The 134,989-nt window shown below is 34.3% G+C and overlaps 9 protein-coding genes across 12 annotated transcripts; 1 reads left to right on the top strand and 8 right to left on the bottom strand.

The window, feature by feature from the left end:
- Positions 1 to 3,382: 3,382 nt before the first annotated feature.
- Positions 3,383 to 6,303, bottom strand: Tsp68C (Tetraspanin 68C). Its single transcript, XM_077437414.1, has 5 exons — positions 5,734 to 6,303; positions 4,708 to 4,926; positions 4,453 to 4,635; positions 4,174 to 4,380; positions 3,383 to 4,096 (listed from the first exon to the last, which is right to left on the bottom strand). The coding sequence occupies exons 1-5, from the start codon at positions 5,794 to 5,796 to the stop codon at positions 3,776 to 3,778; spliced, it is 993 nt and encodes a 330-aa protein (XP_077293540.1). The 5' UTR covers positions 5,797 to 6,303; the 3' UTR covers positions 3,383 to 3,775.
- A 455-nt stretch (positions 6,304 to 6,758) lies between these two features.
- Positions 6,759 to 8,904, bottom strand: Elp4 (Elongator complex protein 4). The gene is made up of 7 exons (XM_077437962.1): positions 8,518 to 8,904; positions 8,205 to 8,240; positions 8,013 to 8,128; positions 7,702 to 7,939; positions 7,345 to 7,622; positions 7,037 to 7,271; positions 6,759 to 6,937 (listed from the first exon to the last, which is right to left on the bottom strand). Exons 1-7 carry the CDS (start codon positions 8,624 to 8,626, stop codon positions 6,852 to 6,854), a joined length of 1,098 nt encoding a protein of 365 aa, XP_077294088.1. The 5' UTR covers positions 8,627 to 8,904; the 3' UTR covers positions 6,759 to 6,851.
- Positions 8,905 to 13,405: 4,501 nt separating this feature from the next.
- On the bottom strand, positions 13,406 to 26,688 carry Isha (Insulator su(Hw) mRNA adaptor). Of its 2 annotated transcripts, XM_077437412.1 has the most exons (20): positions 26,448 to 26,688; positions 25,993 to 26,283; positions 21,484 to 21,622; positions 21,326 to 21,411; positions 20,961 to 21,244; positions 20,803 to 20,881; positions 20,664 to 20,735; positions 20,467 to 20,591; positions 20,123 to 20,388; positions 19,833 to 20,041; positions 19,563 to 19,760; positions 19,370 to 19,485; positions 19,176 to 19,285; positions 18,971 to 19,101; positions 18,501 to 18,895; positions 18,225 to 18,419; positions 17,962 to 18,146; positions 17,327 to 17,641; positions 16,814 to 16,861; positions 13,406 to 16,583 (listed from the first exon to the last, which is right to left on the bottom strand). In XM_077437412.1, the coding sequence occupies exons 1-20, from the start codon at positions 26,481 to 26,483 to the stop codon at positions 15,763 to 15,765; spliced, it is 4,101 nt and encodes a 1,366-aa protein (XP_077293538.1). In that variant the 5' UTR covers positions 26,484 to 26,688; the 3' UTR covers positions 13,406 to 15,762. The 2 variants fall into 2 exon arrangements, with proteins under 2 accessions (XP_077293538.1, XP_077293539.1); XM_077437413.1 differs by lacking the exon at positions 21,326 to 21,411 and having other exon boundaries at positions 26,448 to 26,672.
- A 5,974-nt stretch (positions 26,689 to 32,662) lies between these two features.
- Positions 32,663 to 35,280, bottom strand: Nup107 (nuclear pore complex protein Nup107). Its single transcript, XM_077438196.1, has one exon. It carries the CDS (start codon positions 35,209 to 35,211, stop codon positions 32,713 to 32,715), a length of 2,499 nt encoding a protein of 832 aa, XP_077294322.1. The 5' UTR covers positions 35,212 to 35,280; the 3' UTR covers positions 32,663 to 32,712.
- An 847-nt stretch (positions 35,281 to 36,127) lies between these two features.
- Positions 36,128 to 40,336, bottom strand: Mocs1 (Molybdenum cofactor synthesis 1). 2 transcript variants are annotated; one of them, XM_077437385.1, is made up of 11 exons: positions 40,112 to 40,336; positions 39,946 to 40,039; positions 39,169 to 39,336; positions 38,899 to 39,062; positions 38,737 to 38,821; positions 38,451 to 38,514; positions 38,242 to 38,380; positions 38,058 to 38,168; positions 37,856 to 37,976; positions 37,564 to 37,635; positions 36,128 to 37,246 (listed from the first exon to the last, which is right to left on the bottom strand). In XM_077437385.1, exons 1-10 carry the CDS (start codon positions 40,238 to 40,240, stop codon positions 37,580 to 37,582), a joined length of 1,131 nt encoding a protein of 376 aa, XP_077293511.1. In that variant the 5' UTR covers positions 40,241 to 40,336; the 3' UTR covers positions 36,128 to 37,246; positions 37,564 to 37,579. The 2 variants fall into 2 exon arrangements, with proteins under 2 accessions (XP_077293511.1, XP_077293510.1); XM_077437384.1 differs by lacking the exon at positions 37,564 to 37,635 and having other exon boundaries at positions 40,112 to 40,285.
- A 1,430-nt stretch (positions 40,337 to 41,766) lies between these two features.
- LOC143916604 (nuclear exosome regulator NRDE2) lies at positions 41,767 to 52,771 on the top strand. The gene is made up of 15 exons (XM_077437784.1): positions 41,767 to 41,880; positions 42,110 to 42,458; positions 42,535 to 42,847; positions 42,932 to 43,148; positions 43,217 to 43,378; positions 43,472 to 43,650; positions 43,721 to 43,914; positions 45,802 to 46,025; positions 46,104 to 46,224; positions 46,296 to 46,517; positions 48,441 to 48,585; positions 50,406 to 50,629; positions 50,703 to 50,992; positions 51,070 to 51,275; positions 51,356 to 52,771. Exons 1-15 carry the CDS (start codon positions 41,847 to 41,849, stop codon positions 51,470 to 51,472), a joined length of 2,997 nt encoding a protein of 998 aa, XP_077293910.1. The 5' UTR covers positions 41,767 to 41,846; the 3' UTR covers positions 51,473 to 52,771.
- Positions 52,772 to 53,534: 763 nt separating this feature from the next.
- On the bottom strand, positions 53,535 to 54,924 carry LOC143917004 (uncharacterized). The gene is made up of 4 exons (XM_077438363.1): positions 54,744 to 54,924; positions 54,160 to 54,380; positions 53,964 to 54,089; positions 53,535 to 53,891 (listed from the first exon to the last, which is right to left on the bottom strand). The coding sequence occupies exons 1-4, from the start codon at positions 54,784 to 54,786 to the stop codon at positions 53,781 to 53,783; spliced, it is 501 nt and encodes a 166-aa protein (XP_077294489.1). The 5' UTR covers positions 54,787 to 54,924; the 3' UTR covers positions 53,535 to 53,780.
- A 6,196-nt stretch (positions 54,925 to 61,120) lies between these two features.
- LOC143916990 (galactoside 2-alpha-L-fucosyltransferase SEC1-like) lies at positions 61,121 to 62,533 on the bottom strand. The gene has a single exon (XM_077438344.1). It carries the CDS (start codon positions 62,320 to 62,322, stop codon positions 61,321 to 61,323), a length of 1,002 nt encoding a protein of 333 aa, XP_077294470.1. The 5' UTR covers positions 62,323 to 62,533; the 3' UTR covers positions 61,121 to 61,320.
- A 27,503-nt stretch (positions 62,534 to 90,036) lies between these two features.
- LOC143917003 (spondin-2-like) lies at positions 90,037 to 97,800 on the bottom strand. 2 transcript variants are annotated; one of them, XM_077438362.1, is made up of 7 exons: positions 97,222 to 97,800; positions 92,068 to 92,276; positions 91,475 to 91,579; positions 91,213 to 91,392; positions 91,012 to 91,136; positions 90,532 to 90,659; positions 90,037 to 90,423 (listed from the first exon to the last, which is right to left on the bottom strand). In XM_077438362.1, the coding sequence occupies exons 1-7, from the start codon at positions 97,439 to 97,441 to the stop codon at positions 90,326 to 90,328; spliced, it is 1,065 nt and encodes a 354-aa protein (XP_077294488.1). In that variant the 5' UTR covers positions 97,442 to 97,800; the 3' UTR covers positions 90,037 to 90,325. The 2 variants fall into 2 exon arrangements, with proteins under 2 accessions (XP_077294488.1, XP_077294487.1); XM_077438361.1 differs by having other exon boundaries at positions 90,201 to 90,423; positions 91,957 to 92,276; positions 97,222 to 97,549.
- Positions 97,801 to 134,989: the final 37,189 nt, after the last annotated feature.

Genomic DNA, 134,989 nt, shown 5'->3' with positions numbered 1-134,989 from the left:
AATGAAAAACCGACTGCGAATTCTAGGAGGTACAATTTTTAAAAGCTTTTATTTAGATTTTTACAAGCTTTCATTTGAATCTATCAATGAAATGCAATATGTATATGAACGTGTGTCACCCATATGTTTATTTCTATCATTACTAGTTTCAACTCCATTGGAAATTTCCATCAACGTGTCGAGAATGCTGCTTCAACGTGAATCGGACTTTACATTTCTAACTTATCCTTTTATCTTTCCACTTATAAAAATCACAACTACATGTGTATTTCTTCTTGAAAAGAGAACGTCTTGAGAAGTTGTCGAATTACTAGATTTCTTCTATTTTTCAATGACAGTTTGATTCTGTCCTTTCACCGGATTTCTTTCGCCTCTATTGCATTCTTTTGCCAAGCGCCACCTTTCGCACGAGATTCGTCTCAAGTTTTCGATTAAGACGACATCGTACTCTTATCGCTAATGAATTTGTTACAGTAATAATAATTTACACGAGCGCACAAAATGTATTATAAGTTCATTATCGTTAAAAATACCAGTATTTATAATACACTCGGTCGCCGAATTAAATCAAACGTTGATGAATTGAACTGTAATTTTACACAATAATAAAAACTGTCGTATTTATTTCGTAATTACGACGCTCATAATCGAAGTGTGTAGAGTGACATTTGAAGTACACATGTTACAGATACACAATTTCATTTTTTTTTTTGTCAGACACGTGCATATGTATGTGGCATTCTTGTCGTCGAGTGAGCGAAGCATTTGTACAATATGACTTTTATAATGTACATGAATACTCATTCGAAGTATGTAGTACTGAGTATACGTTCTAATAGCTTATAATATTTGAAGATTCCTTATACTGTGTTCAAATCATTAAGGAATTGATAGCGTATAGGAGAATTATGTAGATATATAAAACACATTTCATATACATAAAGCTAAATGTATGTAGATTTTTGCACAAATATAAAAGGTAACATATGTATGTAATTTAGAATGTTGAAGTTTCTATTATGTATGCAAAATTAACTTAATTTTGAAAACTTTTTCAATTTGTGTAATTCTTTTATATTGGCTTGAAAGTTGCTTGTTGGTTTTTTTTTTTTTGGAGTATACAATTTAGGAAGACGTACAAGAAAGTACTGTGACGCAATCGTTTGAATCTTATATAAAAAAAAAAACGTCAAACTTGCTGGCGATGACACCACAAGCATGTTCTTTTGGAATAATGTTATTATTACATAAAATATATAATTTTGTCGACAATTAAATTCCTCGATGTTACATTTATATTATTTGATGATGTTGTGCGTGTTTATAGACTAGTTAGATGGACTATAAATTTTGCTTCTACTTTTATGAAATTTTTATCTGAAATGAGAAAAGGTCTCTACGACTAAAATATATATATATTTTATATATTGAAATAGAATCTTTATATTATAAATTAGTCAAAAATAGTATTAACATAATGAATATTTATTTGAAATTGTAAGTTTGTCGTATCACAGTCGAACCGACTATACGAAAAAGAAAAAGAAAAATGAGCCGCCTACTGGCCGTTACTTTTGTTATTGTTTTGATTTAAATGACAATAATTGTCAGTTGTTTTGGTTTGAAATTCGTGAATTACCTGAGTCTGTCGACGACGGCCTGCCTCTTGGGGGTGACCAGTTCGTGCTGAGGGCCCGCCAAGGGGGCGACGACGGCCGTGGGGGGCGCAGAGGGCGCGGGGGGCGCCACGGGGGGCGGCGGCGCGGGCGCCCGCAGCAGCCCGGCCGCCTCCAAGCCCGCCAGCTCCACCGCGCCTCCCTAACGGTGACGGCACGAGCTCGAGTCGGAGACGCGGCCCGAATTACACATTACTGATCCTGATACTGATACTGATACTGATACTGAACTGCTGCGAAACGACGCGCGCCAAAATTCGAACGGTCGAGCTGTCAGAGCGATTTGATTCGCTCTTTCCGATCGATCGTCGGGACGAGGATGGTCGGGCCGGGCCGGCTTGCCGCAACAGTGTGACAGGAGACGAGCGACAGGCGACGGGCGAAAGGACTCTGCGTTTCGAGTGACGAGTGACGAGCAAACGTCAAATGGCCAACAACAACAAGATAAGGAGAAGCGCACGCGACGAGGCACGCAACCGACCGACGCGAAGGCCGCACGCGACTGACGCGCCGGCCGAGGGGGCCATCTTATTCTTACCACTGGCAGCACTGTCTAACGTACGTCGGACGTCAATGAAAATTCTACCTTGTATGGCCACACTGAGAATAATCAATTACATGAAAAATACGGGTCTACCTCACGGGACCGAAAGTGAAAAGCCCGAAAAGGTAAATATCGGAAGGCAAAGATCGAAAATCGAAAGATCAAAAAAAAAGGTTACATAGTAAACAGCACTATGTATATACATATAATATATATGAGTGGCATGCGGTGAAATTATCTCTCTTTTTGTCACACAGCCTTGTTTAATGTGCGCGCGCAGGATACGGGAGGAAAAGCCTATTCCTCTTGTTCCTGTTGTATCCTGCTCGCGCAAATTAAGTGAGGATGTACGACGGGGGGAGAGAGACTTTTACCGCACGCCACTGATATATATACTAACCGTTTTTCATATGTATGCATGGTAAACGAACATTTTCGACTTTTTAACATTCGGTACGGTGACGGCCACTCGAAAAATACCTACTCTTATGTCAACTTATCCATTTAATCAATATTTATACGCTACATTATTTCTGTGTAAGAATTAAAGTCAGATAATCGAAATTGGCTGTTTTATTATTTTTTTACAATGCATTATTAAAAATTAAAATAAAATTGAAGGAATCAATTACAAAATGAACATTTCATATCCATTCGACTGCCGTATAAATAAATTGGCTTCTCATTTCTTCGCCGTTATAACAAAAAAATATGAATTGGTTGTTATTCATTGCGTTATTGCCGTTTTAACTGTCAAAAGACTTCGTTTATGTTTTTGTAGTTGCACAATCGATTGAAGATTGAAAGAACTAAATTCTGACGCTCATACCGACACATTATATTTTGATTATTTACCTTTAATAAATTTGAATAAATGTAAAATATACACGACACATTTGAATAACGTTCCTTTTAAATAATCACCAATAATGAGCAATTGAATTAGTGGCACGTTTTCTTTTTAGTAAAACTACGAATAAAATGCTCTTATTTTGGAAATATCTTTCGTATAATTTTTTATACACTTTTATACCTTCTTTACCGTGTAATATGTATGGAGGTTTTTGCCTATTATTTATTGTTAAAATTTTCTAGATATGGTATTTGCCTAACGACATCTTTCGATAATAAAAACAAACTAAAAAAATAAAATTATTTACATCGATTTTAAAATATGTTTATTCATGAAAATATTAACACATTTTTTAACAAAATTATAAAAATATGACTAAACACACAAATGCACACGTTATAGCCTAACCTATTCTAATCTTATACTAAGTCAACAAAATGGCAAATAAGACGATGTCTTATTCGTATGTAATTAAAATGAAGTGCTATGTGCACGCTAAAAATTGAATTTCATGTACCTCAAATCAACTTGTCAATTTATTCAAAAATATTTTTTTGATTGTGAAAGTCGTGCAATGATGCAATCACTCGATTGTTATTTGGCGTAAAATCACCACATAATCGAATCTGCTTGTAATTTTAAAATATAATCTGAAAATGATTGAATTCTATTTGTAAGTGAAATTGCATCATTAGCCAACTTTCATGCAAAATCATCGTGTTTTGTCGTATAGCTTTGAGGATTCTTAGAACGTGGACTGTAAAAACTGTCCGGATAAATGTATGAATCTGCGGGATTTCTCTCGGATATACCCAATTTGTTGTGATAGTGGTTTTCGTTAATTTTGTTATTGATCGGTTTGATCACAAATGATCCTGATTCGTTTCTTTGTTTTTTCAACCTCATACAGGAATATATTACACTGAAAAGTACTCCGAATTCGATCAAAGCCAAAATGAGTATTATGGCTAAAAATCCTATATATTGTTGTTGATACCATATTTCAACCTTCGTCAGACAACCCTGAAAATAAAATTTAATATTGTAGTAAATTTATTATAAACAACTGTGTTGATTCGATTTTGATTCAACGAAACTACCTGACGGTGTCTGAAAGAGGTGAAATGTTCAGGAAGTAACTCTTGGCAAATCGTCTCATTGATCGGCTTTGGGTCTAAATATGAAACGTTATCAATATTCTGTACACAGCATGTGAGTGGCACGATTAAATCACGTGGACCTAAACGTCTCAATTGCCATAAGGACATATCGTAATTCCTTCCATCAGTCATCCCACAACATTCAAACTATAATTTACAAAAATAATTAGAAAAACTCTTATTTTAGAAATTGTTTACATATGTATATGAAACGTTTACCGTAGTTTGTGCTAAATCCATAGCAGCTGTAAATTGTTCTTGTCCTGGTACTCCATAAGCTGCTTGCAATACACCTACAGCTCCACCTCTGGCTCCCTGAAGACCGATACATCCTGGCCAAGCGACTACGACCACACACGCTGCGCCTTGACTAACCATAGCTATCAAAACCATCAGAAAATACTGAAAATAAATAAAACATCGATTGTATTATAGCACATTTAAGTACAATAAACAATACAATATGAACCTTACAAATGTGAGGACACAATAGCCCCGGGAATATGTTGCCCAACAACCGATAGCTCCACTGGCAGCCATGAATATTCCAGCACCAACAATGGCGAGAGCAGCATAGTAAAACGGAGGCTGTGGTGATTCACTCGTCGACGATGTCAATAGTCGAGATAAAAGTATTCGAGGAGAGTCGCATAATATGAAGAATCCTAGTATAAGTAAAACCAATCCACATACCTAAAAGAACGAATCATATTAATTATTTATAAAATCTTATATATACCTTGTAAAAGTATTAAACACCAAAATAAATATAATATAACTTTACAAACAAAAGGTCGTTTCTTTTTTGTATAAACAAATAAAAAAAATTACTATATTTAATGATATTACAGACTTAATAACACAATAAAATATAATAAGCAATATTTTAACTAGTACTTACATCTTCTTAATATATAATTTCGAAAGAGACTTTGTATGTTTGTTCGGTTCGTAAAATCCGTGACGTCACCGGACAAATGAATATTCAAATAAATTTAAATAAAATAAAACTATTCAAATAAATTTAATAAAATGTTTACTATTAGATTAGCCATGTTTAAGCGGTTCATATTACAAAAGCCGAGCGAAGCCGGGTAAAACCACTAGTACTACATAAATTGATAGCGATTTGGATCTTAAAATTTAAGTTTTCAATTAATAAGTTGTAAATCAATTAGTATTTTATCATTATTGTGGACATATGAGGTTCCAATTATCGTTATTTGTAAATCCAAATACTCTATTACTTTAAACTGACTCAAAAACTGGTTTCTTCCGTTTCACAAAAGTAAATATGATAAACATGTTTGATTTGGTAATCATTTTTTGTTACAACCAGGTGATTTAAAAAAACGTAAAGGAGTTTTGTAAAAATCCAAACTCAAGTGTTACATTGTAAAAGATAAGCAATTTATGTTTGTTTTTAGCACGTATATGTATGTACATATGTACATAGTTATTAATACATTAATAAAATCAATACAATAGAATAATACTCACTAGGAATACAACATTGAAGAATCCTAACAAAACTTTGGAACTAAAAATGCTTTTGCAACTCATTTTAATAGCAAATAAATAATAATCTAATGGATATTTTAGTATTATTTAAACACAATGAAAATATTAGATTGCACGTAATATATGATGATTAATATATCGTGTAATATGGTACCATTCACTTCCTTACAAGATGCAATTGAGTTAAAATTATCGAAATTTTTACATTACATTTATGTGATGCGTTTCCGTAGACGCACAAAACACTGTTTTACAGATCGGAATACACAACAGTATAATTTGAAATCATAATAGGAAGGAAGTGTGCCGGCGTAAATAGAAACATCGCGGTACAATGAGCACTATGTAGATGCGGTCACTCTGCGCACACAATAGATGATGCTGAATCAGTTGCCGGTGATCAACTACCAGTTAACATTAGAAGAAAAATAACGTTCGACTATGAATCGTTAATTTAAACGATCGATTTCAGCGTGGGTATGTTCAGACAGGTAGACGAGTAGACTGTGGAACGCGAGCAGGTGTAGTGATGTTTTGGTCAGTCGGACCAAATGGTCAGGGGAGACACGCTCCGGCGAACATGAAGGGTGACTAATTATATAGGAGCTGTTGAATATATTACACACATCAGAGTGCACAAATTCCACATCGAGATGAACATTTCGTTATACAGTTATAACGTAATTTACTTACGATTGATATCACAGTTATCCGAAGAAAAAGAATCGCCGACAGCACTATAATTATAAATTGAAGGCCTACATTTAATTCGTAGTTGTGGATACGTAATCAAAAATTTCAGACAAATTGTATTGTGATTGATGATTACTTTGGACGACTTTTCAATTGATTTTATTGTTTTTCAGAATGCAAAAATGAAGATAGGAAGTAAATCTAAAAATAAATGAACGATGAATAAATACGGGTTTGAAGGTTAATTTTGGACTTTTAGTATCAAATATGTAAAAAATAATTTCCTATATATTAATAATTAACAATTTTATAGGGAAATTAATACTCCGAGAATTTTTTTTTATTTTTTATTATAAATATACATGTGTATGTAGATATGATTTTAAAATGCATCATATATTGAATCAAAATTCCAAGTTTCGCCGTTTCGAACTGCCACAGCTTAGAAGTGAACCATCGTCTTGTTCCCTTTCACTTGACTCTTGCAGTTCTAAATCGGAATGACAAAAAAAGTTTATTATATTAATAAAACTATGAAAATTTGAGACAATTATTTTTCTAAATCATAAATTAACGATAAAAACTTTACCGGGTGGAAGATGAAGTTTTTCTATTAAGAATTTCCTTCGTCTGAGTTTGAATGCCAGGTCCAATGTTGGAGGTATGTACGGGGCTAAGGTATTCATCGATAGTAGTTTCGGCATATAAAAAAGGCCATGATAGTCCCGAAGTACCGCATTTGATTCGCGATCTGTTCCAGCAAATGCGTCTAATCTCACCGATCCATCAACCAGGTGACGTATGCGGGCCATAACATCAGAATTCTAAAATACGCCAAAAAATTATAAGAATAAAAAATTCGTTTTATATTTACACTTTGATACATTGCAGTCAAACCTGAAATATAAGTGTTGGTATGGTTAAAAATACGACACAATATGTGGATCTAAGAAGCGATCTAAGACAATATAAGAATTGGATCAAATGTTTTCCTTCATCTTCTTTATTATCATTGAAATTGTGGTTTTCGTGACTTTGCCATGCGGGAGATCCCAACGATTGTATACCAATCCTTAATATGTTTTTATTTTCACCTTTATCCGTTTTCTTGAAACCATCTTCAATTTGATTTTTAATATAATTTATAAGATTCTTATATGCGGAATTTCCTGGACCTATAAAATAGATTCTTAGTAATTTCTTAAAGAGTGTACATTTGATTGGCTTGATAGAGTTCAAAAAAGTACAACTTACAATTCGAATCAAGGGACTTGTATTTCCAAAGACTTTTATCAATAGATTTTAATACATCTTTATCGAGAGGTTTGCTAATATCAAAGTAATGGCCAAACTGTAATCCGGAACTTAAAGTTGATTGAACTGGAGTTAGATCATTATAACGCCACGCTATTTTCATGTCATGTTCCATTTCATTGTCTGGTTTAGAGGTAGTTTCTGTTTCCATATTTGTGGGGGATGGCAATTCACAGAGCTATATAATAAATACAATGTTAATTACACAAAATAATCGTTTAATATATTTAATTTCAGTCATTTATACACACTAGTTTTTCTGGATCATTGTCCAAAGTTGCTAGTAATAATTTATGATTACAAACGATTCCTTCGGATAAATAATATTTGAACATAACATTAGAATATTTTGCAAAGTCATCTTCCTCTGAAAACATAAAAAAAAATATGTTTTGACAAGAGCTTTATATAAAAATAATAATAAACGTCTAAGACACGCTTACCAATTAGAAAAACACTTCCAACAGAAATGCCGCCACCTAAAATTATAAGATTGTTATTGTAGGTAGAATAATATGATGACAATGAGGTAACTAATAGAATTGAATAAGCCGATAGGCTACTTTTTTTCTAGAGTAGGCTCACGGAAATCTGAACTTTGTGTATTGAACAATAATTATTATTATTGTATGAAACTTTGAAAAGTTAAAAATAATCAAAAAGCAATAATTTACTTTGGTTGTCAACATGTGTATACAACATATAATAATGATGATCAAAATACAACATATAATACCCCTAGTTTAATTTACAAACCAATAACATGATCAAGCGATGGAATTCCAGATGATACTAGTAATTGAGAATTTTGAAGAGATGTTTTAGTTCCAGGTATTTTGGGGTTAGATTTCCTTGGCACGTTCATGCTGACACCTGACAGCTACAAGCAAAACACGTCTGACGACCGAAAGCATAAATTAAGTGGCCATGTCAGTTATAAAACTTGTAAACATAATTATAAGAAAAATATGATTAACTCGGAGGAAACACTGCTGTAGTTCAGAGCATCACAAAGTGAGTGCCCGGCCCTTTTTGTACCGTGGGCCCCACTTTGATCTTACGCGTGCGAGCGAGATCGCGTGTGAGGGAGAAAACCGATGTTAGTTAGCGTTTTGCCACCTATATATGGACTAGCTAGCGACTGCCGATGAAGTACATATGTATGTTACGTGGTTCTGCTGTAGTATCCAGCTGTGGTGGCTATATGAGTTGGATACGGGAAATATTGTAAGTAATGTTTACTGTGTCTAAGGCCCCATTGGCTAATTGGTAGTTTATTGTTTTAGCGTACTTTAAGATTTGACCGATTTAAGTTGGCGTCACTGCATATCTGTATTACTCACGCACACATACTCATTCATAGTTTCACGTACCATATCCATTAAAGGTTTGTTCATACCTAGTCAGCACGTACCGACTTCAGCAGGTATCCGGCCGTACGAAAAGTATTCTTTGGTACATTTTGTATGGGTATATTCATACCAACTGTCACGTTTACGCCACTGCAGGCTTACAGCAGTACCCGACATTTCCTGTTCATACCTTACAGCAACATCCGTCAACGTATCGTATCCGTTTTTTTGTCCATCGTGGAAATATACACGCGAATTACGTGCCATGAGTCTGCCGCTTTGCTGTTTTGGACCAATTATCGATAGTGACAGTTGACAGCTGTTCAATCTTTCGACATGGTTTTGGCGCAAATATTTAAAAAAAATTTAAATTTTTACGGAAATATTTAAAAAAAATTTGTCCATCAGCCACAAGCTCCTTATACAGTGTCCAAAACTCTCTTTCGGTTTTTCTATTTTTTAACATGGGATGCACATCAAAACGCCTCCGTGCTTTTTTATTGCCTTCTTGAGCTTCTTCTTCCAACAAAAACGCGATTATACATAATTTTTCGTTCGATAAACGCCGAAACATTTTTGCTGACTTGTATTCTGACGCGTAGCTACGAATGCACGTGTATGTATTCATATTGTAAGTACTCGACAATATGACGTAAGTGTACAGACTCCAGGGATGTTCAAATCGAGAGCACCCCCGAAGTCGATTTGTGAGATAGCTCGTGGTAAGCTTGGGCGGGGCTGGTTTCCTCAAGGTGCCTTCCTTCGTCGTCGGTGGTCTGGTCTCTGCTGATGTCGGCTGCTCTGCTCTGTCCCTTTCTCCTTCGTAGTGTGCGTGGGATGCGTGATGTGGAAAAAAGGAGGGAAATTGTAAACCAATGAAAACAGGGCGTAAATCTGATCACAATGATTATATTTCCACGTTGAATGTACATAGAGCAAACAGGGGAAAGAGGGGGGGGGGAGTCAACAAAGAAACCACGCGTGCTTTTTGTGGTTAGCCACGCGTAGCTGAGTTGTCTGCCTTCTGGACGAATACAGACCAGTCTTCCTGTGGCACACACCGGACGGATACTGGAGCTGGTCTCCAAGTATCGTCACAACCCTCACCAGCCTCTAGCTGGTGATTTCGGTGGCGAGGTGGGCCCCGTAAACACCGGAGTGTTTACGCGCCAAACCGTAATCAAGAACTGTCAGTTTGTGGGCCAATCACTGTCTCAGGGTGGCCAGCACAAAAAATATATCGGCCGAATCGTGGGTCGTAAGGCCACGAAAGCCGATCATCAGACATAGTCTGAACATACTCCTCCCGTTGGAATCCAGAGGATCGGATTCCAAAACAAATGAATTAATAGTGCAAAAGAGACTAATGAGCTACACAATAAACAAACAAATTATAAATTCACAATACAAAGCAGTAGAAACGACCAGTCATCAAACGAGTAAAATTAGTCCACCTTTCTTTTTGTTCAATATGTGTGAAATTCGAGTTTTTTTTTCAAAATAATATTTTTCAAACCCTATTATCAGAGATTAAAATATTAAAGTGCGCAATCCCGTCTTCATACTATAGAAATGAAACGCGCACATATGCACGCCCCGGCGCCTGGACAAAAATACAAAACGCGCACATATGCGCGCCCCGTGCTCCACGTGTTAAGACTAAAAAAGGCATATTGCCTGAACCTTTTGTAAAATTTAAAAAATTCGAATTAAATAAAAATAAATTATTATTATATGTATATTTATGAATTATTAAAAATTATAGGGATTGCACTAAGGCGACGGTTCGGTTATTATTCCACACAAAGCGATCTCGCACCCGAAAACTCCATCCATATTGATTAAAAATTTGGAATCAGTATACAATGGCATCTCAATTTTCACTATTAATTAAATTTTTTCGCCTTTGGTGAACAAAATAGTGTAACGTAGGAACACTTTTGGAGAATGCCGGACCTGTTCGAAAACACAGCTACCCACCTTTAAAATTAGTGGACTGACGCTTAAGCAAGTGGCGGTTTCATGTGAACCTCCCGAGGTGTAGAATAAATGCTGTGAAGCGAATTTGGCTCCTTAGCCTACTCTTACACAATAGTTTAAATTTTCTGGGATTGTACACATGTTTACGTTGGCCGATTCATCATACATACAAAACTTATCTTTTTGGACACCAGCCATCGGCAATGTAACTGTGAAATATTTTTGGCAAATCAATCATTTAGCGCACTCAATAAAACTTAAATTGGTGGGTACTTTACATATTATGTAAATGTTATTCTTGCAGTACTTTTATGACAATTAAAGTAATAATAAATTCGGTCTAAGTATTTAGCCCTCTTAACCCAGGAATTTTTTATGTAAATAAAATTTATTTAAGAATACTTGAGAAAGGCGGCATAGCTGATGAACCCAAAATTGATTCATAGATAATTTTATAATTCCATAGACTAACAATTGACCCGAAAATAAGTACTGGGAATATCAAATGAGTAGCTGCACTAATAAATCAAATTCATTACATCAACCTTAGTAGCAATCCATTTCAGAACATGTATATACAGTAAGCAACTGAAATAAAACAAACTTGACTACCATCAGGCCCCGATCCAGCTTTTTCGTCGCTCTTTATATATTACTTTAAAACATGATTCTTTGTAGGTAATTTAAAAAGCAAAGCCTTATTAGAAGGATAAAGATAGCAGAAAAAATATACTAACTCACCCCAATTTTGGAACAACGGGTTTACAATTTATATACATATATATAAATATATATATATATGTATTTCGATAGTCTTTTCTCTTTACCTGCTATGAAATCGACTGTAACCTTTTCAAAGTTGTAACTGTCGAATTTTTGTCAAAAATTATATGAATTTTAGATTTCTAACGGGTTTCCGTAAACCAATAGGATGACACCACTACTTATTACCCTTAGACAATTTCTAAAAAATAAAATTTGCGCCGCTGTGAAATTTTTTTTCGAAAGTCCAAATATGTATATCCATGGACATTTGAGATATGTCAAAAAAAGCTCTTTAAAACAATACAACTAAAATTCCCTTCCCTTCATTATGCAGACTAAGTTTATAAAAAACATAATTTTTTGATAAATAACAATTACTGTAATTACTCTACCTAGTTTATTTGTCTGCAAAATTCTCAACATATTTTTGGCAATTTGACATCCTTTGAAGATGTATTGTTTATTAATTTCATTATTTATGATTGCCTTAGTCGAATTATGTCACCGAAGGGTTGCCCAACTTCCTAATTACCTGTGGTGTGTTGAAGATGTACAACGCATTCATGTCTTATTTATATTTATTTACAACAATTTTGCCACCCCCACCCCCCAAAACTGCCGTTCTGGACAAATGCCCGGCTTGCCTCCCCTCTCTGGATCCAGGCCTGACTTCCGTTGAAGGTATTCAAGCCACTGGTTGCCATTGGGAATGGTAGACATGTGTAAATCCTAGGTTACGAACCGGTGGCCGTCACTGCATCGAAAGTCGAAATATCGAAATTTTGTGTGTGAACTAGTCCGTTTACCATGCAAACATATCAAGAGCGGGTAGTATATATGTATATAGTACCGTTTGCAATGTATACATTCTTTTCGATCTTTCGACTTTCGTTCAAGTCACTTTTGATGCAGTGACCCAGACCCGTTACGAATATATTTATAAGGAAAGGTCTATTGTAGTCACATTTTCATAAGAGTTATTCCCATTGGCTGTTTAGTGTCGATCCTAAGTACATATGTGTGTTCATAATAGAAGTAAGCTGTAATACAGAAATATTCAGTACATTAATTCAAATTCAGTACTAAAACAGTTGATATCTTGTAGATGTGGTTTTCTTGAACATATTTCGCCCGAATTAATTATATTAGAATTTATTAGTATAAAAAATCACTGAAAGAAAATTTATGAGCATTATCGCACTTACGCTCAAGTAAAAAATAGATTTTATTACTTAAAAAAATTCGAAAGGAAAATTAAATTTGAGAAATAAAGATTTTAAAGCCAAATTTTAAAGTGAAATTTAAATTATACTATTGTGAGAAACGTGCTATGAATCGGAATTTCATTGTTTCTATTAGAATTCGTTCTAAAAAGTTACATAAATTTAATCTATGCTTTATAAAATCATTTTCATTTGAAAACGGGATAAAATATGAAGTTGGAGTGTGACCACGTCATACCTGCAAGAATCTGAAAAAAATAATAATGTTTCAAAATAAAAAGAACGCCTGTTAACTATTCGAAAAATTAAAATTCATAATAAGGTATTCAAAAATAATTTAATTTAATAAGTATAATTTCATTTGAGAACATGAAGTATAGGCAATACAATTCATAAAACTTAATCCTTCTAATGAATCGGCTATGTCAATAAAAAATCATCGTTTGACTATTCATATATGTATAATTTTATGACCGATTCTGTATAATTTTATTCCGATTTAAGATATTATGAAATTTAATCTAACTTTAATTTAGAATAATCTGGTGAAAAATTATATACGAACATTATATAAGCAATGCAATTATCGATATTCTAAAAAAAAAAAAAAAGTACCGGTGGAACTCTCCATCTTGATTCAATATGTTTCAAGCTAAAAGAAGGAAAAGAAACACCAACAAACGAAATTATAGTTAGTTATCATGTGCAAACTCCAACATTACCACTAAATGTGATTGCATTTGCACGATTAAATGTTAAAACAATATCTTATCGTTATTATGTGTGCATATTAGATTTGACTATTGAGCTTTTATCATAATTATGAATATGTACATACACTAATATATGTTTGCTGTTATGCACGACAAAAACATTAAGAGTTTTTTACATACCACCTTTACGTTTCACTTGGCTTTCGTGTCAGTGGTCATTTTTATTACAATTCTTAAATTTATTTATTTATATTACATATGAAATCACAAAAAAGGTATTAGTTAATCCTAGAAAAATGACAGACGTGATGCTTCATATGCACGCCTGGCATTATATGCAAATTCTTTTAGTTAAAAATGAAGTTATACACAAACAAGATAAAAATATAAAATTAGAAAAATATTAAAAAAGAAAATACCCCCAAAAAAAATAATACATGTGATTAGTTCACACAATGAGACAATTGAAAAGTTATTATGCAATAATTTTCACAATGAAAAAAATTAAAAATGATTAAATATCTTAATTCACTTGGATTTAAAAAAGGAATTAATAACTTGGATTTAAAAAAGATAACTATGTAGATTTAATAATATGATTTATATATTGCGTCTAAAATCGTCTAAAATCGATCCACCGTTTCTCTTATTGCCATTTTATAAATCATACATTGAATGTGGCATTCGAACATTGCACATTTTACAACACCACGAAGATTTAGTTGAATCTTCAAAAAAAAATAAAAATAAAACAATAGCATAAAGCCACTTCCATTTCAAGTTTTAACAACCATTTTTTCAAAATAAAACTGAAAAGTGAGATTTTTTGGGTCCAGACAGAGGAAAAACACAATGATATTACCGCAAGAATTAAAAATCAATCTTCCGGTTAAGTACAAAATAAAAAGATTGGACTTAATTAATATTTTAACATTTCAGTTGTATTGAAAATAAAAATCATAAAAAAAACCAAAATGGCGAAGTGTGCATGTGGTTCACGATATCCACACGACACTATAGCAAGTCCAACAATTAGATTGGCCATATTGAAGTTTGCACACATCCGAGTAAAACAGAATGAATAAGAGTGTATGTATGCAAAAAATAAACAGTACCTTGCACGAGTCACTCAACTTGAGCGCTCGGGCGTGTATCCTCATGAAGTTTGCGGAGACAAACTGGGCGGTGATGGCTGAACACAGGAAACTATAGCACCTACCTTTTGAATCCAAATACCTTTCATTTACTATTATTTTTTAACTATTAATATTAAGTGCTGATTCATTTATTATATTTAAAAAAAAATCTTTACACGAAAATATACGCTTATTATAGTTATTGCTTATTATTGATTTTCGTCCATTGATATCAAATTAGTTTTTAAAATAATAAAAGATGAAAATTCAAGTCATGGTATATTATAAAATAAATAACAAGGCACTGATATAATAATAATAAATGTAAAAAATTTAACAAATATCTTTGGTATGTAAAGTAGGTACGCTCGTGAATTGACTAATATAATTCTCTTACTCACAAAAGTGGCGCTAAAATGACCGCATTTGTAAAGTTTATGTACAATATAAAATTAGCAATATTAACAAAGAAGTCCTGTGTTCAACATAATCACAGCCATGTCTCACCGCTTCAGTTCCATCTGGATTGTATGTGGAGTACCGAATTGGATCGTATATCACAATTTGTTCACTTGATAGTGCAAAAACTACCATTTTTATTATTTATTTTAAATGTACTAAGATGCTGTTTACTTTTAAACAGTGATTGTTTTATAGTTGCGACCTTGTGCACAATAAAACAAATAATAGTTTTCTTTTTCAGCTCTTGGAAAAAGAACAATATTACATGTATATGTGCACAAAAATATCTCAATTATTCATTCGTTTTTCTCATCATGTGCTAAAAAAGATATGCAGGGATTGAAGAAAGTGGAGGTAGAGTCACACTATGTCAGGGATTTGTTAAGTCTGGGGACGTAGTCGACGTGTTTGCTGGTTCGTCTCTACATGGGGTTCCTCTACCTTCTTCTACATTATCATTGTCTACATTATTTTCTTCGGGTTCTATGTGTGTTTCAGGTTGTTCGTTTACTTTATCTTCGAAGATCTCTGGTGCTGGGGTATCGTTGACATCATTTTCACAATCACTTTTGGTTTCAGGGACTATTTCAATGTTTTTAACAAATGAATCTTCAACTTCATCTGGGTGAAATTGAGTTGGCTCTTTGTCTTCCTCAGAATTTTTATTAGTATTATCTGGTGACTGATCATTTGTGTTTCCTGAATCGTCTTGACTAACCTTATCTTCTGGAGATTTTTGTGAATTCGCAGTATTATCAGATTCAATGGGGTCTTTAATTTCAGTGATGCTTTCTGATTTACTAGTAGATTTCTCCGGACTTTCGCTTTCAGTCCACCGCGAACTGCGATTAGGCCGTTCTCTACCTTCATTTTCACGTTCCCGTGGTCTCCTTCCTTCCGAGCCTCTCATACCCCTAGGAGCACGTGGCCCATTTCTTTCGTAATAACCATCTGGTGGACCATCATACATAGCACCACCTTCAAAACGAGGACTGTCAAATGGAGGTCTGCCAGGACCATCGAAAGACGGTCTGCCAGGACCGTCAAACTGAGGTCTGTCAAATGGTGGACGATCAAAAGGAGGTCCATCAAATGATCTATCGAATGGTGGCCCATCGAAAGGCGGTCTATTAAATGGAGGGCCACCATTAAACCGAGGACCAAATTGTCCAGGTCCATCCAGCCACATACCTGAAATGTATGGTTTAATAAACGTTATGTTTTTGATGAAATAGAAAGTAAATATAAAAAAAAATGTCTTATTAAGTAGAATTGAACATATGTAACATAGTACATATATATATATTTTAAAATTTAAATCAATAAACGCCATAAGCACTATTACTATAAAACTTCTCAAATAGCAACGAAGATACACATATTATAATAAAAATACATAAATATGGGAAAGCGTCACTCACCGGGTCGTAAAAGTGGTCCTCTTGGTCCCATAGATCTGATTCTCATATCTGAAAAGGTTACGATTGACTTTTGTAAAATAAAGATAATGTTTTAAGAAAATCTCGAAATGGGGTAATAAGACAAAAATTTTCAATGACAAAATGCTGGAACTGTTTGAGATTAATAGTCTCGGGACTTTGTATCGATAGCATTACTTGCAAATGGTAATATGTAATTTGAAGAGTTATTGAAGCTGTTGTAGACCGATTATGCGAATATATATTGTAAAATCATTGAAATACACAATGGGAAATATAAATTAAATTTTTGATTTGATATTTTTTTAACGAAATGATGATTATAAAAAGCTCACAAATAAGAATTTTTTGAAAGTATAATAATTTATATTATTGAAATAAAACATAAATTGTATAAATAGCGATAATCATTAGGAAAATTTGGTATTTTCAAAAAATCAGTACAATTGTAATTAAAAAAAAAAAAGAAATAAAGCCAATGGAACATTTATTTACCTTCTCTGCCGATTCTGAACGGTGTCATTGGTGGTAAAGATCTTCCCATTAATGATATATTTGGACCCATCATCCCCATTCCACCTATCGGTCCAATAGGACCACTTGGACCCATTGGTCCTATAGGACCGTTAGGGCCAATTGGTCCAACGGGGCCCATTGGTCCATTCGGACCTATTGAAGAATTAAGTCGTAGAGGTCCATTGGGGCCCATAATATCACTGGGCGACAAAGATCTATTGCCGGAGCTGTGAGGACCTTTTCTTCTATCTATTTCGGAAGGTCCATCACCTAACAAACTATCAGCAGTGTGAGCTAATTAGGGACGAAAGAACAATTAATTCCAAACATACACAACTTTAGCTATTTTACAATAAAATATATATACATTTTATTCCTATGAAAAATCTTGCATAAAAAATTCTAATAAAAGAAGTATAAATTTGATGTCATTTAAAATTTAGTTAGTATGTCATATATTTAATTAGTATGTCATATAAACTAATCAGGAAAATACAAAAAAATATGTAATGGACTTAAAATATGTAATGGTAAATATCAGAATATTAATTCATTTTGAATATGCGTAAAAATAATAAATGTAATTTAATAGATATAATCAGAAAATCACTTACAATCTTTTGAAGGTCTATCACTGTTCCGAGATGATCGGGAAGGGCTGTCTCCTCGTTGGGGCCGGAGACCAGGACCATTCGCCATCTCCCACAAACGATCTTGTAAACTTCTTTCATTAGCAACGTTATTTGCAGATCCTCCATGTCTACCCAAACCACTGGGTGATCGTTCACGACTTGCACCTCTGAACAAGGAAGAAATGTTAAAAGTATGTACTTATGCATATTTTTTTTAGAGTAGTAACAAATTATATTTGATATACCTGTGATCTCTGCCTCCCCAACGATTATTTCTATCACGTCCTCTATCTCGATCACGTTCCCTATCTTTGTCATTTCGATCGCGTTCTTTTTCAACCCCTCTCTCCCTGTCATTTCTTTCTCTTTCACCCCTATCACGATCTCGTTCTCTATCTCTTTCACCGCGATCCCGGTCTCTTTCCCTATCTCTCTCATGTCTAAAAAATAAAATAAAAAATCATCAGACTATGTTCTAAGCGTGCAATACATATAAATAAGTTAAACAATATTAGATTTACCTATCTCTAGGCCGATCCCTATCTCCCCTCTCCCTGTCCTTTCTTTCCTTCCGGCTTCCATCTCGATCACGTTTAATGTCTTTATCTTTTTCGTTATTTTGTAACGATTGCTCTGACATGGATGCATCAAGCAAAGGAGGAGGCTGTGAAGTCATTGAAAAATTTTGGCCAGGAAGTAGAGGTGGCTTACCAAGTAAACTAGGTACAGGTATTAGGGGTGGTGGTATGTTGAATGAGGGAGGCGGATTTGATACTAAAGCTTTAAGTTTAGCAGACATATGAGGATCATCTTCCATTGACATTTTCTTTGCCTCTGCAATGGACGGCATTGGTTCATTGTGTTCATCGCCAGTATCTAATTCCATTGCATCATCTTGTCTCGAATCCAAGAGAGACTAAAATAACGAAAAATAATTTATTTTAGGATAAATAAATAAATTGCAGAAGTTTAATCAAAAACTTGTAATTACCTGAAGTGGTGTTCCAATAGCAGAAAGCGGATGGGGAGGCAAACGAGAATTACCCAACAATAGTTGAGTAGCCAGCTGCTGTTGTTGTTGATGGGCAAGTACAGCTTGAAGATGCAACGCTTGTTGAAGACCTAAAACAAGTGTAATTGAATAACTATTCTAATAATAAACTGATTAATTTAGTTAGCAATAGTTAGTTAATTACCTGGTGGAGGAGAAGATTTAAATCCAAGCAAAGGCAGAGATAAAGCTGGATGAGGAGAAAATCCTAATGGTGCAAGTGGCGGAGGTAAACAGCTTGTATCCACGCCCAGTCTAAATTGTTGAACATAAATATATATATATATGAAATGGATATATTTTTTTGTTTACATTTCACATAGTTAAAAAAAATCTTACCCTTGAGGGGGAGGTAATGGTGACATAACCATCATTCCTGGATTGGAAGACAATACTCCAGCTGAGACAACTGACATGTCAGTCAGTGGTTTGGGTTTTATGTCACCCGTCAGTGACTAAACAAAAACAAAGTTAGTGAATATATTGAATATTTGACATTTTTGTAATAAAGTTGAAACTGACAAAATTGTACCTTTTGTTGTGAAGAAGTTGGCATTGTTTCTTCGTCCATTACACCGCCTTCTTCGAGTCCTTCTAATATAGACACACCCTCAGGATCGTCTAGTCGAGGAGGCAATCGAGACCAAGGTATATAGCAAGCACCTGCTTCAGCTTCCCAAAAGTCTTTCCACTCACGACCCTTAACTCCTTTTCCAGGAGCCCACGCCACCTATAAAATAAAATTCACATTGAAAATACATATACATATGCATGTGACCGCAACTTTAAAATGACTGTTTACCGTAATTGCTTTGCCATGCATTTTGTGCTTATTGAGTTTGTTAATGGCACGTGCAGCATCTCTCCTTCTATTCATAACTATAAATGCACAACCTCTTGGAGGAACTAGGTCTATACTAATTACATCTCCAATGCCTCCAAAAGCATCGGACAGATCTTCAGCTTGTACTAATTTCGATAAATGTCCAACCCAGAGAGTTGTGCTGCATACTGAAAGTATCATTTTTAAAAAACCATTAAGATCCATTTATAAAACAGCCTTATGCTAGACACAACAATAATAAAATTTACCGCTTAAAGTTTCTTTCTTGATTGGTGGTAGGCCTTTTTTGCGCCTTTCTCGTTCCTTTTCTCTCTCGCGCTCTTTTTCCTTTTCACGTTCCTTGTCCTTTTCTCGATCACGAGGTTTATCGCGGACACGGTCTCGAGAGCGTTCCCTGGAACGTCTACGCCTTTCACGCGATCGTGATCTCGATCTTCGTGATCGAGATCTAGATCGTCTAGATCTATCGCGAGATCTGCTACGACGGCGTTTAGAATTTTTAGGCGAAGGACTCCTACAAAATAATCGAAATAATTATCTAATGTTCCGGCTTAAATACATTTTTTAGCATCAAGACAGTAGTTGTACATACCGTGAATCATTACCATCGATTTCTATTACTTGTGGACCAGCATCATCAACAAATTCTATATCCGATTCATTGTTCACTTCATCCAACAATGGGCTAGTGCTTTTAGCATTATTCATATCATCAGACTGCAAACAGAATTAATTTATGAATTTTATACAAAGAAAGTCTTTGTATGTTTAGCATATAACAAAACTAACCTTATGAATCATTGGTGGAGGTTGAGATGTATCAACATAATTCATATCTTGAGACATATTAACACTGTTTGCCTGCAAAAAAAAACTTAATTAGTATCGAGAAATGATGTCATTCTTAAAATCCAATATAAAAACTAACCTGCAATGGAAAATTAGCCATCATCATTTGAGTTTGAAGACTATGTAATTGCCGTAATATTTCCGGATTCGTCAAAATACTACAAAAATAATAGAAAAATGTATAAAAGTGGTGTACTTAGTAAAAATAAAACAATAATTAGACAGAGTATTACAAACCTGCCCAAAGTATCTTGCGGATGAATCGATTGCAAATTACTTAATGGGTTCATCATAAAATTATTCATTTGTGGATTTTGAACAGGGGCTGGTGGTTGACACTGAGTTGGCGCAGGGATAGGACCCCGAGACGATGGAGGACTCATGTCAGCCGCCGCACCTTCATCTTCACTTTCATATTCGAAATCTACATTCAACAATCGTCGATTAAAATTAATTTGTGCTGATTGAGAGGGAGTATTTGGAGCAGGCGCCGAATCATGTCCTCTTAGTATCTGGTGCATCTGCAAAAGCAAGTTCGATTAAAAATAATAATAAAAAAAAAGATGTACAATAGAATATTACAGACGAAATGGACTACATACTTGATCTTGATTTGGAGTAATAGTAGGTGTATGTTGTGATGTCATTGGTGAATTTTTTGATTCGGCATTCGCCGACGCCATAGAACCTTAAAATCACACATCGTTTTAACGAATGTATTGCAAGAATTAGTTAATAGAATTTTAATTGAATGTAGTACCATTTGTGTTCGGCTGTTGCGCTAAAAGTTCCTGGTGAATCGGATGGTTGGGGTCGGCCATATCAAATAATGGCTGTATTACGTCAGGACCGAACACATTGTTTTTTTGCCATAGATTCAATACTCGAATAATATTTCTCTTAAAATACAAATAGGAAATATTATTTAAATGACATTGAGAATCAAACCAATTAATGATTAATTACACTGTTCGGTAAATGACGATTTTTTTTTGGTTCAGAGATGAAATTTGGTTCAGATCACAACACAAAACCGTGCTCCACTAGTACGAGTTTTAAGCTCGCAATTTTACCGATTTAAAATTCAGCATACTTCCAATTAACCCCTTTAAACGAAACAAAAAATAGTGTGGCCAGAACACTATCCCAATAAACATGTTTAAATAGAAAATACTCAATATAAACAGTGGGAAAAAATCTCAAGTGAAAATACGTACTTTTAACTTTTGATTTGAATTGGACGACTACTTAGAGAGATTTGAAAGCTGAAAAGTACTACAAATGAAAGATAAAATACCCGACTATAGATTCCAATATTCATTTTAAACAGAAAATTGACAGATTTTGAGACATCGACCGAACAACACCAAGATATAGAAAAATCACGCGATTTAAAAAACACATATCGCCGAATCTCGAGCCAATCAACATTTTTTATTACCAGATTCGTGTTTACTGGACATAGATCTATAAGAAAATTCATATCTCGTCTCTGAACCATTTTGAACCGTGTCGAACAGTGTTATTAAGAGGGCTGGTCCCCAACGCTCTGTCCATACAAACGTATTAGACTTCTCCCTTCCTCAATTATGGCACTAGAGAAAGTATTTTTTAATATGCTATGGATTGATTTTTTGATCAATCCATAGCATATTTAACGTTTAAAAATGGTTTTACAAGTTCTATTTATGGACGAACTTTGTAACAAAAATAAATAAAATCAACGTTTTGAGTTTGTTGGAACAAAAATTCAACAGATGGCATTAGGGTTGCCACTAAATCAATTACACCGAGAAATCTGAAACGTCCATAAACTCTCCTGCGTCATGACACATAACACGCATGTGTATGCAAGGCCACACCAAACCTCCGAGAATTTCTAATGATGTGAGTCAAATAATATTTTTTCATGTTCAACTAATTTAAAAATCGCTAGTGTACAGATAAACATCAAAGGTACTTATTGGTTAAACAGGTGCAGCCTAGCATCAAATATACACCCATATACAAATACACGGCAGTTAAATGAACGGTCTCTAGGTGTTATAAACAGTTTTAGTAAAAAGTTTTTTTAACCAGTGATTGACATTACATCAAATTGAATTCGGAAGAAACGTTCCCATCGAAAAAAAATTTCCATTAAATTACTTAGGAAAATCTGTTGGTTTTTACAGTCGTTGAAATTTTTAGCATTCATTGCAGTGAAAAATACAAAAGCTATAGGTTTGTATTTTTCAAGGATTTTAATTCGTTTATGGTGGGAATTTAAATTACATTGGTAAGAATTTACATATATAACATTGGTCAGAATTCATATTAAACCGTCAGAATATAAATATTAGATGGTCAGAATTTATACTGATTGGTCTTAATTTAAATCAAACAGTAAGAATTATTCTGAAACATTTATTACTTTTATTCTGACCATATGCTATTTTTTTATTCTAACCACTAATTCTAGTTTTTATACTGATTCTGGCCAAAAGTTGATTTAAATTCAGATCATTTATTTCCTTGCAGTGGTTGGTGACCTTTTTGATGAATAGACAAATTTTGACTAAATATGTTTTAATTATTTAAAATGTGGAACTGTTGGACATAAAATAAAACAATTTCACAAATTACAGAAAATTATTTACTCCGATTCTTGGTGAGCCCAACGAATAAATGTAACTGCTGTGTATTTGTTTGTGAAAGTGTACATACTCAATGCTCAGTTGCACCCATATAACGAATAAGTATCAGATTAAATATTTCGCGAGTGGCAGTTAACTGGTTAAAGTCGTTTTAAAGGTCAATGAAGTCAACCTATAAAACCCTCCAAATGAGGCCACCCCAATGAATTTATTTATTTATTTTAATATACAAGTATACCACAGTGTCTTTACAGGTCACCCCAATATGACACTGTGGTCAGATAATTCAATTCTGAAACCCTTACGTCGAAGAACAAGATGGTTGTCCACCTACGTATATTGCACCAGATCAACCACACGTCACAAAAAGACTCCCGAAACAGAAGCATCCAGCCCCTCTTTGAAGTTTTTCTTGGGCCGCCCTCATTTGCACATTTAAGTTAAGTGGTTAAGTTCCTGCAAGAAGTCGGTGGACGCTATTCAATTGGCCTGGATATCGAGTGTCCGGTGGACTGTATTCAATATGACAAGATGATCTCAAATGCTCGATGCATATATCAGAGCCCACAAACATGGCAGTGTACGCTGAGAGCCTTTCAAGGAATGCCACACCCCAAGAACGACACGGCACTTAATTAAATTAATAGTAGTAAACAATGACATACTGTTGCAGCTATTGTCTATTATAAAATTTTATATACTGGCTATTATACTGTACTAGTGGTTTTACCTGGCTTCGCTCGGTATTTGTAACATGAACAGCTTAAACATGGCTTATCTAATAGTAAACAGTCATTTCTTTTTTTATTAAATTTATTTGAATCGATAAAAAATAATATTCAATGATATCGTCGTCATAGAAACTTATGTTAAACATAGATTTGTTTTTGATGCTCCCAACCAAATCTTACAAAGTCTCTTTCGAAATTATATACATAAGTATGTAGATTCACAAAAAAACTACTCACGAAAGATTTATTTAGGAAGAATTGACCGAAACGGAGAGAAAATTTCACTATCACATACTAATAAAACGGTGATCGGATCATTCAAGGGTACCCAACCTTTTTGATGTTACTTATTTTTTAGTACATGGAAGTTATAAATATTTATTTCAAAAGGCAAAATATTGTTGTAGCAAAATAACTGCAGAAACAACATAATTTTAATTTGTTCGCATTTTTTTTAATGTCATAAACTTCCTTTAAATATCAGTATTTTTCTATACATTCTACACATATATATCAGATTTCAATTGTGTTAACTAAACGTCATTTTGCAATTCAATCAACTGTAATTCTAATTTTCCCACATCCATCGGAAAAATTATTGCGATGTTTTTTGCTAGACTTTGCACAAATTTTCATTTATATTGTAACGTGGGAACACGGGAGAGAGTATCCGCTGTCTAAGTGCATTTGGGGGTGAACAATAGAGACCCCCGGATTAAGCCAACGGGACTCAGTAAGTGCCCACAAGAATTCTCAAGCTGTGATGGGCTACTTGTTCTTTATAAAGAGGTACACACGGTAGAGCAGATTATTCTGGAGTGAGCGCTGGATCCGTGTGGACCTTCTGAATCGATAAATAAATTATATGAAGCGATTTTGGCCTTTCATTTGGATTCTGAGCACACCCCTACGCAACAATATTGTAACGTGGGAACATTATGGGGATTAGCCGCCGCCTAAAGTGCATTCTGGGGCTAAAAATGGAGATCCCGAATTGGCCTAGCGGGACTCTAGGTGGTCAGTAGAATTCCTAGAACCCTGAGATTCACTTAAAGTTGTAAGTGCTTAGACAATGGAAAAACAAACGCATTGGGGAAGCTATAGTAAGCAACCTTCCCTTTTTAAGGCGGTACTTGGGCCAATTCAATTCATTCTGGAACGAGCAGTGGCTGCGCGTGGACCTCTGAATCGTTAAATAAATGCTATGAAGCGACTTTGGCCTTTAATTTGGATCCTGAACCCACTCCACGCAACAATATTTAAAGGTTTTCATATTATCCTTTCTCTTAATTAAAAATGTTCATATTTTAAGAGAATAGGACATCAAAACCTAATAAAAACATATCCTTCGCTCAATCACTTTACTACACTGTGAATCAGCAAATCATTGAGACGTGTCTCAACTTCTTCCGAAAGAATTTTAAATTTTCTTTTCCGAAACGTTATACATATAATAGAATCAATTAATTTTAAAATGAGGAAAATTCACAATCGTAATTGAAATCGACCAAATGTTACATGGGATAAATGCACCCAAGAGACACCCAAACTTTCTTTCAAAGGTGCTCGAGAAGAACTAACGCAATAAAATTCCACAACAAAAGCATCAAGTGGTATTTGTATGTTATCTGAGGGTGCTAAGCTTTTTTCGTGGAATTCTATTGCGTGAATTACTCTAGAAAGCATTTAGCATTTCTCGAGACTGCACCACTGTTCAAGGCATTCTTCCGGGAACCTAATAAAACAACTGTTGTGAAATAAATAGGGGCTTATCTGCACCCGGTTATACGTGTAGTATAGAACTTGGCCCATATACATACGTATGCAGTAATTTAATTTGCACCCACTTAAAGAATAATCGAAACAATCGTTTCGACCAGAATAGATAATAGGGGATTTTACCTTGTCTTCGGGCGGACACCGGAGCAGGTTGGCGAAGGTGTTCTGCATGTTCTTGGCGAACCTGGGCGCGAAGACATCCTTGTCGGAACCGAACTGATGCCTGGACTGGCGCACGATGGAGTCGATGACGTAGAGGCCGGGGACCTTGTACTCGGCCTTGCACTTGAGGATGAACTTCTCGACGCTGTGCACCACGTGCTTGTAGAACTTGATGGCCTTGATGGCGCCTCTCGTGATGGCCCCCATCTTGGCTTTGGAGATGGGCGGTCGGTTCTCGTACAACGCCGAGAGCTGCGAATAAACACACATCGCGCGATCAGCAAACAAACGATCGCACGTCATAAAAGCGGGTAGTATATGACAAGTGGGCGGGGGGGGGGGGGGGGTTGCGTTTGTATTTGAATGGCGAGCAATGAATGTAGAATGTTGAATGGGGGAGAGGAGAGGACACTCACCTCGGCGTTGAACGCCTTCACCTCTGACATCTCCATGGGTGCGGCGCGGGGGGCTGCCGGGGGAGGGGGAGGGGGAGCGGGCGCTCGAAGGCGAAGGCGGAGGCGCGCCAACCGCGACCTCCCGAACGCTCGACACAAGCGGGGAAGGGGCCGGGGGGGAGGTAATGGCGGCACCGGCGGCCACCGCCGCCCACCAGAGACTACTAGCGCAGGCCCACCAACCCTACTATTTCCACTTTCACCAACCGCATTTCACTGCATTGTGATGCAATTTTCTCTCTCAAATCGTCACTTTTTGTGTTTTATTTATTACAATGTTGGGGGCCGCTTTAGATTCACCCGGCACCAGAGAAATGTTATATTAATAGAAGTGGCTTTAGGCGTCGTATTGTTGTCAAGTGACGATTGTCCACAGACAATCCTAAATAATTTTAGCATCAGTTGTATTTGATGCTTGGTGGCCGACTTATGTCCAATAAAAACTTCTCCGTTTATTTATATTACTCGCAAGATGGGCAAGCATCGGTAAAAATTACAGAATGCATTCAAAAACACACAATAAATAACATGGGATACATTTTTATAAGTAAATTGAACCGATTGAATTCCGTGCGTTGTAGTGTATTTATAAAGACGTACCGCGTAATATTGACAACAATTATTTATTCGTAAGGGCCCTTCTATTATTATTATATTTCTCTGCCCGACACCGCTTTAGATACTGACAAAAAATGCGTGTTTACATAAAAAAAACCGCTATTTTTTTTCGCAAGCACCTCACGTTCATAACTTTAATATATATATATATATATATATATATATATATATATATATATATATATATATATATATATATATATATATATATATATATATATATATATACGTGGCTCGGTCGTTAAGCTTCTGCTTAACACTGAGAGGCGCTGAGTTCGATCCCTTGAGCTGACCTCGATTGAAAAGAATTTTTCTGAGTATATCTGTAATGCTGCTGGTCAGACCAGGATTTGTGACTCCTGGTTGATCGTTTCCTATCAGAGTTTGCCAATTTTCTCTGATTTCATTGTTGAAACGATTCCCGATTAAAAATTGGCTAAAAATCCTTCCTACCCACTATGTCACCAATTTGAGTATGATTAATGTAAATATTACAATAAAAATGTATGTACAATTCATAGATGTCTCGTTAATTGTCGAGTGTAAGTCAGTGTCTCGTAATTTAGCGACTTATATAATAAAAAAATGCTGTATTGTTTGTAATTTGGCCAGGAAGGCGCATTGGGGTTTACCTGTAATGCCTTCCTGGTATGAAAAAAAAATAAAAAAAAAAAAAAAAAAAAAAAAAAAAAAAAAAAAAAAAAAATATATATATATATATATATATATATATATATATATATATATATATATATATGGGGGATGAACGAATGAGACGACTGGCATGTTAATGCACGTGTTTATTATATGACAGCTATGGGCAGAGTCAGTAGTGGCTCTCCGAACCCAGCCGGGTTGGTCCCCACTCGCAGGAAGGCAACCAAACTCGACCATGTCGTATAAGCGAGTCGCCACATCACTCCCCCCCCCCCCCCCCCCAGCATCAGCGATACCAAAATTACAAAGAAACAAATTTTACAAAAGAAAAAAAATTGTTGTTACACAAAGAGATATATATATATATATATATATATATATATATATATATATATATATATATATATATATATATATATATATATATATATATATATATATATATATATATATATATATAATATATATATATATATATATATATATATATATATATATATATATATATATATATATTATATATATATATATATATATATATATATATATATATATATATATATATATATATATATATATATATATATATATATATATATATGTGTATACTAGCTGTATTACCCGGCTTCGCTCAGTGTTTATAATATAAACCGCTTAAACATGACTAAGCTAATTTAATTAAAAAAAAAAAAAAAAAAAAAAAATCAAAAAAAAAAAATCAAAATTTTTTTTTTAAAAAATTAATTTTTTTTTGCCTTCTAGGGCTTCGCCCTCGGCACCCCCCTGAGCCTTTGCCTTCTAGGGCTTCGCCCCTCCACGCCCCATGAGCAATTGCCGTTTAGGGCTTCGCCCCCATGATCAGTTGCCTTTTAGGGCTTCGCCCCTCCGCGCCCCCATGATTCAAAGCCGTCTAGGGCTTCGCCCCCCTTAGTTAATGCCTTTTAGGGCTTCGCCCCCCGCGCCCCCAAGATTAATTGCCGTTTAGGGCTTCGCCCCCCTTAGTTAATGCCTTTTAGGGCTTCGCCCCTCCGCACCCCCATGATTAAATGCCGTCTAGGGCTTCGCCCCCCCTAGTTAATGCCTTTTAGGGCTTCGCCCCCCGCGCCCCCAAGATTAATTGCCGTTTAGGGCTTCGCCCCCCTTAGCTAATGCCTTTTAGGGCTTCGCCCCTCCGCGCCCCCATGATTAACTGCCGTTTAGGGCTTCGCCCCCCTTAACTAATGCCTTTTGGGGCTTCGCCCCTCCGCACCCTCATGATTAAATGCCGTCTAGGGCTTCGCCCCCATGATCAGTTGCCGATAAGGGCTTCGCCCCTCCACGTCCCCATGGTTAAATGCCGTCTAGGGCTTCGCCCCCATGATCAGTTGCCTTTTAGGGCTTCGCCCCTCCGCGCCCCCATGATTAACTGCCGTTTAGGGCTTCGCCCCCCTTAACTAATGCCTTTTGGGGCTTCGCCCCTCCGCACCCTCATGATTAAATGCCGTCTAGGGCTTCGCCCCCATGATCAGTTGCCGATAAGGGCTTCGCCCCTCCACGTCCCCATGGTTAATTGCCGTCTAGGGCTTCGCCCCCATTATCAGTTGCCTTTTAGGGCTTCGCCCCTCCACGCCCCCATTATTAAATGCCGTTTAGGGCTTCGCCCCCCATAATTAATGCCTTTTGGGGCTTCGCCCCTCCGCACCCTCATGATTAAATGCCGCCTAGGGCTTCGCCCCCCTTAGTTAATGCCTATTAGGGCTTCGCCCCTCCGCGCCCCCATGATTAAATGCCGTCAAGGGCTTCGCCCCCATGATCAGTTGCCGTTTAGGGCTTCGCCTCATAAGGCTGCGCCCCATGGGGCTTCGCCCCATGAGGCTGCGCCCCCTTCGGGGCCCCATGAGGCTGCGCCCCCTTCGGGGCCCCATGGGGCTGCGCCCCCTTCGGGGCCTCATGCGGCTAAGCTCCATAAGGCGGCGCCCCATAAGGCGGCGCCCCATAAGGCGGCGCCCCATAAGGCAGCGCCCCATAAGGCGGCGCCCTATATGGCGGCGCCCCATAAGGCTGCGCCCCATAAGACAGCGCCCCATAAGGCTGCGCCCCATAAGGCGGCGCCCCATAAGGCAGCGCCCCATAAGGCGGCGCCCCATGAGGCTGCGCCCCCCTGCGCCCCATGAGGCTGCGCCCCCTTTGGGGCCCAATGAGGCTGCACCCCCTTCGGGGCCCCATGAGGCTGCGCCCCCTTTGGGGCCCCATGGGGCTGCGCCCCATGAGGCTGCGCCCCCTTCGGGGCCGCATGCGGCTAAGCTCCATAAGGCGGCGCCCCATAAGACTGCGCCCCATAAGACAGCGCCCCATAAGGCTACGCCCCATGAGGCTGCGCCCCCTGCGCCCCCTTCGGGGCCCCATGGGGCTACGCCCCATGAGGCTGCGCCCCCTTTGGGGCCCCATGGGGCTGCGCCCCATGAGGCTGCGCCCCCTTCGGGGCCCCATGTGGCTAAGCTCCATAAGGCGGCGCCCCATAAGGCGGCGCCCCATAAGGCGGCGCCCCATAAGGCTGCGCCCCATAAGACAGCGCCCCATAAGGCTGCGCCCCATAAGGTTGCGCCCCATAAGGCTGCGGCCGATAAGGCTGTGCCCCATAAAGCTGCGCCCCCTTTTGAGCCCCATGGGGCTGCGCCCCATGAGGCTGCGCCCTCCGGGCCCCCTTCGGGGCCCCACGGGGCTGCGCCCCTTGTGGCGCCCCTAGCGGGGCCCCATGAAGCTACTCGCCTTGCGCCCCCACGGGGGTGAATCCATTGAAACGAAAAAAACAAATCGGCGCCCATGGATCGAAAAAAAAAAAATCGAATCACGTGTTCGATGACGTCACCGATCTACGGACGATGACGACGACGACGACGACCAAGGATATTTACATACAAAGTCTCTTTCCAAATTATAGATTAGATAGATAACACTAATGTTTGGTGTATGTATGTGCCAGTGCGTGTTTGGGTGGTGGAAACAACACGTTAGATTATTTTTTTTTGCGTAGGGGGCGCAGCCAGATGGGGCACAGCCCCCATGGGCCCCGCCGAAGGTGGCATAGCCCCCATAGGGCCCCGCCGAAGGGGGAACAGCCCCCATTAGGCCCATATCGGGGGGGCCGCTCCTAATAAAATAAATAAATATATTTTTATATATATATATATATATTTTTTTTTTTTTATACACCCTGGGCAAAGCCGGGTAATAAAACTAATATTATATATTCGGGAAAAATGGTATCTTGGCTGATCCAAAAATTATTAGTCGGTGATAACTGATATTCCAACTTGTCCGGCATGTAACGAAGAAATGCGACTTCGCATCCGAAGCGATCGGCAGTATTTAGAGTATCGATGTGGAAAAAGAGGGTCGAATCCACATGACAGAACGAAACCAATTTCAAAAAATTCCTGGTTCCACAACGCCAAAGTGAATTCTCTATATATGTCGCGTTAGTGCAGGGTGATTCTAAAGTTTAGCCCAATTTTGGCATAGTGATATTACAGAGTAGTTCCAAGTCGTCACTATGGCTAAACAAAAAAAAAAAAGAATAAAGTATACAATAAGATGAAAATAAAATAAAACAGTTAAAGACAAAATAAGCATATGTAAATATAAAAAAATGTAATAATAGAACATGTTACGACCCCAAATTAAACCAGATCATTATATTTAAGATCAAACGAACCCAAATTAATAGAATTCCGGTTGAGGAGCAACAGGCGACGAAACCATTAAATTGATACGTGCCCCCAGTGAGGAGAAAAATTGCGGTATCTAATATATTTGAGTTGGCGGGAACATTGAAGCTCAATTCAGCAAGAATTTGAGGATTGCTTATGTATGAAACTCAACATTTTTTAAACCCTTAAGCAAATCCTTAATATGCCGTCCAAAATCGAAATTTGCGCAAAATAAAATTTATAAATTGTTGCGTAAAAAATGATGGTCTTCAAATCCTAGCAGAATTGAGATCCAATGTTCCCAGGCAACTCAGGTACATTAACATTACTTCTCCTGTGGCATGTACCCATGTTTATTTTGTTCTATATCATGTTTTATTTTGCATTCATACTTATTGTATACTGTGGCGGCTCGCTATACGACATGGTCGAGTTTGGTTACCTTCCTGCGAGTGGGGACCAACTCGGCTGGGTTCGGAGAGCGGCTACTCACTCTGCCTTCAGCTGTCATAAATAAAACACGTGCATTAACATGCCAGTCGTCTCATTCGTTCATCCCCCATAATACCTTTTGTTGTTTAACCATAGTGACGATTTGGAGCTATTCTGTAATGTTAATATGGCAAAATTATAAATAAAATAAAAATAAATACCAGCACAAAATAAAGTTGGACGTTTAGAATTCTATTTTATGCACAAATGATAAATTTATAAACGATCGTCAATTCTACGCTGCATGGTTTTTTTGCAATGGGGCACATCTCCCCTTGAATGATATTGAAGGGAATTTGCTAGTATTTTTATAAACATTCAAAATACTCACATATGTAGCTTCAGAAAAATATTCAATCGAAAATTTACATGAAGACACAAACTGAAATAAGTAGGACTTTCTCGTTTAAAAATTGATGACTTGTAGATATGCATATCAGTATAGCTTCAATATGTATACTGATGTTAATAAAATGTGACTTGTTTCATGTATATAAATACTTCACATGTCTTAATTTTGCACATAAATATTTTAAAGTCGAGTCATTAATAGCAAATTCAGCGGAAAGCAACTTTTCCTGACCCAAGGCTGCAACTCTAAATCATTCCATATCTTCTTGGGGATTCAAATTCCCATGATTTTTATCTTTATTGCTTATTTTTTGTTAAATATAATATTTGGTAGCTAGGAAATGCATAAAAAGAATTTTTCTTAAAAAATAAATTTATTTAATTGAAATTTAAAGACAATAAGTTTATAAAATACAAAATCAATTAATGGTAGGCATAAAGCCCCAAGGATCTCTATTATTTTCGAGAACACCCAGTGAGGATTCCCCTATTTTGTGTAGTACCTCACGTAGTTTATGTTTGGAAAATAATGAATAAAGTTTACGGTTTTCTGATGATAGTATTTCAGAAAGCCTGATAGCTTCAACATGACCTTCAATATTTCCACTCTGTAAAACTTTCAAAAGTAGCAAGACAATTTCAGGAATGCACAGTTTCCGAAGTGAAAGCAATTGTTTATCTCTATCGATGAATTCTTCAGAATCAGGTTTGAGAGAAGACTCATCAGATATATCGTCGACCAACCAACCTTGGGGAAATAATAGTACATTATAAAGCAGTTGCTTTGTATGACGAGCTTGATGCAAACCAGTTGCCGCCCATTGCTCTTGCTGCAACTGAATCTGAGCTTTGATCTGTTCGTGATGAACTTTATCTGTGAATGAGCATTCGGGTAACAAGGGCTCAGGGCTTCTGGGTCTTCCTCCAACGTGTTGTCTGTACCAAGTTGCGAAGCCGTTGATAGCCTCGAGATATGCCTTTAAACATAAATGTTCTCGTAGCATGTTTGACGTGCTAGGCAAATGTTGTGCAATTGTACTGGTTGGATAAAACTGGGTGAGGCGACTGAGAACGGTAGTTGCTGAATCAACATCGCCTTTGAATATTAAAATACGAATTATACAATTATTCATCGCGACAGCATCGCATATTTGAGTATCATAGAACGAAAGCCACTCTAGAGAACTCGTCACTCGTATAATTAATTTCTGAATTTTTTCACTGCTTTCGTTATTGAATGATATATCTTTTACAGGGGCGCTGGAAGGATTTTCTTTCAGCACTTTAATTGCATGTCGTACAGTTTCCACGGCAGCGGCTTGTACATTTAACCCAGCTCGTGTGCCAGCTTCTACCACTCGGTGTCTGTCATCAGTTGCCTCAATGTGCCACATAAGTTCTGAATATAATTGAATTTGTAATTTAGTAGGAAGTGAGACTGTATAATGAGCGATAAGTTCAGGTGACACAGTAAATCCGTCTACATTTTCAATTAATTTTTGGACATAAACCTTTAGTATTTCATCACTGACATCGCGAATGGGATCTTTACCAATTTGGCGAAGTATAAGAACGAGATGGGCAAGGAATCTTATCAAATTATGATTTACATCGTTAATCCACAATGAAGCCTGGTGAAGGAGAGAATCACTTTCCTCCAAAATGAGATGACGTTGAATTTCTTGATAGTGCGTTTCAGATTTGTCTTTAAATAAAGCTTTAACGTTGCCAAAAATCTGATGTATCGACAGTTCCGGTGGTTGTTCCAGTTTATCCAGCATGTCTTGAACTACATCATCTGATGAGACAGCTGCTGCACTCAAGTGTTCCCGTAGATGTTGATCTACTCTATTTTCAATTTGAATGCGCAAATGCGCCCACAGCAGATCTTCCCAATTATCATGGCATAATGGCAAAACTGAAGATAGATGACCACTTAGTATTCCGAGTGTGGCTTTGAAATGAGCATTTTCTTCTGTGCTTTTAAGATATTGCATACAACACCATTTCCACAAGTCTCTATTTTGGTTACCGATTATAGGATATTTGGAATCGATCTGTGGAGCGTCTGGATAATCCAACAGTCGGTGGCCTTGTAAAATTATACTTCTCCACATCTGCCCCGAGTCGACACATAGCGTAATGGATTCTTCGAACCGTCCACACCGAATCTCTTTAAAGATTCTACGGCATAAGTTATCGTCGTCTTGTTGATCTAAAGCGTGCAGGCTTTTCTTTTGTCTTCGGGGAGCGTCTGGATCCATAGCCGTGATAAGTTTTGCAGTCCGGTTCGAATCAAATAAACTTTCTCCATTCAACAAGTGATGTAAAGTGTTTTCCCAATGTAAAGAACCTCCTAGACGAGCAGCGGGCGGCATAGCCATATCTCTATAGGCGGAGCAAGCTTCCAACCAATCGATGACTAGCTGCATGCGGCGGATGTCACGACTCTCGTGGAAGTAGGAAGCAATCAATCTCTTAGGGGACAGTGCATCGTCTTCAGTAAGAATTGGAGCTGGTGGTGGATTTTCAGATGGTGTATCTGTGAGTAAAGCGTGTAGTAATCTCCAAGTGTCGGCTTCTTCTGAAAGCCACGCATTGTGTGAATCGAATCGCTGCCAGGCGTCGAGCCTATCCAGGGCATCAGTGCATGCGTGAGAAAACCGTAAGAGAGTTTCCAGGGCACTTACGGGAGCTCCTGATTGGGTGATTTCGAAGAATACTTCTGTGAGATCTAGCGGATGCGGCTGAGAACGAGTTTCGTGTTGGTGTATGGAAAGTCCCAGTAGTGTGGTGTCATTGAGAGTTCGATCAGCCCTGGCGTTTCCCACCAGCGAGTGAAGTTCCTGAGCTCCTAATGTCACCGATAAGTCAAAATCGCGTCGCAGTCGCTGGACTGCACGCTCTGATACCGACATATCGTACGTCAACTTGACACTTTGACGGCCGGCTTCAACCGTCAACGCGCCAAATCTAACCTCTAAACACGACCTAATACTGCATTATACAGCCATATCGAAAAATTTATATTTTGATTACTCTCGATTTGGTAATTATTTTGCAAAAGGATAAAAGTCCACATATAGATACGTCAGTTACATTTAACTTGCCTACATCTTTCCTTATTAGGAGAAAAATTGTAGTTATCGGTCACTTATGTTGAAATAATTTTATTATCGCCAATTGACGGTAAATTAATAAATTACTAAGAGGTGAATGGGATCATCGTCATAGGTTCGGTGATTATTCCGCACAATGCGATCTCGCACACTTCACTAAAATCTCGATCACGGAACATCTGGCACCCGAAAATTTCATTCATCGAGACTTACATACACGCAAACTCGAGTGCAAGATATACCGTATTCCCGATTTTCATGGAAATGATTGTCATGTGCGCGATCGAAGTACGAAATAATCGGTTTTCCATCGTTAAATGCACAAAAGACATTTATTTTACGTGTAAATTTAAGTCGCCAACAATCTTACATAGTATGCCTAATAATTATGATTTCCTCATCAGTCTTTAAATAAGTATTTTTTAATAAATTATCTCGATAACTTGATAATGCAATAGCATATAAATGTATAACACTGTATAAATGCCCATTATCCATAAAAATATGTATATTTTTCGTTTCATCTCACCAAATGAGTAGACTTACGAACTACTCTTTTTTTTTAACTTTATTCGGATTAGTTCTTTTAGAACGATAAAATTAAATCAATTAAACTCTGGAATATTTTACCTCAACATTGTGCTTATTTTAAGTGAATGAACACATGTGCGAAATTAAGTGAGAATTAGACCACGTATAAATGAAACAAGTAATTGTAAAAATATTGTATATGAAAATATATTTATATACTTATAAAAAATATATACCAATATCAAAATACGAAGACAATTTCAACAACTTAGAAAAGTAAAAACATTTTAACAATAAAAAAAGGCAACGATTTAAAATTTTGAAAAACAAACAGATAACAAGAAAAATTTAAATTGGGAAATAAATTTTTATGCGAATTATACTAAGTTTATTAATTTAACACTTATTATTGACCATATATGTAGAATAAGATACCATATAGAACCACCAATGTAAGATAATAATCAAAATATCTACTATGTAGAAATGAATATTTGTTTGCTATGCAAATATAGTTTTTAATATAGAACTAGACACTTGATATAATATTTCATGATATTCTAACTTTAGACCGCAAGCCTGTCTGAGCAATGCCAGGCAATTCGACTTGTGATTTATATTACGGGCAATTTTTTAAATTACACATAAGTCGGATAAAACATCTCCGAATCCGTAATCGGTTCAGTATTATATTTGTTATATTGAGATTTACCACCGGTCTTCTGAATTAAAATTATCTTTTCAATTGAGATACTATGAGACACAGATTTACACATATCGTAAATAGTTAATGCAGCTACAGTAACAGCAGTCAAAGCCTCCATCTCTACACCAGTTTGTCCAGCACAGTGAGCATCAGCGAAAATCAAAATTTGAGTTTCATTCAATACTAATTTTATGTTGACACTGGATAAGGCAATGTTGTGACACAGGGGAATGATATCTGATGTGCGTTTGGCAGCCATTATTCCAGCTATTTGCGCAACAGTCAGTACATCACCTTTCTTTATTTCATTATCTGCGATTAATTTTATAATACGGGCGCCAACTGTAACTATTCCTTTGGCTTTTGCTGTTCTATTAGTGATTTTTTTTTCGCCTACATCCACCATATTCGCTCGTCCAGTCTCGTCGACATGACTTAATTTATCATGGACGTCAGAAGAATAGGTTCTCACAAATGTTTTGTAATTATTTGGAAATTTAATTAAATTGCGGCCAGTCAATGTGATGGGTGATTTTATTTGGTATCTATTTGTATGTTTTAAACTATCACGTTGAAGAAATTTGTGACGGAGCATATCTGTAAGATATAAAATAATAGATTAACGGTATTATTATACAAAATAATATAAATAAATGTTACAGAAAGTTAAGGTGAGATTGCATGATATTATGGCATGATTTAGAGGGAAAATAATTTGTAACTTCCATTCTAAATTACATATATACAATAGCGTTGACAACAGTAGTGCACATATTATTGGGTTAATAATTGTATATTTGGTACATATAATATGAAGCATTTAAAAAACAAACAGTGAGAAGAAAAGCAGTAATGGCTGTATGATATGTGGGTTGATTATGTGCAACGTGCAAAGTTTTTATTGCAGTACGTACATATTTTAAAATTGTCCTATCCCCCAATAAGAATCATAGGTCGATTTTCCATATGAGATAGATTCAGCATGCCTAAAAACATATCATTCTAGGTAGCAAGTATGCACTACTAATATTTGCAAGCATAATCAACAAATAAATATCCGCAACATAAAAAATCGGACGCGCTTTCTTTGAATGTTTCGTTTTATTATGGAGTTACATAATAAAAAGCAAAAGCGTGAAAAAAAATTACAACGATTTTGTTAATCACAGTATTGTACATATGTGTGAAATAAAACATTTGAATCACCTGCATGCTGTTTATTTTTTCTTCTAATCGCGGCGCCAATTAAACAGTTCAAATCATCATCGCTGATGTTGCTTCGTAGTGCATCACGCAAGCTTACTTCAGCATTGCCAAAGAGACAAACCTAAAGAATATTTAAATCAAACTTATACCGTTAAAAGCATGTACTATAAAATATTTAAAAAAATCTATATGCAAAACTTACTTTAAGATTACCATCAGCCGTGAGTCTTATTCTATTGCAAGACCCACAAAAGTGTTCCGACATTGATGATATGAAACCAACTTGTCCCTTGAAACCGGGAACATGCCAAGCCTGAAATACAAAGTATATACTTCAGTACGATCTTCATTGAATTATGATTATTTCAAAATATATATATCTCAACCTTCGATGTATCATTAGGACCGTTTGGTAAAGGGGTGAAGTTCGGCCAGCGCGATTTAATAGTATCGACCATGGTTTTGTAACTGACCATTTTATCATCTTTCCAACTATTGCCACTGAACGGCATATATTCAATGAATCTGTAAACAAAACTTTAATTATAAAAATGTATTGCTTAGTTAAAATGAGTTTATTTAATCGAAAGTCTACCTAACGTCAGCAGAATGATTTTCAGTAAACTCAACGAAATCGCAAATTTCATCATCGTTGAAGTCTGAAAATAAATAAAACGATAATTTCACACATATTTAGATGAATGTGAACAGCATCGACGCTTAAAAATTGATAAGATATAATCTAACACTCCAAATGATGTGATAATATTTTCTCAAATCATACATCGATTAACATTACGGTGCAAGATTTTGAATTTTGTATTTCTACACCGGTTTGTGCAAAACGTGTTAATTACAACGGAAAATGATGGGAAGCTAACCTTTCATAACGACGCAGTTTATTTTCACAGGATTGTATCCTAATTGTTTAGCTAAATGTATACCAGCCATGGCTCTCTCGAAACCCTGAAAATGCATACATATTTTTAAATAAAATAAATAAAGAAGCATACATCGTACGTATTAAAATAAAGTAAAAATACCTTTCTCCTAGTCATCAGTTCGTACTTATTTGGTTTCAACGTGTCGAGAGAAATGTTTATTATATCGAGACCAGCTTTTTGCAAAGATGGCAATTGCCTTGTAAGAGTCAGACCATTTGTAGTCATTGCGACAGTTTCCAATCCTTGTAATGATTTCAAACGTTCTAAAATTCATATCAAGGTAAATAATAATATTCGAAATAAAACCATATAAAATAAAAGATAGTATTCAAGTTATATTCATTAACAATACAATATAGTATAGATTACCAATAATTTGAACAATGTCCCGTCGAACCGTTGGTTCTCCACCAGTCAATCTAATTTTATTTACACCCTGCTTTACGAATACATCGGCCAATTTGATAATTTCATCAGTCGATAATAAATCATCTCTTTTAGTCAACGGTACACCTTCAGACGGCATACAATATTTACCTTCATATTTGAAAAAAATAATACACGTATTAGTAGATTTCGAACACAAATTTCAAAGGCATAAATCATGTCGGTTGGTTTCAATGGTCAAAACGACTAATTGGAAAAAGGTCAAAACGGTCAACTTCAATCAATATCCCGTAATTGTACAAAGAATTAACTTTTCAAGGATATCTCAATGAGATGAGTACATATAAAATGCATTGTGTATATGCATACATGCCTGTATGTATGTACATATATACATAATCGCCTTGAAAGACTTTTATAAAAAAAAAATACAAGGTGATGTAATGATGATTTTTTGAATATGAACAAAACTTTTGTTACTACCTTTGTAGATACATTTTTTACAGTAAGAAATCGTTTATTTTATTTTTTTCAAAGGCTTTTTTTAATAAACATATTTTCAGTTGAATATAACTTTTTACTGTCAAGTCAAATTGTATTGGTAATTAATAAGGCAACAGCTATAATTTGACGAGAGAAATTCGCAACTAACGAGGGTATAATTTATCCACATAATAAGTGCTATTACGCTAGTGCGCAATCTTGAAAACAAGTATTTACGTATGTACCTATAGATATTGTCGTTGTATTTGTACTTACATCTTAGATTACATTTTTCTGAAAGCGAGATGCGCAGATATGTATGTCGACGGCCGAAAAGGTCCGTCAAAGGGTCCAGAGGTTGTATCCTCTCCTGTAATGAAGCAGAATATAAAATCAATCGTTCAAAGGAAATGAATACATATAATTGAGAAGAAAAGTTTACGTTGGGAATCGACGAGGGGTTCGAGAGGACCGGAGTGTGTAGGGGGCGAAGGGGGGGTCCCACTTGCAGGGGCGGCGCCACGCTCTTCCATAGCACACCCGATTTCAAGGTTGACACTCGAACACGCATCGTCACCGTGCGCGACCGAATGACATTACCATCTGATCAAGACTGGCATTAGTAAACGCACTGTGCCAAATAGCTTTGAAACTTTCAAACTTATCTAAAATAGATTTACAACGACCAGATCCATTAGAAAAAACATGCTTTGTTTTATCTAATTTATACCTGTTTGGAACCTAGATTTACTGAAATTATCATTTTTGTTGATTTATCATATTCATTACTAAAACTTAAAGAAAGTGTTTTATTGTAATCTTTTACATATACATACATATGTATGTATTAACTATTGCCAATTTTTTTATCATATGTGAATGTTTATAAAATATGAAACACCACAAAAATACGGGTCTACCTCAGGGGCCCGAATGTGAAACGCCCGAAAACGCAAATATCGGAAGGCAAAGATCGAAAATCGAAAGATCTTAAGTCAAAAGATCAAAAAAAAGGGTGCATGGTAAACGGTGCACACTCACTTAATTTGCGCGAGTAGGATACAACAGGAAAAGCCTGTTCCTCTTGTTCCTGTTGTATCCTACTCGCGCAAATTAAGTGAGTGTGCACCGTTTACCATGCACCCTTTTTTTTATCTTTCGACTTAAGATCTTTCGATTTTCGATCTTTGCCTTCCGATATTTGCGTTTTCGGGCGTTTCACATTCGGGCCCGTGACGGAGACCGCAAAAATACAAATAGTGGTTGAATAATTGTCTTAGAAAGCTTTATTATAATTTGTAAAGCTTTTATAGCTCTTTTTTGTCATGTAACGCGGTGGAACAGCGTTCCGGCACATTTTTGTCATGGTATTTTTGATGTCTCAAAAGTAATTAGACAAAACAATGTTCACGAGTACATAATGACAATCCATATTTATATAATTTGTCAAAATAGCAAAATTTGGCATAGAAAAAGCTACTTTAAAGTTTTTATTCAAATGATATTTGAATATTTTCTTCAATAAAAAGCTTGACAAGAAATAAGTTCAGGCACATTTAAAATAAAAAGCCCTGCTTATAAATAGTAATAATAAAAAAACTATAGTCGTTGGCTATGCTAAGACAATTGGTTAATTAAAGATAAGTAATAAAAATCCTGAAACATATCTGAATACTTTTTGTGTCTTATATGGTTTTTTTATTTACTATCAAATAAATTTTTAAATTAGCTTGATAGCTAAAATATATATAAATAAATAAATAACTGATGTTAAATATATAAGGGGCGGCGTTCGGGCACAATAGTGAACCATGTTTTGTGCTTTATGCACAAAAAATGGTTCACTATTGTCAACCATGTATTTTTTGTTCTCTTGCCATCCGTTGCCAATTGGAAAGAGATAAAAATAAACGGAAGAAATAAAAAGTAGATTTAAAAAAAAAAGCATCCAATCAGGTGAATCAAGATAGTTGAAGTCGTTTGTATCGTTAAATATTACTGGATAAATTGTGCAACACCGCCAACTATTCCATGTTGTGTTATGTATCTGGTTTATGACTCATAGTGTTTGACGCTGAGTGTATGGCTAGAATTTAAAGGCCACAAGTGACAGTTGAAGGCGGGTGTTTACGTTTCAGTCAGTTCTTCAAAAGAACTGTTGTGAAGTAGTTTTGAATATGGCGTTGTTTCCTGCGTATTCAGATAATTCAGGTATTTAACGGACGTTATAGGTATTATATTGTATTTTTCAATACTCTGTAGCTATTCGTTTCTCTCAAAGCCTTCGACATGCACATTTCAACGGCTTTTATGTATAACCTTAAACTATTGCTCAACATGTTAGTATAATGACCTTCAAACAATACAAAGATGCCCGTTTAATGTTCTATTAGTTCTTCGTATATGGTTATAATGTAACATTGAATTTAAACAATTACAGAATCTGTTTTGCAAATTGATGGTGATTTAAACACTAAAATAGTTGCCAAGTCATCGATTGTAGAAACGCACGTCTTAGATTCGTCTGATGAAGCGGAATTATTAAAATCAGATAACTCGGTCGAGTTGATCTCCGATGATCATAAGACCAGCAAGCGAAAAACTGAAAAGCATAAGAAGAAAAAGAAGTCCAAAAACAAAGACAAAGACAAAGACAAGTTAAAAGAAAAGTTAGAAAAGAAATTAGATGATAAATATTTGCGAAATTCTACTGAAGATTTTTACATAGATAAAAGAATCGACTATGGTAATTTGAGGGTCTCGACACTTTATAATCCTGCTAGACCTCAGTAAGTTGACGCATTTGTATACATAAATATATTTGTTAATGTTTTAATAATTAATTTACAATTTCAATATTTGCAGGTACGACAGAAAGAAAAAGTTATTGGGGATTTGCGCTTATTCAAATCCGAAAAAGCGTAAGCGTGGAGCTGACCGGTATTATAATACGAAAATTATAGATCAATCACAAAATATCGATAAAACTCAGCCTAAGTCGTCAAAAAAGCGTTCTCACAAGCAAAATGAAGATTTCATCGAAATTGAAGACAGTGGTATAAGTTGGGGTGATGAAAGAATTGACAAAGATTTAGTGGAGAAAACTACAAATTTTAATAAATATCTCAACGATAATCCGTATGATGTTGATATGTGGCTGCAGTTTGTCAAATTTCAAGTATGTTATGTAGATACATATATAGTTATTTATTTTGAAATGATATAAATATTATGAAGTTTTTATTTTGTAAAATGTTTTCAGGAAGATCGTTTGGCTTTCGATGTGTTTAACCACCGTGTTGCCAGCAAAGCCACTGCGAAGAACCTTTGTTGTTCCAAGCAATTATCAATATTAGATGCAGCTTTGAAGCATAACTTCAATAGCATGGAATTACTATGCAAAAAAGTTAAGTTGTCCGAGCAGAGCATGGCTAATGATCAATATTTATCTATGTTAAAACAGTTGATCGGAACCCCTGGTATGAAACTTAAAAAAAAATTAAATTATTCGCTCATTTATTAGATACATATATGGTTATTATTTTAGATCTACAATTGGGACTGTTGAATCGTGCATGGTTGTGGTATGTCGACGCTGTGCAATGCTCGATGGCTTTGAGTTCTGTCAGCTCAGTCAAAGAAATTTATGCAGCGGCGTTAAAAGCGTTGACTAAAGCGATGAAAGAAAAATATGCAGTGTCACATGTTGGTATGTGTTTGAGATGATTGCATATGTATTTGTAGTATTTTATTATCTACGTAGGAATTTAAAAGATTACTGAAATTTAATATTCGCCTTTAGATATCACATATCGCTTGGGGCTATTCTTACGACAAGCCGGATTATGGGAACAACTTTGGATGTTGATTAAGATGAATATAGAAATAAATCTTGCTGCCACTAATACTGAAGGCTCGTGTAATTTTGAATCTCTCGTGACTCAAGTCAACGATAAAGACTTGATAGATGAAGAAAATAAAGTATTTTTTTTCTTTGTGGATTGTTTCAATACATTTTTCATTTTTTTTGTCTAAAGTGAGAACTTTTCAGATAATATCGAGCGGGCTGCCGATGCATGAAATATGGTCTCGCATTGAATTGTTGCGCAGCAAATTACAATGGCTACCTTCCACTATAGAGTCTGACGATCCACAAAGGATTGTATTTTCGACTGATTTTGCCGATTTTATAAAACCGGTTTCTCAAAAGGCGAATATGTTCGCTATGACTGTTAATATTTTAAGGTAAAAATATTATTACAATTCATTCCACATAGGCAGTAAGCAGAAAAATATGTGATTTCTATTGGTCAAAAATATACTGCATATGGAAAATTACGGGTCTTCCTCACGGGACCGAAAGTGAAAAGCCCGGAAAAGCAAATATCAGAAGGCAAAGATCGAAAATCGACAGATCTTAAGTCGAAAAGATAAAAAAAGGGGTGCATGGTAAACGGTACTATGCATATATAATATATATGAGTGGCATGCGGTGAAATTATCTCTTTTTTTTGTCATACAGCGTTGTTTAATGTGCGCGCGCAGGATTCGGGAGGAAAAGCTTGTTCCTCTTGTTCCTGTTGTATCCTGCTCGCGCAAATTAAGTGAGGATGTACGACGGGGGAGATAGACTTTTACCGCACGCCACTGATATATATACTAACCGTTTTTCATATGTATGCATGGTAAACGAACATTTTCGACTTTTTAACATTCGGTGCGGTGACGGTCACCCGTAAAATTACATACTTAGTATCGTTCACTGATGCTAAAGTCAAATCGAACATCGTTGTTTTATTTGTGTCGGTGCGGATGTTGTTCATTCCATGGGCCACAAGACGCACGAACATCTCCATCCTCAAAGAGCTGGCAGTTTCAGAGAGACTCTACAATACGTAGAAAAAGGATTCTTTCGTACTTTGGCCACATTGCCAGGAAGAATGTGAAAAGTCTATAGAAGCTGGTGGTTACCGGAATACTAGGAGGAAAGCGAGCGTGAGGACAGTATCCCATAAGATGGTCAGATCAAATTAAAGAACTGACGGGATCGTCCATAATACCGGATTGACAAGATGCGAGTAGTGTTGACGAGTAACTTGCATGTTACTCGCAGCGTGGCAATAGGTGATCCAACCGTTATTGGACTCTGATATTGGTGATTTTAACCATATACAAGTAGCGTCTCAAAATGACGGTGGAGAGAGTGAGCAAAATGGTCAGAACCAGAGACAACTCGATTTGTGGAGCAGTATGTCAATCTGTGTGCTTCTTTTGTATGTATCTTTATCTTTCTGATAAACCACACGGAAGAAAATGATTACACGCACCCAATTCATCATGCCTATAAATCCATTTGCGGATCCAGATTGGACGTCCAAGATACTCACATCCAATGTTCCCTCTATGTACCAAAATGTGGCTGCATACATGTTTCCATCGCGAATGAATGGGGTGGCATACTTTTAATCAGGCCACAATAGGAAAAGCTGCAGATTTTGAATAGGGAAAAGATCAGTTAGATAGATTGATATTCAAATATACCCAATTAATACCAATTAGTGAAAAATATACGGTCGTAAATATGCATAAACAATATTGTGATCTTAAATTTATAGTTGTCGTGAAAGTAACGACTGGTTCGATTCAAACGTTTACTGATTTATTAAAATTTACACATAGTGATCCTGATCAATTTGAGGATATTCCAGTTTTACTGGATATTTGTGGAACCTTTCAGGCATCAAGCTTTGAATGTGAACGAGGATTTCAACGCTTAGATGTGTAGATGATCTGTACACACAATAGAAAAATTAGAGGGAAAGTTACTCACATTGTGTCTACCCGGTATAAACGCTGCATTTAACTTGGCACAAGATCGGGGGGAGTAGAGGCGGATACTCTACTGAATTCCAAGTGCTAGAAATGACCACAAAGCTTAGCACTGACCAAACGAGAATGAAGACATTGTCGTAGATACTCACGTTATTACGTGAGATAATTGACTGAAATTATTTGGGTAGTTTGCGTGGTTCATAAAAAAAGTCACCGACCTATAGAAATCGAGATTCACATTCGCTTACTGCCTAGATATACGGAATAAATACAGTTCATTAATAAGTTTTTCATTTTTAGATTATTAAAAATTCCTTTATTGCCCGCTACTCACGAGACAACTGTTTGTATGAAAGGCAATGGTTATTTGATCGAGTGGGAGAATGATAATATAGAAACGTGCCTTCCATTTTTGTATACCATAATTAGTAGCTTAGAAAGAATAGATACGTTAAAATTGAAGATTTTAACTAACATAGTCAAGGATTTTGCAGAGGAGCCTAATTACTTGAGTGCTACTAATCGTAAGTTCATGTTGGTAATGTTAGATCTGATGTTATCATAATTGATGGCTTGAAAATGTTTCATTGTTTGTTTTACAGAATATTTTAAATTTATTAATAATATAATGATGCAGTGCTCGAGATGGTTCGATGGCGATGAACAAACTGCAATACTTTTGTGGTGGATACGTCTTTTGCGCACCCTGCTCACTATGATTAGGTAGTTTTGATTAACAATCAATTAATTAAATTTGGACATATTGTAATGAAGGTTTAACTTTGCATTTTCAGTTTAGATTCGAGTGACGTTACGGAAATGCAAAAAATTATTGCCAATTTCCGGAAATTTATTAAAGATGTGCTTAAACTGCATCGTGACAATGTGTGCATATACAAGGAGTTTTCTATTTTTGAGGCTCATTTTTCGGGATTTGAAAAAGGTTTGGTAATTGTGGAAGCATGTTTGTTGGCTTTGCCGCACAATAGGAGTCTTTCTAGAGTGCATCTTTGTAGGTTTGTTAATGTTTATATCCAAAGATAATACACATGTGTAGTGGAACCTCGATTCACGAGCACAATTCTGTGCAGGAACTTACTCGTAATCCAAAACACTCATATATAAAATTTTCGACATAGATTTCTTATAAAATCTTGCGATATCTGACACTCACATACCTTGGTGCTTCTCGATGATTTTCTTCTTAACTCTTTTAATCCCATGGTGTCGATATTTATGGCCACACTGGTATATGCGAAGAATCCCAGGGGCTGATTTATCAGCCCTTGTTTTCGAACACATTTTGATACTATATTTTTTTTCATTAAGAGGGCTGGACAGCAGCACCTTGTCCATACAAACGTACTATACTTTTCCCTTCCTCAATTATGGCACTAGAGAAATTATTTTTTAATATGCCATGGATATCCACCATTGGGGTGCATCTATCGTTTTATTTTTTTGATTAATTATTTTTTATAGGACATAGGAGCCGCCAAATATCTATAAAATCGCCTCTTTTTTACACCCACGAAACGGGTCCAGCGTGCTTATTTAACGGTCGATTTAGAAAAAAATACGTCGATAGATGCACAGAAAGTATCTTTCTCATACCGATGATGATTTTTTTTTTAAAATTGGTCCAGTTTTGGAGGTGAAAATAGTAGAATACGAAACCTCGATTTTGTCAATTTAAAATACGTTTTACTTGGTCGAAGCCCAACTGTCGCATTCACTCAATATATATATTGATATATATTGTCGCATTCACTCAATATATACATACACTCAATATATATATCGAAGAAAGGAACGGTAACAAAATTAAGGTTTCGGGTGTACAGCCCTCTTAACTATCGCCGAAAATTTTTAAATTTAATGCTATGTCTTTATTGCATATTGAATATCTCGAGATAACCAGATATTGCTTTTCAATTATTTTATTGTATGTCCGAAAAAGCATTTCGCAGCAATTTGTTGCGCCGCGCCATAAAGCAAGGGACTGGCACCTCAGCGGTTTGCAGGACAAGTTTTCGACTTTATTTGTTTCTTCATATTTATAAATAATATTCAGTATTGTTTCAAAAGTCGTTCAACAGTCAAACTTAAAAATTACTATTTTGATAACTAGTTTTTTGTAATCATCATCTACAGCCATTCACCATCCACTGCTAGATGAAGGCTTCTCCAACACGCTTCCACTCATCTCTGTTTTGCGCCACACTCATCCATCTCACCCCACATTTTTCTAATTTCATCCACCCATATTCCCCGCGGTCTTCCTTTTACCCTTTTGCATTCTCTCGGGTACCATTCAAGCACTTATTTTGTTCACCTTTCGTCCATTCGTCTAGCCACGCGGCCCGCCCATTGCCATTTCAATCTCTTTACTCTATCTACTATGTCCACTACCCTTGTCATACATCTCACCCACGTGTTCCGCTTCCTGTACAACCTATATATATGTATGTAAATATTGCTTATTACACTATGTATACATCATGGAGATGACATCACAAAATAATTAATACCGTGAATTGAATACTAGTTGAGATAAATATAATAAAATAAAGACTGCCCCTTTTTTCGAAAAACTGCCTTGGGTAATTTCGAAAAATTACCTCGCACAATAGCTTGGGATTAAAAGGGTTAATATCGTATTTATGTTGTATATCAAAACTTCGCTTGTCAACGAGTCAAATATTTCGAGGTTCCACTGTATATGTAACATGTTATGGCATCTATTATAATTTATTGATATAATTATGATCAGAAATAAATTTTTTACATTTCAATAGTTATTAATAATGGCTTTAAGAAATGTCAATAGAAACTATGGAAGCTATTTTAAAGACTTTTCACATAAATTTGCCGTATTTTTTATTACGACTCATATAATAGGTACTTGCATATATTTAAGTATTTATTACTGTTTTCAGGTCTATAGTTGAAATGATTCTAGAGAAAAATTTTAGAACAGACGAAAGTATATCTAAAGCCACATCAATTCTTGTTGCTTTATCAAGTGATGAAGCAATAAATCAACAAGTGAATGAGTCATCATTGAATGTAGCTTTGGGCAAGGTAGATTGTTCTTTTTATTTCCTATATTGTCCATCTGGTGTAGGATGAAACTTAGGTAAAACGTACATGCTATCTCCCTCACCGCCTCTCGACCAATAGCATTTCTGCACGAAACGCTATTGGACGAGAGGCGGTGAAAGAGATACCATATACGTTTTATATAAAAATTTCACTAGTACTCTCACATCTTATATGGACAAACGAATCCAAATAGACGTCGTTTATACGGATTTCTCTAAAGCTTTTGATAAAATCAATCACAACCTTTTACTCAATAAACTTTGGTCCCTTGGAATCCGAGGAAATTTATTTCGTTGGATCTCTTCGTATATACTAAATCGTCACCAAATCATAATTCTCAATGGTTTTAGATCATCACTTAGACATATTCCTTCCGGTGTCCCACAAGGGTCGCATTTAGGTCCCTTATTCTTTTTACTCTATATTAATGATATCTCATACATCTTCAAACATTCCTTTATACTTCTTTACGCTGATGATTTAAAAATTTACAAACCTATATACACCATAGACGATTGTCATAAGATACAAGAAGATCTAGATAGATTCTCTATATATTGTTTAAATAATGATCTTTTTATTAATCTAGAAAAATGCTCTATTTTAAATTTCACTAGAAATAAGTCAATTATTACTAATCAATATCAATTAAATCATTCAATCCTTAACACGTCATCTTCTATTAAGGATCTTGGTGTAATACTCAATAATAAACTAGATTTCTCTGAACATATTTCTTTTATTACCAACAAAGCATTTAAATCTCTTGGATTCCTACTCCGCTCAACAAAACCCTTTAATGATCCTTATGTACTAAAATTACTTTATTTTTCCTTTGTAAGGTCTCACCTTGAATTTGCCTCAATTATCTGGTCACCTTTTTATTTATCCCATATTAATTGTATTGAGAAAGTTCAACTTAAATTTATTAAATCCTTACGCTACCTTTTTCCTACCTATACCCATTCTACTGTTTCCGACATTTTAAAAATCCTTTCTTTTAACAATCTTTCTGTCAGGCGACGACATTCTGATGCTATATTCTTCTTTAAGCTCATAAATGGTTTCCTTGATTGTTCTGATTTACTGAATAAGGTTAATTTCAGAATCCCAGTTCGATACCCTAGACGCGTTACACTCTTTTCACTTGATCCTTTCAATACTAATTCCCAAAAATATTTTTATCTGCAGCGCGTTTATCGTATGTTTAACGGAGAGCTGAATGAGGTTGATCTGTTTGGTATTTCCCTACATCAATTCAGGTCTAACATCAAGAGAATCTTGACCGATTGATTCATTTTTTCTTCTATTCTATTTTTCCAATATTTCCATTATTTTTATACTTTAGTTTAGTTATGTAATGTGCTATTTAATCATATTATAGCTTTCATTCCTTTCCATTTCATTTGTTTATTTTGTATTTACCTTTTTCATTTGTTTTTTATATTTGTAAATTTCAATTTCTTCTTATATTCTATCTTATAACCTTTTCCAAATATTTTAATACTATAGTTTAATTATGCAATGTACTACATATTTTGTCATGCCTTTATTCTTTACTTTTTAATTTGTTTTCCTTATATTTATCTTTTTCATTTTTGTAAAAATCTATTATTGGACTCGGGTGTTACATATATTATTTATTTACTTTTTGTGTTTTTTATACCTATCTCTGTACATCCTGTCTGTTGATTTTTCAATTAATAAAATAAAATAAAATAAAATAAAATAAGTGTCATCCTACATCAGATCGCATATTTAAATATGTATTTTGTGTCTTAAAATTTTTTTATAATTAGTATATGGAATATACGGATACGTCGCTTTGGGAAGTTTCTAATTTTGACAGGGAAATCTTGTTAACGGAGTATATGATGCCTGATATGAAATCAGATTGGATATGCTGTCATGGTTGGTTGATTTATCTCACACAGCCATTTCAAAGTTTGAAGCAGTTCTACAATAAAATAATGATAGCAACTCACGTCGAGAAACTAGACAGGAATTCTTTGGACGCAAAACGGTAAGTTTCCATTTCGCGAAGAAAACAATTAAAATCTAGAAACAAGTCAAAGTAATATTTTGAAAATCCACAGAAAGACGCAATTGAGAGAAAATTTCCTCCAATGGTACATTTCCATAATAAGGTCCGACATTCGAGTACATTCCGAAATCGCCCGCGATAAATTGATTCAAAAAGTACTGCAACAAGGAATTGAAGAGTTTCCATTCAACGGCGCTATTGTCTGGTATTATGTAGATTGGTGTGGATCAAATTCCATCGGCCGGTTACATTCAGTGAAGCTATTCAAGGAGGATGATCTGTCTCAGATGTTTGCGTTAGCTTTTGTTGTAGAAAACTTTTCTCAACTCTACATGAAATACGGTAAGTGCGACAACGTACGACACATTTCATCGGTGATATATTTTTGACAAGGGATTATGTAATTCTTTGTGTTACAGATCCATCTTACGTTGATCTGTGGCAGCCTGGTCACGGCAATCGTCTGTTAAATGTACTGCAAACAATCTCTTCGCATTCAGGATTGAGGAAATGTGCACTCATCTGGCGGATGCTGATTGAGTTCGTCTCTTGTCACACTCAGGAATCAGCAGCGATCGCAAAGAAATTTCTCTATCAGGCTTTGGATGAATGTCCGTGGAATAAGGTATATATTTATATATGTATGTTTGTGTAATTAATTGCTTTATATTTGATTGATGTCTTCATGTGTTGATGTTTTTTTAGGGCTTATATCGAACTGGTTGTATACGTATTCCATCAGAGTTTTCGGAGCTGGTGGATATTATGGTGGAAAAACAAATCCGCCTTCACGCAATGCCAGAGGAGTTACAACTGTTATAACTGTTTTTGCAATTTTTTATGTTTTTTTTTTTGAGATTTTTATTGTTTTAATTCATGTATGTATGTATGTTAGCGTTTCCAACAAGAAAACGTGTATTCTTTTTTTTATTTGGTAAAATATGTTGTTTTTGATTTAGCCGACTTTTAAATATTTTTTTATGATAAGCATTCACGATTTGTACTTTATCTATATACATAGTAACAATATATGAAGTTTTGTGATCATGCGAAAATTCGAACTCGACCTTTTTGACTGATGCAAACTCAGAATCGATCACTGATCATGTCTTCATGGTCTAGAAAAAAATGTGTGTCCATGTATTTTGGAGATGATTCGAATACCGTTAATCCAATCACACTGAAACTTAGTATCAGTTACTGGAATGCTTATCAGTCCCGTCAGAACTTTCTGAAGTTGATAAGAATCTGCGTATTTTTCGCAAACTAATGGTAGAAATAATTGTTTTGAAAATTTAGTATCTCTTTTTATTTTATAAATATATAAATTTTTTCTCTCAAACCTTTCACCGTTTTTCTCCAAAACCATAAACTAAATTGAATTTCACAAATCATGAAAACGTGATCAGTGATCGGTTCTGAGTTTGAATGAGTCAAAATCTCGAGATCGAATTGTCGCATGATCACAAAACTTCATCTATTGTTACCACGTACATAGATAAAGCTATTAACAAATTTGATAAACCGGAAGTGGGATTTTTTCCCCAAAAAAGTCAAAAATGTTGTGACCACACTACTAAACGTATTAAGTTAAAAATTTATATTTGTGTTCTATGTATGTACATACATAGATACTAACATAAGGGTCGAGAAGGCTTTGGATAGAATTCGTATTCATATTTGAGAAGGCTTTGGATAGAACTGGAAGTAGTTTATTTTTTTTTATATTTCATTATTTTATTTTGACCTTTTTAATTATATCTAACATCTTGATATTTTATTCTTATCATATTTATAGTGATATTAACTAATAAAAAGTTTTGAACAAAATCTAACAACTGGAAGTAGAACTTAAAAGTCTTGTGAGTTTCTTTACACTGGCGCTCAAACTTGTGTCGAAAACGTCAATGTGTCCTTTATTATCGAGTTTTGTTTTTTATACTTATATTCATCAAGTAAATAGATAAAGCCACAGGTCGGTCACATACGAATTTCATATATATGTATATATATAAACATGTGTATATATTTAAATACGCTATAAACATATAATGTTAAAATTTTAGTTCTTTATATCGAGGATTTATTGTGGTTTTTTTTAAATAAAATTTAATATTTTTGAAAAAATGCTCTCTTTTTTATATTTCCCAGTTAGTAACCTTATATATATTATAATTCATTTTTAATTATAATAACTTGATTAGTTCCTTTTTAGAATAATTTTTATCAAAAATGTTCATTTAAGGACTTCATAACATAAAGAAATAAAATTAATTATAAAAGCATTTGGCATAAAAAGTACTCCATACTTAGATAGGTCTTAATTTTTTTATTTTATCAAATTGAAAATTGTAATACAGGTCGTCGACCTTACGAATTATCAGATGATCAGTATTTCTCAAACTGGGTAATTGCTGAATTCAATTTTGTACAAAGTTTACATACATGCATTTCAATATATTTTACGCAATAAATGATATCTGTATTATAGATCGTGTTATTCATTTTAACGAAAAATTCAATTTGAGAAGTATGCTATGTTAGAAAAACCCAGTTTCGATATCTGGGGATTTGAAATTTTTTCTGATTATTATCGATAAATTCCTTGGAAATAAAGTATAAAGTCAAGCTTTAAATCATAGAACTATATCTTTTTAAAAATGTATTTATCGATATCTCAGACAACGGTATGCTGTATGATATCTATGAACGGAGGTTTGAAACTAAATCTTTTAAATAATACTTTTTATTGTATTAGATTTGGAGGACTCGAATACATAAACTGTGTTGATGCGTCTTTGAATGAAATTTTATTAAAAACAGTGTACATATGTAGTTACGGTGAGTTAATATAAAAAATTGTAAGAAAAAAAAAACAGTATTTAAATCGAGAATTTTATTATTGTAACGTCAAAATAATACAATCGCCCCAAAAACTGGCAGAAAAGCCACGTTATTTATCATAATAAAATAAAAATTTAAAACACAAAACAATTTAAGCTTGTAGCTTGAAAACGATATACAGTATCCTAACTTAATTCTAATTTGCTACGATGTTTACATGAGAATTTTTGTGTACACATCAATGAAACAAAACTGGAAAAAAATGCAAAGAACAAATACAGGAATATTAAAAGAGTAGCAATGCACTTGTAAAATAAGCAGCGGCGCTCAAAATATGCACAGTTAAAATGATCGTATCAGATTTGTGTATAGTATTTGAATGCGATGCAAGATGGGTCTGCGAAAAAAAAGAATAAGGTCATTTTGATGAGTACATTACACATATTATACGAACTGAATATACCACAACCTTATTATCTGCTGGTTTTTGAGGAGCAAGGCCAGGAGCAGCTGAAGCAGCTGGAGCAGCAGGAGCTTCGGCAGCGGTATCAGTTTCTTCGCCTTCATTTTTTCTTACTGGATTTAATTGGGTAGACTAAAATATATATGAAATTAGTGGTGTTACAAAAATTAAATACATAACTTAAAAACCAAATCGTTGGTACTTGAGCAGGTTTGGATGGAGTCGTATTATAATGTTCAGATGTGTTTGAACGAGCTGAAATAGTTGTTGTTGACAATCCGTCGTCAGTGCCAGTATGGTTCATGCTACGCGCTGTACTGCTCATGCTATTTTCTGTACTGCTCATGATTCTTTCTGCACTGCTAGTACTATCAGTACTCGTGGCTTCAGTTTCATCACATTTCACCAGATTAGAAAGAGATCCTAGACAATCAAATAATTGTTTTAGCATTATACTGTGGGATGTTTAGGAACGATTGTGAATGAAAAAAAATGATCGAATTGATTCGATAGAATGGACTAAAAGTGGTCATTGTATGTTCAGAGAGAATAGGAACCAAAAAAGACGGACGCATTGAAGTCGCCATGCTGAAGAATCTGAAAGCGGGGAGTGCGAAAATAGTTTGGGCTTGATCTAAGAGGTGGAAATTAGCCATATTTAGGTTATAATCGGGTTCGATGAGAGCAGGGTGTGGATCCGCGCAATAGTGATGGCCCACGGTAGCCATTACGGTGCATGGAGAAAAGTTGTAAAGCTCATCCGCGAACATCCGGATGCCGACATACCGATTGCGACGAGGCCGATCAACAGGCAGATGGTCAGATTCATGGTGGATGGGCTGGGCGGGCGTTCGCTGAAGCTGGAGCTCGACGGGAGATTGAAATCCGAGGAGTCGGACGAACGGTCGCAAGTCACCGGCTAAAGGGACAGTCCCGCCACTCCAGGATGAAAACTTTTTTGAAACAGACTCTAAAGTTCGTATTCATGGCCATATCATGTACAATGTTTTAACGGAGAAAAATTTTAATTACTGAATTTTAATCAACAAAGTGGTTGAAATTCTTTATTTAAATTTTTGCTATGATTGTGAAGGTGGTTTTTAGTGTATAAATTAATATATCATCTAAGAATTTCAGAAAAACTCTAATCGTTTTTTTTTTCTTATTGGAATAAATTTCCAGCTAGAAACTGCTTTGATTTTTATAATGTTAAATTAATTATTAGTGGAAAACTGGCAAGTGATTAGAGGAATCGAGGATTTTCTAAATACAATTTCATTGATATTGAATTGTAAAAATATGCGTATTTGTATATATAATATTAGGTATTCCGATTTCTCGAGAAATAACAATTCTCAAATATCTCGAGAAATGAGAATTCTCGATTTGGCATATATCTCGAGAATATTTGTATCTATCATTTAATTCGACATATGTATTTATTCGAAACAATGGAATAATTTAGAAATTTGAATATAACGGAAAAATAAAAAGCTTGTAATTAAAATAATTAATATTGAATTCAAATAAGAATATTTTTGCTAGTCTATACTTTTTTTTCAAAAAAATTGTAATTTTAAGTAAAACAAAGATGAAATAAAATTATTATAATTCTGTAATCGAATTGAGCAGGATTTAATACTATACAGTATTTTTAATTAACTATGGACTTATTTCAGTGGCGTAGCGTGAATTCCAGCCCCCCCCCCCACCTTACATTTTCTTACCGCCGAATAAATTTCTAAAATAATAATTCATGTATTTTTTAAGTCGAAAAATCTTTTTTTCTGAACTTTTTTCTGGCAAACACTTTTCAACAAAAAAAATTGTGGAAATTCATGTTATTTGTCCTCTCAGGTTCAATACTTATCAGCTCTTAAATTTTTAATCGATATTGTGACATAGTTGACGTAATTTTAATAAGTTTCAACTTCGAAAATGAGCACTCCGCAGTGGCTACAGTTACCGGAAGCGTGAAGAACAAGATGATTGAAATGAAGAATTTATAGAATAATTACAAATGAAGACCTTTGCCAAATTATGAACACTGTCGATCTTCTTTATTTTTACTACAAGGTTTATTTACTTTTAAGCACGAATGGAGATCAAGCACTTCATTAGACAATGATTTGTCGAAATTATTGACATATTGGTCGGTTAGAGATTTGGCTTCACAATATACATAAATATATATGTATGTATGTATGTAAATCGCTATCTGATAATTCAACGGCATTTTTGCTTTGCAGGAAAGCGAACTTTGAAACAATGTCATTAAATAATGCGAAACGAATCTGCAATTGCACTAAGGTTACTTTTACATAGTGTCATATTAAAAATTGTTTAAAAATTCTTTAATGGGTCCTGGAATTGTGTATCATGACTAAGTTCGTCAAATGCTTGTAGACAAGAGATTAATGATTATATGTAAATTTTGGCTTCAACCCTCTAAATAACTAAATAGTTGCAATATTTGTTGAAATTGTTACGAATTCTTCAAATTTATTTCTAAAATTACTGAGCTCGTCAAATACATATGCATGTCTAATCATAGACTGAGCAGTGAGCACTGATAACATCGGCGTTTTTTGATCGAAGGACTTAACATCAAGGTTGAGAGGCCAAAGAATTTTATCAAAAAGCAGAAGTTGTGAGAATCAATTCGAAACTTTCTATTTTATTTTTAAGCTCCCTTGCTTCTAATAGTACATATATGTATCTCAAAGTGCATTGATGGAATCTAATATGGACGACCAACAAGTCGGGCACAATCTCTTTAAAGTAGCTGATGTTAAATTTTCCTTAAAAACTTCCCACCTGTTAATACTAACAGCGAAAAATTTATAAATTTGTAAGTTTTATTGGTTTTCACGCCTCGTGTAATTTTGTTTTATTGTTTTAACACTGAAAAAATATATATGTATTGTATGTACAAGAATAAGAGAATTCTCAGCTTTATGTACATAAAATAAAAAGGGATGCAAATACATTGAAATATAAGAGAGGTTTTTAAAAAATTAGGCACAAAGAAATTACAGAAAAAGTTTAAAAATTAGTGAAAAAGGTGCGCCGCTTTGGCGCTCCCCCCGCATTGCAGGGTCTGCGGGCGCGGTCGCTACTCCACTGTCTTATTTTCAGCTTGTTTCATTTTGTTTAGTTGTCTCAGATTATTAATTTTTTTTTTTAATATTAGTGCACCAAGGTTTCTCGGGTACAACATATAAATATGTGCATTTATGTATATAGACTTATCATAATATGTTTTTCTCAAAACGAGACAATTTTGAGAGTTTGCTCAAAATAGAATGCCAGATTTATTACAATTTCAGACCAAATTAGTTCACTTTTGTTTATCCAAGTAAAATATTCTGCTCCACCAAAACTGTTTCCCAAAGCTCAATGTAAGAAGGACTTCCGTCTTAAAAGTCGATAGGATTATATTAATATTATACTTCCATTATTTTTATATATATATAATCCAAAATTTTTGTTTGCATCTTGAGGTATAAATTTACTATCAAATATTTCCTCAAGATTCACTGAAAATATCAGTTGCATTCGGTTTTTTTACTTTCCACAATCAAAATAGATATGTTGAACCAGGGGCGTAACTAGAAGACTTGGGCCTGCATACAAATGTTAGCAAAAGGCCCCCCCCCTTAGTAGTTTTTTTTTATTAATATTAAATTAAAAATTAACACATAATTTAAATGTTCTTTTTCCTCACCTCCGAAGTCGCAAATTCTGAAATTACATCTTTCAAAGACAATTTAAAAGTTTCTTCATGTTTAATCGATAATATTGCTAATTCACTGAGCCTGAGTTGACTCTTCGAATTCTTTTATGAGTTTTATTTATTTTTATTTACTAAAAGTTTGTTCAACACTAGCGACAGTGACCGGCTAAGTGAAAAATAACAAAAAGGCCGTGTACATTTCAGCAAATTCACTTTCTATAGAATTATGTTTTGAAATTAACAAATCCGAAAAGTGTTTAATAGACATTGTTGCCCTAATATCAGCATTTTTATTTAAATACCTAAAAGACAAGTATGCACAGCAATTTGAGTTGCTCTTGCACAAACGGCAAACACATTTTATCAATATAAAAGAAGTATTTGATCATCACTGGAAAATGTTTATGAAAGAATACTTAGGAAAGGCGGCATAGCCGATAATATAATTTCAGTCTTTCTAAGATATCAAGTATTCTAATAATAGCTGGAAGCCATTAACTGAGGCGACACATTTGTACTTGGCACTTTTTAATTTTTATGAAATAATCGGGACAAAATGAAAAATTTGCCCGGGACCATACCTGGGACATACATATGTATTATAAGCCGATGTATGTACATCTAATTAGTATAGTTGAAATCTTTCAATGAAACAAAATGTAAGTGCATATGTATACATACATACATATGTACCATATACAACTGAAATTTAACTGAAACTATTTTTTTGGATATTACTTTATTGAGAATTAAATAATTTACAGATTTTGTGATCACATGAAATATTATTATAATCTAAAATATGATTGAAAGTATGAAAATAAAATAATATTTAAAAAATTGTTGTTTGAGATTCCAGTCCCACTGAAACTCGAATATTATATTTTCTCGAAAATTTTAGAGCTGTATTTTTGCTTTTAATAACCTTAAAACTACAAATTAACAAATTATTAAAAAGTGTATGAGTTAATTTATATCACTGAAAGAAAGAATGAACATATACAATGTATGTATGTAAACATCAACAATAATCAAAAACACATTACATTGAGTGTTGTTTCCTAAAAGTATCTATTATAGCTAATATTATATATTTTCATTAACTGACACAAATATTGGCTCGATAGAGATTTTAAAAATAGTTTATTCCAAAATATAAAGAACAATCACGGGATTTATAATTGTTTTTTTTTTTTGGCAGTTCAGAGACTAAGTATACACAAGTAGATAAACTATTTTACAATAACAGAGTGTGCAATAGAGCTAATGAATTTTATTATAGTATATTGTATTTTAAATCATTCAAAACAGTATTTTGTGTCAAACAACAAATTTGCCATCTATGAATTCATATTCATTTATGAAATTTTATAGTTAAGGGAATTTTACCAAATATAATTTTCAAGTGACTAATGTTAAATGTCCTATTGAATTTCAGTCAATTCAGTATTTTAGAAGTTTTTTTAAATATAAATTTTTACTATGAGAGTGAGATTTAAATCAATTTAAGTATAATATATTAGATTGTTATATTTACAAAAAATGTTCTTGTAAAGAGATAAAAAATACAAAATATTGTGAGTTTTCTAATTTTGCATTAATTTGAATTTATTGTAAATATGTATTATAAAAAGTATGTGAATTAATAGTGTATATTGACCAAAAAGAGAAATCAAAGAATAACTACTATGATTTCCTTTATTGTTATTTTTTGTTGCTATTTTTAAGTGATCTTCTATTGCATTGTATATTATATTCTAAAATATACAATTTCGAGTGAAATTTAATTTTAAGTATTATATGGGAAAGTAATAAGAAAACATGCTAAAATTATACATATATGCATAATCATGTGTAAATAAAAGCAAAATGGCTATCTTCAGAACCATTGGACAAAAATTTTTTTTTTAAATGTTTTTATTGTTAGAAATGAATTTCAAGTTATTTTCTTTACGTATGACAGTCAATTAATCAATCAGTTCAGTAATAAATTAATCATCGTATTTATATTATTTTCAAGGTTACATATGTTTGTATGTATAATTTAATAATACAGAAAAAAAATGTCTTTAAAGTTATATTTCTTTGGCACAAAATAGTAAATTAAAGATGGTATTAAAATATACAAACATTGTTAGATTTCTTTATCATCGAATTCAATAAATTTAACTGAAAATACTTTGGCTATATGATGATTTTGGCAAATTTTGATAAAAAGTATGATGTGGTAATTTACAAAAGTTTTGGATTTCATGTGATTTATCTTGCAATTGAATTATTTATGTACATTCAACTTGTTTAAACACGTATTCATATACATACATACTAATATATGGAAAAACACATTTTTTTCTTACAACATTAACTTTTAAATATTTTTTTTGTATATATAAATATATTTATATAAATTGTGAACAGTAAAGATTTAATACATATATAAATATAAAACTATGACACCTTTAGTTGAAATAATCAAAAAGATTACAATATATAATATATATGTACATTTGAAAACTCGGCAAATATCTTAAATTAAAAACGAAAAAAAAATGAAGTAAAATTATATAAGAATATATGAAACGATACTAAAATGCATTTGAGTTAAGCAATTTTGGTATTTTGTATTTATAGTCTTCATAATTATGGAATTTGAAAGTAGTTGGCACGAAATATTAATAGAAAATCATATTTTGTTTATTGATTCACGAATTAAGTTCAATCTATAATTTCCCGATTTGCAAATTTGAGTCGGTAATGCAATAAAATATAATATAATATATAATTGAACTAAAATTAACATACAAACAAATGTACATACATACAATGAAGCTGCATACATGTTGTGTGCATATTATGTATGTGGCTTTTTTTAAACTTTATTTACATATGTATATACGAAGTATTAACAGATGAAGTTTTTGAATCCAAAAAAAAAAAGATTTTAGGGCAAATTGGAACACGGAAATTACATTAAATTTGTTTATGTAAATACATGTTTAAAAGGGACACATGCGCACAAATACTTACTTATAAATCGCATACTCATACAACAATACATTATAATATAATATATACATACAAATATGTTTGCTATACTAAATTTTAACATCGAGTGAATAAATCAACACATCCATGAGGGATTTAATATTTTAGTAAAAAATAATTAGGCTTTTTATCACAATTAGACAAAAGACACAATACAAGAAGTAGAAAAAATAGAGCTCACATGAATATCAGTACATTTATACGTTTAAATACAATAATTTTGAAGATTGTATATATAATACATCACGTTTGGCACAAGGAATAAGATTCATCACAATCGCGTTTGATTTTTCTTTTTTATATCATGATAAGATATTGGAAAAAAAATAACATGGACTCCTCTCATATATGAAGTATAATAATTTTTCTTTTTTTTCGTCGAATAACGTATGAAAATATAGTTAATCTTAAGTTTAAACCGATTTCAGTCGAGAAAATTTTTGTTTGTATACATATATATTTAAGATTTGCTACGTAAAAATTTGGAGTACAAAAACAATTTTGGCCGAAATGCATAAGTCAGGGGTTTTTTTTTTTAAATCATTTTAAATTTATATTTTGTTGCCGGTGAAAGGTGTTTTGTTAGCTCATGATGCGCCAGTGAGGCAACAGTTGTCCAACGCGCACAGACGAATGCCTTGAGATGTTGTACAACACTGTCTCCCCACCGGCGAGGATGGCCCCCCACACTCCAAAGGTGCCATAATCAATTATGGAGTGGTTGCAGGCTGCCATCAGCGCCAAGTCTTCAGCAGCAGCACCTCCACTCAGAACCCTAACGTTGGCCCGTCCCTCGGATAATCGTTCCTCACACCATGCCGGATCATCGCTCAACACCACGAAAAGCACGGATTTGAACTTGCGCTCGAAATAGGCGATGGCCTTGTGGAAGTACGAAGGTTCAGCCAAGGTGGCAGTTCTCGTCCTCCACAGGTAGTGACGATAATCGGTACGTCTCACGTGAACAGCCACGTAAACTCTCGGAGGGTGGGGAAGTTGCTCACCGACTGCCACCAGAACTCTCCGAGCCCGCTCTCGAAGACTCGCCTTGAACGAAAGCTCCTTGCGGATGTCGGCAGTCCAGGATAGAACCAGCTCCGGCAAAGCTGCGTACCTTGGCAGGAGTATGCTTTGTCCGGTGTGATTCCATGCTTCGAGGCCGCTGACTGGTTGTTCTCTAGGTGCTGGGCAGTGTCCGACGTAAGCCAGAGGTGGAATTGAGAGCTTTTCGAAAGCATCTCCCAAGCTCTTACTGATGCAGCGGGGGACGTATGCCTCGAGGCCTGTTCTTCGCGCCAATGCCCACACTGAAGCGTACTCCCAGATTTGATTGCCGAGACGACCTCCTTGGGCAACGGTGACGATTCCATCCCGGGGGCAATGTCCTCTCCATGCCTGTGGAACCTTCATAGGCTTCAGATTGGACTTGCATAGCGTCTTTTCGAGAGAAAGCAATCCTCTGTACTCGTCGTTGGACTTGGGCGATGCGTCGTACAGGGGGAAAATGAAAACGTGGACGACGTAAATGACGAACGACGCGAGAATGATAGCTAGAACCAGCTGGTTCTGGTTTGAATAGAGCATCACCCCGGGTCAGTGCTTCTTTTTCATGGCTCAGCATCGTGCGGCGCGTTTGTTGGCGTGGATGTGCGAGGCGCGGGGTGGCGGGGCGAGGAAGGGCGAGGTGACGTGGGGCTCCATGTGGAGCTGATGGGGCGGAGCCGGCGGGGCGAAGCGGCAACTCAAACAAGCGAACTCATACGGAAACGTCAGGCGGCTCTCTTAGTCGACGGATCGATACGGCGCAGCCGCCCTCCTTTTCAGCAACAGGGCCGGTAAAGCAGAGATCTACTCTTATCATCCAGATCCGGGGAACAAAGCCTCCCTGCTTGGAAAAAGCTTCCGAACTTCACACATACGAAACGGGAAAAAGCTCAGAGTTTTCGAAATGTAATTTTCAAAAGGATTTTTACAAAAATTTTAGACTGAAATTCGTATCAGTGGTGTAATCAAGAGTGGGGGTGCATTTGCACCTACCATAATCTAAGCAAAATATAAATTTCAGCAAGGAACGATATTGATTATAAATAAATATCGACATGATTTCTAAAAAATGTATACAATTTAAATGTTTTAATTGTTTTGTACCTAAAATTTGTGACAAAAAATTGAATATTTTGTAGGGAACATATCATTTTTTCTATTGCACCTCCTTATTGAAATTTTGGTGCGATTCATTTACATAGTAATCAGGGTTGTGGATTCAGAGGATTTCAAGTGGAGTCGGAGTCGTAAAAAATTAACCAACTGCGAATCCTTTTTATTATTTTCTCAATTTAAAAGCATTACGGTATCTGTCAACAAGAGTCTCCAATTATACTGATGTAAACTAATAAATTAAAAAAAAAATCGTGATTTTAAATTACATTATAAATAAAATCGTTGAATTTCAGGTATTTTGATGTTTTTTGGCTAAAACCGACTGTTTCATATATTTTTATTCTCATTTTTTGCAGTGATTTATTTGTGTATGATATTCATACGTATACACCATTAATGTACTTTAAGTAATTACCAATAATTCGATAAATTGGGTTACATGCCAATTTTTAAGGATTTTTAATTTTTTTAAAAGTCGATCTTACTAAAATCGTTCAAATTGGAGTTGGAGTTTGGAGTCGGAGTTGGAGCCGGAGTCGGTGAATTTTGACCCGAATCCACAACCCTGATGGTTACTATGGTTACTATATGAATCTCACAGCGGTAGACAGCTTTTTCTATCTATTTATCATTAATTTATTTGCAATTCAATTACTGTTGATTGTCCTTTGTTTTTATTTAATTAATTGTTTTATTATTATAATATTTATTGTATGCGAGTGATTCGTTAACGAGTTATCTTTTTTAAGCTTCCCAAAAACCTACATTTTTTCATAAAAAAACTAGTGCAAAACTCGTGCTTTATATTTCCAGTCAGTGAGGGTTGATCGTCCTTTGTGTTTATCGAGCGTGGTTACATTCAAGCACTTTTGCTATTTCGAATTTGAAAAAGCTGTAACTTTTAGTCAGTCTATGCCAAAATGATTTTTACAAAAAGTAATCCTCGCAAGTGTGCATATTTTATTTTATTTTTTTTATCTATACCAGGAAGGCCTAACATTGTAAATTTGATACAAATATTATACAAAGTAAATACATATCAATTAACACCCACAGAGACATCTATGGTCAAATTTGTAAATATGCAGCATTTTTAAACAATTCAGCGAAATTCACCGAATACATATAAATTAACATTCACAGATACATTAATGGTCAGATTTGTAAATTTGCAGCATTTTATACAATTCAGCGAAATTTGAAATTGCTGAAAACTCGAGATTTGCGAGAAAATGGGTATGGTTGCCAATTTGTTGGAACCGTTTCAATGTAAATCAGATAAATTGGCAAACTCTGATAGGAAACGATCGACATGGAGTCACAAATCCAAGGTCTGGCCAGCAGAAACCAGTGAGATTTGAACCCGTGACCATTTTGTTTTATTAAAGCATCATATGCTCACCACTAGTCTATTCTGCTGGTATATACATATGTATGTTACAGTAAAAGCATATTTCAAGTGAAAATATATTTTCACCAATTTAAGCAGTGAAAATGTATCAAACAATAAATTTACAACGTTTAACTCTATCTTTTCTAAATTTAGCCCTAACAATCCAATCTTAAATGAATAGGGCCAACCCTTACTTAACTTAACCTATCCTAACCCTTAAATAATACCAATCCTAACAATCTAATCTTAAATTAATAAAACTAACCCTGAAAATGTAACTGGTTATGATTTCACTGAAACGTTAGTGAAAATATATTTTCACTTGAAATATAATTTCACTGTGATATATACATACATACATGTGTCTGTAAGTTGATTTGAGTATTTTGTATATTGTGGTACTTTTATTTTCTTTTTGTATATCTTGAAAAAGAAATTCGCCCTAGAAAAATGATAAAAAGAGAGCATTTTATTTCGCTTTAAAATTTGAAAGTTGTATCAAGATTTGTATGACCCAAAGTGTGTGTGTTGGTACGTAGTTGTATTCTGACCCAGAGTTTCAAAAGCGCCCGCAGCTACAGGAGTAACCACTTTCAGCCTGGGTATCCGGAAATGAATTTTCTCGCGATCACGACGCTTTTCCTATACAAAGTGCAGGCCCGCAGCAGTAAAAAGCGAGTGGGGGGTAGAGGCGGCGTTGAATGCGCGCAGGTACAGGGGCGGCAAAAGCCCTTCCGCCTTAAAAATGTATGAACTCGGGGCGCCAAGTGGTTTCGGAAGGAGTCGAAGGAGACGAAAAATTTATTGCAGCCTTTGCGGAATTGGCGCTTCCCGACCGGCAATCAAAAGTATCCAAAGAGTGGTTTGATGGTCTGACGCAACCCCTCCTTTGCCATCACCTTTCAGGCCCCCGAGCCCTCTGGCACTGTCCCTTCGCATAAATTCACCCGGGAGCAAGCCGTCCCTTCGAATATAAATTTAGGGGAAAACAGGGCGAATTCTTCGGATTGACACGTGCGTAAAAAGCAAACGGTATCGAGGTTGGATAAGATTTTATCGTATGTATGTACATACAATTTATAATATGATCGATGGTTCATATTATGTACGCATGCGTATATAAATATGACCAAAATCGATGCGGTGCAAACGATCGACAAGCACCAGACAGAATGAACCACAGATTAACGACACGTGTACCTTATGCGTGCGCACTGCGCGCACTTACACTAAGCAAAATCTACCCGAAGTCCCGACATACCTACCCTGTATACGTTCTGTGCTTCTGATACTTTAGTTCTGAATTTTGCCTTATTAAACTCGCCAGAAAGATCCAACTCAATTTTAATAATTACCATTCGAATAATTGCATCTGTGCACATCGAAAGGTTACTCGTCATCTGATGTACAATCTATCATTCGTGAAGTCGAGAATTGCGTTTAAAGTAGCCATTCAGTTAGTCTGTCTAGCGCTTGTCGATCGTTTGCATCAAACCCATATTATATTATGCATTATTATCTGAATGTGTCATTGTATTGATTATAAACTATTCGACGTTTATGTTTATTTGTTTATTTTTACATTTGCGATATTGAGTGAGTAATTAATTTATAAACCTTATATAATGATTTCGATTTTTCTTTATTTTATTACGCAACATGCCGGACGGATGGTGGGGATGGGTACTGGATGCCATCTATGTAGACTAGATTTGCCCTTAAAATTGAATCGAAATCGTGCCCAAAAATGGATAGTCGATAGCAAAACAATCATATTCGCATACTCCTATCCGCAATTTTTTATGATAAAGTACATATATACATTCATTTTTATGCGTCTTTGCCACAGAGGTTCACAACGATTTCTAATGGAGGGGGCGGCAGGCACATTTTTGTCAAATGACAAAAAACAGTGGCTCGAAATTTGTCAATACAGTATGATTAGCGAAGAGTGTGCAGTCATGTTGAATTAATTTTATAAACTTCTCCTCTAATAAATTGTGATAAATTTACCGTAAAATATTTGCAGCATTTTAACGTCACTCAATCTATTTGGAAGTATCGTATCAAACAAAGCGTAAAATCGCAGACGTTCCGTATCCTAATTGTCGCAAATCCAATTAATGGCGGCGCATTATAAACCCTTTTGGTAACCAACAAGGTGTGCGACTTAGTGACGGGACGCTACTGTGCAAAATTTAATTTGGTAATTGAATTAGCCAATCACGCAGCCGGGAACAACTCGACGCCAGTGGCGCGCGACCGCACTCGCCGAACGATTATTTATTAATTATCAATTAAATCTTACTTCACCGGTAAACCGAGACCGTATTTCGAATTTGGCGGCCGTAAAACAGGGCGCACGGCTGAGATAAATTGTGTTGATACAAACGGAATTGAAATTCGATGCATCTCTGGCGAAATTAATGGAGATCAAAGACTCGTCGAATTGGCAGGTAGGTAACAGCCTCAGGCGAAATGGAATAACGCCAACCAACGTCAATATTGATCATAGATTGAACTCGCCTCACTTTGAATTCGATCAAAATCAACACCGATAGAGTCTATGATAGGTATCTATGAATATACATTATACATTATACCAGTTAGCTGTGTTCCATGGTTATGTAAAAAAATAAAATAATTTGAGACAATTTAATCTTGCGACGCTTTGTTTGCAAAGGCGAACTTAAGTTCACTGTTTTGGAGTTTTTAATTTGAAATTGTGAAATATTTCGAAAGTTAGCAAGGATCTCAATAATGGCGTATATTTGCATAGTCACTCAATTAACTTTGCGTCTAGTCAAAATTGACGCTGTAGAAAAATAATAATAAACCAATTCTGTATATTCAATTATACGCTTTTTAAAACACTTAACGATTATAAAGTAAACATATTCAAATAGATTAAATTTTGAAAAAACACATTTACAATATGAGTCGTTATGTTTGAAAATTGCGTCCATTGTTCAGTTCCAAAAACACTATTTCTGTTCGACTTAATTCACAAATTGTTATCACTTATTTTAATTCGATATATCCAAAATCTCCGAAAAGCAGAATAAATGTATTACAGGCCACCAGTATTTTTAAATATCATTAAACGCAAAATATTATATTTAATGTTTTGAGAAATAATTTTCCAAATGAAGAAAAGTGGACTTGTGCCACTTTTAAATATTACGGCTTATGTTGTTTTTTTTACACGACGAGAGGTTTTAACTAGTTTTTATGGTTATCAAGTATCCAAATATTCCTGGATGTGAGTTTGCATAAATGTTATAACCATTTTTAGGCGGTCGATGCATGCTTTTGACACCAAAAAATGGTTCATTATTGTCAATTTTTTTAGAAAAATCATGCTTTTTTGATCTCTTCCTTTGAATACTAATGGAGCGGTATATTTTTATTTGAAAAGCATCCCTTCAACGCCTATTTTTGGTTATATCAGCTGCAGTCTGCAGCTGATATAACCGCTTATAACAGCTTATTTGCGAAAAATGAAATATTGAGAAAAAAATTGACGTTGTATTTTAGATAAATACGTGAATGCACATTTTGCCGCACATGGAATCTTTTTGATGCATATTTTTATAAATTGCCATTTTTTATTGTTGCGTTTTGAGTAAATTTCTTCCACAATCGTAATACTTTCCCGAACTATTCCAGATAAAGTGGAAAAAGAGCGTCGGGGTAGGTTTAAGTTTAATATTCAGATAGGAGAAGTCGACCAAGCGGGCGAACGTTTTTCGTCCCATATTTATAAATATCGTGGACAAAAAATATCAAAGGAGCCCTTTGTGATTGGGTCTGAGGTGGAGTTTTCTCCTCATCTCCTCTTCTCTTCCCCACCTCCTTTCGTGGGCCCTTTACGATCATATTATGTCTGCGTCCACGATAGGGTCGGAGGAATTCTATTGGAAAAAGTGTCGTTTTTATTTTTACGGTGTCCTTTTAAAGGGAGGCGAGTTTTTGGATTTTTGTGGAAAAATGGAGAAAATTGAGCGATTCGTTTGTGGTCTTTATTTCGCGTGCCGATGGCTGTCGCATAGCGAAATTTTAAACTATTTATTGTGTTTTTCTTCGTATAACTATGTATGTTCAATCAAAAAACCATACACGAATCTGAACCACACTCTTTATGAATTTTATTTGTATTTTTTAAAATACAATTTCTATTCAATTTTGCCATGAAATGGGACAATATGGAGGGATTTGGTAGAATATGCAGATATATAGGTACTGTTCCCTAAAGTGGTAACAGCCCTCGGGCATGACTTAATACAGATTACTCTACCGTGGTTTAAGGTGGGTGAGAGGAGACGGGCTTAAGGGTGTAGGTACTCCATGATGATGACGAGGCTGAGGAATATCCTCGACAGACACTAATTGAGATATCTTGTACGGGCAATATTCAATTACCGCGGCAAACTCGCACCAATTAAAAATTCGAACGTTCGATCGAACTTCATCGATTTATTATACATACATACATATATTAACATAAAGGGAGTGCTTGTTAAAATCAAATATTAATATTTTATTACATACATACATCATATGTATGTATATCATAGATCTTATAGCAAAAAATTGTGCCAGAGACTTGGGTATACTTATAGATTCCAAACTATCATTTAATGAACATATTAATCATATTGTTACTAAATCTTATAAACTATTGGGATTTATTTGCTGAGTTGCGAAGCCCTTTAAGAATCCCCATACTCTGATTCTACTCTATTACAGTTTGGTTCGTAGTAATATGGAGTATGCCTCAATCATATGGTCTCCCTATTACCAAACTCACATTGAGCATTTAGAAACAATCCAGAAGCGTTTTTTGCGCCATTTATCCTATAAGACTGGTCTTAAAAAACTGTTACCATCTTATAATGACAGACTTTCTTTTTTCCATATTGCAAGTTTGTCTCAGCGTAGAAGGGTTTCTGATTTGTTAATTTTATATAAGATTGCTAATGGTATTCTTGACACATTTGTTTTAAGTGAGATTAATTTTAACGTTAATGCCCGATTCACCAGATGCACAAATCTTTTTTATCCACCAATTTATCAAAGCAACACCTCTTTCAATAGTGCAATCGTTCGTATATGCCGTATTTACGATAGCTTAGATGATTGTCCTGACCTCTTTAGTGACTCTTTTAGTTTTTTTAGGTCAAAGGTGAAGAAAATAATATGTGGTTGATTTGCTTCTTCACCCTTATAGTCTTTCTTTTTCTTTTTCTTTTTTACTTTATCTGTATCTTTTTCTTTATCTGTTTCTTTTCTTTTTTTTTAAATCTTGATGTTTTTGTAATTTTACTTTTTTATATCACCATGTATGTGTTGCTCACTGTAAATGGAATATTATATTTTTATTTATGTTTATTATTATTTTTTGTCTCATTATACAACTTTATTTTTATATTTTATTCTGTATGTGTGCCTATTTAAATAAAATAAAATAAATAAATAAATATGTGCCATTACAGGAATTACCCCAAGGCAACACATACGGTTAGATTATTTTTGTACATAAGTATTAACAACTTTTCAAACATAACAGAACATAGAATACAAATAGAGGCATCTTTGGGCAATCAACGAATTTTTTGACACAGTAAATTTGCGAGAAATATATAATGTAGGTAGCATTTATAAGATTCAACAATTTCTAAATGCTAATAACTCATATTTGCGGGAACCTGAGAGGGAGGATACCGATTTATTGGATCCGTAACAACAATTAAGCTAGAAAAGTCAGAAAATTCTAACAGAAGACGATCGATTTTTGTTTTTTTGAATAATTGCAAAATCTTACCAGCAGCCCATTTGGCCAGGATTTATCCCACGATCACTCTACTGGTAACTAAAAGGATTTCTATAAGGAGCGATTCATGTGTTGGTTAACGGTGATGTTTTTGAGTGATTGCATATGTCAGACATATAAATTCCATTGACGCCTTTTGCAAATCAGGATTCGATGTTTGTGCTTAGTTTTTATTGATATGAATAGCAAGTGTCAAACACGTGGCAGCTTACATCTACAGCAAGGCTTTCAATATGAGAAGATTTTATGGTAAAATTGAACCAAAACGTCAGCTTAAATAGTCTTCGTTATATTTACCATATACGAGTATGTACACATGTACATATGTATCATCTATCATCGTGTAATATAATACAGTTATTGCATCCAACGGTAGTTTGGTTGACTGACAGCTTATTCAACGATCGCTGGAATATTCAGTAGTTTTATTCTACATACCTATATATATATATATAATAGTCGAGCATTTTGGCTAGGGTGTAATAAATTAATATACTTTCATAAACTTAAAGACCTTGAGAAGTTTGTGTGGTATTTTAGAGTAACTAGTCCAAGTACTGAAATACCATTAGGGCTGCCTCAAGTTTGTACTTGTATGTTTATCGGAGTCTTAGCGCCAAAACTGCTTTGTTGACTTCAATGTACAAAGTCCAATTGCCAATTACTGTACAACGGTTTGATTTTATGGATACCAAGTTTGTGCCATCAAAGGTGACCCATATATGTACATACATATTAATTAATTAATTAATTTAAATTGGCACATATATAGAATAATATATAAACAAGAAAGCAGTATAGTGAGATAACAAAATAATAAATACAAATAAAAATATAATATTCCATGTACAGTGAGCACCATATATATGGTAATATAAGAAAACAAAAACAATGAATGACAATGAAGGTGACAAAGCGAATCAACCACAGATTAGCTTCTTCACCTTAGCCCTAAAAATACTGAAAGAGTCAGCAAAAAGGTCGGGACAATCATCTAAAATTCTAAACCATCGTAAAGACGGCATATACGTGCGATTGCACTATTAAAAGAAGTGTTATTACGTCAAATTCGTGGATCAAAAAGATTTTTACATCTGGTGAATCGGGCATTAACGTTAAAATTAATTTCGTTCAACACAGATGTGTCAAGGATACCATTAGCAATCTTGTATAAAATTAACAAATCAGAAACCTTACAGAAAGAGAGTCTGTCATTATAAGATGGTAACAATTTAACATATGGTTTTTATTTAAAGTATTATACCTATAAATATACCGCGTGAAATGGGGTTTCTGAAGGTGCACAATCTTATCGCAAGAGTTTTAATTTTTTTGCACACATCAAACTGCATACACGATAAAGCGCCAGTGCACTTTTATTTGCAGGAACAACAACTGAGCTTTCCTTGCATTCGCAACTGAAAAGATACGGCGTCAGGATTACTGTTTTACGAGTGCTGTAAATCACTTTGGACTGTCTGCGCGGAATTTTCAGGTCGCATTGTTTCAGCATTGCACCTACATCTGCAAAATATCTACTACCAACAAAAATATAATACTAGTGTCGCATGAGGTTTTGCTCGTACATATACATATATTTGGAAATAAATTTTGTACTTGCTTTCTTATAAACATGTGGATGTGTATGTATGTTGAGTGGAAGTGCATAGGAAGAATATTTTTGAAAATGTCGCAAGCAGGCTGCACCAGATGCATATCCCAGAACGTGCTCCTCCACCATATTGCGTTTGTTTGTGATATGCGACTCCACTTTTCAACTTTTCAGCTAATAAAAGCGCCTAGAAATGTTGTCCAGAAACTTATTGCATATGTATATGTACATACACCGTATCAAGATCTGATTATAAGATAATATTTAATTCTAACTTTTTTTTTTGATGTTGGAATTATTACAATCTAGTGGAAGTTTTCAGTTGTATAATGTCATCAAAGTTTGCTCATATAGTTGCCGAAATTGGTGCTTGGCGAGATCTAATCGTCGAAGTGATGCACGATGCCCGCAAGGGTCAAAATATGGTTTTGCTCGACTCTATTGTTGTAATGACGACGGCTCTCAAACTTTTCGCAAAATGAAAGTTTTCAAGTCACTTTGCCGCCTTCGCTCATTTATTTTTCTCAAGTTTTACGCCGTTTGAATCTTCGGTCGAGTTTGGGTTTTAGGGTGTGTGTAGTTGTAAAATAGAGACCTTTACTTAATGCGACCTTGAGAATTCCAGACTAAAAACTTCCTTTATGTATCTCGTGACTTGAAATTACTTTTCAGTCGAAAACCTTGTACATTTAACAAATCCAATTTACTATACCGAAATATATCTTGGTTTCTAGAAATTGAGTAATCAACTTTTGTGCGGTTTATTTAAGTTCGAAATTAGTTAACATAATCAAGGGTAAAATTACAATTTTAAACATTTCCACTTAAGACTAACATCATTTGTATTATTAATTTGACATTCTTATTTTTTCATAAACATAATTCAAAATCAAAGTCATAATGTTCGAAATTATATATATTCAGTCAATTTTCTGAGAAAAAAAATAGCTAATACGGAATACATATGAGATTGAAATGGCATTAGGTGGATCACGTTACTACAAAAATGGACGAAAGATATCAGAGGGAATGTAAAAGAGTGCAAGTAGGGATTGCAAAGATTTTGGAATTTTCGATATCAGTATAACAGAAAGAAAAAACGGTGATACCAGTAGTATCGATACTTCCAGTATTGTTTTATTTAAAATAATTGTTAGTATAAAATATCCGTACGCCGATAACCCGAGGAAGCCTTGCATCTTTCAAAATGCTTATTGAAAAATACGTCAAACCCAAACCTTCAAATACAGGATACTGTGAAGTAGGTACGGCCCAGGTACATGATATTATAATGTTTTGGACAAATCTGTGATTTTTTCGTGTGTAAAAAAAGGGTAAAATTATTATAACTGCAACTTTTCTAAAAATGTCAAAAAATAAATACGTACGTAAATACTGCATAAAGCGATATTATATTTACATTGAAATCCAACGTCCCCAAAATGAGCATTTTTAAAAGATTTTGTTTATTTTGTTTTATTCTCTCGTTATGCCTGCTTTTAAAAATATACGCATCGGTCATTTTCGTAGATTTAACCATAGATACATATATTGTTTTCAAAAAATAAAAGGTACAAATTCGTAGTAGCGCTATTGGTATTGCAATCCCAAAGTGCAAGGTAGGTCACAAGGGAGATGGGTTGATAAAGTTAGTAAAATCTGTGGGATAAAATGGATGAAAGTAGCGTAAAACAGAGACGAATGGGAGCGTGTTGGAGAGGCATTCATCCAGCAGTGGATGGTGAATGGCTATAAATGATGATGATACATATTATATAATGTATATATTATAGTTGAATATCTTGTCATTGCTTGAAAGTGTTAGAATATAATGCTTGATCTCTTTCAAAAAAAAATACATCTCCGAAGACTATCATATATTTATAGTAGGAAATTTCGTGGTTCTTAATTGAAAACTACAAATTTATGTACATATTGGAAAAATACATAAATAAACATTCAATTTTATATAATAAAGGTGTGAGTGTTTACTAGAATGATGTCGTTGTATATGGTTTTTGGAGCATTTGAGCATAAGATTTCGATCAGGATTTCAACATGTTGGGATATCGCATATGGTGAAGATTATGTATAAGCTACAAAGTTATGATTAAAAACATGTCCCACGCTTTGAGAATGGCGTCGAACCCACTATCTGCGTCAATTTCAGACATTGTCCCGCGCGGAGAGCGGGGTTTTGACGCCAAAGTGTTCCCGTAGGACCTGATGCAAATTAGCATTACCGTAAGGGGGTAATTGGCATAACCAGATTATCGCATTGGGCGGGAGAGGGTGGTGGGCGAGTGGGGCTCCCGCGTCGTTAAATTTGATGTTCGCTGGCGGCAACTCGAACGGTGCGAAGATGCGTTTCAATTTGTATGGGTCGCCGCGTTGAGATTATTTCGTTATAACGAGATTATTACACACAATCATGTACCTATGCAAATTTGAGTAGGCATTTCTAAATATTGATGCTTAACCTTTTGTTAGAATTTACCGAAATTTTCTAATATATATTTTAGGTCGCACAAATACTTAGATTCATATTTCCGTGTAAAAATTATATTATACATGAAGTAAAAACAAATGAGATGCAGTCTAAAAACAATTGAACCCATTAAAAAAGGTAATGCAAAACAAATGAAGCAATTTTATTACTTAAACTGAGCAAAACTAGTAAATTTTGTTTTGTTTAGAATCAGTAAAAGTATGGTTATATTTTTTAATTTCACTTCAATTAACTTTTGTATGATTGTAAAATTCTCAATATTATAATTTTTATTTATTTGATTGTATCCATATACCACCAGTCAACACTTATATTTTAATATTATAACTAGAGGTAGGATAGTCACAGTGCTATCCATTGTTCCATTGTTGTAAATCCTTTGTAAAAAAGGTTCGGCAAACCTTTAACAATGCATTTACAACCTTTGAACAATACGCGGCACCTTCTGGGTCCGGTGACTAGTTATAACACTTTGTGTATAACGCAATTGTGTTCAGACAAAAACATTTAATCAAAATATGTAACTGCAAACAATGAAAACGGAGTGATAGTTGATGTTGTACCAAACATGCACTTCATTAAGTTGAAAAGTGACCATCTAGCGAGCAGACGACCCTCTCTATTAAAGGTTAGTGAATCCTGTTTCTAGATTTTTTTAAATCATTGATTTTTTGGTTCGTTTGCTTCGATTACTGTTTACAGCAGGGCTGTGGAGTTGGAGCATTTCAATCAGAGTCGTAAAAAATCAACCAACTCCGACTCCTTTTTATAAAGCTTTTCTATATTTTTATTATTTTCTTAAATTAATAGTATTACAGTATGTGTCAACTAGAGTCTCTTATTATTATACATTAAAGTGAATCCACTAATAAATTCCAATTTAATAATTTATTTATGAAAATTATGATTTTAAATGACGTAATAAATAAAGTCGTTGAATTGCAGGTATTTTGATTTTTTGTGGCCAAAACCGACTGTTTTCACCGACTCTATACTTTATATTCTCATTCTTCGCCTTGATGTATTTGTGTATGAAATTCATACACATACAATATTAATATTCCTACCTTTTGTTTATACGTACATATTTCATTAGCAATAATTCAATAAATTGGGTTACATATCAAATTTTAATGATTTTTTTAAATTACTTCAATTTTTTTATTATTTGAAAATCACTATTTTTTATTAGTAACAATTTCTTGACGTTGGCAAGAAAAGTCAATCTTACTAAAATTATTCAAGTTGGAGTTTGGAGTCGGAATTTGGGGTCGGAGTCGCAGTCACCGTCGGTAAATTTTGATCCGACTCCACAGCCCTGGTTTACAATCAGTTTGCTCCTTAACCATTTATATGTTTGTATATATGTATATTTTTTAGCTTGTAATTTTGCAAAATCGTCTTAATTTTTATTTATTTATTTATTATTTTGATATATTATATAATAGTTTACTGATAAAATTGCACCATTCCCTCTGCATCCCTAGGGTGAACTACAACTGCAAACTTTACCATATTTGCCGCGCTAGAGTGAACCTTTCTTCTGTCATATCGCTACCTTATAATACATGTATGTATGTTTGTGCATGTTCACGTGTCGCTGCATTGAAATTCAGAGCAACACCCAGAGTCAGGCTGTAATTGAAAAAATACAGATGCACGTGCAAAGGTAAACCCATCGGGGAATGCAAACACTGCATATTAGGGATTCAAAGCAAACATCCACAAGTTGGTACAGAGGGGGGTGAGAGAGAGAGAGTCGCTCTGGCGGAAAAAATCAACCCCAGCATATACTCACTTTCCCAAATACTCGTCTGGGTATGGTCTTGGAAAATAAGAATGGGATAGAGGGTTGGTCCGGAACGTTAGGGACGACTCAATGACCACCGAACACCGAGAGACGCTTCCGGTGTTTGAAAGGCATTAATCAGTCACGGTAGGACGGCTAGAAGATAGCTCATGCCCGGATGCAAGTCACGGAGCCCAGTGTCACCTGCAAGTTCACATGAATGCATATGTATATATGCCATTTTCTATGACGAAAATTCTACCAATATTTTCAAAACGGTTGTGTAGCAATGTTTAGTAATGTATAGTGAAAATAAATGCCAAAATTTTTATAAAATTTGGAATGGAAACGACTGAGAAGTTGTACTGTATGAAAATATGAGCAATGTATATGTATGTTGCAATTGAAGTATATTTTCCAGTTGTAATATATTTTGACTATTTGGAACATATTAACCAGCGGCGTGGTCTAGTGGTAAGTGTTGTATTCTCTCGTGCTAGAGGTCACGAGTTCGCTTCCCACTGGAGTCTCGTTGCTGGCCAGACCTTGGTTTGTCGAGGTCGGTCGTTTCATATCAGAATTTGTCAATTTTTTGATTTGAAACGATTCATGTAAAATTGACTTTCTTATCCAATTTTATATTGCGAAAAACCTTGAGTTATTATTATCTCTTAAGTTTCGCCAGATTTTCTCCATAGATGTCTCTATGGATGATTATTGAAATATAAATATTTCGTATTGTATATATATGTATATAAAAACGAATGTCTGTGTGTATGTGTGTGTGTGTGTGTCTCGAATAGGCTACGAAACCACTGAAGCGATTACGATGGAACTTTCAGGATTTGTTGTGTGCATGTCCGGGAAGATTACTGTGAAAAAAAAACGGGAACGGAAACGGGAAAAACGGGAATGAGTGTCATTCGCTATAATTTCTAAATGTTTTCGCGTCGCGACCAGGATGTTCACTGCCTGCGTTGTTCCGAAAAATGGGAACGGGAACGAGAACGGGAAAGGGAACGGGAAAGAGAACGGGAACGGGAATTGCATGCGTTATTGTGGCATTGCAACGCATGCAGGGTTCAGTTAGTTACATTATAAATAATGTTATTATTCGTATTGTTTACAATGTTTATATTAATGTCTGACCATAGATGTAAGATGTTAGACCAGCAGCATAGCTCGGTCGTTAAGCTTCTGCTTAGCGTTGAGAGGCGGCGGGTTCGATCCCTGGGCCTGAGCTTCGAATGAAAATGAATTTTTCAGAGTATGCTGTTGGTTAGACCTGGATTTGTGACTTCAGGTTGATCGTTTCCTATCAGAGTTTGCCAATTTTCTCTGATTTCATTGTTGAAACGGTTCCCGGAATAAAAATTGGCTAAAAATCCCTCCTATACGATATGTCACCTATAATTTGTTATTAATTATTGTACAATAAATAAGTTTGTGTACAAATTAATATATGTCTCATTGATTTACGAGTTTTACAGTGTCTCGTAATTCAGTGATTTATATAAAAATGAATTGTAATTTGTAAATTTATAATTGGCCAGGAAGGCGCATTGGGGTTTACCTGTAAGGTCTAGATGTATCGATTCTTAATCTGTTTAGCACATTCGCCGCTTTGGAGCAATCTGTAAGGCGAATGTGCATGATTAATTGAAAAATGAAAAACAAAAATAAAAAAATAATATATTCCATCTAACCCACGTAAGTTGATTCATATGGCGAATTACATTCCTACTAGTCGAAATATATTACAACTGAAAATACAGTTCAATTATAAGTTGGTACCAGGTTAGTATTTGCGTTTTTAGAGATATGATTTACTAGTTGGAATGTATTCGAATATAAAACGCCAGTTGGAATATATTACAACTGAAAATACATTTCGAGTGTAACGTATACATATGTATATAATATTATATATGACTATAATGACAGTCTTGGAAGTGAGATTGGTTGAATTTGTTTGACCTGTGGTAGTATTAAATGCATATGATGATATAATTGCTTGCTTTTTTTCATTAATTTGGGGTGGTGATCGTATAATTAATTTGCAGATGAAAAGGGTTTGTGTGTAAGATAATGCACGCCGGTTTTCTATTGAGAATATGCGTATAAGCATAATTTGTACAACCTGAACATATTTTCCATTCTAGATCTTAATTTCATTAATATTATAATTAAAAAAGGAAGTCTTCATTTTTTTACATGACGGTAAAATTGCTATATTCTTAAAAAGTGTTGTTGATGTAAGATGGGTTTTTATATAATATTTATATACAAATATATATACATATATAATTTTTGCTGCAATCATATTTATATTCTTTGAAAGTATATTGAAAGAAGTTGAATATGATATAATTTGTGAATTACAAAAGTTTGAATATTCGTATACGATCAATGGATACAATCCGTTAATGGGTATACGAATATGTATATTTGTTTCCAAGTGCTCACTCCGGTTCATTTTCGAACATACTCATACACGAACTGTTGGTTTTAGTTTAAGTGCTAACAGTCAAAAGCTACATATCTTCAAATAGATTCAGATCTCGCATGAAAGCTTTAACTGTCAAAACTTTTAAGTAGACCTTTGAGATGTTAAAAGGCAAACAATTAAAAAGGAAATCCCATGGAAGCTTCATTAAAACCTTATCATAATTCCCGTTTCTGCTATTGCAACCCAGTGCAAGCAAATACATAGAGGATGGGATAAACGATTGAGAATATTTGTAGTTTGCCTAATAGTTTGTGCATGAACAAATTGGTTCGTTTGTCAATTTGTTATTTTGTGTACACTATAAGGGGACAGATCGGTTCGTGTATACAAATGAGCATGTTCATGAAGAGAACGAAATGTATATTTGGACTGTAACATAATATATTATATTTTGGCTGTAGATATTACAATTTTTACTCCCTTTCGGCAGATCACATTTAATATGCAATCTCATCTCATCCCAATTTTCATTATAATGATTGCTCGTATGCGGTCCATTAATAACGTCTTGCACAATTAATTATCGGTTGCATCGTTGATCCTCGTCAGTTCATTTATCATCGGATCGGTCGCAATTCCGTAAACGATTTCTAATTCTCCCGATGGCCCTAGACACATTAGACTAAACGAGATTAAATCTACCCCTCCGCCATAGTCATCCCAAAGTTATCCCCTGCGAGTGATATAAGGGAAAAAGGGAAAATGAGAATGGAAGCCGACGGGGATGAGTGCACTCACACATATACCTACCTAAACGAGGAAGAATCCCCATCAAAGACTATTTGTTCGGAGAAAGATCATCACTCGATTTTGTCCCCGATTCCATTCAGTTTTATATTCAATACTTGAAATTTACTGTTATGGGAACTCGCGTGCTGAAAATTATTTCAATAATTCGCAGCACGCACAGTTTGCGGTTAGCGCGTCGGTATTTCACAGACAATTAGCGTTTCATTTTGACTTACTGATTGTGTGGTCTGTTTGAAATTGAATTTATATCACATTGCTATATTAAATTGTCATGTTAGGGTAATATAATATTTGGCGGTTTTTGCTGGGTTGTGTATTATTCAAGCAAAATAATTCGGTGTAAAGTGGTCCATTAGTAACCGGAAGGTTATCTATTTGATAATACAGAATTTCTAAAAATGACCGCCAGATGTCATTGAATGCCAATTGGCAGCCATATTATCTATTGTTCGTTTTAAATTAAAATTTAAGTATTTTAACGTTATATACATATGTATATATGTACTTAGTAGCAAAATGTAAGGTTTTGTGATCATGCGAAAATTCGTACTAGAGAATTTGACTGATACGAACTCAGAATGGATTACTGATCTCGTTTTTATGATCTAGAAAAAAATGTGTATGTGTGTGGGTATTAGTATGTATGCATGTGTATTTTGGGGATTTTTTAAACATATTTAGTCCTATTGAACTGAAACTTGTTATCGGTTACTGAAATGCTTATTGATACGACGCACATTTTTTTTTTAATTTTTAAGTTGATCGGAAATAGTACCTCTCCTTATATGTAGGTGTTCTCTTTTTTTAAGTTTTCGGATTGAATTAACTCCCAACCCACTCAATGGATCAGACTGAATTTTTTTTACATGTAATATATTTTATACACTTATATATTTTTTTATATTTTTACTTCAACCAGAATTACTTTTATTCTAGATAATCAAGGCTTTTTATGCCGTTATCAAAAACCTTTGTGTTTATTGAACTGAAATTTTATATCTAGAGGTTTAAGCTAATATCAATTATATATAAAATTTGGCGAACACCCGTCAACTGTCAACAAGTGTTAGTTTACTCTTGTTCGATTTTTCTTTCACTATTTTTTTCGATGCTTCAAATATGTATAATCCTTGTATCAACGTGATGAAAACAAAAAAAAATCATTAAATTTAATAAAGTGGGATTTTTTCCCCTTAGAAAAGTCAAAAATTTTGTGAGCACATAATTTTTTCCACACAGTAACTATGTAGATAAATCATTAAATCATTCAATCATTCACGTAAAGGTATTCACAGGTGAAGATAGAAGGAATTCAAATAAACGAATGATATAATCTACTGCTCTAAAAATAATTAATGAAAGTGACGAATACCTATGGTGATGCTGTATGACCATGGAACGATCTTACGAATGAAATCGTCTGAATGTATTTTTTTTTTTCAGATGTTCTCGATAAAAGGGAGAACCGAATATAATGGTGGCGTTTAGAAGGCATTCCAGAGGGAGGAAAATGCGGAGTAAATGGCGCGAACTCAAATCAGTACTGGCTCGAGCTGATGAACCTCCTATCTATAAACACTATGGGAGACTCTTCAACTCCATCTGATGATGACGAGCGCTTAATTGCTCACAAAGCGAGTGAACACCCCCATCCGCGTAATGATTCGAGGTTTTTCCCCTAAATAAATTTTAATTTCGTCTCGGGATGTTTGTTCCTACGCATAAACAGGTCGCATAAATCATTGAGGTACGATATGCATACATATTTATATGTATCTATTATTATACTAGTTGGTAGCTATTAATAATACTATAAACTGCTTCCAAACTTATTGCTGCTAGGCTTCCCTTTTGAAAAAAAATCTAATCTTGGTGCCTGCCCTCCTCTCCTTGTTTCTTTTATAAAATAATACAAACACATTTTTAAATAGTCAAAAATGTATAAAATGGAAAAAATACAATTCTTCTACCAACAGTATTTGTCGCAATTTCACCGAACATTATTTCATTATTTCAACCATGTCAATTCTGCTAGCACATCTAGTGTCTCTCCTATTGTGTGTATGTGTTTTTTTTAATTTTGCGATTCTGTAAGAAACTTTATGTGATGCTAACAATGCATTTGATGGAACAGAGACTATCTTTTAACCGCTTGCTTCTGTTTATTAAACATCTAATTTTATTTTTGAAAAACTTCTATGGGCTTACCAATGTTATCAGAATGCATCGTTTCAAGCCATCTACATATAATAACACTTGTGAATCCCAATGATAAATATGATGACTTGGATTTTATTGCATTGATATTTCTACTTCCTTGTTTCCTGTCGCTTATATTCCTAATATCTTTACTTGCATTACCATCAGTATCTTCATTATAAGTGGATTTTCTCTTGTAAACCTGTCGAAAATTACGTGCTTTTCAGGAACATATGTTATGTTTTGAAAGATTATTTACAACTATATATTATTTTATTTTATTATATTATGTCATGTTATATACTAACTTTTCGCGCCTCTAACTATTTGTTTTCAACTATTTGTTTTCAACCTTTATTTCGAATATTGAGCGTTAGCTTATGAACTTTGACGTGTCAAAAATGATTTGCACAATTTCAAATATCATTTATTCAAATACATGACTTTGTATTTATTTTTATGCTTGATTAAAATAAGATTTGGAGCTGTTTTTCAGGCGAACAATCAATAAAAATAATCCAAAAGAAAACAAAATGTTTAAAATTTTCGCTTTTGATAAATAATATGTATTTCAAATAAAAAATACGAAAACAAAAGAATATTTTTCCTATTGAATTCAACATGGATCATTTCGAAAATCTCGATAGTGTCAAAAGTAGGTTTTTTTCAAACTATTAATAGTCTTTTTGGTGTAACTTTTTATTTACGATTAATCTAAAAGTGATTACTGTAATGATAATTGACCATTTTTCACTCTCCACCCGGCATGCAGTCCGAAATAGGCGTTATTGTAAATAATTGCGTCTAGACTGGTAATTATGGCGATTCAGGCACGTATTTTTGTTCCAGACAATCACGGTCGACTCTCGTTCGTTCCAGCATTGATCTGCTCTGGTCTATGGAGAGAGACAAAGGTCTGTGGAATCGCATTTAAAATGCAACGTGTTCGCGGCTTCTTCGGTCCCACCGAGGCCACAACCGTCGACGCTGACGAAGAACGTGTCGGAAAAGCAAGAAAAACCATTGCGACTAGCTGCAAACAAAGTTGTAAGTGAGCGAAATATAACACATTACACACGATTTATATCCATAATGCTAAAGGATTTTCTGTTTGTGTTTTGATGTACAATTTGCATAAATATAATCGAGGCGATTTGTGGAGATTGGAGAAGCTATGTACGACGATCGTTCAAAACGGTATGAAAGTGGAAAATTTATAATTTGACTTTTTTTTGTATCTACACACATTTTCTTTAAATTGGTATCAGACAACCATACACTGTACATGCATGTATGTACATATGTACAGTGGCAGTTTACATATCATACATGAAAATAAGCGCGCGCTTGGGGCCCCGAATATTTGAGGCCTCGAAATGGGCCTTTTTTACCAAAATTTACAACTTTCAAATTATTATCTTTGTCCACAATACGTTCGTAAGCCAAGAATAAATAAAATTAATACTTATTTTACATAGTATTTTAAAATACCACCTATTTTATTTCAAAACTGTTAAGGTCTGATCGCACTATGCGTCAAATGAACGATCCGACACTTCACAACAGTGTGCGACAATATTAGGTAAACCCCACTTGAACGACAGCGATGCGACACTACGCAGTAAATTATATCAATCATTCGTTCGGTACCTCAGAGCAAGATGGATGAAACGGATATCTTTGATATGCGAGGAAGAAGAACAATCGAGAAAAACCAAAAGATTATGGCTACATACTATTTCAAAGTCACGATATGAAGAAGGAGAATAATTGTCGCAAGGCAACCCCCACTCAACGACACTTTGAACTTTGGAAACCCCCACACAACGACGGAAAGTCAACTTTGACGCACGGTATCGTTCTACGTCATGCGAATGTCGCGCAGTGCGTTATGTCTCATACAATTTCATACAAACAATATTTGGTCGCGTACTGTTGTGAAGTGTCAGATTGTTCGGTTGTCGCATAGTGCGGTCAGACCTTTAGTGTTTCAAGTGCATACATACAAGAATGTACATATATGTAGTAAATAAATAAATATTTGGTTTTGTAAAATCCTAATGAAAAACCAAATACTGAAAAGCATGGTAAAAAACGATGATAACATTTTTTTTACTGAAATGGGGTCCTCAAATTTCAAATGCGTATACTATATATTTAGCCTATTTACTTGAAGTTACGCCATTGTCTATGTATGTACATGAGTATACTATATATTTAGTGATAATTGGGTAATTAATTGATCGCAACTGTTTAAATATAGGAATGTTATGTCGATTCCACTAATATTTCATAGAGTATTCTGGGAATGGGAACCACATATTTGTACATACATACGTACATATTTCCCTCAATAACTAATTACGCTCGTTAATTTCGATCGATATTCAAGACCATAGGCCATACACTAGCCACAGACCAAAATAGATGTCCCCACATATATTATAGACACACGAGTCGGCATCGTATTTCTCTATCAACAAGACATGCCTTTTAACCTAATTTAGCAAACAGACGCAATTTATTTTCAGAGCTATGTATGCATACATATGTACATACATACATATATGTATGTATGAAAGCATGATATGTGTACATATGTAGTTTGCAATTAGCGACACACCATTTCAAGGTTCGATCACTTAATACTGAAAATATGCAATAATATACGCATCTACATATAGTATATGTATGTATATCAATCCAATCAATCTCCATTATTTACATTATTGGCGGACTTAGCTATGAGTATGTACTTTCATATGTATGTAGATTTGTGAAGAAGTGATTCAGTCCTCGGGGAGTGCAGTATTAGCCGCATCCGAGTTGCATCCGTTTAAAGTCGTTGCATAAATTAGACGCAAGCTTGCAATATCTAATTTCCGGACTGTCATATTAGATTCGATAGTCGAGCTGGAGTGTGATTTCGGTACGGATTTTGTAATTTAGCGATATGCTTTCCGTGTATAAGATTTAGATTGGATATCAAATGAGGATTTTGTGAAATTTCTATTGGGTTTTTATGTAAAATTGGTTGGGATGCGCAAGCTAAGTTTACGGCAAGGGGTTTTGTGGATGCTTTCGATATGGTATGGTATTCGTACTCTGGCTAGCATCGTTTCAGTTTTGGAAAAAGTTTATTGTTTGTTCGGTACAGACTTTAATTCGAAATGGTTGCAGTTTGGCTGTAATTCGAAATTACAGACGAGAGAAGTTTCGCTATGGTAAACTACGGTAAAGTTGACGGCAAGTGTAACCCGAAGGTTGTAAATAGGCAGACACCGCGGTGCCAGCGGTTTTGCGCTTCTGGATCGGATATGGCTTTGAGAAAGTCATGTACATTTAAATTTTAAATATTTTTCATGTACATAAAATTTTAAATACTCGACTAGGAAAATATAGGAAAGCTATACCGTCTCAGTTTTGTTAATCGAATAATTTTACATTTTAGTGGAGTGAAATGACACGAGAGGTTATTTATTATCAAGGGAGAACGTTGAAAATTTTTTTTCATCCGTAGTGTTTATCTTGAATAGAATCGTGCTCTTGATTAACTCTGATGCTTCATATCCTACTGGTGCGATGTAAAGTATAGCCTGTAGGCATTGAAATACTGGTATACAGGTTTACTGATTAACCGGTAAATCAGCAAAATTTGTTCATCGGTAGTTACTGTTAATTATTTTAAATGCATATGCCGAAATATTATTGTATAATACAAAAAGATGCATTCGTAAGAGTGCCAACGCTGATGCTTGCGTAGCAACACAGACCAACCAAATCGTAATTAATGCTATCAAACTTTAAATAAATAAATATGATTGGTTAAGACAGAAAAAAAATAAAAATAAAAATAATTAATTATTACGAATGTACATAAATATGACATTATTCACCTGAAATTTATTTATGATTTAATTTAGGCTAATGTTTTTAGGAAAAGTAACCAGTAAATAAATAAACAAGTGGTAATGTTCAATTTAGGTTTTTAGTACCATTTTGTATTAATAATATCTGTCTGGTACATTTGTTGGTCTGAGCCTTTTTAACATGGAGCAATTCCGTAATAGCCTCGAAATCAATTTTCTTGTTCCCATCATGATATTAGCAAAAATGAGTAAGTGATAATTTGTTCAACGACCCTAACTACATATAGTAAGTGTAAATGTAGATATAAATATATCAATTCCTCTACACGATGATAGCGCGTGTTGGCCATTTTTACATACCTCTTTTTTCTCTCACAAAGCATCCCTCATAATGTGCGATCGTCCAAATTTTTTTTTCATCTCAGATTTTTTTTGACAATTCACGTGATGTCGCTTCTTATTGTGCAGAGTGGGATCCTTTCACCCTGCATCCATCCAAATTCATGACTTGCACCGTTACCGAGAGTCCTTTCGCAAAAATGTCCTTCGACACTCACCCTCAAATTTGCATACGTCAGGGTTGTCACAGTCGCGGAGATCTGTAGCGTTGTGTTTTATTTAAAATCAGCGGAAATAATATATGTAATTATGGTTTGGTTTTGTTATCTTGGGATGTCTGTACTAACGGGTCGGTTCTGTGTGTGAACTGCGCGTGAAAGTTTCGCTATGAAATTCGCATGCAATAAACTTACAGTTCAGTAAGATAATTGTTTAGACGATCTATAATACAAACTAGTTGCGCTTACAATGCGGCTCGCGTTCCAATTTATAGCAATTTCGGTATATCAACAATATACTGAATAATATACAATGAACGTATTCTGAAATGAAATTGGGCCATAACGTATGTAGTCAATGTGTATGTTTAAATGAATTTAAACGAGTACAGGACGTGTATTCATAAATGATTTATCATGTATGAGTATTTGATGATTGAGATGAGAAATAAATTATATTTTTAAAATCCGTGTTTCTAAATTGTAATTGTATTGGAAATGCAAGTGTGCGCTTTAAGCCAATAAAAACTATGTACATCTGTATTTATATAATATTTAGTCGCACTCCTAAAACCGAAGTCAGACTATTAAACCGAATTAAATTCTATTATTCTTGCATATATTGTTATTCATATTGTTTGAATCTTTAAATCCAACATTTATAAATGCAATTCAATTAGAATAAATATACGTAATATTCTAAATCTAATAAATGATAATGGTTCCAGATTAAAACAACACACATATGTATGTATGTAGGCATTTTTATGTCTATGACCGTATGTACATATATATGTACATATGAGCTGTTATACTTTTGAAATTGGCATAAGGCCACTTTTCTTAATTTCGAGAAATACCGCACAAAACATTAAATATAATGCTTTGCGTTTTACAATATTTAAACTGGTGGCCTGTAATAAGTTTATTCTGCTTTTTTCAGATTCTGGACATATCAAATTAAAAATAGTGATAACAATTTGTGAAGTTAAACTGAAATAGTGCTTTTGGAACTGAAAATTAGATCCGCCACTTTCAAATATAATGGTTCATATGTATGTATATAAATGTACATGTGGATATTCAAATTTATCGCATTTTTGTGTGTATGTATGTACTAGTGTACCTATTTACTAGTGATTTTTTTAAATATCATTAATAATTTATTACATTGCTTAAATTTCTGTGCAGGGAGTGTGTATTTCTCCCGTTCAGTGTGAAGTAACTAGCTGGCGTCAGTTTCAAGGTAATTAAATATACCTCAAATTAATTATTTTAATAATTTCAAATTGTTTAATACTGAGTTGTATTAATGAAATACTGTAGAATATAATTATTATTTTGAAAAAAATAATTTTTCAAATATTTTAATTTTTCGCTTTTAAGCAATTTGAAAAGATAGTGCGTTTTCCTTGAATACTTGCTAAAAAGAGTTGCTTTGTATAAAAAAAAAGGAAAAAAAAAGATCGTACGACCCGCCTGAGATGTTCTTTTGAGTTTGAAAGCCGGGAAATCTCCCGGGTCGTATTTTAACTCGGGAGGGTCGTGACGTGCGCGCTGTGAAAAATCAGGATTTCTTCGCTGAAATGATAAAAATATTCCATTTACGAGTTTTAATTCCATTAAATATCACACGGTGTATTTTTTTCACTTATTTTTAAACGGATAGTTTCATAAAATGGATTGCCGGTTTCACATTAGCTAGTTAGACAGCATGTACATATTTTCGAGCTCATGTCGAATTAACGCAAAAACTTTTAACACGGTATGGAAAATTTGAGAAGCGGTGTGTGGTCGTGTCGTTTTATACTTTTAAATTGACTTTTTTCTCCTAGGGGATAAGGGTTAGAGGAGAGGGAGAGGTAGGCAAGGTTCAGCTTAGCGAAGCCGTTACTCCTTTTAATTTGACTCGCAAATTGCTGGGCGCGCGCGGATCTTATCTTCGGGTTCGGGACGCTGTTTACGGCAATCGGGATTTACGGCTATCGCGATTTACGGGACAGACGAGGAAAAATTTGAACCGTTCGTATTATATGTACGTGTACGTTTTCTTTTCAACGTTTACTTTTACTTGCAAGCATGCGTGATGTATGTACCTATGTACATATGTATGTACGTACTTACGTATGTATACGCGTTCCTCCGCATGCTCTCCCTTCGTAGTCGTTTTGATTTGTTGGATTTCGTCAAAGTAGAAAAGTTTGATTAAAACGGGTGGGTTGTTTAGGTAGGTGAGGTGGAGATGATGGGGGAAGTGAGGGGTGCATTTGCATTTTACGCGAAAGCTGTCCAAATGCGTTTTTAAACGGTTCAGTGCACTCTTATTTACCTACTACATGTCCATATGTATGTATATACATATGTTTATGTCAAAAGGTATGTGTTGCGGTTATAGTGTTAGTATTCATTTTAAGAAAATTACATATATTAGGGTTATACATGTGTAATTAATACAAGGGGAATTTTTTATACGATGAATAGTGGATATACATATGTATGAGCCGTTATATTTGAAAGTGGCATAAGTCCACTTTTTTCACTTCGACAAATATTTCGGAAAACATTAAATATAATGTTTTGCGTTTAACAATATTTAAAAATATTGTTGGCCTGTAATACGCTTATTTTGCTTTTCCGAAATTCTGGACATATCGAATTTAGAATAAATAGGTGATAACAATTTGCGAATTAAGTCAAACAGAAATAGTGTTTTTGGAACTGAAAATTGGACTTCCACCACTTTCAAATATAACGGCTCATGTGTAGATACATATATATGTATGTATGTTTCAGCGAATAATATCATCTGCCCTTTTTTTTATGGTCGTCAGATACAAATACTTATTGCCTTTTAATAGATATAAAATGAAAGTAACATATTGAATTTTTTGTCTTTCAATTATTAGCAGCTAAGTAAAAAAATATTTTTTAAAAATATGTCCTAGTGATATTAATAGACAAATTGAATGCAAAGTAAGATTAATTTGGATGATTATAATAATCGTCATATGACTTTCGTTTCAATCGTTTTTATAGATTTTTTACAGTATGTTTAAAAAATAAAAATGAAATAATAATAAATTTTGCCGACGATTTTAAAAGAGAATGACTTAATGTCTGGATTAGGTGAGTCACGACCCATGGTACGTTTTACATTGAAATTTTTTCTCTGAATGTATATATATATATATATATATATATATATATATATATATATATATATATATATATATATATATATATATATATATATATATATATATATATATATATATATATATATATATATATATATATATATATATATATATATATATATATATATATATATATATATATATATATATATATATATATATATATCACATGTATGTAGCTACTTAATGTTTTTCTCTGTAAATATGTACATATGTATATTTTGCAAACTCCATCTCTGGATATTGATAATTGGTTCGGATCGGTCATCTTTATTGCAACGGGCGTCCGGGCCTTAATTTGTGTAATAGCGATCGGTTTTATTGCCAATTTGGCGGATTGGTTCGCGTTCTGCGATTCGATTTTCCTCCGCATACATTGGCAGCTCGATTCTCAACTTTGCAAGTTGGCGATCGCCAATTTGACCCGGCATTTCCAGTTCCGACCTCCTCCTCTCCCATTCTGTATATAAAGTGTGTATGTATATACATGTGTGTGTGTGGAATCGAACGTTTCCGGTTAAGTGAGCTCTCACCCAGAAGTGCCCGGGAATACATAGTTGCCGCCATTACTGCGTCAAGCCGTAAAGCCATAATGAATTTCTCAGTTGGACAAGTGTGACCCGCTTTATTAAGTTTCAAACAGTAAATTTGCTCTATACTTACCTCTTAGGAGTATGTGTACCTAGCGATCGATTGTAGCCATATTTCGCCTGGTGGACATTTGGGTCCTACGTTTGCCATTTCAGAATTTGTATAATATTCATTTGTATATCATGTATGTATGTATAAATTAATCCAGCTGTATAATAGACACAGTATACATATATACATATAATCTAGATGTTCAACTCTTTGGTACACGTTTATTATTATATGTATATTTAGTTTAGTGTCCCAGGATGAATAATTAAGTCTAATTTGCCATATGATATAATGTTGTCAGTAACTATGATGATTATTATCGTCCCCCATGTGGTTCGATCTTGTAAAATAGAATAAAGTCTAGCAAAGTTGAATCTTTCGAAAGGATCAAAGCAATCGTTCGACTGTGTAAGTTGTTTTGTAGATTTTAAATTCATCAGTATGGTTTTTACTTCATTTGATGCATGTACAGCCGATATTTTATTTATTTTGAAATTGTTTATAAGATGAGACAATGATACGTTAATAAAAACAAATATGAACGGTTGTATTATTTTCATAAAATGTTTTATTTTCGCCAGCGGAAATAAGACGACGTGGCCGCATTTTTTCTCGGAGGAAGTTTAGACTTGAGGAGATTTCCTGACGTGTACGAATTGGTCTTTTCTGGAATAAAATGGGCGGATATATACATGAATACTTATACAAAAATTATACAGTGCAAAGAAGTTGTACAATAAATTGTGTCGTGATTTGAATTCGAAAGATACCGACCCGGATCCGTTATTACGGAGTCGATTTTTGGCCGGAACAGTTTCGGAAAATATTTATCGTTCTTCTTGAATTTTTCCGTCACGTTCGACGCAACTTTTTCGGCTTCAATCAGCAAAGAAACGGAATTCCTGAAAGTGAAATATATTCAAGAGAAATTCGAATAATTTAATTTATACGCGAAGTGCGATGAAAAAGTTCATAGACCGAGCACTCGGATGTGAAAATTTGATGTTTCAAAACAACGAGATGTATGTATGTATGTATGTATGTACGCAGCGGTAATCGGGTTATAACAAAAATATTACATACACACATACGTTGAGGTTTCCTTCTATATTTACATACTTCATACATCAATTGGTAAAAAATATTAAATTAAATTTGGCGAGGTTCGACGTGTTTTGATTGAGGAAATTACGTGTCGATAAATTTTCCATCACAGTTCGTATAATAGAAGAAGATTAATTATGCAGAGCTTACGTGGAATTGGAGTACGCTTCATTTTCCGGTAGGGTTTCATTGTTTTCATCGGACAAGTTTGAAACGTCCGTTTCGTTGGATGCGATTTCATTACCGTCCTCTTTGTCTAGATTGTATTCCTTAATCTGCAAAACGTAGCTAAAAATTATACGGAAACCATCTTATTTATATACAAATTACCGTCGTACGAGTGCGAAAAACCTTTATAAAACGAAAAGTGGCTATTGTCGGAAGCCTCTTTGCCAATGGATAGTGAAAAGAAGCCGCTCTATGCGAAGGGTGTTGAGATGTGATCCTTTCGATAGGTGCCGGTACCTGTAATCGCCATCTAGGAGCCGTGAACGTTAAACCTCCTTGAGTGCCAGCGTCCAAAGGATCAACCTTTGAAATACAACCAAACCTATATACTTTATATGTAAGAAGTGTGTGACGAGTGATAAAGTATAAAGTATAAAATCATTACTGATATATTTAGACTCTCGATCCAGTGTCCATTTTCGCAAAGATCCAAACTGTCAATTCCAATGAACCAATCTGGAGATGGTACTATTTTACACAGAAGAGATACCTGAAATACATTCATATTTTTTTATTGAGATGTGTCCCAAAATATTAAAATAGTACGACTTAATCTAATCCTATCTATGTTGAGTAAATGTTCAACCTACATACATAGTATGAACTTATTTATGGTTGGATTTTTTTTCAAATTTTTCAAATAAATATACATTAAATATTTGGTTTGGTGTATATGTACATAAATTCTGTTATTTTTGGAAACAAGCTATTTAAGTCTTTACAAACAAGCATTTTATGTATTATTATTTTTTTTTATATCCATAGTATAAATATAAATGTCAATCACAGTAATATGAAATTAAAGCGAAGCATTATGAATAGCATCTGAAAAGAATTATAACTAGAAGCCTTCTTAATTATATTTACAAGAAATGTGCTCGTTATTAGTAGAGAGCTGTAGAGTTCAATAAATATGGTCTGTAGATTCAAATAAATAACTGACTGTGTACATCGGGTTTGATAGTTCATTCTTTCAACCTTAGTATGATGATCGCCTAGGAAAATGTCTTGTTCGGAGATTCCGTCTCCTTTGTGTATTGCAGACGATGTGAACTGATCGAAAATAGATTTTTTAGATATGGATTTAGATAAACGAAGCAGATCTCCTCTTTCGGAGAATTTCTTCAAAGCGGTGGATGAAAGTTGTCCGACTGAAAAAATTCTGTGTTTCGAGTTGTGAGTTTGACCTGAAAAAAAAAGAAGTTTAATATAGAGAACTTGTATCACATTTCGTGTACAAATTGTATCATATTGTATAATATACAAGGAATAAATGTCGGAGAATATTTTTACGCGAATTTTATATTCCTGTCACAGTTAAATCGGCGTCTCATAATTCCATTTTGCAGAGACTGGGCGCTGTTTTGAAACGCGAATATCCTTTTTCAAATTAGCGAGATATCCTGAAAAGCGCTTAAAAGAATTACGCGTACAAGAAGGACGAAAAAAAAGAAATAAAAAGTAGAAGGGTCGAGGCGAGTGGCCTCTTCTGAAGACTTCCAATTAGTATTAAACTTTACTCCCCCCTTTGTCGTGAAATATTTGAAATTCAAATATTATTTTGAAAAGAAATAATACCGAGTCGCACTCTGAATTCGCCATCGATGCTTCGAGTAACGGTGTCAGTGTTAAATTTTTACACAGAATTGAATTTTATCCCGATACAAGTTTTTATTTGATAGTTTCGTGGAATCGTAAAGCTTTTTATTCGTTAAGTTCGCAGCTGTTTTTCCTTTAAAGTGGCAAAAGAAAAGCATATTAAATTCCATTGAAGCGAGTTTTATATGTAGCGTGAAACTTTACTTTTACTGCTCGAGTGCTTTTCCTTACATGAATTTATTTAGCTTTTACTGAATTAACACGTAAGCACATACGCTTAGTATCTAACTAGTGCTTTTACAGTCTCGGGTTCCAAGTGAAGTATAAAATTTCTAAAATATAAATCGTGAAATTAAATTTGATATGTTGTAATGCCACACGTATGTAAGTATTCGATTTGTGTGCATTGAAAATAAGATTGTATAAATTGAAAAAGACGAGACAATGACAGACAACGTTTTGCGTAGCGAATAGTGGAAAGAATAATAATAAAAAATATACTATGTATGAAATCATTTTACGTAAAAAATGTATTTACGTTGCCGGGGTGAATATTTTAAGAAAGGAAGTACGTGTTTTGAATGTGCGAGGGAATAAATGATTTTGTGCGAGGAGAATTTTTTTTATCTCCGTAGCCTATATTAACCCTTTCGAAATAATTTACAACAAATGCCATGCATATGTTGATGACACGATTCTATGTAATATTTGAACATAAATAGCATAGCGTTTTTCTGTTGTCATGAAAATCTAAAACTCAAGAATATCTGAACAAATTTTGATGCATTTCAAAAATAACTGGTCACGACAATTATATATTACATATAATAAAACTGGCAGTTAAAATTTCAAGACAAATTTGAAATATTGAATTCAATATGAATAGGTTAGATTTGGGACTATCATTTTATTTCATCAGTTGAATTAGACTCGTCTGAATTCAATACATTTTAATAGGTTATGAGTAAATTTTACATAGATTACTGAGGCTACCAAAAATTAAAATGACTTCAAACGATCTGAATTTACGACGTCGCGTCTGTGAAGTTTTTATTCTATTTTCCGAGAGATCAAAAACTTTTTGAGATAGGTGCGTGCTATAAAGGCGAGGCTTTTATTGTAAAGGAAGATTTCGGAAAGGGCAAAAAGGAAGAGTCAAAAGTAAATGAGAGGAAGTCACGAGTGAAAATTTAATGCAGGTTAACGCGGGGTGAATGCCAGAAGAGCAATAATCATAAAAAAACATAAGCAAATAGCAAAAACACAGCTCTTCAGATGTTGGCATATAAAATATTATATGTATGTATATCTACTGTTGCATTTTATACGAAGCTAGTATATTATTCAAGATGTATATATTTACATATGTATATACATATGTATGCAGTTCGTAAATACTGCTATATATGTACATATGTACATTTAAGTATGTATGTACATCACACGCGCCATTGTACCTACATATATACGAGTATGTATATAATCATTGAATTGCACGTACTTTGATGTGTTGTGGCTAAAACCTCCGGTATTCTCATGTTTTCTCTCATTAAATTGATTTATTTGTGTGTGAAATTCATATTCAACCTGTCAGGTCAAATTGGTCATATGATTGTTATTATAATTATAAAAATAAATATTAATATGTACGTACATACGCTATGAAAGTCAATTTTAAGTGATTTTTCTAATTCCTTAATTTTTTTTATTTTGAAAATCGCTATTGCAAATATAAAGATTACTAATACGTTGGTAAGAAAAGTCAATGATTCAAAAATCGTTCAAGTTAAAGTTGAAGCAAAAGTCCGAGTCGGAGTCGGAATTGGTAAATTTTGAACCGACTCCACAGCCCTGGTTTTTACAAATAAATTTTGTTTAATTTAATAGTGATATATTATACATATTTATATAATATTATATAATAAAATTGAGAAATTTTATACTAAACAATAAATTTTATATGTGGTCTAAATTTACAACAGGGAAGCTACAAGTATACAAAATTCAATGCTTATTCTATAGAAGTTCTATTCTTGGATTTGGATAGAGTTTCTCAGATTCCGGTATTGCGAACATATTCATGAGGTTACTGAAAGAGAATTAAGCTCAACCGTCGACGACAGTAAAATATATTCCTGGGAGAAAGATAGGCGTATGCATGTATGTACAAAGGAAAGTTTTCAGGATTAGTCCCAACGGTTGCATGACTCCGGGCACCGGGAACGCATTAACCCACTTACTGGAAATAGCGTCAATCTTCCGTGTCTGGATAAGGAGACGGTTACCAATATTTAAAAAAAAATGCTTAAAAATAACTGCAATTTATTTATTTGATATTTGGATCAATATTTGTAACCCCATATTCAAATTGAGTATGTATTTAAGTGGGAAGTTATTTAATTTTTATTTCAACAGAAAACAAGATTTTTATTCAATAGATTTTGACTGTTGCCTAGTGCAATGAATCATAAGGAATGTTTAACATATATATGTATATTAAGGTATTACTGAGAAACGATTTTACGTCTTCGATCGTGACCGTTCGGCACGATCCAAAAAATTTAATTGGACGTTGTGTTAGCTCGGACCTGCAAGTTCCAAGTTCGATCGAGACGGACTTGTAGTCCGCTAATTGCATGAACTTCATTTGCATATTGAACTTTTGTCGAAAACAAAGTAAAAACATGAAAATAATAAAAAAACGGTTGAGAAACGCTCAATCGCCGGAAATTGTATTTTGCCGTCTTCGAGTGTATTTCTGGCCGCAAAGAAGGAGGGACGACGAGCATATTCAATTAAACATTCCTGTTTTCCGTAATCCCGAATTTGAATTCAAATCACGCGTCACCAGACCGTCGGGGAGGGAGTTGGTGTGGGACTGTTGAAAAAAAATACAAAGGCTGTGTAGAACCTCTTTCAGCGTGGGCTTTCACTGAAAATATCGGTACGAGGGATGGGTTTTCCTACTCGTTAGAATAACAAATGAGGCCAGGCGCGTGTGTCCCTAACGAGCCGACATTATTTTATTGACGAGCTTTCCATTAATTTTTCCGTCGCCGGAAACGGAAACGGAGGAAAATTTGCTAACACCTCGTCGACGCCATTTAGAAGCAATTAAAATTCAAATGAAATCTTCGCGAGACACCCGAGATACTTAAGATTATTTTTAATATACATATGTATATGTACATGGGTAGTAAGCTGACGTGTTTAATAATAAGATTATTATTTATATAAATATGTGTAGATACATACATACATAGTTTATAAGGTACTCGAGAACGAACGACAATTGGGTTATGTCTGCGCAATGATTTGAAATCAGACCCATAAATCAGTACCCACGTATAATATAAATGTATTTAATAGTGAAAGAAAAAAGTCACTTTCTTGTGGTTGTGTAATTTTGCATGTTGTATGTAATTGACTTTAACTATCTACGTATTTATTTTCAAATATAATTGAATTTTTGGAGCATTTTGAAGATTTATAAATTTTATAAAGAATCAACTCTTTGTTTTTGTGAATGTACTTTATATTCAAATCAAGTAACGAATAGTCTTTTACACTATATTATATTACTGGAATTGTATTTTATAGAATTTGACGACTTTTAATTAACACTGCGTAACAAAAATATCACGTTTCTTACTTGCCGGAGTAAAGACTAATTAATCTTTACTAAGTGTGACCCATTGAATTGGAATATGGCAATGATTTTCGATGATTTTCTCTAATTTATGAGATTTGAGTGTATAAAATTGCGCAATTTTTTTTTACAGATTTTTGGTTTTTGCAGTCATTAACTCAAAATCTAGTATTATTGTGCCAAAAGTATGTATTGAAATCAATATTCGGATATTTTTTCTATTAATTGTGATTTTTTTATTGGTTTAAAATATTTATAATTAATTATATAGCGAATTTTAAATGACATTTTTTGCGCATTTTTTAAACGCACATATCTCGTAAATGAAAGCAAACCAAGAAACAAATTTGAAAAAAATGTACGTCGTATCGATAAGTAACCGATACTATGTAAGTTTCAGTTCGATAGGACTAACGGTGTTCAAAAAATCCCCAAAATACACAGACACATATTTTTTCTAGATCATTAAAACGTGATCAATGATCGATTCTGAGTTCGAATCAGTCAAAATCTCGAGTTCGAATTTTCCTATGATCACAAAACTTCATCTATTGTTACTACGTACATAGATAAAGTATATAAATACAACACAAGCCATATTTGAATTAAGTGAATCAAATTTAGGAAAGATTGATTAGTCTCCTTACCGGTATTTTCTTGTTGTTGTTCTCTTTTTTTTAATTCTATAGACCGTCATGAAAACAATAATAATAATTTGGATATTTTTAATGGCGTATTGAAAAGTATTATATAATATTATTGACATATGATATCAACAGTAAATAAGTAAAAGTAGATTAAAAAGTAAATGGGATTGTAAATAAAGATAGTGATAATATTTCAAAAAAATGAGAGGAATATGAGTTAGTAGTGGTCGAACGTACCGAAAACTTGTGACCATTGCGCTGGAGGTCTCCACTTGGGATAGCTCTTCGGAAATAGTTCTTCGGTCCAATTCGTTACAAGAGACATTCTGTAGACCACCATGGTTGCCGGATCACAATTATTTTGATAGTAACTTTGGGAAGAATTCGAGTTGAGCTCAGTTGCGGAGCACTTTGATAAAATAAACGTCATCGTTACCGTTAACCAGAAGGCCTCCATGTTTTTACGGCAATCGAGCCGACGAAACTTTGGAATATTTAGACTGTTATACGAATTGTGTTGTACGAGAATTTCCACTGTACAACGACATCGAGAGAAAGTCCACGAGGCACTGAGAGGACGTCCCAAATTAAAACGTTTTCCAATACTTCTGTCGACGGCATGTGAATGATGCGCGTGAACACAGTACGATCTCAAACAAGTGTGTGATTTATTTATTATTAATATTTGATACGAGTAAACATTCGAATGAATCAATATTTGACGAGTTAGATGAGTGCTTGGAAGATAAATTCATGAATAATAATTTTTGATGATGGCTTTTAGTCAATTTGGTTAAAAAAGCACTACTGCTAAAACTATATGCACATACAGTTATTATTGTTTAAGTGTTCAATTGTTTGAAAAATTAAATTAAATTCATTATAGATGTAATTTTGTGAACTTATTGTATTTCCAATAAGTGGGCGATCATCAGTGAATCATAAATGCGTGCACGATACAACTCTTCCGAGCATCAACGAATGATTCACTGATGTTCTTGAACTTTTAATGAACCTGTTGAACCAATATGTGTGTATTCGATCATTTTTGCACGCGAGCAATTATGAATATATTAAATATGTAAATAAGTGATTGATTTGACTTTCGGTACATAGCGTCTCATGTTGACTGTTGGAATATTGTTCTTAAAATAACTACTGCCCACTACTCATTGAAGTCTCTCTATTTGTACACGGTAGTGTGATTGGAATTATATTTGTGTGCGATGTTTAAATTAATTTAATTTGTGTTTTCAAAATTAAATATTTGTCTTTTTGCCTTTTTGTCTTAATTTTCCTCATGAGGATCATGACCCCATTGGATTGAGCTGTTTGCGCATCGCTAACAATTTAACTGTATATATGTATGAAGTTCTTTCAACCTGTTGTTGCAATTTCATCTACTTCCCTTCATTCAACATCAATCTATCTAGATTATCTATCGCCTTTTCTATGAAAAATATGTTCAAATATCTTAAGAGCGAACAAATATAAGTTGAAATTTGTGTATCCACGCCATGATTAACCGGTAACAATATGTATGTTTCTACTGGTCCCATTGATTGTTATTATATGTACTATTTTAAATGCAAGACCAAATTAGGGCGCAGAAAAACAGAGTGGTACATGGCACGTGTTTTTTTTTAGATAGTTTTGCACATGTTGAAAAAACAATAGTTCGCCTGATCTATGCCAGGCCAAAACCCATCACTGGAGTGTTTTCAGTGATATATTGTCATTATATTGGCATAGGTTTGACAGTGATCGACAACGGTGATTCCCATATTTGAAGAAATGTAGGAGAAACTTGTCAAAATAATAAGATCGTAAGAATTAACAATGACCTAAGACAGCTGGAGACTACCGAGACATGCCGTGTCGTACAATTCTGTGTTTCTGCGCCTTTATTGTTTCTTTAGTCAAATGGTCAAACATACATTTCATTATCATCATCACTTACGGCCAATCACCATCCACTGCAAGATCTATCCTATCCAACACGCTCGTCTCTGATTTGGGTAAATCTCATCCATCTCACCCCACACATTTTTTTTAATTTCGTACACTCATCTTCTTTGCGGCTTTTCTTTCACCCTTTTACATTCTCTTTGGTACCATTACAGTACTTCTTTTCTCTGCCATTCATCCGTTCTGCTAGCTACGTGACTCGCCCATTGTCATTTCAATCTCTTCACTCTCTCCTCTATATTCACTATCCTCGTCATACTTCTTACTCACGTATTCCATTTCCTAAATCCATTTATATGTTTCTAATTGTATTTTTTGTTTTTGTTCAGATAAGTCACTTACTGTTTCTCGGCAATGCGTTGCAATGCTACAATAACGCATGCAATTCCCGTCCTCGTTCTCGTTCCCATTCCTGTTCTCGTTCCCGTTCCCGTTCCCATTCCCGTTCCCATTCCCGTTCCCGTTCCCGTTCTCGTTCGCTTTCTCGTTCCCGTTCCCATTTGTCGGAAAAATGCAGACAGCGATCACATTTGAAATTATTAAATTATTTGTTTATTTTACCATAACAACGCAAGTCACGATGCGAAAACATTTGAAATTATTGCGTTGCAATGCCACTCATTCCCGTTTTTCCCTTTTCCGTTCCCGTTTTTGGCCGATTTTTTTCACAGCAAGCTTCCCGGACATGCATACAATAAATTCTGAAAGTTCGATTGTTCCATCGTACAATAACGCATGCAATTCTCGTTCCGGTTTCCGTTTCTCGATGCGTTTTGATAAGTGAATGTTTCAGTTTCAAATTAATATTTAATAATCAAATTAAATTATAGTTTAGTATAGGAATGCATTCGTGACAGACACATTTTCTTAACTACACACTGGCGCTTCATACTTTCGCGTCGGTAAAATCGTAATTACGAATATTATTATTAAGAGGTTTTTTCCAGTTTTTTTTCACAGTAATCTTCCCGGACATGCATATAACAAATCCTGAAAGTTCAATCGTAATCGGTTCAGTGGTTTAGGAGCCTATTCAAGACAGACAGACAGGCAAACATCAATTTCAAGTGAATTTATGTATGGAGTGGTTGTTTGAGGGGGTGTGTGAGGCTATTGACCTCTCAATGATCCTCATAAAATTTCCATAAATTTAAGTATAAAATAATAAAGAGCCTTGTAATGCTATCAAGTTTATGTACTTAAAGCTAGCCGTTGTACATAATATAATTTGTTTAAATTATCTTTAGATAAACATGTGTGAGTATGAAGTTGTAATATGAGATTTCCAACTAAAGTTTGTATTCGGTTTCGGAGGGTTCGAGTTGACATAACTCATGTGGCGTGTGTGACAGTTCATGTCGCAAGTTGCACAGGGTCGTCCGTAAATTATGTCCGACTTAATAAATTGTGCAAGTTGATTGCAGTAACAGATGACCCGGCCGACGCTATTTGTTAAACGGGGCAACAAACACACTTCGCGTGCAACAAACGGCCCAGAGTGCAGCATATTTTAATTTACAACGTGCGTTTTTCACACGATGCATTGAAAGCTCGAAAATACAACTTTTTTGCGATCATACGTATGATTGTTGTACAACGTTGTAAACTACCCTTTGGAGGCTTGTGCCGTCGCATTAATTTGAGGGAAAACGTCGACACGGAAACGGAAATTAAATAGCGTCCGCGTTTCCGGGTCGGTTAACTGAGGCTCCCTTCTAAGCTCATTTTCGTACTTAACCGGCGTTTTTAATTTAACGAATACCTTTTTAATCCCGTCTCTACTTTCGGCACTCGAGGCGACCAGGTTAAAATTGGATTTTTCCCTTTCGTTTTCGCAATAATAATTTTATTTGAGCCAAATCCCTTTATCGCGCGCGAGGACCCCAAGATCGCCGACTCGGATATGAGACCCCTCCCTCGTTCCTTTTTTGTTGAAATAATAAAGAGGAGTGGGTAATAAAGACCCCAGTCTACTCTGAAATAATCGTTTGAATTATGGTCATCCACCGTTAAATTAAATGATATCAATCTGTAATTAAAATAGTTATCTAACCGTACTGAAATGTGCGTTTTAATCTTATAAAATGTACGAAAGTGTCACAAACACCTACTTTGCAGATTAATCCTCGATAAACTCGTCGCATAGTTAGTGTCGTTGGTTTAAATGTTTTTGTTTATATGTAGTGTGGCTATTTTTAAATAAAATATGAATGGAATAGAAAGTGAAAGTGAAATTGAATTTTTTGTTTTTCGTATAAACTCTTGTTATGTTAAATGAATTTTGTTCGAAATTTATGGTGCGTTAAAGTCTTCTATTGTTTTTTTTTTCCAGCTGAATATGAGCGACGATGTTGCGATTTATAGTTTCTGTATATTTTTCCCAACGTGTAAGATCATATATCAAAGTCAAATGTAGCTATAATAAACTCAACTACACATGCTCGTACTCGACAATATATTTTGATAACACGGAACTGCAAGTATGTACTAGGAAGGATAAACGACATAAATAAATGTTCGTTAATTTTAAAAACTTATCGCTTGTCTAAAATGTATTTCAAAATTTAAATACAATAAATGTTGGTAGCATATCGTATGGTGTGAGACACTTATCCGTGATAACTGGAATTGTCAGATTTTTGTTGCCATTTGAAATTAGCGTTTTTTCCTTTAAAAATATCATTTAACATAATTTGTTTATTTTTTTTTTTTTATTTTTTTTTATTTTTTTTACATATATACCAGGAAGGCCTTACAGGTAAATCCCAATGCGCCTTCCTGGCCAATTACAAATACAAATGCAGCATTTTTATTATAAGTCGTTGAATTGCGAGACACTGAAAAAACTCGCAAATTAACGAGACATCTATGAATTGTACATAAATTTTTATTGTACATCAATCAAATTTCAAATAGTGGTGACATAGTAGGTAGGAAGGATTTTTAGCCAATTTTTTTTCCGGGAACCGTTTCAACAATGAAATCAGAGAAAATTGGCAAACTCTGATAGGAAACGATCAACCTGGAGTCACAAATCCAGGTCTGACCAACAGCATACTCTGAAAAATTCATTTTCATTCAGGGATTGAACCCGGCACCTTCTTGACGGTAAGCAGAAGCTTAACGTCCGAGCTATGCTGCTGGCTTATGTATTAAAAGTTTAAGCTGTATAAATTCTCCTAAAATATACATAAATGTATTGTTGGATTTCACTAGCATTCAATTGATAAGGGATAAATCAATCAATGTCATCGAATCTACGCTATTTCTACAAGCGCCGGGTAAAATACATTCATATGTATGTACTTTTTTCGAGTATAACAAGAAACTCTATGTACGCTACGACTTTGCTCTTGGACCTCAACTGGGGAGTTGGAGTTTGCCTTAGCGTAGATTCTGCACAAGTAAAATCTATTTAAAAGACTCGTTTGGAGAGCAAATAACAGATGGCGCTACATTACACTGAATAACGGTCCTCGCGAGGGGAAGAGAGAGACGCAGCGACGGTAGTAGGGTGCTGCGACCGGATATTGGTAAAGTTCGACAGACATAAAACCGGTTTTGGTCGGTTTTCTTTCTACCCCACCCATCCGCCCCCTCAACCATTTCGAGATCGATAGCCGTGTCCAACTTTTCTATTGCGATTCTCTGTGATGCTGGGGTGAGCCCGTTTGCACAATGACCCCGTGTGCCGCAAAAGAAGGGCAAGAAGGTCCATAAATTTGCCCCATTGTCATCCCTCCGTCTCCAGTTTCCACAGTCTTCACAGTCTTCCAAAACTAAATACATTTGTTTGACGCCAAGTTGTACGGGCGCTTGTTTTGTAACTAATACCCCGATGTCTCCATTATAGATAAGTTAACTTTAGAGCTATCAATTCTTTTTTATGTGGTGCTTAACAGTTAGGCGAAAACGTTAAGAAAAATCCAAGAATTGGCAAAGCATTGGAATACCTTTGCTAGGATATGAAAATATATAGTATGATCTCCGTATTCATGAAAGCAAGTAAAGTACAAGGCATTTGATTTTTTTAATCAATCTATGCAATTAAAATACATGTAATATGTACAACTTTGATTAAGTTAAAGTGTGTTGTTTAAATTTTATAAAGCATTTTATTTTATTTTGGAAAGTACATACATATGTAAATACATAGGTAGGTATACTCTTAGTGTTGCATTCAATGCAAATTCAATTTAACTGTCGAGAAGGAAGAGTCGTATCGAATAGTCATTAGTCGCAGTCTCCTCCTCGAGGGATAATTATCCCGGAATTGGTTTCGTTGGTAGTCCAGAGCCGGACTGTTACGGTGAATCGGTCTACGTCGTTAAGGCGACTCAATAATGGCGAATCGTTTCGATATAAATACATAGTATATTGTTTGTATGTATGTCGAACTGGCTTGGATTAACTGCATCGTTGAAGAACTAGAGTTTCCATTTCAGTAGATAACTTCGTTTGCATAAATCTACTTAAAGTCACATTGTTTGAAACAGATTTGTAAACTAGTTCATATGAAGTGAAGAAAATATCGCATTTGTGACAATAATATGTACATAATTACTTAGTTTGGTAACATAGTGTGTATAGTTACATGCATATATGAAAACATGTATGAATTTTCATATTCTCAAAGCAAATGTAATGGTGACAACTTTAATGGTGTAAATGGATATTTGTAAGTAGCTCTGAGGTAGGGTAGCGTTTTAATATAAAGACAAACTCATTTTACTCTTGACTTTATCTTTTACACCGAGATGGTTGCTGTTAGTTGTCGTACGGTGTAGACTCTGGTTTTGTATTTCTTTTAACAAAATTAATTTGCAAGTCAAATTGCGTTTGTCTAGTCTAGGATTAGTCGACAACTATTGTCAAAGTTAAATGTACTAGGTAATAGTACTTTCATGTAGTCATCTGAGTTTTTGGACCGATGCGATCGGACGGTTTAACCGGGGAGGCTAGCACAGGCAAGAGTAGGCAACTTTGCATACAAAACGATCCGGCAAAAGTTGCCTAAGCCCCCGACCGCGGTAGGAAGGAGCCATTAAGGGAAAAACCGGGCAAAAAGTTCTTCCGGGCGAAAGCTCTCCTCAACGTGACATGTGTTGGAGATTTGCGCGGCTAATGTGAAAGCGATAACGCAAATCACACGAGACTTAACCCCTTAATTGCCGAAATTTATTTTTAATACTGTCGCTGAATGTTCGAAAGTTGGCAGTTTCCACGTAAACGACGGTTAATGTGGACGATTTTGTGTCTAATATTTATTAGGGTTGGATTGTGAACTGAAGAGTTTTGTTTCGATCGCTCGATAAGGTTCAAATTGGAATTTATGTGATGTCTTTGATGGTTTCTACTATTGTTGTAGTTCCTAGGAAGATTTGGATGGGATTGAAAATTTAACTAGGCTTCTTTTGTCAATATGTTTCAATGTCAACATATTATAAATCATTATTAAAAAAGGTAGTGTGAATTTGTAAATGATAATTTTCTATCATCATCGTCATCTACAGCCGCTCACCATCCACTGCTGGATGGAAGGCCTCCCCAACACGCTTCCACTCGTCTTTGTTTTGCGCAACTCTCATCCATCTCACCCCACACATTTTCCTAATTTCGTCTACCAATCTTCTTTGCGGTCTTCGTTTTATCTTTTTGCAATCTCTCGGGTACTATTCTAGCATTTTTTTTAACAATCTCTCGGGTACATACTATTAGCGTACTATTCTTCCACCTTTCGTCCATTCTTCTAGCCATATAATTCGCCCATTGCCATTTCAATATCTTTACTCTATTCACTGTGTCCACTACCCTTGTCATACTTCTCACCCACGTGTTCCGCTTCCAGTTTTTCCTCGTTATGCCGAGCATAAAGCGATTGAGTGCATGGATCTTTGTGTAGCATCTTAGCGTTCAATGTCCGAGTTAATTTTCTATACATGTATGTATGTACGTACATAAATATCGATAAATCATCAGTATTTATATATGTATCGAACACCTCTAAAATTGCTACCTTAAAATAAGTTTAAGACAGGTATATTTGCATTTTTTTACTTTATCTATGTACGTAGTAACAATAGATGAAGTTTTGTGATCATGCGAAAATTCGAACTCGAGATTCTGCCTGATTCGAACTCAGAATCGATTACTGAACACGTTTTCATGATCTAGAAAAAATGTGTGTGTGTCTGTTTGTCTGTGTGTCTGTGTGTCTTTGTATTTTGGGGATTTTTTGAACACCATTAGTCCTATCGAACTGAAACTTAGTATCTGAAATTCTTATCGACATGACGTAATTTTTTTTCAAATTTTTAAGTTGACCGGAAATGGTACCTGCCCTTATAGGTGTCCTCTTTTTTTTAAGTTTTTGAATTCAATTATCTCCCAAACCGCTATCTGAATCGGACTGAAATTATTTTACATGTAATAATCTTTATAACTTTATATTTTTTATTTTATTTTAAATATATATTTTCCAGTCAAATCATTGACATGTCCGATAATAAAGACGAGGAAATAATGAGACGTATTTGGGCGAATGATCACCGTTTTCAAATCCAAAATGCCACTTTGCCTGAAGAAAAAGATGAATGCGTTTTACCAGTAATGATGTATTTGAAGCAAAACTAAGGCATACTAAGGTACCCAAGAGAATATAAAAGGGTGCAAGAAAGACCAAAGTAGAGATGAGTGGATGAAAAAATAAAATATGTGGGATGAATTGGATGAGAGTTGGCTAAAATAAAGGCGAATGGAAGCGTATTGGAGAGGCTTTTATCAAACAGTGGATGTTAGACGGCTGTAAATGATGATATATACATATTTTACAATTATAATAAGGACGATAGGTTGATTATTATAAAATTATTATTACCTAGTTTAAATATACTCTTTTGAGACTTTAAAAGTTGATAAACTTTATATATGGTTTAATTTAGAATTGGGTTTAAAGATTATATTTTGATGGTGGTTGGATTTGATATCCAATCCGCAAAAAATGAAAGTCAAATTATTACTGATAGAATTCGTATAAAAAGCCAATAAAATCGTCGTGCAGAGAGTATAATTTTTTTGTCAAACGTCTCGAAACTTTCTGAAACTTTTGAGAAGTCTCCGGTGCGAAAGAATGTCACAGGTCGGAAACCATCACAAAGATGATAATTGAACCGATGAAAGTTTCACTGCAACTGTTGAAAATTTTCAAGTATGCATTTCAAGCACAAATGCGTATAACAAGATACATTGTAGTGGGGTGCGATTTTACACGGGGCCCGACAATAAAAGTGCCTAATTTCGGTCGACCATTTGTAAAGTTTCCAAGGGATGTTTGGCTGTCGTCCAAAACAACATAGACTCGCCAAACCAACAAAATGCAATTTAATGGTACGTTAGAGAGGCAGGCGTGCAACCTGAAAAATATCAACAGACGTTTCGCTCGATTTTGAACACTTTTACGATAGCGTAAACTCGAATGGGAATTCGCCGTAAAGCATCGACCGACATGTGTTTGTCGTCCTCGCCAAAGTGGTCAAATCTGTATTGTAAAAAATGTCTATTATATGTATGTAAATTGAAAATGTGTTGAATAAGCGTATCATATTTTGATGAGGTACTTTTTTTTCATGTTCAATACGACGTATTTAAAAGAGTTTATTAATTTACGAGGTTGGCAGTGTTGAAATTTGCTTAATAAGCGTCGGCTTATTATGCTTCGTTTCAACTTATAAATTTATCGTGAAATTTTGTGTTGTAACTATATAGGTATGTATAATATTTTATATAATTTTAGAAAAACTGAAAGTGTTTCTATCCATAAAGTAAATATAAAAATGTGCAATAAAATGTCAAAAAATAAATAAGTGAAAGTAAGAAGAGGTTAGTAATAAAAATTGATGACGGACTGTTGGCCGAATGGATACCTGGCCGACGGACGATTGACCGAATGGACATTAGCGCGAATGAAGTTTGTAATTGTATAAATTTAGCAAAAATATCTATTTTTTATGATACGTCGAAGTGATTTCAGATTAATGCATATATTTATAGTGAGTTTTGAATAATTTCGATACAAAATTATTAATAGCTGTCAATTTATATTAAAGAATAACGGTTCTTTCAAAATCGATCAAAATACAAAATTATTTGTAAATAATAGGCGATAGTTGACGGTAAAAATGATGTTTGAAGCTGCTTACGCACCAAACAAACGAACGGCCCACAGGCCAACTTTTAAAACCAGTAGCGTACAAAATATCGAAATAATAATTAAATTAAGAAATAGAAATTAAATATCAAAATTAAGCTAAAGAGCGAGATTGAGCTAAAATTAGATCATCGTTGATGTTTTGAATTACAACAATGTTTTGAATTACGACGATACGCTTTTACAACCAGAGAAATATTATAATTTATCTGCTTACGAGCGAAAAAAAATCTTGTTATTATTTCTTAAAATAAATTTAGCAGCATTAATTAATAAAATTGGATTTTTTCAGACCGCTAACAAATTTATTTTTGACAATTTTCGCAAATTTAATTTATTCTACATTTTTTTCGTTTAAGAAAAATATAACATAATAAAAACTATGCGAGTACTTGGTTTAAAAAAATGTTTGTCGCAACCGTCTTGTTGACACGTTGAGCAAAGTGCTCGCTGTACGTGATGTGATTTTTCAAACGTGGATTAAAAGTAAAAATTGTAAGCCACGGAAAATATTCGTTCAATGCACTGTAGAATTATTTTCATAGACGAATAAAATATATTCTTGAAAATAATACATATATTTTACAAATTAGCACAGTTGTCTGTGTCTCGTTGAGGTTTCTCGCCGATGGTTATTCCGAGGAGTTGGGGGATGTATGGGCGAGAGAAGAGGAACGAGGAGGGCGGTTAATGGTACTCCCATCCCCGGTTCTAGTGGCAGGATATATGTCTGAATGTTCGTCTTGGGAATCCGCCGAGACTATTATTCTTATTAGTTTACATTAACTGCCTAAAGCTGAGTGTGTAATATCCCCTCGGTCGGGTCACAGCTCTTGATATTTATTCAGTTCTTAATATGACGCACTTTGCCTGCCTACCAGTCTCGGTAAATATGCCAAAACTCTGATAACAAGTCAGCCTATGTACATATGTATGTATAATATATCGCGTCCTTAAAGCACAAAGGTGATAACTCGAAATGATAGTTTTTCACATTTCAGTAATATAAGTGACTTTAAATTATAAATTACTTTTGATTATATTGTTTACTACTATTTTGCTAGTTGATATTACAATGGGGGGTTTTGAAAAAGAATCGATACGTGATTTGTAATTAAAGCAATCTACATATGTACATATATACGGTATCCGGACATGTACCCCCCCGGACACATACCCCCGGTCAAAAACCCCTTGGTCATCAACCCCCCGTGCAAGAAACCCCCGTGCTAATAATAACCCCCGCCAACTATAAAAATATTTTATAAAAATTGACAGTATTTTTTAGTAAAAAGTCAGTATCAATACTAATTTATTTCAGTCAGAAAAAAAATACGATTTTTCAATTTCCTGAACTACATTAAGAATCTCTCTTCTTGCTGGATCTGGACCATGAGAATGATTGCTTAACTAGCCCACCAGGTGTGCTCCACGGAGTTTTTGACATACTTAAACAAAAAAAACTTCATCTATTGTTACTACGTACATAGATAAAGTAAAAAAATAGCAAACGGTGCTGAAAAAAGTGAAATTTGAGTGTGAAAAAAGGCGTAACAAGTTAGAATTAAAGGCTAAAATTAAACTCCGTGGAGCAATAACTATTGATACTGACTTTTTATTAAAGATAATTTTTATAAAATATTTTTATACTTGGCGGGGGCTATTAACTCGGGAGTTTTTCGCACGTGGGGTTAATGAAAAATGCACTCTATCCTAATTTCATACGTCTCTTTATTTCTTCTTCATTACTACTGGACATGTCTATTATTTATCCTAAATATAAATAATTATCGACTACTTATACTATTTTATCGTCTATTGTGGTGCTATCAGGCATGCAATAGCTTTTGAATATTAGTTTGGTCTTATCTATGCTAATTTTGAATCATAATTTCTTACTTTCTCTGTCCATATGTGTAAGTCTGTTAAGTAATTCAGCTTGATCGCGAGCTATTAAAACTATAAATGTATATCGTCTGAGAACCGAAGATGACTCAAGAAGCGACCGTTGATTTTTACTCCTGCTGTGTCTCATTCCAAGTTCCTGAAAACACCCTTAAGTAGTGCATTGAATAACTTGGGCGAGATGGTGTCTCCTTGTCTTATTCTCTTTTTCATGCTAAATCTATTTGTATCTGAAAATAATATGTTATTATTAACAAATAATTAATTGAAGTGCAGTTTGAATGCTTTGAAAAAAGTGTGTGTAATTCAAATGTTTCTTATTGAAATTCAACTCAAAGGAGTTTACCTATATATCTGAAAAGAAAGTCCACAAACAAGCCCCAGTCATGACACTAATCACACCAACGCAAACGCTCAGCCCTTATCGAGATAGGGGCGTGCGCTGGGCGGGTCCTCCTCAGAATCCTTAAATTTTAAACATTCGTGGAAAAAAATCTCGTCACGTTTTGGCGTAATCGCGCGTAATTCGCATTGTTTTAGTTTTCCGGTAATGAGCGCGTTATTATTGCGCTTCGAGTTTTGCGCGTAGCCGGTTTACCGCACGCTCATTAAGGGTCCCCGCAGAGGGTGGCCTCGGAAAATTTCCCGCAGGGTCTTTATTAACACGTCACGTAGGGAGGGAGGGTTGAATGGGGGTGGAAGGGTGAAAATATGAAGAAATATTCGCGTTAAATGGGCTACAATTCGTCGCGGAAGCCGACCCTGCACCGCGCTACACGTTTTGCCACTCTCTACCGCACGGACAAATTTGCGTTTTGTTAACGGAATGCGTATAAGTTTCGATGCGCGAAAGCCTTCTGTCGCTTTTCTGATGTTGGCGATACTTTGTCGTAGCACTCTGATGAAATTGGTGTTTATTTGAGGAATTAAATATAAATATTTCGATTTAAGATTCGGCTGTTGTGTGGGTGTTTTCGTAATTGGTATTTTGTGTAAAATGATTAATAAATTTGTTTCGGATATATACATACATATGTATGTATGTATGTATATGTACATATATTAATATAATTGTAGGATGGATTTGGATGCTAGCGAAATTACTTGTAGGTCCAAAATTAGATCTGTCAGAAACAATCATGTGGAATCTCGAGTTCGAAGGTGTCTGTGGATGACCACGCGATGATTTCGGACGTTTTAATTTGACATTTGAACTGAATGTTCCATCTGTCTGTGTCTAGTATAAAATTGATTGAGTGAGTAATCGTGATGATGTTAGGCTTCGGCCAGGAAATAGATTTATATAAATTTATATTGAACTAACAATAGAGTAGTCGATTGCTATTTCTGGTGCTTATTATTTGAACAATTCAACTAGTTTATAAGTAGAATGACCATATGTCCCGTTTTCACCGGGATAGTCCCGTTTTACACGCTTTGCGATTGTTCCGTCGTTTTCGTAAAATTGTTTGATTTGTCCCCTTTTGTCCTTCTACTGATGCACAGAAGAATTTTACTGTACAAACGATTTTCCAAATCAATTTGTTTCCCAATAACAAATACCTATTGTTTTTTTTATTTATTTAAAGTTTGGACCATTGTAGCATTACAGGAATTCCTAATGCGCCATAATGGTCAAAAATATAAAAGAAAAGAAACAAAATAATAGCTATAGAAATTAGATTACAAAAACAAAACGTATATCTAAACAAAAATAAAAATACATTTGACACAATCATAAAAAACAATAAGCATTAAAATAGTAGCGGATAATAAAAAATTACAAATTATAAAAAACAAAGAAGGGAATGTCTTATAAAAAGAAAAATAAAAATATACACATATGTATTTATATTATGTATTTATTAATGTACACAGACAAAAATATGATTTATATGATATTTATACTATATATTTTTTAATGTACACAGACAAAAATATAGATTTACATATAATATATTAATAAATATTTAATAAATATATAGTTAATAAATAATTAATAAATATATAGTTAATAAATTATATAAATATACACTTAAATATATATTTATTATATAAATATACATTTATTGTTATATAAATATAAATTTACATATAATATATTTATTTTAAAGTTACATTTAAAAATGTTGTTACATGATTAATTTTACACGTTTATGAAAAAACATCGCTTTGTGCTATTATTTTCAACATAATTATTTTTAAATAACTGTAAAATACAATATTAATTAATTTTATACATTGTTTACATCTGAAAAAAAAATTATATTTCATTGACAATATTAATGGTTATTTGAGGGAAAATTTATAAAATTTTTGAACGGGCAACACATTTTTTTATATCGGGGTTCCATTTTGAGTCCTGTGAATATGGTCACCCTGTTTATTTATTTATAGAATTTCAGCTTTTTAGCGAATTTATAAAGTATACTTTTCCTTATCCATGATAAATATTAAAATAAATACGTACATATGTATGTAGAAACTATGTACATACATACATATATACCATTTTACATATAGCTATACGTTATACATAGGTAGTGATATAGCTCTTCGGGTGGATCATATTTTTTTTACAAATTTGGATTCACTGACGATGAATAAAATTTATAATTTTCTTAGGTCTTAGATATGGGTCTACGTGACGAGACAGAATGTTAAACGGTTAATTCTGCGCGCGCACATTAATACGGGAGGAAAAGCCTGTTCCTCTTGTTCCTGTTGTATCCTGCTCGCTCAAATTAAGTGAGTATATACCGTTTACCATGCACTATTTTTTTTTGATCTTTCGACTTAAGATCTTTCGATTTTCGATCTTTGCCTTCCGATATTTGCGTTTTCTATCGTTTAACATTATGTCTCGTCACGGAGACCGCTTAGATACATATATATGTATAATAATGTATTAATTGTATTGTTTCATGTTGAAATAAAATAAATGTACGCAACCTTTTACTCTACTATCCATTACATGGATATCTTTCAGCAACGTATACGATAGTTACCCTTGAAGGGGTTTAGCGGTTTTGTTATCTATCTACTCTTTTGAGCAACACTCTTGGAAGCTATTTAGTGTTACTGAAAAGCGATTGTGATAAGGGCACCCATAACCATCTAAAGGTGGTTACTGGCAGTATCTCGAGCTACTTCCGTTCGCCGGTGAACCACGAGCGACAACCATAAATCGCAACAGCATCCGATTCCCGGCGCATCGATGCGCTCGGGAAGTGCACAACTGCAACCGAGGCGGGAGAGTTCGACGTGATCTGCATGCTGCGCCGTCGAGACCGATATTGGCCAAGTGCCGCTTCTCCATTACGACATTTGCATATTCGGCAAATAATCAGTCGGTATCGAATGCGGCACGCGATCGAAATACTTATTTTGCGTTTCGAATTAGACGAATTCTTTTCGGTAGGTAGTCAAATTCTCTTTTTTATTCGAAGAGAAAGAAAAAGTCGTCTGCGAGAGAAAGGTGAAGTAAATCTTCGCCTTAAAAGAAAGATTAAAATCTCCGTTATTATTCTCGTTTTCCTTTTTTTCAAGCGTATTCCTTTTGAGGGTCATATTTCAACTACTGGCGGTATTGTTATCATCGCCATTATTGTATAATGGGTATCTTTTTACGACGTTTTTCTTTTTTTTCCTTTTTGATGACTATATATCAAAATAGAACATTTTTCATGATAGAATTTGAGACTAGAAATAAATTACAATGGCCGTGAATCGCAAAGGTCGATACTTAAATAGGACACAATCGTGATTACATTTTCTAATTGATCTGATATGAATACAGCTCGAATGTAATAAAACGAAGTAGTACGAATTGATGTCCTAATTATGATTGAAGGATGTACATACATACATACGTGGTAGTAAAATAATGGAATGGAATGATTGGTATCAATCATTATTTTATTTCTCACCCTAACATAGAAGCGTTGCAGCTATTGGACACAACTCACCAGCAGAGGCGTTTAAAGCGAAAAAAGCCTCACGAATTGGTGTTCTGAATGTGAGAGATTCAGAAGCCCAATTCACAATTTTGGGGACGGAGTGATGATTCCGTAGTGCCCGTACATGATCTGAAGAGCAACGATATCGCTGGTGATGATTTATCGGGAATCGATAAGATGGCACCAAAAAAAAAAAAAAAAATTATTTTATTTCTAAACATACATATACATATGTATTTATTTATTTATAAATATTTATATATTTCAATTAATCATGCACACTCGTCTTAACAGATTTCTCCAAAGCGACGAGTGGGATATACATATTACGAATTATTTATTATACATATACTCCATAATTTATATTAAACACGATATGTATGGTCAAATATTGTATTTAATAAGTATTTTAACTATTATACAAGGCGAATACAAGCATCGATTAAACTAAAAATATACGTCTATGGACAAATTTGCAACATTTGTACAAATCAGAGCAATCCGAGATGCTGAAAAAAATGAAGTTTTGCGAGAAAATTGGTAAATGTTGCCAATTTTTTGGAACCGTTTCAATGAAAATTGATAAATTGGCAAATTGTGATAGGAAATGATCGACCTGGAGTCACATATCCAGACGGGATTGAACCCGTGATTGCGTTGTTCGAAAGCATTGGTCTATGATTAGTCTATGCACCACTAGTCTATGCTGCTGGTTAACAAATAACAAAAGGTTTATACTATATTCTCATATTAAAGATTAAATATGTGTATAGTCTTTTATTTAGGATTGGCTACATCTTTCTGAGCAGCTTGGAAAGCGAAATAAATGTATATAGTTTACCCCATATCTTCAGATTTTTCAGGCGTGTCAGGTATATATATGTATATATAGGTTGATTAGTCCGTGTACATTAACTGAACTCCAAATCACATAAATGTAACGTAAAGTATGATTCCATATATGTATGTATGAGTAGTTATATTTGAAAGTGGCAAAAGTCCACTTTTCTTCACTTCGAGAAATATTTCGCAAAACATCAAATATAATGTTTTACGTTTAACAATATTTAAAAATACTGGTGGCCTGAAATACGTTTTTTCTGCTTTCCCGAGATTCTGGACATATCGAATTAAAAGAAGTGATAACAATTTGTGAATTAAGTCAAACAGAAATAGCGTTATTGAAACTGAAAATTGGACTTTTACCACTTTCAAATAATCAAAATTCATAATTATTATTATGTTCTGTTTTCAATTAGATATGTCGTTTCTAGAGAATAAGGGTGTAGAATATTCTACTGATGAAAATTTTCTATACCTTTTCTACCTTTATAATATGACAGGGTATAAATACTTGATATATTGGATCAACTCTGCGGAAAAACAGTTAAACGGTAACCATGACAGGCAACCACGAGTGATGCATTATAACGTTAGCAATTTTCAATATGTATGAATGTAGATGTATGTACATATACATACTTTTTACAAATAGCTCAAAATACGATTTGAATTGTTTCAGATCTGAAATATCTATGAACCCTATACAGTATTAGCATAATTGACACGTTGACACGTGTCTGCTTTATCCTATACGTATTTTCCAGGCTTCTGCGGCAAATATCCAATCGGATCGGATACGGAATCGGTATTTGCGGCTTGCCGACAATCCGTTGGCACCAGATGCAACGAAAGAAAACGATCCAACACCCATTTTCCCCGTACACGTTTGTATTATATTTTAGAAATATTTAATACCGCCGGCATAATTTACGAGCGATTTCGATATTCGGCGTATCCGTCTCTCTCACTCGCTTAACCCGAAAATGGGTCGAATTTGCACAGAAACCCTTTGAGTAAACTGTATCCGAAACGTTTAATCTTTTAATTGTGTTTGCGTATCCGTCGTCGACGGCAGACACGCCACGCTCCCCCCTCATCTCCCCGCGCCAATAATATTATTGGGTTTGAATTTCGCCAAAATCAATTTATGCAAAGTCGGTGGTGCGTTGCTAGAATTTTATACGTCCGATATTATTCCCGGGTTATCACTTATTCATTAGTGTCCCCTCTAATGATTTAGTGCTGGCTGTAATCCGGCTTTGCGCGATTAGCCGCTGAGCTTTCCGCGCGGCTAATGCCCGGATGGGTCGAGCAAAACACGTCGTAATTAACACACACATTTGCACGCGATTAAAAATATTTTTGAAATGTATGATGCAATTAATTCAACGTTGGGGTTGAGAAATGTGCAAAAATTATTATTTCAATTTATCAATGTTTTATTTGTCCCTAAACTGAAAATTACGAAAATAATAAATTCTGCTAGCGTCCCTGCAAAAATACCATGGTTGTCAAATCCATACGTATATTGTTGGGTTGCTAATTTGTTGGAACCGTTTCAATGAAGTAAATTGAGAAACTTTGATAGGAAATGATCGACCTTGGAGTCACACACTCAAAGTCTGGCCAGCAGCACAAATCTAGGTATTGAACCCGTGACCACACAGTTGAAAGCACTATACGCTAACCACTAATCTATGATTGCTTGATAATTGATTACATTTTTGTTACCATTGCTTTTTACATTTTTATGTTGATTTCATACTAGCAGTGAAAGTATAGTATTACTGGCGTTTTCTGGCCAGCAGCAAAAATCCAGGGATTGAACCCGTGACCACACAGTTGAAAGCACTACACGCTAACCACTAATCTATGCTTGCTTGATAATTGATTATATTTTTGCTACCATTGGTTTGTACATTTTTATGTTGATTTCATACTATGTAGCAGTGAAAATATAGTATTACTTGTGTTTTAGGGTATTCATATTTCGAATACTTTACATTTACTTCTGATGATTTTATTAATGTTGTGTCTTCTTCTTCTGCCTCTAACAAAAGTGTTTTGATATCCTTTTTAGTGTAAGTCCAAATCCAGTTTCCAGGGACCGTTTGGTTCCTGAATGGAATGCTCTTTTTTTTCATAAATTCGACAGTCCTCAGTCCTTTCTTCCAATTTGTACTTTATGATCTGATCAATTTGTACTCAAGTTGACAGCATGTTTTCATTGTCCTTATTTTTGTGATATGCATTCACCTTACTGAGTTAGCGAAAGTAAACTTATACTAGTGAAGGCATAATTTCACTGGGGAATACAGATTCACTGTAACATACGTATATCATATGAATTGTTACGTTGTTTCCTTACGGAAGAATCACAATATATTCTTACAAAAATTCTCATATTTGTGTAATTGAATGTACCATTGCACTTTTGCATATGTATAATATATTTGACAATACATCCAAGTATTATTGCTATGCGAAAGGCATGTATATAATTTTAGATTTATCCTGTTCCACGACGTGCCACTTTTTAGTTCCACGTTAAGACAGTAAGTACCACCTGTGAATTGATTAATTATATGTTATCATACATAGATACATTAAGAATACACAGGAAGCAACGCAATTATAGCAGACAGTGTAGATAAGTTAATTTATCCCATATATTATATAAAAGTTCATACGAGTTTATTATATCGTACATATGTGTGTATGTACATCATACATACATACATATATCTATCGGTTTATTGAAAATTCATACTAAGTGAATTATGTTGTATTGAATTTATATCCGGGTCTTAATTAAACGTGCGACATCGATGCCAATTGTGGGTCTATCGATTTTCGTATGTATGTATGTATTTCTGGTTCACGTGTTTGTAGTTTCTTTGCGGCCGGTCGTGCGATGTCTCCAGGGCCGCATCGAGCCCAACCCCATTAATCAGCGTCAGGGTCGGAGGGTGGGTTGGGGGTGGGGAAATCGGGTTTAGTTTCAGCCCAAAGCATGTGGGAGGCAGGGGGTGGAGTGCGGCCAATGGTACGCATGCAAATCCGATAGTTATGACGGTGCATTGCGACCGATGCACATGACGACGGATTAATGACGCGCGTGGCATACCTTCCCATGGATTTGTTTGCAAAAATCTACATATATATATATATGGATATGGATTATATAGATATGATTGAGTTATTGTTATTTACATTTGAATGTATGTACATATAATACAAAATTAGGTGACGAAAGTATGTATGTAGCTCCTTTCATTCTTTTGGCACAAAGCGTAATAGCAGGTTCTGTATACGCAATAAATAGTACATATGTACGTGTTATAAACAACTAGTGTTGTACCCGATGTTGTACCCATTGCATGGGGTTTGGGCATATTAAATTATTAAATAAAAATAAATGGGTCGGGTCTGTGTTCGATCTACACGCGGTTGAATTTTTTTCAAATACATTTTAAATATATTTATATTTATCTAGTTTGTATTACCCGGCTTCACTCAGTATTTGTGATATAAACAGCTTAAACATGGCGAATGTAATAGTAAATATTCATTTGTTTTTTTATTGTTAAATTTATTTGAATCGAAAATAAAAATAATACTCAACCATATAGAATCATCGACATAGGAACTTTGATTTGTTTTTCGATTACCAATTAACCTTACATATGTACATACATATAAAGTCTCTTTCAAAATTACATATTAGATTGTTTAATATGAAAAAAAAAATGGTAAAAACTACCTACCTACCTATATATAAATAATATAAAACACTAATAGAAGAATTAATTAATTAATAAAATAAATTTTCAATATTTGCCCAGAGGAAACAGTATATATATATATATATATATATATATATATATATATATATATATATATATATATATATATATATATATATATATATATATAGATTTTTTTCTTTCGTTATTATGTTCGTACATTTTATTGGCAGTGTTTTAGCTGTGGCGTACATACATATGTATGGTGCATCGAAACGACTTTTATGGTATGGTGAGCGTTACGCAGATACACACACAGCAGAATAGCGATATTACATATATATTAACCGGTTTCGCTCGGTATTTGTAATTGTGATTTGTTTTAGATTCTACGAACCACCGATAGTTACATACATACATACAAGTATAATAAAGGGATAACAGACTTAAGTAATTTGTCTACTACAGCAATTACTGTTAAATTTCATCGGTTCCATGATCGTTGCGCATTTGCTATAAATCGCAGTAGATCGTTGGGCACATGGCGAAGCGCAACTACAAACATCACGCTAACACGATTCACATAAACCCGCATCACGTACATGTACTGTAAGCTGGAGCGAAAAACGCGAATTTTGGATTTTCATTGATGGACCTAGTGGAAAACTTTTGTCGTATCAAGAGAACGTTAAATAAAAAAAATCTTTGATTTTAAAAATTGTTGTTCCGTGATATAAAAAACATTGCCTAACTATCCCGTGCCTAAGATCAATCGATTTATCTCGACAAAAAAGTTTTTTTTTTCTTAAATATCTCCTTTTCAAGAATAGTTTAGATTTTTATTTTATTGTAAAAAAATAAATAAATGCTCAATATTTACTTATTGAAGTTTATTTGGGTCGATTGTGTTTGTGATTGTGATAGTTCACCTCAATATTTCTGCTGCTCCACTCGATTCATTTAAGAAGGTCGACTGTCGTGAAATTACATCGTCAGCGTCATCACCCAGTCTTGCAAAAATGCTGTGAATGATGTGAATTTTGAATAAAAATTTGCGAAATACTAAAGATTTTATTCAATCTTATTGAATAAACCTTATCACATTCGATACTGTTAAACTATTAAACAATGATAGCCTTAATTTGAAATTTAATTTAAAATTAAATATTTACTGATGTGTTATTCTGAAAAAACATGTTTTAATTTGATATGTGAAACTACATACATATGTATGTATGTATGTATAGTGAAAATTTTCATTGACGTGGAGATTTAAAATTTTCCCTTTTATATTGCATAATATAAAAATCTCTCAGGTGTACGGGTTTTAGCCGGGGGCTTCCGTTCTTTTAAGAAACTTTGTAATCCTCCATCAGTCAACGTCAGGCAAGAATTAGCGCACGCTGAAGACCCAGATCGTCATTTTAAATTGTTGTCGTGTTTTTCATTATTTTCTCTTTTTGAAAATTATTTTTTCTAAATTTCCCCGAACACCTGAAACTGCAGTTTAATACAGAGCGAAGCTTTGATTGCTTAAACTTTTGCCCCGGAAAATTTTAATCCAATTAAAAAAAGCAATTACATTAAATCCGATACGCGAAACGCGAGAGGCAAAAAGGCTAAATACCATTTTTAGACTTAATTAATTCGCGAAACATGAGAAAAGTTTAGTAATCTAATTCTATCGCACGAAACTTTCGATGTAAATGTGAACCGATTTCGAATTCAAAGGCGACTGTATGTAGTAAGATTAGAAATAAGAATAATTATGTTTAGATGAGTTTAACACTGTATATAGATAATGAAATTTATGCCACCTGTTGATAATATTGCGGATGATCACGCCCAAATTTGACGAGAGCGAACTTCTAATTATATCACATCCAATTTATATCTGCATAATTATAGATATCAAGACGTGAAAATTATCAATGTGCAGAGGTGATACTTTGTTGTTGTTAACAGCATTATAAAATGTCGAAAATTGGCAACATCGGATATTTTCCGATTGAAAACGGAACAGATTCCACGCATCACAGATTATTCGATACGCTAAATCGATCCGTGCGAAAAATTGAATGTTGCATTGGGGAAAGGTTTCAGTCGTGAAGTACGGACTTTCTTCAATACATACATATATAAAATATATTGGACAGATACGACCCCGCGAATATGGCGGCCGTTTGCAAATGGAAAATTTTCATAGCAAATATTGAAACGTACGAGCAACGCGCTCTTCTCCCCTCTCCAGACTCACTCGCCTCGATTGAATCGCGAAAATTGCACGTTTACTAAAAAGGAAAACATAACGAAAAATAGCACACAAACACCGCCATGTCATAATAACATATACATACATAGAGGTGGAGGAGAATCCACTCTAAAGTGAACTAAGTCAATTCATGAAGCAAACGAGCACAGCAAAGTCGCATACTGGTTTGATTTTTTACGCGCACTCGGTCCGTTGCTAATTAAATTAGCATTGTTTGAGAAAACATTATTAGAAGACGTACTCACAGTCCTCCCCTAGCCGTGCATTAGTTATGCACATGGTCTTCCTTTGATAACAAAGAGCTTTGTGATCTTGCACCGTTAAGCTCGTTGAAATAATACAAGAACGTACGACACATACACACACGTACACGTAGACGCTCACTTTGCCGTATTATAATCCTTTCGAAAATGTGTACACATTCGCAGAAGCGCTTAAATTGATTTATATAGCAAATTATTTCAATGTAAACGTGATGTGTGTGTTTGTATAGGCTCCGGGCGCAGCAGGCGTCTCTCCAAAAGTCATATACAGGACCGTTGAAAAAATCGCTATTTATTTTTCGTCCATATGAAATCCGTTCATTTAATTTTAAATTTATGATAGTTTAATCATATAAAATAAATCAATAGAAGTTTCAAATGCTGATACATGACCTGGTTTAGTTCAGATTAAATATACATATATTTGCTCAGCTTTAAGTATGCTAGGGTTTGTTTTTCGCAATTCCCGGCATTTCAATAATCCTACTGTTTTGAGGCTGTTGTACAATGCTCTGTTGAGAATTATCAGTCCTATATGATCAGTCCTTCAGCCAAAAGTCAGTGTATTAAGCTTGAGATTATCCAAAGACGCTTTCTCCGGCTTCTTTATAAGGAGCAGTATGGTACCCATATTTATTTCCATTAAGATTTGTTATGGGTATGGTCGGCCTTTTCTTGAACAAAGGAGTGTTGCTCTAATCAAGTTCTTATTTTCTATATTTCGAGGTTTTGTCTCATGCCAGTTTATTCTGGCGGATACTGGACTTCATGCTCCGGAGAGTTTTATCTGGACCCGTCATCGTCCCCTATTTGCAGCATCAGCAGCATGGCTCGGTGGTTGGGCTTTTGCCTAGCCCCGAGAGGCGCCGGGTGCAATCTAGTGAGTGGACCTCGATTGAAAAGAATGTATTCTGAGTATATCTGTAATGCTGCTGGTCAGACTTGGATATTTGTTACTCCGGGTCAATCGTTTCCTATAACATTTTTCCAATTTTTCTGATTTCATTGTGGAAACGGTTCCTCAATGAAATTGGCTAAAAACCTTCCTACTTACTATGTCACCACTATTTGAGAATGATTAATTTACAATAAAATGTATGTACAAGTTAAAATTCATAGATGTCTCGTTAATTTAAAGTTTTTTGTCTCTCATAATTCAGAATAAAAATGTATTTTTGAAATTGGCCAGGAAGGCGCATTCGGGTTTACCTGCTAAGCTTTCCTGGTATATGTATATGTATGTATATAATAAAAATGAAATGTCATATTCCTCAGACAAGAAACTCGGCATATTTTAATTCTCCCATTTTTCGAGGCCTCCGGTTTTTAAACTCACGGGATGGTGCCATTGACATTTTTCAGCTCATCTTTTTTCATTCGCTGCACTGCTTCCTCGACTACAGGGGTCGCCGAGGAAGGTTGTTTGTTTTTTGGCTGTTTTTAACAAACTCACCGTCACTATATTTATGTTTATTGTAAGAATTATTAATGAAAAAGGGTTGCTAAACCTTTTAAAATACAACATGTTAGAAAACTAATGAATATGATTGATTCGTATAATTAAATCAAATAATAATACAGACATGTATTTAATAACTTGGGGTGTATGTACATTTTCCCGATTTGAATACATATTGAATTTAAAAATGCTTCCGAAAAACTTGAAGATCGTCATTCAGCAGCAGATGGATAGGTGGTTTATGGTTGGGAATGATAATGACGCTAAAATTTGAAACTATACGTGGATATGTAGATATGATTATGAATGTGGACACTTAAGTGGAGCTCATTAACAAATATATGCAGGGGAAATTTTCAGTTTGGGACTAACTAGACGAATTTCGCATTCGCCCGGATACGTAAAATTCCGTAATGCTCTTTCAGGCGGGATTTCAGGACGCATTAGGGAAGTGTACGACGATTTCAGGACGCTAATTGCCCATCGTCGACCACCGCTTGAAGAACCCTTTCGTCGAATAAATCAGACGGACCGTCTAGTCCAGCTTCCGACCGAATTTAATACACCATAAGCTTTACGCTTTGCCGACTCAATTACACTATTTCAATATACTGAACAAACGTGTAGTTTTGCTTAGAATTAATAGTCGCATAAATCGAGTTTCTCCGTATTATATTCCAGTAGTGATTCATCACAACGTTCAATGTACGTAGTAGCTATTAAAATGACTAGATTGGGTGAAAGAAATTTACGATTGTAACTTCGGTTTTGGATACTACTCTGTACTATGTCAACGTCGCTTTTAACTGAGATAAATAAATTTTCCCCGAGTATTCATATTTATCGAAGTTGTTGGCAGACATACACAATTCAATGGACACCAAATAACAATAGAGAAATAAATTATTTCAAGAATTGTATCATTGATTACAAAGAAGTTCATTAAATAAGTGAAATGTGACAACTCCTGGCAAAAACAACGGAATAAAAAGCGAAGCACTAATAAATAGGTAAAATTTTTTGGCGACAGAAAACTCACAAAGAGACCAGAATGGATATCCTCTATTGAAATCTATATAATTTTAGAATCGTTATTATTAAAAATATTATATTTTATAAAAAAATTGAAAATTAAAAGAAAAAGGAATATTTAAATAGTATTCGACATGTAAATAATATGAAAATTAGGGGTAATCAAAAAAAATTGTCTATCCCGAGTCTTGGAGAGGCCTCACAAGTGGAATAGCCTAGAGTTTTTCTTCATCTAAATCCGGCTCTGTCTGAATATGATTATTTTTAAACAATCATAAAGAGATAAATTGGCCCAACTGTCAACAATGTAGTACATCACTGATTTAGATCATCATTCTGACAGGGAAAAGTATGTAAAGAAGAGCACGAACAAATTTTGAGCTTTTCATTGATTTAGGAAGTATTTTTTGGTTTCGACTTGATAATCGTATTTAAATAGTGGTGACATAGAATATGATGAGGAACCGTTTCAACAATGAAATCAAATAAATTAGGAAACGATCGACTTTCAATCACAAATATACAATTCTGACCAGCAGGAAAACAGAAATACTTCTTTTCAATCGAGGTCAACTCAAAGCTTGAAACTGGGAACCTCTCAGTGGTTAGAATTAACGCAAACACCGAGCTTATACTGCTGGTCAGAATAATGCTGATATGTGCATATATACATACATATGTGGACATGTACCATATACAAACTTATTTAAAAAAAACCATCTAAATAATAACCCTGGATGTGAGTGTTGTTTAAATAGATTACATTCCTCAAGATTGGCACGTTTATACAGATAAGTCAGATCAAGCTCCACGGAAACGAGCGGGACTTTCCACATTTACCGTTCTCTGTCTCCCATCGCATACAAACGCGCATACGAGTGTCGAAATTCAAACATAACTGGGTTATATTTGCATGTACTGGGGCTATACTTTCTAGTAAATTACCGCGATGGCGTAATCGTGCGTACGTTTGCCAACGGGTCCCGTTATCGCGTTCCTACACTGGAGAGAGACGACTCGCTGAAAACGGGAGTGAAGATTAAAGCGAATGTATGCATACTCGTATTATATATGTACGGTAAATTTCATTTTACGCAGAAGAACTAGTCCGTGGAGTAGAGGCTGTGGGGGTCTGAGGGCTGAGGGCTGAGGGCCGTGTGTGAAGGGCGCTCATCCGGCAACCAGATAACGCGCTAAGTGAATACCCGTAGAAAATCCTACAGCTCGACATCCTCATCCGAGGAGAGACACTCCCTCTATCCTCCCCATTCTCACCGTTTTATACGAACGTGGTGGTGGTGATATTGCGTGGAAAAGTTGCTGCTTCAAATGCAAGCACACATTGGGTAGTCAAAAGCGAGGTATGCGTTCGAATGACTAATGAAGTTTCGTGTACTGTCTGTGAACTTGAATTTCACATTGAAAGTTTGTTTGAAGAATGCTTGAAAGAATTATTTTAATTCATATTTTCAAAGTGAAAAAATTGTAAGAAATACATATGAAAACGACGTACTATAATTTACTATTTTTTTCACTAAAGTTTGAAAATATGAGATAGGATTCAATGGAAATTTAGTTACGTTTTGACGATTTGTTTGACTGATATGTGTATCGCATTTTTTCATTTATTATTTACTAGTGTTGTGCCCGTTGATATTTCAACGGATGGTTTCGGAAAAATTATTGATACATGCATTAAAATAAAGTTATATGTAGAATAATAATAACAAAAGATAAAGTAACAACAACAGTTGTCGTCGTAATCGTAATTGTAACTGAAATCGGAACCGAAGTCGAAATTGAAGTCGGAATTGAAGTTGCAACTGAAGTCAGAACAGAAATAGGAATCAGGAATAAGAACTAATACAGGAATCGCGAATTTGGAACAGAAACAGAAATCGGGAATCGGAACTGAAATAGGAATCTGGAATCCGAACTAAAAAAGGAATCGGGAATCGGAACTGGAATGGAATAGGAATCGGAATCGAAAACGAAATTTTAAATTAATTAATTCTCTTTTCATCTCGAAACACTCGCCACATACCAACATACCCACAAATACCCGTCTGTTTTTAGATACATTAATTAATTATTTGAAATTTCTAGAACCTTCTTTAAAGCTATATTTGATAGAAGCACCATTTGTTATACGTATAGTTTCTATTTTGTAATTTAATATATGTATGTAAATTCGTATGTAATAAAATATCAAATTGCGCATCGGATGCATTTTACAGTGTCGAATCAATCAATTTGAGGAACGCTAATTGAAAATGCATCATGCGCAGATGCAAAATGATGGATAGCTTCACATGTATGTATGTACATATGTATAATATTTACAGAGTTATTTTTGCATCTCTCAATTTTATTAAATGTAGTTTTTTATGTACAATATTTTATATTAAGCAAACATATTTTACAATATATTTTAATATACCAAACAAAGCTTGTTGACTTCGATTGTACATATGTACATACATACATACATACAACATATGCAGTATGTATGTAATATATGTACATATGTGTATATATGTAGTATGTATGTATATGTAATCCGATCGGGATTCTGTGTTTCGTGCGCTTTTCCAGGAATAATTTAAATTTGAAACGTTGCGTATAAAGGACGGAACCGATTTCTGGAACCGAGAGGGAATCGCGAGGATCACTAGCGGGAAGCGTGAGGATTACCAACGGGAACCCTGGAACACATTTAACCGTTCGATTATGTCACACACAGTGTGACTAAACGAAAAATAGAATCTTATATTTGTGGACTATATTAAATAAAAAGAGAAGACTTGCAAAAAAATGCTGTTAAATCTGATATAATTAATGGTATTCGAATTTTTTCCTAAATACATAGACAGAAAAATTTTCTGAAAATCACGTAATACTGGATACAAATATCTAAGTCAAAATCTCAGCGGTGAAATTTCTAACAAACACAATATTTTATTTATCAATGCTTTGTACAAAGTAATATAATAAAGTTGTGACGAACTAAGGGCGAAATCACACAGTGGTGAATGTACCTGGACCTGGATTTTTTTTTTAGCTTTAAACATACATATAGAAAAAATGTCGCGTTCATGGGATGCGTACAAGTCTTTATGTCCTAGTCAAAATGTCAAAAAAAGACTTGCTCATATCATATATTGTATTTATCCTTTATTATGTCCTTGATAATATAATTATTCTTGCTTGCTTATATTATAGTGATCGATAACGGTTTTAAGAAATGTAGGAGAACTTGTCGACGTTCCACATACCAGATCCCGCGCTGTGTGATTTCGCCTTAAGTGACGCCGGCTATTTGCTTAAGTTGATATTAGATATATACGTAAATAATGCATAGTGAGCTATTCCAACGACGTTATATAAATTGAGAGTCTGATACGTTTTCCTTTGATTAAATACATACATTGGCAATGGGGTAAATGTGAGTTTGAAACGTTTCAACCAGATTAAAAGTGGACAAATGGGAGTCTGCACATTTGGGAATCGTTTTGTACGAGCGTCGCGTCGTTGCAAATCGAAATCTCATAAAAGCTGTTTGCCGAAGCTTTTCCCGTGCATACAAATATAATTATACTTGTGCGATCGCGCGCTTTTGATGCGCCACGGAGCTTTAGTCTTGTTTTTTTTATTCTTTTTTGCATATTCTTTTTCTTCTTCGCATTTAAAGCGAGATCGTTTGCTCCGTGTAAACACATTAGCGAAAAAGATATCGCACGCGTACTCCCTCTCCATCTGTCAAAATCAAAAATTTATTTGTATGGCGGAAATTTGTACAATTGGTATCAAGGAAGTTGAAAGCTTGTCTATGTTTACGGCTAAAGTTAATGCGCACCAATTTTCAAAAATGTTTATATATATTGAAGCATTTATTATATGCTTATTTGGATTATTGCATAGGAATTTTATTATATGTACGTATGTATGTAGGTATGTTTTGAGCGTGGTTCGTGGAAATTTTTGATTTCCACAATTAACTTATACTTTTACATAAGTACATACAAGTACATAAATGTGCAATGACAGGAATTACCCCAAGGTGACGCATATGGTTAGGTTTATTTTAAACAATTTTTAAAACATAATATGCTAATCAAACGAATTTGCAGTACACCGAGATGCTAATAACTCAAATTTGTGAGAAACTGAAGGAGAAGATACCAATTAAGCTAGAAAAATCATTTGGTAAAAGAAACGGTTGATCTGTGTTTTAATAATCACAAAACTACGCCAGCAGCGTATTTGAACGGGAATTGAGTCCGCGACCTATCCACTGATATTCAATTGCTTTACCAGTGCACTACGCTGTGGATTTGTAGTTTCCGGATTCTGCAGTTTGTTCTGTTCTCCTGTGGCACGTACCAATTTGATGTTTTTGTCGCCTGTTGCAGGGGGCATCGAGATCTACGACCAAATTTCTGTTAACTTGAAATGTTTTATCTAAAATATGGTGATTCGTATTGTTTCATTTGAGTTCGAAAAGGTGTTAATTGTATTTGTTTATTATTATTTTGTTTTTCATTATTTTTATTTTCATTCTAATTATCCTTTTTTGTTAAGCCATTGTAACGACTTGGAACTACTCTTTAATGTCACTATAGCAATATTGTAAAAAAAATTGTTGATGCTCGCTTATCTAACATGTTACAGTTTAAATGTGAATCATTCTTTCCATTAATAGAAATATGTATACATATATACATATGTATGTATAATGCTTGGCTCATTGTCATTTACATTTATCATATGATAAAATTGCGATTAATATAACTTTTAACAAAGGTTAATTCAAAGCAAATTGTGATTAATATAACTTACATCAAAGATGCTTCAAATTGTTAACTATTTACAACGAGATGAAATACGTGTGTTGCTGAAGTTTCAATTGTAACGTATACATAAACTGAAGTTTTTTTTTTCATCAAAACTCGTACAGAACAAACAGAAGAGAACAAAACATGAGTGAGTGGTTCGAACGCTCGAATTGATTGAAGCAATTCGAACGAGTGCAGGGAAACGTCGTCGTAATAAGCGAAAAGTGGAAGGAAAATGACGGTAGAAGGTCGTTATCGGTGCATACTGACGTTCGGATGCATTCATCAGACGGACAGGTGAAAAGACAGACGAACGGACGGTAATTGCGCGACGAATACTGAGAAATGCGTCTCAAACTATTCTAAGAAGAATCCATTCGACGTGAATAATCGCAGACATGCATCGTGCACGTAATTGCGAACGACAATGCAATTTTAACCATACAGCTAGATAAGGAGGTGTCAAATTCTATTCAGTATATTTATGATCGTTTCAAATAATCAATCGTTTCCCGATTGATATTATTAGAAGTATCAGTTGATTTTACGATGTATTCGCAGAAATGGATTCGCCCGCTCTGTTTAAATATAGAATTATGAACGTCTTGTTCCGGAATTGCTGCTCAGCAAATATTGATTTATTTCATCTTTGTCGGCATTATTTTGTAAATTTTCTTTAGGAACATCATTGGTCCCCAGGCTAATTAATTAAAAACTTTAATTCTTGTTGTTTTCAACAATGTAAGAATTATTATGTTACATGAGATATAATTTGAAATTTAAAAAAAATTAAAAGGTACATACGTATGTCAGTGGTTGCCACGCGGGTTAACCTTTTTTTTCGACTAATAAAGGATACCATAATAAGTCAAGAAATTAATATTGTTTTCGCATTTTTTGAAAGTAAATAGCTGCAATGAATACTTATGGTATATTATGACCTGCTATGCCCATTAATTGAGTATTTTTATTTGAAATTACTGTTAACTACATACCTTCTTCTGTAAGTAATACATTATTTAGCTGCCAGTAGGGATGTTCATTTTATTCAAAAATAATACTCTCAAAGGTGTCTAATAGTTTAAAAAACAAGTAATATTTATTACGGGTGGACTAAATGAAATCCTAAATACAAATTGAAGGTTTAAAACTACCCGTAAAAGAGAAAAAGAAAACGACGTATCTTATCTACATATTTAACACGAAAATATTTACATTTTTATTGATTTATTTTATTACAATAAATAATAGTACTTGTTTATATATTTTATTATGATTTATTTTATTAAAATACATACCATATTTTGTATTGAAAACCTCTGTCCAGTGCATTCATAGATAAAAAATAGGTCAATAGGATAACAATGGAGATAACAATGGAGAAAAAAGCCCGCGTGGCAACCAGTGATGAAGATTTTCCAATCCGAGTACTCGAGTACTCGATATTCGTATATACTTGGTCTTTTTTACAAGGCTCTTTTATTAGGCTACTCGATAACCGAATATTTCAGCCAAATACTCGGATAATACTTAAAATAAAATATAAAAATGAAAATATTTTACGAGTCTAGATGCTGGTGCAGTTGATTTTTCGTTTACCTAGATTTCTTAGAATTAATTATCTTCGATTTAACTATCGCACACGTGTTTGGGTTCGGTTTGGATTCTTTGTGATCTGATCGCCAACTAGGTTGGAAGCTTAAAACAAATTCAATCATTCTTTCAAATATCAATATTTTTATTTGAAATTAAAATTAAAAGGTAAGCTGAGTCATTGACTATGTTATTCTTAACGAATAAGGGATAATTTAGTTTTTACTTTTCGATGCCGCACAGTGCAATTATGCGATGAAATTCATATTTTGTATTTTACAGCTTTTTCTAATTCGCGATATTTTTTTACTATGTAGTTTTTTAACAATTTTGGGATTTCTTTTCATCCAAAAAACAAAGTCATTTCACTCCGATATTTTTTTTATTGAAATAAATTTAATTATATGCCGTTTTTATCCTTTTTTACAAGCCTATTTCTGTTTTTTTTATATATACATATATATTTTTAATTGAAATAAATTTAATTGTAGGATGATTTTTTTTTGTATATTTGTAATGTTCTGAAATATACATAAATTAGATTTTACGGTAATTTTGTTATTTTTTTAATACTTGTAATTCTACTCATTTCAGTTGCGAAAAATAGAGTAAAAAAAAAATTGACGAATATAACCAGTTACTCGGTGATATTAAATTTTTACTACTATAGTTGATGAAGTCGAGTATTTAGAAACTCTACACTGATGTATGTATGTATGTATGTACATATGTATTTATTTATTTAATATACCTGGGGCAGGCGGCAAAGTCGATAGACCCAAGGAGTTTGATTTATACATATATGTAAATTAAATGAAAAAAAAGGTGAAATACATTAAAAATGACATAAGATATTGGGAAAGAAGAATTACAGAAATCCTTTAAGTTTAAGAAATGCATCAAACTTATTCTTAAAAATATTAAGGTTATCAGAAATTACAATTTCATTGGGAAGACTATTCCAAACTGAAACCACTCTGTTTGAAAAGAAGGAATCTCTGATCAATTTATTAGATTTTTCTTTTTGGAGTCTGAGCGAGTGACCTTTGAGGTGAGTGTTTTCGTTGAATGTAAAAAGATTGGACATATGACATTTATAATGATTATTTATTATGTATTTAGTAGTTTCGTGTCAAAAATATTTATCGAAAATGAAAACCGTGTGATATCTTTAAGATTTGGTCACGATAGGGTTAGACGTGAGATACGTGTAAATAATGGCAATTTAGTTCAAAACAATTAGGCAGAAAGGCATGTGCGCCATTAAAACGACACTCGACGAGGAAAAGCTCGTCGCTCACACCCGAAACTAATTAATAAACATTAGCGCAAATGTCCACACACAAACACATTCGGCGACTTTCGTTTCAAAAATGTTAATATCGTACGTTAATAATAATAAAGATTATTTAATTTTGTTTGTCCTTGTGCGTAAGTACGAAATTTATACAATTAACGTAAACGACGTTCCCCCCTCGTCGGATGATAAAGGCGTTTAATTGACGAGGCGATATCCGGGCGCGGTGTCCAATTCAAATATTTGCTTTCCGATTTGAATTTCGCATCGGATTTTGTTGTACCGGGGTTCCCGGAAAAAGCGGAAAAGGATACCCCGAAGGCGGAAATAACCTTCCCCTCTGCTTCGTTTCATCGAGGGTTGAGCTATCGAATTTGCATATCCATCGTGTTCGAATCGAATTAATAATGCCCCTCCCGCTCGTCCCATTATTACATCCGCAATTTTTAATTGTAGTAATTGCAAAATCGGTAAGAAATTTTATGTTTCAGATTACAAATGATGACGACCTGTTGCGTGCGAAAATTTTACTAGCGATTTGAGTAGGTGTATAAAATATACAAACTAGTGTATTTGATTTTTAGAAATTTTCAACAGTAATTGAAAGTTTTCTTTTAATTTTAATCAATGATGACCCATTTAACTAATTATAACACCAAATACGTCCACTTTTTTATTGCAAAAGAGCAGAAACTTATTAAAATAGCTTTTCTTTGAAATGCTTCATTAAATTTTTTTTATACTTTTAATTTTCTTTTAATCGGATTAGAAGTATAATATAATTCTGAATATTTTAAGATTCCATTACGAATTATTAATTAGATACCTTATACAAAAATATATAATTGTGTTATATATTGGCCAAACGGTTCAGCGTTTACTCTAGTGGGTGAAATTTGGAAAAAAACATGTAAAAAATAGAACTTTTTAATTATCCAGACCCTTTTCAAAAATCATCTACGGTTTTAAAGAACAATGAGGTGGTGTGCTAAACTTGTTGGTTCGAAATTGAGAACTATAGATTTGCATAACAGAAACAATTCGTCTTTACAAATATACAATGATTAAAGATACCCGTTTTAAAATAATAAAAGCATATCAGAATGGAGTATTTTAAAAGTTTAGTATGATGTTTTTGAGATGTGGCAAAACAAATATTATATATTAATTTCATATTATGAATTTCAGTTGATTTAATACAAGATTGAAAATAAAATTACGACGTATTCTGTTGAGTAGAACGTACGATTTCAAACATTAATAAATATTCAACCTGTGGAAAATTTTCCTGGAATCATATTTCAAACTTAAAGAGGGGGGAATGGGAGTGACTTAGGGTGAGAGGAAGGGGTGGGGGGTAGGAAAAGTGAACGCCAGCTAAACGTACACGTGAGAGCATATTTCACTCGTATAATCGTAATTTTTAATAAAGTTTTCCTCGGCGAGAAAATTTCATTAGCATTTTCATTGTTCCAACACGGGGTTATTAGGTTGGCTTTTTTATGGGACCGGAGCGCCCGCCACCGCCCCCCGGCAACCACCCGGTAATGAAAGTTAAGGAGGCGGACTCAGTGGGTGGGAGAGGGAAGAGGGTGCTGGAGTGACTCCTTCGTCTATTACAACTTGCTCGGTTAATAACGAGAAATTAATATCACTAACGAGATAACGTGCTACACTGTGCGAAACCCATTATGTACGTACCCTAACGCACACAAAAATACACTAGTGTATGTATGGGAAGTTGATGAGTAAAAACGGAAGTAAACTTTGGACAAACATGGAAGGGTTAACGCGCAACGGTCAATTTAGTAAAAGGGTGGAGAAGGGTCAATCAATAATGGTTGGGATGTAAAAAAATCATTGTAAAACTACAATGCAAATCACATTGGACAAGAAGGTTTTAGAGCTAATATGTATATACTAGTGAATAGCCCGACGAAATATCATCGCATGGGTATAAAATTAGTATAAAACTAAAAAAAAAATCCGGAATCGGAACCGTTATTTTCGTAGACTCTCATAGATAGTTTTCAATTCTTTATTTGTAATAATTTTCAATTCTTAAAGTTAACGTTAACAAAATGTAATATTTTCCGATTATACACAAACGGTCATTGACCTCGTAACGTTGAATATTATTATTACACATAACAAATTACGTGCATATACATATGATGTGTATTTACAACCCGTATTCTGGGCGAGGATATGGCGTTCGGTGCGGGCTCGTGAGGACATTGCGTTTGGATCGGAGGTTCCGAGGTTCGATTCCCGGCGCCCGCGGTGAATGAAATCAATTTTTTTCTCTAATATCGTCAAAATATAAATAATTTTAATTTAATTGAAAATAAATATATAAAAAAATGGTTCAAAACCTCGCTAAATGAAATTATTAAAATAACGTATTTTTATATGGCGAGAAGGAATATTTCAATTAATGTTTTAAAAAAAAGGCGAAATGAAAAATTGGATTTGGCGTGATGTCCGAGACCATTAGCTCAATTTAGACCCATATTCAGGCTATTTGGGGTGATCGGTTCGAGTCGCGACAAAGTCGTCTCGTCGAAAAATGAATTAATCGATTTTTATCGATTCGTTCATTATGTTCGGCGAGAGTTAGGACACACACACACACACACACCCACACACACCCACACACACCCACACACACCCACACACACACACACAGATTACCGTCTTTATATATATGATGTATTATGTGCGAAAAAATCGAAACACCGTACTAATAAAGGCAAATACCAAAATAGTAAAATTACATATACATATAATTCAAGGATCTTATATTTTGTATTAAAGATATTCGTTATATATTTGTATTAATGATATGGTTATATTCAATTCCAGGCATGATCGTTAATGATAATTATAGATACACGAGTGTTGTGTTGGTTGATATTACAACGGGTGGTTTGGGAAAAATAATTGATACGTACATTAAAATAAAATTATTTGTATAATAATATTAAAAGATCGCAACTGAAATTGGAATCGGGAATCGAAATCGCAATTGGAATCGCAATCGGAATCGGATCTGAAATCGGACCGGAAATAGAAATCTGGAATTGGAACTGAAATGGGAATTTGGAATTGGAACTGAAATAGGAATCGTGAATCAGAACTGAAATATGAATCAGGAACCAGAACTGAAATAGGAATTGGGAATCGGAACTGAAATAGGAATTGGGAATCGGAGTCGCAATCGGAACCGGAACTGTAATAGGAATCGGAATCGAAATCGAAATTTTAAATTAATCAATAATAAAATTTTTATTTTTTGAAATACTCCATACTTTTCGATGCACTTGCCACATACAAAACGATCGGATAAGAGATAAAAATGACCACTGACACGAAAGCCATGTGAAACGTAAAGGAGGTATGTAAAAACCACTTATACCCCGTCCGTTTTTATATATATATATATATATATATATATATATATATATATATATACATATATATATATATATATATATATATATATATATATATATATATATATATATATATATATATTTATATATATATATATATATATATATATATATATATATATATATATATATATATATATATATATACATATATATATATATATATATATATATATATATATATATATATATATATATATATATATATATATATATATATATATATATAAATATATATATATATATATATATATATTATTAAATGAATATATCTAGCCCAAATAGGACTCAAATAATGGTAAATAAATATACTTATTATTAAAAATTTTCATTTCGATTTAACATACATATATATTTTTAAAACTGTTGTCATTGTATTCACAGTTCCAAAATTTATCATACCTACGATATGTTCAAGCTTTACTGCTGATCGTGATATATCTGTCAAATCGCATGAGAATTCGTTCACAGTTGTGCTTAGGAAGACATAAAAAAGTCATATTTAAAAAATAGAGTTTGTATATTTTATCATTAACCGAATTACAGAGCGCCCGAACATCCACGAAGCTTTCATATATCCGAAAGTTTGTTGAGCGTGTGATGGCCAAACTTTGGGGAAAAATTAATTTGACAAGTGGCCGCCAACCACCCCGGTCATCAATTACCCTCGACGCGTTTTGAAACCGACCGATGGGAAAATGGAAGTCTGAAAATAAACTGAAAATGTAGCAAAAAAAGTGCAAGTGAGAGCAGCCTCCAAATCTGGGGCTAACCGTGTCACGTCTGACGGGGTGAGCCGCACACCCCGGGGCTTGTTGCGCGAAACGCCAATAAGATTAATGGCCCCACTCGGAGCAACCTATGCCTAATTGGACCCGACTGATTGACTTCGAACGATGCTTTCCAAACATCGCAATTTAAATTTAAATCGTAGTTGATACAAACCTTCAATTAAAATTATCGTCATGTTGGGGCAAGTCTGTGGCTTTCATTGATGATACTATGGAAGTGCTATGTACAAAAGGTTATTTACGAATAACATTAAGTTATTACGAATAAGTATTGTATAATATATTTTATAAATAAAAATACACGAACGAAACATTGAATAACGTAGAGATTAGGTGATTTCTACACGTCAACCACAGGTTTATTAGCGCTGATCACCCGAT

This window comes from Arctopsyche grandis, chromosome 9, assembly GCF_051622035.1.
Source record: "Arctopsyche grandis isolate Sample6627 chromosome 9, ASM5162203v2, whole genome shotgun sequence".
NCBI lineage: Eukaryota > Metazoa > Arthropoda > Insecta > Trichoptera > Hydropsychidae > Arctopsyche > Arctopsyche grandis.
The sequence above is the reverse complement of the archived record's forward strand: the minus strand, read 5'-3'. Positions and strand labels throughout refer to the sequence as shown.

Coding starts and splice junctions, on each gene's coding strand:
- Tsp68C (XM_077437414.1), bottom strand. CDS start 5,796: ATGAGTTGCAAAAGCATTTTTAGTTCCAAAGTTTTGTTAGGATTCTTC. Junction 4,927..5,733: donor TCTTCAATGTTGTATTCCTA/GTGAGTATTATT, acceptor TCGTTCTTTTAG/GTATGTGGATTGGTTTTACT. Junction 4,381..4,452: donor TGGATTTAGCACAAACTACG/GTAAACGTTTCA, acceptor TGTAAATTATAG/TTTGAATGTTGTGGGATGAC.
- Elp4 (XM_077437962.1), bottom strand. CDS start 8,626: ATGAACGTGCCAAGGAAATCTAACCCCAAAATACCTGGAACTAAAACA. Junction 7,623..7,701: donor CAAGTCCCTTGATTCGAATT/GTAAGTTGTACT, acceptor TCTATTTTATAG/GTCCAGGAAATTCCGCATAT. Junction 7,272..7,344: donor TACCAACACTTATATTTCAG/GTTTGACTGCAA, acceptor GGCGTATTTTAG/AATTCTGATGTTATGGCCCG.
- Isha (XM_077437412.1), bottom strand. CDS start 26,483: ATGGAGATGTCAGAGGTGAAGGCGTTCAACGCCGAG. Junction 20,592..20,663: donor CTCCACCAATGATTCATAAG/GTTAGTTTTGTT, acceptor TTCTGTTTGCAG/TCTGATGATATGAATAATGC. Junction 19,286..19,369: donor CCATTACCTCCCCCTCAAGG/GTAAGATTTTTT, acceptor TCAACAATTTAG/ACTGGGCGTGGATACAAGCT.
- Nup107 (XM_077438196.1), bottom strand. CDS start 35,211: ATGTCGGTATCAGAGCGTGCAGTCCAGCGACTGCGACGCGATTTTGAC.
- Mocs1 (XM_077437384.1), bottom strand. CDS start 40,240: ATGCGTGTTCGAGTGTCAACCTTGAAATCGGGTGTGCTATGGAAGAGC. Junction 38,515..38,736: donor AAACTGCGTCGTTATGAAAG/GTTAGCTTCCCA, acceptor ATTTATTTTCAG/ACTTCAACGATGATGAAATT. Junction 37,247..37,855: donor AAAAAATAAACAGCATGCAG/GTGATTCAAATG, acceptor TATATCTTACAG/ATATGCTCCGTCACAAATTT.
- LOC143916604 (XM_077437784.1), top strand. CDS start 41,847: ATGGCGTTGTTTCCTGCGTATTCAGATAATTCAG. Junction 43,149..43,216: donor ACAGTTGATCGGAACCCCTG/GTATGAAACTTA, acceptor TTATTATTTTAG/ATCTACAATTGGGACTGTTG. Junction 46,225..46,295: donor ACCCTGCTCACTATGATTAG/GTAGTTTTGATT, acceptor TTGCATTTTCAG/TTTAGATTCGAGTGACGTTA.
- LOC143917004 (XM_077438363.1), bottom strand. CDS start 54,786: ATGAATCTGACCATCTGCCTGTTGATCGGCCTCGTCGCAATCG. Junction 54,381..54,743: donor GATCGGCCTCGTCGCAATCG/GTATGTCGGCAT, acceptor TTGATTGTCTAG/GATCTCTTTCTAATCTGGTG. Junction 53,892..53,963: donor AAAAACCAGCAGATAATAAG/GTTGTGGTATAT, acceptor TTTTTTTCGCAG/ACCCATCTTGCATCGCATTC.
- LOC143916990 (XM_077438344.1), bottom strand. CDS start 62,322: ATGCTCTATTCAAACCAGAACCAGCTGGTTCTAGCTATCATTCTCGCG.
- LOC143917003 (XM_077438361.1), bottom strand. CDS start 97,441: ATGGAGGCCTTCTGGTTAACGGTAACGATGACGTTTATTTTATCAAAG. Junction 92,277..97,221: donor GCAATGGTCACAAGTTTTCG/GTACGTTCGACC, acceptor TTTTTTTTTCAG/GTCAAACTCACAACTCGAAA. Junction 90,424..90,531: donor CTCCGTAATAACGGATCCGG/GTCGGTATCTTT, acceptor ATTTTATTCCAG/AAAAGACCAATTCGTACACG.